The sequence below is a fragment of the Chamaea fasciata genome, unplaced genomic scaffold (assembly GCF_029207755.1).
Source record: "Chamaea fasciata isolate MVZ Bird 193981 ecotype frontalis unplaced genomic scaffold, bChaFas1.0.hap1 SCAF_6, whole genome shotgun sequence".
Taxonomy (NCBI): Eukaryota; Metazoa; Chordata; class Aves; order Passeriformes; family Sylviidae; genus Chamaea; species Chamaea fasciata.
Window position 1 is genome coordinate 23,950,817 of NW_027094091.1, and position 144,179 is coordinate 24,094,995.

At 37.6% G+C, this 144,179-nt stretch overlaps 1 protein-coding gene and 1 long non-coding RNA gene across 3 annotated transcripts; one reads left to right on the forward strand and one right to left on the reverse strand.

Annotated features, from left to right (window-relative positions):
• Nucleotides 1-17,005: 17,005 nt before the first annotated feature.
• On the reverse strand, nt 17,006-26,854 carry LOC136290582 (uncharacterized). 2 transcript variants are annotated; one of them, XR_010721227.1, is made up of 4 exons: nt 26,764-26,854; nt 24,401-24,558; nt 22,414-22,534; nt 17,006-17,387 (listed from the first exon to the last, which is right to left on the reverse strand). It is a non-coding gene; the product is annotated as an uncharacterized lncRNA (long non-coding RNA). The 2 variants fall into 2 exon arrangements; XR_010721228.1 differs by lacking the exon at nt 22,414-22,534.
• Nucleotides 26,855-28,895: 2,041 nt separating this feature from the next.
• GRXCR1 (glutaredoxin and cysteine rich domain containing 1) lies at nt 28,896-65,983 on the forward strand. Its single transcript, XM_066184954.1, has 4 exons — nt 28,896-29,306; nt 57,164-57,403; nt 63,705-63,770; nt 65,649-65,983. Exons 1-4 carry the CDS (start codon nt 28,911-28,913, stop codon nt 65,826-65,828), a joined length of 882 nt encoding a protein of 293 aa, XP_066041051.1. The 5' UTR covers nt 28,896-28,910; the 3' UTR covers nt 65,829-65,983.
• Nucleotides 65,984-144,179: the final 78,196 nt, after the last annotated feature.

The window sequence follows — 144,179 nt, forward strand, 5'->3', positions numbered from 1 at the left end:
ACAAAGCCAGTCTCAAAGCACTATTAATCTTTCACGGACTACCTGATATAAAAAAGAGATTAAATGTATATATTAGCTGCAAGAGGATGTTGTTGCAGTGCTGCTATGTGTCTCACTCTAAATTTAAGGACTTATATTAACCCTTAGAAAACAAGTTTTTGTAGCTCAATGACTAGGAAGAGCAGCAGTAGGTACAATAAGTTGGATAACTAGTAAGTTTTGACTCGGAGGACTTCCTCCCATACTTGGAGAAAATTCTGTAGATCTCTCTATAGTGCTCACTGGGGGAAGCACTGGTTAGGGAACTGTTGAGTTATTACTGTGAGAAGCAGTCTTTTGTCTACATTTGGGACTTTGAGTTGTCCTTGCTTCCTTTGATTATTACCATAAAAGGTTGTCATTAATTTGGTGCCAAGCAGAAGCTTTACATCAAGGGCTTGAAAAAATGATCATTGTCCAATTAATTTTAAACTCAAAATTCATCTCCAGAATATCCTCCAAATAGTAACAGGAGAACAAGGTCAAATAAGCATTCCAGATGGAGGATTGCCTTTCACTTTGAGCTTCTGTGTAGAAGATCCTCTTTTTCTGTGAACAGTTTCTTGCAAATTTCTTGTAGTTCAACAGGTATGCATCACTTCCCTTTTCACCTTGTTTATTTTCACTTCAGTAGAGGGAACATATGCAGTGATTTCAGGCAGTAAGGTCTCACTACAAGAATGAAAGCAGATCAGACACTACAGATATCATGCATTTAAAATCAAAATCACATTCTGTTTGAGGTCAGTGCAAGTATTTTTTGTAACTATATCTCTGTTTACCTACTTTTCAAACCAAAAATTATATACCAAGAAATGGTATAGCAGCCACTGGTTCTATGTGGGTATGACCAAGTGCCCCTTGTAGAAAACTTCCTTTTCTCCAAATCATTGTTACCGTACTTTCATTTTTGCTGTGGCTAAATCAACAACTTTAGGAAAAACACTCGTCTGGAAGATGTACAGCATGTCTTAATGCTCTCATCTCCAGACAGCTGCTGTTTCTTACACCCTCAACTTATTTTTGGTGGAGGCCAAATATGTCCATTTTGAGGAATTCAATAAAATTTACTTATGACTCTACTTTGACCTAAAAAACCCCCCAAAAAACCAAGAAACCCCCCAAACCTAAAAAAAGCCCCCAAACAAATCCAGTCTGAAACATTTGCTTTTGTTACTATTCTCAAAACAGCTTAAGATTGTTGCTGTCCTGTTGGACAACTTATAACAATTTTCTTGTTGTCAAGTGTCAATTTTGTACTGAAGTTTTAGCTGGAGGTATGGTAGAAATAGATTTAAGTTGGACATATATAGAAATCTTATGATGTATATATATGAGAAGCAGGTATCTGAATAGTTTTAGAAGTCTCATAAATAGAAATTTGCAATTTCTGTGAATTCTTTCAAGGATGGGTAAATGACAGAATGCACTTTGGATTGACAGGCAGAATTATTCCATATACACCCCATATAATCTGGTCTTTGATAAGTTTTTTCCATAAATATGAAAAAGGTAATGTAGTAAGAGACTAACACAGCTAGCTTTACATTCATTGTGTTCCAAAACATTTTGTGGTTTTGGATAACATAATTAATGGGGGATATTTACTGTAAATGGATGATTTTCAGAAAAAAAAATCATAACTGCAGTTTAAAACTGTATGTATTTGTCATAGCAGTTAGGAATGCAGTGAAATAAACTCTTAAACCCTAAATAGTTAGGGTGTTTTTTAGATTTTGTGGGAATTTGAAAAGTATAGGGAGGCATCTAGGGCTTCCATTATTGGCCACTGCTTGAGCCTGAATATCAGGTTAGAACAGCTATTGGTCCCTTGGCTTGATACATCCTTAATAAGGTTTTAAAAAAGCAGCTTCAAAAAAAATTGTTTTTTTTCTCTTTTATGAAATACTAAATCAATTTCACTTTGCAAGGAAGTAGCCACTCTTTCAGTATACAAACACTTGGGAGGTATAATAATGCTCTAGTATGAAGAAGAGTGAGTTATAAATTTAGGTTGTAAATACCTGGACTTATTTTAAAGAGTGTCTTTTGCTCTAATAAAATAAAGATAATCTAACTGCTATTATGCAATAAAGATAATGGAGTCCCGATTCTCAGTGCCTCTGAAATGCATACAATTTTGAACTTGCATGTTCAAAATCTACTGTATTGTTATGGTGTAAATTTGACTGCAGAAGGAATGAAACATTTTCTCATGTATGTCACTACTGTATTTCTTTTTCCTGACTGCAAAAATCCTGAAACATTCTTTTAATCTCTAGAGGACTTCAAAGATTAAGGTAAAGTACTCATGCATGATGTGCTTGAAAACTTGGTTAAGTAAAAGTAGCATTGAGTTATTTATTTTTTCACAGTGGTGTTGATGTATTTGCCATACTAGGATTTACAAAAAATAGTCTGCTTCTGCAGTTTTAATTAAACGTGACTGGCTTAAGATGTGAAAGTGGTAAACAGGAATTACACAGTGTTGTTTGCCTGAGGATGGGATTTAGTACTCATCACTTAGAGACACATTTTTAACTTTAGATTGGCTGTTTCAATGCATAGAATATGAATTAAACCCAGAAGAGATACTCAGTCACTTGTGCACTCATGGAGCTGAATAAATATGGAAGGACACATAATAAAAAAAATTGACAATCATTACAACCTTTGTGGCCTATAAAGGTCTTGCTTATAAAAGGTGGCCTCTGCACACCAATTTCCATTATGCAGTCAGCCAGCTCTGCCAATGGAACATTGACTGTCATATTGACATTGTCAGAGAGCTTTGCATTAGAAATGATTTGCAAACCTTGTGGTAATGGGGTTTGCTTGCCAGAAGCAGGGGTCCATCTTACAGTTAAAACAAAAAGGGGACTGTGCTGTGGGTGACTTGCTGCTCAGCATTAGTTCATTTCTTCAGCACTTTGTTTTTGTAACTGCAGCTATGGATAAGTTTTTATTCATTTGTCTGCTAGACCTTCCTCTGTGTCTGCTTCAGCAGTGAGAATTGTAGTCTTATGTGGATCTCAGCCTCATATCCTATGAGACAGATCTCAGTATATAATATCCTGTGTTCCACCTGGAGTTATGCCCAGGTATTTCAGATGACTGATAGCTTCAGAGATGTGTGAATATATTTGAAACTGAAAAAACCTGTCTCCAAGTTGGTGTTTGTATATAACTACAGCGGGAAAAGTATACACTCAAGGAAAGGGAAATAAAGAAAGGTGCAGTGTTTCTTGCAGTCTCATGCCTGAGAACTGTGTGGTACAATTTATCATTTCTTCCACCTGAAATATAAGTATTTTTTTCTTCTACATCAATGGCAACTTGCGGCCTTTATTCTACAAAGACAGATCAAATATGATTTGAGTTTTCTTAGAGTTGGAGGGACTCCCCAAAATGACCAACATCATCCTTGTACTAACAGGTCTGAGCAAGTAGGCATTTGCATGCTATCGAGGTGTTTAGTTTCTGCTAAATTTCTGTCAATTTGTAGTAGTGAAAAAAAATAATGTGGAATGTTCAGTATCTCCTATGGCAGTGGCTACTGAAGTGCTGTGAAAGTACAAAATAGGCAGATATACTCTTGGAGGAATATTGTCATAAAGTCTGAGACTTCTGTTTACAAGTTTGCTCTATCTTTTTTTGTTTTGGTTTTTAAATTTTTTTTATTTTATTTTTTTGTTTTGCCTCTTCCCTTTTTAAAGTTCTGGTTTCTTGGTGGGCATCTACTCAAATTCCTATATTTATAATTGTCATAATTTTTTTAAAAATTAAATAATGTAATAAAAATTTAAAGCCTCATAAGAATAGGTTTTTTTTTTTTTTAGGAAATACTACTACGGTTGCATTAACACTTTTTTTTTGTGTATTTATTTTTGTTTCTGGGCAAACAGTTGATTTTTACATGTTTTTTCTTCAAAGAAATTTGTGAATTTAAGTTCTTTCGAATGATCCCTAATATTCTTGATGCATTTTAAAAAATTACTTCTTACATTTGCTGTTATTGCCTTTTGTAATTTTAATTTTTCACTATGATTAGTATATAGTTAACTTACATTTTTTCCATTTTAATAACTCTGGATGTAGCCGTGAAAACCTGCTCTTATTATCTCATATCCCAAGCATATTAAGACCTGGATTCTTCATTGAATTCTAAATATCTAAGATACTGCAAAAGCTTTTGTCTCTCATGGCTTTATATGGCATCTCAATATATATTTGGAGAATCTCAACAAAGATTTCCTTCCTGGGTTTATTCCATATACACCTTTCTGGTATTATTAATAAGATTAAAATTCTGTTTCTGGGGAATACAAACAAATAAACAAACACAGCAAAAAAACCCCCCCGACAAGTAACATTTGAAAACACAAAAAATTCACAAGTCCACTACAAAAACTTTATCAGCATTTTACCGCCTAAATTTTTAAGCCAGATTGTCTTATTGCTCAGCACTTATCAAATAAATAATGACCCAGCCACTGCTTCTGTATGCATAATTTTCTTGCCTGTAATATTGCCAGAATCCTTTGTGTGCTCTGGTTCCCTTCCTTATGCAGTGTGTGAGCACTTAGGTCCAAGAAGAACTTTGCCAATTTATATATGAATATTCAGTCTTTGAGTTACTATGAATTCTGTGCTAATATTTGCAGTTTCTTGTTTTATTGTTCTACATGTTATCACAACCATATTTATTACATTGATTTTGCCATCAGATACCCCTAAACAGTTCAGGGGTATCCAATCCCAGAATAATGCATAACATGCCAACTTTATAAATCTAAAAGGCTGAATTATATGTGGTAGGTGTAATTACAGTCCAGAGTTTTAAAGGTCTCTAAGATAAGCTTTCTGTGTCTATTATCTTTTGCTCAGAACATTTTACAAAAAAATTTCCTCCTAAATTTTCTTAATAAAGTCAATGACTTTATAGCCCATCTTTCTTCTTCTTTTCCTCATTCTTCCTATTGTATTTATTGCTTCACTCCTGTTTTTCAAATAGTTCTGCAGTCAGAATAAGTCACTGGCCAAGAACAACTACTACCTAATAGTGCAGGAGCAAAGAAGGAAAACAAAACCAAGAAAAAAGAAAATCAGATTGTTTCCTAGCAGAGACACAAATCTTTAATAATGTTTTCATTGATTACAGTTTCTTACTCAGCATTTACACTAACAGAAAAATTATTACAGTTTGTAATGCAGGACTTGAGCACTGATGAGTGGTTTACTGCATCTATGAGCTACTTAATTAGAAGTAATTATTCATAGACTTCCCTGATGAAAGACCTCATTATTGCGACAATTATATCATGTAGGTTGTCAGTGTTTTCTGAAATACCTTGCCTAATCAGGCTGTGGAAATTGCTTGTGATCTTAGTCTAGGAAAAACAAAGATTAGAAAGAAGCCCTGAAATGTGGTCTCGCAGAATTTTCCCACTGCTCTGCATCAAGGCAAAACAGCAGATTGCACAGCCCGGTGCATGGCCCAGAACAAGCCCTCCACAGGAGTGTGGGACGAGGATGTGCTGCTGCCCAAGCAGGCTGGGACAGAGGCTCTGTTCCTGGGGAGGCTGTGGCAGGACTCAGGAAGCAGAATGTCAGACTGAGATCTGGGAGAATGGGAGCAGCTGAATGACAGCTCTGTCCTCAGGCAGACCTCTGCAGACTGCCTGGAGTGTCAGGCTGAAACCTTTCAGGAAGGTAGTGCTTCTTTAGAGAGTGCCAGGTATTGATAAATGGCTTTAACTCATGCTAGCAGATGATAACCTGTGGGAGGCAAGAGGATGACAGCAAGGGTAGCATATCCTTGAGGGGGCGGGAGAGCCAAGGCTGTCTCATGGAGTATGAGAGTCCTCATGGTGAAAGCCATGAAAATTCCTGGTGCTGCCCACTTTCCTTGCAGATCCAGATGAGATGTTGAGTTTGTTAGATCACCACTACCTTAATCAGCCCAGAACACTTTTCCTTTTTGATGTTACAACACCTGAGGCAGGAAAACCAGCATCTATCCATCTATTCTTGGAAATGAAGCTAAGTTTAACTAAGTGATTCTGTGGATGAACTAGAATCATGGAGAAAGATCTCAAGCTGTCTAAGCAGTAAATGATCTGAACTGCTTTCTGCATTGAGGTTGATGATGGCTGTCAAGTCAAGCTGCTGAAGTATCTCACTTAGACTTACTATTAGGGGTACGATCCATTGGCTGTTCAGGCTGGGTTTCATCTGGAACTAACTTTAACTCTCTGTCATATATCCATGCATGCCTTGTAAGGACAAAGCCCCAGCTGACTGTGATGGTGATTGCTAGATTGCTGCCTGTAAGCTTAGTGCTGCTACTGGGAATGTGAAGATAAGAGTTACTGTCACATGAAAATGCAAGTCACAGAAATATGGGGATGGAGGAAGAAAAGAAGAGATTTGGGGAAGAAGGAGAATGGAGGGGAAATGGATCAATCCCCTTCCCTTGTTCTGGATAGAACATAAGATACTTTGTGCAGTTAGCACTGTTCATCTAACGGAAAACATTTAAACAATGCCAAAGTTTTCTGTGGAGGTAGTATAAAATAACTGCCTAGAATAGCACACCATTATTAATTCTGAAATTGTTTCAAAGTCCCCCTTTTCCTCCCACTCCACACATTACATAGACACAGCCACTGTTATTTTTATGCTTAACTCCCAGTATATCTGAAAATGAACAGTGAAGTATGCTCATATAATAGAATCAGGGGAAAAAAAAATTACATCCAGTATTGAATTCTGCTTCAGTTACACAGGTCTATAGCATGTCTCTTTTAGCTCTGGATTGAAACTGGTTCAACTGAAGGTAATAGCAGTCCTTTAGCCTTTTCAGTATTTGAAAATACGGAAATAAACGAACAAATTTCTATTGACTTGGTTGCATGAAATATTGCACCATCACCTGCTTTTCACAGGAGCAGATGTAAAGCTATAGAATTTTGTCCAAGCCTGTCATCTTGTAAGTGAGAAGAAGCGGATTTCGCCCGAGAGCTCCTACCGTGGGGTTGCTGTGTGTGGTGCAGACAGAGAACGGGCGGCAGGTGCGCGGCTGGAGCCCGGCAGGTGCGTTCCCTGGACGCGAACCCTCCTGTGGCGGCTGCGGGCACTGCACACAGGGGAGAAGGCAGCTCGGGAAGCCTCAGCGCCGCTCCCCTTTACCGCGACCAGATTCAGCCTGAGGAGGTGTTCTGACCTGTCTCTAAAGGGTTGGCTGCCAGAGAAAGGGAAGAAACTGCACAATCACTCCCGTGTTTCTTTCTGTAAGCTGGAATGGAGATGAGTTCAGCAGAATTTGATCTTGTGGGATTTTGTTTTCCCTAGATATTTGGGAATGGTTGTCTAAGGCAGAGCTAATAACCAGTCAAAACAACTCTTAGCTTCACACCGAAGATGTATGTGTGCTTATGCCTGTGACTGAAATTGATTTCACTTACCATGAGTCAAATATGAGTCATGATGAATAGAAGCATAATTCACAATTGTCTTGTAATTATTTGCTCTTTCTAAAAGTCCCATGTGTGTGCTTGACTTTTTTCCTAGTGTATCAATATGTTTTAACCTGTAATTATACTTTTGAACCACTGGGTTTTTTTTTTTGGTTGTTTTTTTTTTTTTTTTAAGTTTTTTTTTTTTTTACTCTATGTGATACTATCTGCAGTACTTTTGTTCTGTAACTACTGATAACTCACCATTTATACTGCCGAAAAACAAGCTAGGTCTGTTGTGAGGGATCAAGGTACAGTTTTGGCATAAGCCAGGATGGGGCTGAGTATTGTAATAATAAGATTATAAAATATTTCAATTACCACTTTGAATACAAGTGTATTTACTTGTGTTGGACTTCACTATGTACATTTCTTCTTAAGAAGCTGGAAAATCAACACAGTCATATCTGTGTTAAGAAAGGAAGGTGGGTCAAAGCTAACATTACCAACAGGCCCGGGGGGATAAGAGAACAAACATGCTGTTTTGTGCCGGTGTTTTACATAATCGTAGAATTCATAGAATGTTAAGGGGTTGAGTGGGGCCTTAAAGAACATCCAGTCCCAACCCCATCTGCTGCCATGGACAGGGACATCTTCCACTAAAACAGGTTGCTCAAGGGCTTATCCAACCTGTCCTTGAACACTGCCAGGGCTGGAATGTCCTCAGCCTCCCTGGGCAACCTGTTCCAGTGCCTCATCCTCTTCACAGTAAAGAATTTCCTCCTTGTATCTAACCTAAATGTCCTCTTTCAAATTGCACCTATTCCTCCTTGTCCTATCACTATGAAATGAAACGAATATTATTGTCACTAAGGAGACATCTGTGTTGACATTCTGAATGCATGACAGTGGCACTCAGTTAACTCGCAGTAAGTAACATTCAGTTGGATAAATTCCATTTTTCCCCCTAGAAATTTCCTTTATTAAGGAATTTGGTTTTAACTGACAAATATCTGATTTTAAAACATGTCTGACTAGTAAAATTGAATCTTAATGAAAATGCAATATTTCCAAATTTTGTACTGTTCCAGGACTGGAGGATCACCCTGCTGTTTTTTCAGTGTCACAATGTATACGCTGATAAACACAGTCTGGAAATGAAGTGACTGTATTTTTTTTTTTTTTAATTGTAGGTTAGTGCTCACTGATTGGGGCCATGTGATCATTTCTTGTCACATTCTCTTTATACCATAGGCCAATATATTACTACCATTTTCTAGACCAAGCCCTGTAATTTGGGTGTTCCTGAAAAGCATTCAACTTGATTTTAAGACATTAATATTCATTTCACTTCAGTTTCTCATATTTCATGGTGTCTGAATCGAGCTGGACACAAAATTGTCATGTCTAAATAACATGACTCTGGGCCTGGTTAGAGATCCCTTGGCTAGTTTTGAGCAAGCTGGCCCGTGCTCACTCTGTAGGGCAGCCTTATGCTGAAGTACGAGAACACCTTTTGGAAGCAGTTGAGGAAGAGATGACACATGGAGCTAACAACCCTTGTCTTTCAGCTGGGCAGGTTTGCATTGTGCTGCTGCAGCTATGTATGACTTCCCACTGCTAGCCTGACAAACAAACGCTGGCTAATGCCACGGCCAGGGCTGCAGCATGGCCACATTTTTCTGATTGAGTATTTTCTCCAATCATGAATAATTTATTTCACTCTCGCCTGCATTGTAAATAAGCATGCAATGCATACAAGCATGCACCTGAACTTTGTTAACCATATTCTAAGACCAGGTTTATTGCTACTGGATCCACTAGCCTGTATTCTTTTCCCAAAAATCTAGATGAATTTCTGAATCTAGTATACGTCAGAGATATTTTTCAGATTCAGACGTTTCTGATTCAGACCTTTTGGCTGAATAGGTTGTATTCATTGTTTCTAGATGTAAAAGACTACATTTTTCAAAGTTGAACTGTGATTTTGAAGTTTGGCTTCCACACAAACCCTGGCATGCCCCCTCACCCATTTGTTAGCCATGTCTTGATCTTTTTAATATGCACCTTATTGATACTGTGTTATACTGATTTCTAGTCATATTTTGTCATGTTGCAGTACATCAAATACCTTATAGAGCTGCGTGGTTACATCTGCTTAGTTATTTTTAATCATCAAACCTTAGTCTCTTAAAAAATGCAATTAGATTTGTTTGACAAAGCTGATATATTTCCCCTATACCATGTTGACTGACTGGCTGATTCCCACAATTCTTAATCAATTAAATCATGTACCATTTCCTTCTTGAATTTATCTAGGAGTGAGGTCGTGCAAAATTATGCTCTTTTTGAATCTTTTTCTGTTTTGCAAACACTTCTTACCAAGAAACCCATAATAATGTCAGGACATTTGTATACAGCAGCTGGGCAGTTGAAAATGCATTAATTAGTATATTATAGCAATGACACTTATTATTTATTATGCCATCATCAGAGAACACAATAAAGTTATTGTAGAGTTGCTATGGTTTCCAAAGGAGATACAGTGCAGACTAATTACCTCAAGATGCCAGATGGTGCTGAATAATTCCTGAGCAAATGCCTCATCACCTCTGCCTCTTCATGTTTGTATAGTAAACAAAACATGAATAAAATGGAGGCTGAGAATGTAGTGATTTCTCTTTATAGGTCTCCACAGGTTTGTGTTTGCCCTGAGCATATTTACATTCTTCAGATTATATTGTATAAATTTCTCCCATCTGTGCAAATATCCTAATGAATGAACTGCAAAAAAAGCATGTAAGAAAACTCTGCTGCTGGACATCCTAACTCAAAATGTTTCATCTGCACTGTACCTGCAGTTTCAATATTGTCTGTCATGTCTATCCCAAGAACAGGGCTGATAGATAGATATGTTATCCTGTCCGTATGGCAAGTGAGCTCTAAGAGACAATGTAAGCACAGTCCACACCCAGGATTTCCATTTAGCTTAAAAGCTTTGCAGACCATGAGGACATCCTGCATTGCAGCAATGCAGATGAACATCATTTGGACTGCAAGCCTGTAGGGTGCTCCACAGAGCAGCGTGCATGCATTCACTGGGAATCAAAAACACTACAAAGCTTAACAGCATGGATGTTTGAGGCCACTCAGTCTTACAGACAAGATTTTCTGTAGATCTATGCCTGATCTCATGACTGCTTTCTTTTATCTTTCCATGATCACAGTTTAATTTGGTATCTGCAGAACCTTCCATTACACAACCTGAGAGGCAGATAACTAGTTGAGCTCCAGGTCTGCACATGTAGTAAGTATCAAACTATAACTTTGCAGTCAAGGGATGCAACAAAATATAAGGCCACAAAGAAAAGTCTTTGGGATAGTGTGTCAGAGAGATGCATGCCATAGTCCAAAATTTCTGGCTGTCCATAACATCAGTGTGTATAACCTGAAGCATCAGGCCAATACAATAAATAGGTCAGTCTTTGGGAAAAGCTTTTGTGCCCTCTTCTGCTACTAGAATCATAGGATTGCAAACACATGGCCATAAGAAACAGCCTTTTGATTTAGTACATTTGGTATATATTCAGAGTTTAAATTCAGATTTGCAGTGTGACTGGTCTAGAAAAAGAGACTTAGAAAAACATAGCAGCAAATATTTCCCCTCCAAATTCAGAGCTTACCTATACAGAGATTGCTTAAGCTTTTCCAGATACTTGCGGTTATCTAACTGATATCTCACTTCTACAAAGCTTCATGGGGCTTGGTTTTCTCTAAGCTGGTCCAAGCTATTGGGACTCTGTGCTCTTTTAGCTACTCTGCAGGGTTTCAGTGCTTCCTGGTGTGGGGACTCTCATGAGCACAGCTGTAAGAGGCAGCTGCAGATCTGGCAGTTCTGCTTGGGGAGCTTCTGGGCCTTCTGGGGACAAGATCCAGGATCGGTGATAATGGCTGTGAAACCTCTGAGAAACTTAGGGGTGCCTGCTGCTGTCAGGTAAGGATGAGAGGAGATAAAAGGGTGCACAGTGTCCACACCTAGTCCTAAGGTAAGTGCAACCTCTGGAGAAGTGAAAGGATGGAAGCTGGTGACTTCTAGCGCCTAGATGAAGGATCCTACACTATCTAGGGGCTTACAAGTACAAGATAATCTCACTACACTCAGAGGTGAAGAGGAGCCAGATATGCCTTCAAGCAAAAGTTCTGGTTGTTCTCTGGCTCATAAGGAAGAGTTTGGTCAAGGGAAAGGAGGTGCAAGGGTGGCAAAAAGGCGGTTCTGGAAATAGAATAAATTGGAATGAGGAGTGATACCAGGTAAGGGACTCAGGAGGAGGTGAATTTTCTGATGCCAAGAGCAAAAATATCTACAAACCGTGGAGCTGACTTGTAAACTGAGATCTTGGCCTGTCTTCTGGGGTGCTGGAGGGAGCTCTCCTAGAAAACCCACAGTGCTTTGCATCACATCCATGCCTGAAAGAGCTGTTGTGGGGTATAGTAAAGATAGATGGACTTGCAGCCATGTCCTAAGTAGTGGTGGAGGAAAAGGGGTGATGGAGCTCTAATTCAAATAGTAGTTGTGTGTGTTTCATAATACTTGAGTGATGATAGCTTTAAAATTGTATGCAATAATTATCCAAAATTATGCAGCTAAATCAGAAATAGTGATATGCCTATTATTTAATTATATTATTAGGCAACTACTTTCTTAGCCCTGTATTGCCTAATCAGTAAATGTTTAATCATTATTTCAATATTGTATGTTTCAATCCTGCAATTTAGAGAGTGTGAATTAGACTCATAAAGCATCAGTGTCCAAAGGAAAACATACGTAAAGATGTAAATATCAACTCTTACTTTGCAGTGTTGGACTTTAAGTACAAAATTACTTTCTGCCTTGTCAGATTGTTTGAATATCTAAGTAAGAAATTAATTTAATCAATGGGCATTGCAATCATTGCCTCAGTTCAAGGTAAATTTGAAAGTGTAATTTAATTTCTTATTCCTGCATAACTTTTGTTTTATTCTTGATTTCAGCAAAGGAAACAATAATTGAAATGCCCAGATCAAATGAAATATTACACTTTCCCCCTAAAAATACTAGGTTCTTAGGAACACTGAAGACAGATAACTTTCTCAGGTCAAGCTGTAAAAAAGCACTGTTAAAGTATCAGCCAATTCAATAGGAATACATATGTTTCCCAAGATAACACATGTGTTCCCAAGATAACACATGAAGTTCTACAGTTAGTTTGAGGGTAATACATAAAAATCTGCTGTAATAAAACTATTTTATTACAGGACCCAGGGAGGTATGAAATAACTTCTTGCATTACACCATCTATTGATCTTGAAATAGCAAATTGCATAATTTGAAAATTTGGTGGGAAATAACTTGGCTGTGATCTATCTTGTTCCAGTCAGAGGAACTATGTATTTCTTTCATACAGCTGATAATTTAGGACTTACTGAAATAAATATGTATATTGCTGAAAGTTTACAAGCTAGACATTCTAAATAATAGTTTTATTTTACTGTAAAAAGTAGTGTGGAGATTCCAAGGAAGTATCAACAAAAGAGATCAGAAAGAAGCAGGCAAAGAGGCAAGGCATGAGTAGTGGGGAAGCAGATGAACAGGGGATCAGAGCAGTGGAGTTAAAAAAGGACTGTGAAAAATTTGCTTAATATGCAAATGGTTCTGCTCTGACTACTCTATTTGCCAGGAATTTTGAATTTGATTAAAAGGCTTTCAGAGAATTTGCCATAATAAAATATTTGCTTCTAATGAAATCATTGCATGTAAAACTAATGAAAATTATTATATCAATTAATATCTTTCTCATTCTGCTTTATTTTCTTGTTACTACTGCCTGAAAGTTAGGGAAAAATGTTTCAAGCTGAGCGAAGCTCGGACAGAGAAAGCGAGGTAGAAGGACTTCAAATTTGACACTGAAACACGGATACAAATAGTTTGTCATATTGCACAGCACATGGCAAAGAGGTTGTGAAACACATGTGAAATCCAATATATGTTTGTTAAAAAAGAAAGAATATCAGCATTACTAATTTGCTGCAAGGTGAAGTGAGACTGGACTCCAGCTGACGGCACCAAATTCAATTACTGTGCACCGAGGAAACCAATTTGCTCCTGAAATGTCACCTCATATGCTGGCTAGTGTTGTCTTATGAAGTAAGGGGTGCAACTATGCATCAACAGAGAGGAAACAATCTTAGTTTTCTCTCAAAAAGTAAAATAACAAGACACATTCACTCATTTCATTCCAGTGGGTGTGCATGTGCATACATCTACTCCAGCTGTAGTCACATAAAACCAAAACTGGGTTTAAGCTTCGTGTTTATTCAAATCAATTATTTATCAGTATAAAGCAGCATTTTACAGTACATACGTATTTTCAGTAATACAATCATGGTATTCTTCTAAGTTATATCATTACACTATATGCTGCTGACTTTTATCCCAGAATGAATGTTTTTTTCAGGCCTATGAATGATATCAAATGATAGGTAATAAGTCCTAAGGAACAGAAATATATGTAGCAAAAAAGTGTATATATTTCTAATGTGTTCGGATACCGTGTTTGCTTAAAGCATTCCTTGTATTATTTGGGGTATAATATGTATAAAAATTGACATCCTTGTCTATCAAGAAAGAAATCAATCTGTATTACATGAACCAATAATGGTAATACAGAGCTCATAAAAGAATGGAAAGGCATTCTGTGAGAATTTTTTTTTCTCCAGATTTGACAAACAGTATTTTTTGAAAAGTAGCATTTTTACAAAATCTTTAGGCAAATACATGTAAAAACTGTAGTGCAATTCCAAAATGAAAGAACCCTGCCCTTAATTCCTGTCAGTGTTTCTGACAGGAATTTTATCCCATTTGCTCATGCAAATTATAACCTGATTCCCTGCTGTACTCTCTGTTGCCCTCCATTGTCAAGCTGCTGAAGGGAGAAACCACAAGAAGCCCCAACTCCAATCACTTGACCCTCTCTTGACTCAGTGAGGCTTTAACCCTGTGCCTTACTGGGTGCCTGTGATATTTTTAAAGGAAAGAGGGACTGAAACAACAAAAAAGAAAATTTGACAGGTGGTCTAAAGTTCAACTTTTTCATCAAGAAAGACTGGTCTCACCATCTGAGCACTAATAGTGGGCTGGATCAGGTAAATGCCGTACAGGACTGCAGTTACCGTGTAGTCTTTGAGCTGCTCAGAAACTTCATCTCCTATTATGAGATTTAGGTCTGTCCTGGAACACTGAAGTGCCTGAGCATCACTGAGGATCTGGGAAATGGCACAGAATCTATGTTTACTTCAAAGATCAGAGTGTTTCTTTCATTAGCTGCTGGCATGTGTATTGTGTTCACACGATCGTCACAAGTCTCCCCTACCCCTGTAGTAGGCAATGTGAGCATTCCTCTGAGAAAGGTCTCTGTTGACCTGGGCTGCAATTAAATATTAAAATACTATCACTAAAATTCTAGGTAAGACATGTGAACTATAGGTAGTTCTGTATCCAGCTTCTGTCAAGGATTTCACTCCTGAGGTCCCTCTGCATCTGGAGTCCTCGCACAGTAAGGGATGGTAATTTGCTATCCAGCTGTTCCCTGAATAAACAATGTGTGTGGCTGATGAATGCTTTTGCATCACATTGTGAAGATATTCTAAAATAGGTCAGGTGCTTATCCACTGCAGTAATATGGACCTGGAAAGAATTTACAGTAGAAATCCGTGTAAGCACGTGGCTGATGGATTATCAGATGCCATGTGTTATCAGATCTCAGTGAGATTTCAGTGTTGAAATCTCACTGAAGAGAATAACTTTTGCTGTGTGAGTTATTGGCTGTATCTTTTGCTGGCCTATCCTTACACAATGCACTATACAGAAGAGGTTCAAGAGAGATGCAAGGTGCTGTATGCACCCTTTTGCTACTCATCCTAAGACACCAGTTCTGGCAATTCTTTCAATTTTGTTCCATCACAATGACTGGTGATCTTCAGCCCAGGACTGAAAAATGTCATTACTCAAAACATGCCTGGACATGGTCATGGGCAACTGTATAACTACTGCAGAAAAAGAATTGCATGGAGATCTTAGCTTCCCTGAAAAAATGTGATGGTTCTCCATGTTTTTGCAAGGAAAGGTTTGAAAGTAACAAACTAGTTCAAGATCAAAGAGAAAAGTAATGTGCACATTTTAAAATTGTACAGTATTTACCCGGTCTTCAGATTTTAGGAGACCTGACTCAGTAGTTTTGAACATTTATGAAATACCTTTGATAACTTAAGATTCATTGGTGTCACTCACTGGATCTTCCTTAAATAATCTAATCTCTGTGCTAGAGATAAATCACCAAAATATTTCACTTTTTGAAAAGGAATCTTCAGCTGCCCAGCTGATTTAGCTTTCATCTGGGTTATTTTTGTTGAAAATAAACAAAGCCTGCTGCAGGAAAATGAGAAACTCCCCCTCAAAATGTAAGATACAGAAAGATTTGTGAGGGTAAATATCACAAATCACTTGGCCTGGAATTGAAGTCCTAGTGAAACTAGATTTTTGGATCCAGTAAATGCTTGCCTTTGGAGACCACAATAAAGGCATTCTAGTGACAGAGCATGTCTATGAAAATTCACTGCAGTATCAGACATCCCAGGTGCCTGTTTTATCAGGAATCATTATGCTGCTCAGTGTTCCAGGGACGGTGTTCTGGACAATGAAATACCTTTTGCATTCAAAGAGGTGACATTTAGTCACCAGGCATTTAACTGCCAGGCAGTTAAAGGCCACTGCTTGTGAACAGGGTTTGTTTGAGACGTGTGTAGTTAACTGGAAACTAAGGGTAAATTTTAAAATTAAATGTGCTGCAGCTCAGTCAATATCTTGAGCTCAACATCATTGATGGGGGGTGAGGAGGCAGTCTGAGTTCCTACTAAGCTTACTCAGAATTAGTACTGTCACAAAACCTCACCAAAAATTGGTTTGAAATTTTACCTTTGAGAATACTTTCTTCAAATGTAAAAACCCTATAAAATGAGAGTGTGCATTTGAATTTGTCTCTGATGAATGCACACCACAAAAGCAATAGTCATTTTTATATGTGTGTTCAGCTGAAGGCTGCATCTTTTGGGACCTGATATAATTCAGCTCCATGGAGCAGAGAAATAAGAAATAGTAAGTTAACAGTTAAACTAATAAAACCAAAACAATTCAATACAAAACAAAAAGTGCCTCCAAAAGGTAGCCTAAGCAGAAAGCCATTTATAAATGAAGGGATTCCGCAACCACAAAAAGAATCTCATAACAAAAAGGTGGAATAGCAATGCGATCAGAATAATGCTGTGGGGCTGACTACATTGAAAAAGTTTGTACAGGCAGGCTCAGGATACAGCCCTCAGACTAGCCTTCTGAAATGAATGTTGAATGCTGCCATTGTCTCTCAGCAGTGACAAATCAAGGTAGAGCTAGAAATACAGAGAATCAGAGAGAGAAATTTTATTTATTTTGTTTTGAAACAGCTTTAAAATAAATAAGAAAAAAAAAAGATATTATGACCAGTCAGTCCTTATTTGTAAAGACTTGACCAGAACGCTTACAGACAAAACCATATGCAACTTAATATTTAATGGAGGAAAAAGAATTACAATTTTCCTTCAGTTTCTTTGCCACTTTTTTCACCTATTGGATCCCACTTTGGATTGCAAGTATAGGAAATCAGACTGATACTGCACCAGAAGCTTTTGAGATTTTAAGACCCAGAGACCATTCAGACATTGAGAATTCCTGTGGAGATACACCATCTTCTCTTTCCATTTGCAGTCTGGTTAATGAGCCTGTAAATTGAATTAACTCAGCTGAAGTGTTCAAAATCCAATCTGCAACGAAAAGAAAACAAGATAAGAGTGGAGTATGGTGGCTTTACTTGGTAAGTAAGACTGAAATAATAATAGTAGTATTAACAATAATAATAACAACAGCAACAAAAGAATATGTGATTGAAGATATGTGATTCATTATATTGTACAAAGCAACCTATTGAACAGTGTTCAAATATCAGAGTGCTGGGTACTCTGTCAGTGTGTCAATGTTTCCCAGTTCTAAAGAGCAGCCTCTAAGGAGATTAGGAGTAGCTGAGGGGGAAGGCTTCGTATTTTAATATTTTCCCTGGTGCTATGGTATGTGCATTTCCTTTCAGACAACATTTGGCATCTCTTTTTTTAAATAGCAAATGAATGGCTCAGGGAACTGACGGCAAATTGGAATCATAAATAACTAGATTTATGATAGCAACGGTGCACTCAAGAGTGGGGAAAAAGCTGGCTCTCATTTCATCATTTGTTCCCAATGGTTTTGAAACAATCGTGCCAGAAGAAAAAAAAAACGTAGTCTGTCCTTCCAAGCTTTTCTTTCCTCTATAGATCAAAAAGTACCTGTTTCTCAGTTGGCAAACAGAAAAGGAAGGCCTGCCTCCTCTGTTGCTCTAGCCCCCTGCACCTGCCTGGGGCTGCTGTGTGCCAGCATCACCCAGAGACTGGCTCTGACAGGACCTGACATCCCTGTGCCAGTGGGTGAATCATTGCCCAGGCTGCTCATTTGCACTGACTACGCTCTGAATTTCTGTTGGTATTAGGCAGTGATTTCACCCAGCTTCAGAATGGTTTCATCAGTCAGTCCAGACAAGCATTTGCTGACATTGTTTCTCTGCTCACAGTAAGGGTTTCTCTGAGTCACACTGAGTGAGGTGATTCCCCATTTGTTTGCTGAGAAAAGAGAGCCTAATTGACTTATTGATTCATCCCTCTTGCAATTACCTCAGCCATTAAACAGACCAATAGCCTCTATCTGGTCTTTGTTTGCCTCTAGACTCAGTTATGGTTCACTCTCAGGTGGAAAAGTCAAACCATTCTCAACTCTTCTATGTCCATGAACGGTTCTTCTGCCTCCAGATATCATAAAACTTTACCTTTGGGAAATCATGGCCATTAAACTCTCCCCAGAGGTACATAAGAAAAGGCTGTTATGTTTCTGGTATCTTGAAGCCTGTATGAAATGCCACCTATGATTGAATATATTTGTATATACATAAATATTTCTGCCACAAAAAAGTCATATCCACCTTAAATTAAAAACAGCACAGCAATTCAAGGATTGGTTGACGTTTCCTATCAGCTGATGGCTATATGGGGAATCACGGTGTATGTAAATCAACTTCTTTATATAGGAGTCAATGTGATGTTATGTTCAACAACAGCATTTGGAAAAAACCCAACTTCACGAAAATTTTCTTGTCTCAGCTGAAAAAACTGAAGACATGGAGAACAAACATATAGAGATTTATCATGTTTTGAATGAAAGAAACCTGCAGCAAGAATACTACAGGTGATATAAGCTAGTAACAATAGAACTAAATGAAACTCCCTTATTTTAATCATTTTTATTTCTGGGTATGAAATGAGACCTAAACTACATTATTATATATTATTATTGCTAGAGTATCTGCTGTCTACCATCACAATAATGATGTGGTCTTCTAGGGAGAAAAAAATGATAAGAAGAAAGCACTGAATATATTTTTTCCTCCCATGAAAGCCATAGTTTATTAGTAGTCATGTTTTTGGCTCAAAATATATGTCAAAAGTAGTACATAGTGGAATGTTTGAGAGAGGCATGCAAGATATATACTTCAAGTCAGATCAAGGGTTATGGTAGAATATGCTCAGCAGCAGAATTTTCCATCTTGTTAAGATCCAGTTATAGTAATTATTAGAGAGATGTCTCTGGCCAAATTAAGGTGCAAATGAGGCCATATACCAAAGTGGGTTTTAATGTAACAGTAAATGTGAAATGGAGAGAGAGAGGGAGAAAGAAATAGGAAAAGAAAGACTCTGTGGACCCTGTGGATCCTGTCCTGATTATTACCTACCTCTGGTCTTAGTGGTGAGTGTCCCAGTATTGTCAAAATGCTGGTCTCAGTCTCGATAGGGTGGGGGAAGCTGAAGAAACATAGAGTCCACTGGGTTTGTATTCACTCAGGTTTGGGTGGGAATGCCCAGGTACCTGCCCTGAGGTGGGGAGTTTCACACCAAACGTTACTTTGGACCACGGGACACTTCAGGAGTCTTTGATGGTTTAGGGCACCTTCTAAGACATTACAGCCACCTCTCCCATCGGTGAAGTTGAGTCAGTCACGGCCCCTTATGGCCCATCAGCAGGGATAAATACATTTGAGCTATGTGTCATTGTCCTGGCACAGCTCCTGAAGGGGAGTTTTCACACAGTATGTATGTATGTATGTATGTATGTATGTATGTATGTATGTATGTATGTATGTATGTATGTACCTATCTATGGCAGTTTTCAGCCATTGCATAGGGGAGGACATTGATGAAAAGCACTATCCCACCTCACAGGATTTGCCTGTTGTCAGCCTTTTCCCTTGTTCAAAATCAGCTGTAGCCTCTAGCCAAGGTGTGCACACTCTCTGCATCAGAGCTGTTAAATGGTCGATTTTTTGAGTCATCAAACATTAACAGTCCAGTCTCTCCAAGTCTGCAAGCAGTAACTACCACAGGAGAACAAATCTGACCCAAAAAAGGGCTGCCTTACATGTTGTTTGCATTGATTCCCTCAGAGTAAGGGCTCCAAAATAACTTTTGCCCATCCAAAAAATCTGGATGGATATATACCAACCTAGAAATTATAGAAATTTCTATAACTTAAGATACAATTCAAGAAAACATAAGCCTACTCACAGTTGTCATAAGTCCTTTTAATTTCTCTTTGAGAATGTTTGAGTAACTAAATGAAAACTCTGTAATTAAACTCTTCTTGCCTCCAAGGAATATTTGGGAGGTATGTTTAAATAAGGCTACTCAACAATGAAGTTTAGAGCTCAGCAATAGGACTCAGAAGCTGTTTAACAGAACAGGACAATATGTATGGGGAAGACCACCACCTTCAAAATTTAGCAGTGCAGCATTCAATGGCCTACTTGGAGTTAGTTCAAAATGTTGAAAGCAACATGTAGGCCTAACATACCTACTTTATAAAAAGAGCTATGAGGATTTTGTTTCTGATATGTGCATGTATTTATGAGTTAAAAGATGGCAGAAATTTGATAGAATTTGAAATTTTATATAGATGGTACTATATAAACCAGATAAGCTACCCATAAACATGGATAACCTGGAAAGCATACTTGTGGTACTTAATAAGTGGTTATGAATCACATGAGAATGAGCAGCACTAAACTGAATTTCACTAGAGTGTTAGTTCTTTCCAAAGTAAGAGAATGCCAAGTCCTTTTATTCCTTTTACTTGTCTTGTTTATATTTTCAATCAACCAAACACAGAAAGATGGCTTATATCTCTAGTGGGACCTAAGAGAAATAGATGTTTGAGGAATTTTAGGACAGGGTTCAGGAATCTCTGCTGCTGCTGAAACTGTTTCATGTGGAGCTCTGAGAATGGAGGTGTCTCTCCAAAGCTTTGATGCTGATTTTTTTCATCTTTGTTTGCAATGAAGAGGGGCTGTTTGCAATACTTGAAAATGAGCCTTGAAAACTGTCGTTGGTCATTTTTCTTTACAAGCAAGAGATATATATATCTTTTGAAGTTTCCTGGTTGTTCCTTAGTCATTGAAACCATGATAAATGCCGTATGGATATAGGAGGGGATATTCTTCCTAGTGAATCAGTGCTTCCTGTAGTAGGTTCCAAATACCAAAGTTTTGGTATTTGGACTGGGACATGTGATGAATGAGTGGTATCAGATTTTAGGTCAGATTTCAAACAAAACTGTCATAAATTAACCAAAAAAAATATTGGAAGATATTTTCACATTTAGGAAATTTAAGCAGAACTTACAAGAATATTTACAAGCAGAATTTACAAAATATTCTGCTCTGCTATTATCTTCTAATCTCAATTGTTTTCTTTCTCAACACAGGCCTACCTATAGTTTCCAGTGTAAATGACAGTGAATCCAAGCTCAGAGGAGTTTGGGCAGAACTATTGGAATCATCAGACAGAAAACAACCTTTTTTTTTTTTTTTTTTTTTTTTTTTAATGATTGCTCCACAGCCTAGCAACCCTTCCGCTGACCCTCAGATGTGCACTGTCCTAGATTCTGGCATCCTGATCTCCTTCCCTGGGACTTGCCTGTCAGTAAGGAGGTGGATTATTGGAGAGGAGCACACTCTGTACATAATCCTACCCCCAAGTACAACTTCTTGACTGCGTATGTGGCCCCAGAAACTGGTGGTGTTACTTGGGTGGGTGGAACTAAATGTCTATTTCAATATCTGACCTGTGCATCACATGAAGAAACAGTCTAGCTGAGTCCATCTTACGACATGCCTGTTTTGTTCTCTGCTGAATTGAAGTTTTTTTCCCTGATACTTCTTATCGATACAATCAATAATTTTTTTCACAACAATGTTTTTCTTTCCTTTACAAATGTCTGCTTTATTGGAGATGTTTTTCTCTCATTATTTTTTCTTGTTCTACTAGAACACAGGAGAAGATATAACAGAGCTCTTAATGGAGCTCAGCATAGGAATTCAGTTCTAGTCTAGACTGTAAAATTTGTGTCCACCAAAAACTTTAGCATCTATCTACAGACTAGAGCTTCTGGAGAAACAGCTAACATTTACACATCTATTATGGTGACCACTTACATGACTAGAAAAGAGCTACAAACAATGAATTTTTACACCGGCTAGGTAAGAGAAGTAATAAAAAATAGTGCTTGTTATCAGCTATCTGACATGGAACAAAATTTCCAGCCACTATTCTTACTACTATAGTTAGTAGGTTATAAGTGTTTTCCAGGCTCTCCTGAAGGAAAACTGGTCTTTGCCTTGCATGACTCAGATAAAATGTAACATATTTTAGAGCTGACCTTTTACTTTGTCCAGAGTAAATAAACAAATTAAGTCTTGAAGTACCAGTTAATGGCAGAAGCTTTCCATGTACTCCTGTTTCTGTGTTTAGCTTGGCAACTTGAGTCCTATGGAAATCTACTGTGGGAAAAATAGAGATGATTGAACTGTTGAGATGGCTGTGAATTTAAAGTTCTGGATACTAATTGTCTGTATTTTCAAATAGAGCATTCCTCACTAAAGATTTTGGAAATGGATACTTTTTGCTCACCCTCGCAAAAAGGACAGCAGAAAGTTTCCATGTCTCCCTACGTCCTTGTGCACTTGTGTGCATGGCCTAGACACAGGTATTGATTTCCTCATTAATTTAATTCCTTCATTATATAAATTGAAAAAAAAATGCATCCAATTCACTAATGTAAACAGAAATATAGACACAAAACCCTTGACATTCTGTCTAATAATTGTTTAACAGAAAAATGAAATTCACAAATAAAAAGAAATTACAGTGTATGTAAAAGCACTTGTCATATGAATAATTAGGCATTACAATAGCAACAGTATGCTTGGTTTGTTCTTGTCTGTATTACTTCCATTTAGCAGCTGCTACACCTGGCAAACAATTGCCAGATGCAAGAGTTCCCTGTTGGGGATTTGAACATGCTCTTGAGTGTCCCCATGAACATAACTACAGATAAAAAGTTATTCTGGACCTGCAGAAAAGTAGACAGATGCTTTGCTGACTTAGTGAATGGGAATATTCCTTCTCTGAACAAGTGGGAAAGGCACTAAATCTTTCTAGGATAGAAACAATTTGGTTAGCATTCACTGTTCAAATTATCTGCTTTTGTAATCTCTAAAGCGTAGAGCTTGTTTTTCACAAACTTTACTTACTTGTAGCAAAAATGACCAAACTCAGCTTACCACACATGCTTTTACAAACCAAAACACCTGCTCCTCAAAACCAGAAGGGGTATCCAGGTGTTTGGAATATCTGTGTCCTGATGATACTCTGCTAATTTTGTATTAAGAACTAGAGATTACAGAACACGCTTCTGATTACTACCAGTGTAATAGAGTTGGAGACAGTTGCAAACAGTCTTTTGTAGAGTGGAAAAAAAAATTAGTATCCCAAGACATGTCCTGTGAATTCATACCATCCTTCTAATGATGAATGACACCAGTGTGGATGGTATCAAGTCAACCTATAGACTGGATATATATACTTAGTAACCTGAAAATACATCACACAAAATGGCCCTGCACACACTGTGCATCAAAACAGAGCATATAATGCTTTGTTACAGGGTAAACCGTTTATTAAAATGGTTGTGTATTCAGAAATGAAGGTGGCAGTTGCTGATTTCAGCCCATTTTACCTCTTTTTTTGACATTTTTTCTGCTGAAGTCTCATTTTGTGATTCAGGTTCCATTTTGCTGCTATTTGAATGCTACAAATTCTATTTTTTTATGCCTTTGATTCTCTGATCCATGGAAATGTCACGAGGTACATTTTTTATAGTAATTTCAAAGAGCACATTCTATACTTCTTCAGAAAAGTGCAAACAATCTTGGCTTCTTAATACCTGTCTAGATACCCTTTCAAACATTTTGCTACAGTTTATTGTTCTTGATTTGTGGTTTTTCCTGAGGTGAAGCTGGTAGTGCTCCAAACTTAGTGAAATGGAACACCTAGGACAGCTTTTTACTTGTGTAAGCTGTAGAAATTGAAATATGTATATGTATGATGAACTTTTAAAGCAAGATTTACCTATAAAGAAATTACATCAGAATAATAAATGAGATTAGAGTTTCTTTCTATTCTCTTCTGCTTTTTTTTTTTCGTTTCCTGATACAACTATAATGGTTTTACTTGGCATAATGTGATTGCTACTTTAGCTTAGTTTTTTCATTATAAAAGAATTAAAGGCTTTGCCTCACTTGACCTAATATCAGTGATTTAAAAGGTAAATATTGAGACTAAGCTTATTATCTAGACTTTCTTACTTTGTCAGGGATGGAAGATGTGATGAGTTGCCTCTGCAGGTACCTTCTTTCATGGAGCATGAATTCTCAGATGTCAGTCTCAGAGTAGATATTTGTCTTTCAGTTCGCCATGTGCAGCATCTGTTCCCTGGTCTTCATTCAGTACTGGTATCTTAGTTCTATGTCAAACAGAAGCATCAGAAGTCAAAAACTAGCAGAAGCATAATCTTCTTTGTTCCTTTTAACTTAGTGATATATTGAACATGATAAAATCTGGATTTTATTGGCAGCCATATTATTTATCACAGCATCAGGGTAATGGGTTGGTCCAGTTTCTTGTGAAATGAAAACAAAGTCACATAAAAAGCAAGGGATGAAATAGCTTATTTACCAGGTTTAAGTGTTTGCTCTTTTTTTTAATAGAGTGCTTCTCTGTTCAGGTAAGATCTCTCTAGAGACACTTCATTTTCAGTGTGCTTTGACTGTATGGTTGCTGGACACCCTGCCCTCAAATTAGTCAGTGGTAGAACATTAGAACCAAGCTAAGCAGAAACAAAATCTAACAATAGCCAAATGATTCAGGAAGAGTAATAATCATGGACAAGAAATATCTCACTACTGGAAACCCCCACCACATTATTTTTTAATAGATACTGCTCATTAAATGAGGTAAGCCTTTGAATGAAAAGAAGTGTGCGTAGGAAAGTTAAAAATGATAAACAAAAATACAGCAGCTGGCAGGGTGCAGCATCAAACTGCACAAATGGGGTTAGTTTGAGCATTTAATACAGTTTTAGTCCATGGGAGGAACAGAGGTGCTTAGTCAAGTTTTATCCTTTCTGCTGTTGTTGAGAACATGCACCCAGGCAGATGGTGCAAATATGTGCATCTCAGGTTCTTGAGCTCTCAAATGTCTTATGTCACGAATACAACCTGTGCAGAGTTTGTAATCTGTTTGCTACTGGATATGTGCACTTAGCCCCCAAGTCACATATTTGTTCACAGAAGGTCCACAGCTGGAACGCGAGGATGAAATCTTATGCATGTAAATGCTTCTGTGAAGAGGCACACTCCAGTTTGCTCAATTATTTTTTTGCAGAGAAATTTGTGGATACAGTTTCTTATTCGTCATAACCAGACATGAAAATATTTCCCAGTGAATAATGGAATTGCCATTCTTGGAATTACCACAATGAGCTAATTTCCTACTAACAGAGAACAAGATGCAGTGTTTGGAGTGTTTTTAAAATGTGGTACTGATTAATTCTGCATTTATTCAACACTACATTAACTTTTTAAGTCACTCAGGTAGCATCAAATTATTTGCACTCCAGACAGTACAAGCTCCCTCATTGCCTGCAACAGCAGTAAAATAATTTCTGTTAAAGGATATATAGTGCCAACTGGAGAAGATAAAAATATAACAAAATTTTTGTGCAAAATATTTCTTTTATAGAAGCTCAGACTTTTTAATGTGTGGCAATTAATTGAAAAACAGGTGGGTTGTATTATTTAAATAAAAATGGATATGAACAAATTTAATTACTGCAGGTTTCCAAGCCACTCAGAAAATCATGGAAATACTATGGTATAGTTAACTTTGTCATAGGTAGCAGGCTAAGTAATTTTTCCAGGTAACTTGCAGCCCTGTTTGGATAATTCCATAAAATATACTTTGAAATATCTGTTATCCTGGAGAATGTTCTTTGTTCTGAGTCACATTTTAGTAATAATGAACCATATTTCTTGTCAAAACTCTTGTGGGCAAGTGGCTATGACACAATCAGTGTGATTCAGCATCCTCCTCCTCAAATGAATTTCACAAAGATTCTTATAACTGTATTCAATATTAGTACAGACTTTGATACTTGATGTTTCTCTTCTTTGACAGATAAGTAACAATGTATTTTAACTCTTGTAACTTATTATTTTGGCCTATTTTTTCTGCATTAATTTTAGTAGTTAATAGTACAGTGAATCATCTTATTTGGAAAGAAGTGTGGCAGACACTAGTGTTATGAAATGCCACTAATCATTGTGTTTACATTCTGTGGATGGGAAATAAGTAATTTTAGATTTCAGCCTTGAAAGTGGTGATTTTATTTGGGCTGAAGAACAGTATTTTCACGCCTCTTGTTCAAAATAAATAAAAATAACCCCCACATAATTGTTGAAAGATTTGAACCTGCATTTCTAAAATCTTGACCAGAATGCCTCAGATGCTTGAAGTTCTGCAGTTTGTGAGAGCAGGCATGTAGTGGTTTGAAAGCAAAACAAATGAGATGCTCCAAGTCAGAGATACAATTTAATAGGAAGAAAGGAAAGAAAGTAAAATAAAATAGATGCAATAATACAAAAGACCACTGACAGTGTCAGAATACAACCTGAGCAGAGTGATGGAAGCAGTCCAGATGAGGTGGTTTTCCTGAAGCAGTGATGCTGTAGAAAGGTCTGGTAGCTCCCTTCCTCTGGGAATCCAGTGGGTAAGGGCCCCCTGTACTGTCCCAAACCCCAGATTATATCCGGGTGAGAATGCTTGGTTCCTCCCTCTGGGGGGAGCATCTCACAATGGGATGATGAGTCATGCAGAGGGTCCTTGATGGCCCATTAAACAGAGATAACTCCCGGAGGGTGTTATCTATGAGTCATGGGAAAGGCATTTGATGGGCCATTAAGAGAAGATAATGGCCCAGAGGGAGGGGGTCTGGGAAAACACTGCCCCACCTGTATTCAACAGTTCATGAAAATGGTGATAGGATACTTTGTGCACATCCTATACTACAACCCAGGACAAGACATTGCCATTCTGAGTTGGCTGAGCATCTAGGGACTCATTTCGTGCCTTCATGATGAGGAGTTGCAGACTTCAGGAAGCAATTCAGTATTCACGAGTCTAGAGAGAAAGTGAAGCTATAGAGAGTGTCTAGGGAATGTTTGTCAGGAAAGTGAGAGGGGATTGACTTCTTAATGCTGCATTTTTCTTTAAGTGGAGAAAACAGAAATAGCACTGTAAGTAGGAATCACCATGCAAACTCAGAAGCAGCTTGGGGGTTTAAGGTGCTACTACATGATATGGAGTAGACATAGCCAGAAACCTCAAGTGTGGGTTGGTTATTTTTACATCTAGAGATGGGTGCTGAACACTGTGGCAACCACTACTTGTGATTTGCTAGGATAGGGCAATGTGATTCCCTGTGGATGAATCCAAGTTATCTTACTTCTTATTGCTGGTTCTTGCTACCTCGATTAATTAGCTTTCTCCTACTTCTGGTTCAGATTCCCTTGCCCATTTCCTGACAAAACAGAACATAAGCTGTGGTTGCTGTGTGGTACTAGCTACGGCTCAGTTTTATTTAATAACATTGTTTTACTCTGTGCAACAAATTCTGACTAATTGCTTCTCCACTGCTCTACCAGTCTGTGAAAAGGTTAGCATTGAAAACCATCAAGTAGGACCTCCCAGCCAAATCTCTGTAAGCTTGTGTACAAAGCAAACTTTGGTGAATAAGATTTGGCTGGTGGAGATGTTAAGTGTTATGATGAAAGAAATGTGCTTATCATTGATTCAAGTGCTGAAGTTTTTCATTTTTCCCCCAGGTGCAATAAACATAAGCAGTTTTGACTTTGTAGATCTTGTGAAAAACTCTTCCTCTTTGCCTTTTTTAGCAAATCAAACTGCTTTCATATAAACTTGTGTAATTGCTGTTATTTGGTTCATTACAGAATCACAGAGTATTATGAGTTGAAAGGGACGTATAAGGATCATGAAAGTCCAACTCCTGGCCCTGTGCAGGACACTCCAAAGGCCATGCCTTGTGCCTAAGAGCATTGTCCAAATGCTTCTTGAAATCCCCTTCCCTTCCCTTCCCTTCCCTTCCCTTCCCTTCCCTTCCCTTCCCTTCCCTTCCCTTCCCTTCCCTTCCCTTCCCTTCCCTTCCCTTCCCTTCCCTTCCCTTCCCTTCCCTTCCCTTCCCTTCCCTTCCCTTCCCTTCCCTTCCCTTCCCTTCCCTTCCCTTCCCTTCCCTTCCCTTCCCTTCCCTTCCCTTCCCTTCCCTTCCCTTCCCTTCCCTTCCCTTCCCTTCCCTTCCCTTCCCTTCCCTTCCCTTCCCTTCCCTTCCCTTCCCTTCCCTTCCCTTCCCTTCCCTTCCCTTCCCTTCCCTTCCCTTCCCTTCCCTTCCCTTCCCTTCCCTTCCCTTCCCTTCCCTTCCCTTCCCTTCCTTTATTTTAATCAATGAATATAATTTCTCCCTTCCTTGCTTTCTTCCTTAGTGCTAAAAAGTACACAATGTCTTTTTAATATTTAATTAATGGGATCACTTTACAGGTTTTAGTTTAAAGGTAACCATAGCACAAATGCATCCATTATTAACTGCAGAACGGCAGTGGCTTCTTGGGAGCCCTCCTTAGTTTAATATGAGAACCCCTGTCAGCAGAAAACAGCGCTGATATTGTTGCTAAGTGTGACGAACTGGCAAAGTCAATGGGCACCACGCTGGAACAATGCAAACTGCTGATATCGGTGGAGGAGGCAATGTTTAAAGGCGAGGGGAAGGCAGACAGTGAGAGGCTGCTGAGGAAGGTTCGGTTCCGCGTGGCGTCCTCGCACAGCGGGCGGGTGCTGAAGGAGGTGTACGCCGATGGCGAGGCCACCGACTCGCTGGACTCCGAGTGTGCCAGCAGCTCCGAGACTGACCACACCAGCCGGCTGAGCGAGGTGGACGGGCAGCACAATGGACACGTAGGGTCGGAGGGGGATGAAAATGATAATGAGCAGGATGACTTGCTCATTTTGGTCAGAGCCACTAAAGAGAAGGGGTTTGGTACAAAGCGAGTCAACATCCTCAGCAAAAATGGCACAGTCAGGGGAGTCAAGCATAAAGTCAGCGCTGGTCAAGCCCTTTTTGACAATTTGGCGAAAGTATTTCAGGTGGGTGATGCAGATCTTCTGGCTGTAAGCTCTCTCTCTGTCCCTTTTAACTCCACACATTATTATTCCCTTTTTTCAAACTGCTCTCATTTAGGATTTCTCAATATTCTGTCTCACTCCCATTGCTATCCACTTGCACAAGAGAGGCTCATTGGTCCTTCTAGCATAAAACAGCTCCACACTTGATATTGACTGTGAACTTTGCTTTTCAAAATTGACCTAATGTTTGCTGAGTAGAAATATATATGTTGTGCTTCCCATGTCTGGATTAGGAAAGAAATGTAACCGAGGATTTAAATGGGGCTTTGCTGGAGATCTGTACAGGTCTCCTGTACAGGGATGTGTCATGTTTCCACTCCTATTATACTAATTCTAATGAGTTTACAATGTTATCTACTGTCCCCTACATGTAAATATGTATACTTGCAAATTCCATTCTGTTTAATCTGCAAAGTAGATCAAACTAGGTGCAGGGTGGCAGCAATGACAGTTTTCCCACATGAAAATTTCAGGGGAATGAAATCTTAGCCGGAGGTCTCTTTTATTTATGTCTGTTTTTTATCTATTTTGTAGAAGGAGCAGAATATCTGTATTTGAAACAGTATATGCCACACTAATGCCTTAGTCAGCGAAACACAGGCCTTCAGAAAAATTAAGATAAAAGTTCTAAAATATTTACCTCATATATATAATTTATCTGTATATGCTATTCAAGCCTCTCAATCATTAATATTCACACAGATAGCAACAATTGTGCAACCAGACTCTTTCTGAAGTTCTTAGAATCCTGAATTATGATTTTTAGTTAAATTATCATGTGATGGTTTCAGGGCATTATTTTAAAATTTTTATGCAGTTTTAAATCATAGAGAATTTGATATTAATATTAACTCTTTTTGCATTTTGAAATTACTTTGAAATGAGGTAATTTCATATTACATTAATGGCAATAGATTAACATTCTCTTGCTTCTGGATATGAACTCATCCTCTGTGTGGTACCTAATTTAACAGTCTTTTTGTCAATATGAATGTTCCTCTAGAAGCTGAAGTTTCACAGAATAATTTCCTGTTTATTTTTGTTCTTTACTTCATGTCATATACCACTCAAGTAGTTTGCTTTCTTTCAAGCTACTCATGGAAGAGTTTGTCCTTAATTCCTTATTCTGATAAAATTTATAACAAACTTGCTTTTTTAAAGTGGATTTGAATTAGTAGTTATTAACTGAGGCATGATTGGATTCTTCTCCAATTCCACTGTTCTGTGCTATTTCACTATGCAGAGTACCCAATTTCACCCCACTAGCCTCATTCCCTTCTCAAAGCTGTCTTCTACTACATCAGTAACACTAAGCAAGACATTCGGTTCAGCTAAATAAACAGACCCATTTAAAGATGTATGCACCTTAACTAGTGCCCCTGCCTTATTGCTCTTTCTATCCCCAGTTTTAGGTTGGAATTTCTTCAGGAAAGGCCCATGGACTGAAATAAATGTACTTTGATTGCAAAGCTTCTTGTATTCCTAGTAGAGTTAATGATAGGACCAGTGCTATTTCCATGAGGTGCTTTGCCAGAAGAAAGTATTTTCTTGAAAGAAGGCATATCCATCTTATAACTTCAGAAAATTACACATATCCAAGTCTACCACAACATTCCTTAATTAAAACCTGTAAAATAATGACTGGTTTAAAAGATGATTAGGATGTTTTTTATTGACAAGATTTTACTGTGGAAGAAAGGAGAAAAATTAAATTATCAGATGAAAACAAACCAAACAATTTTTCATACAGCATGTAATTACAATGAAAAACTCTCTGCTACAGGCATTGCAAAGTCCAAAAGAAAAGGCAAGTTTTCAAAGTGGATGAGGAAAATATATGTGGAACTGAGAAGCTTCTTCCTAGGCAGATCTAGACGAGTGATTTCCAGAAAAAAACTGTATATTCTTACATTAAGCACCTACTGGATCAAAGACGTATATTTAACAATACAGAGAATATAATGGTTTCAGGTTTCTACACAAATGCCCATTTCCCCACAGACGAAGTTCTAAGTCTAGTGAAAAAGAATGATGGTTTGCATATCTTTTATATGATACTCTGAGCCAATTTTGTATGCCACATGGTGAGTACAGAGGAGAGCAAAACCCAAAGGTTAACTTTGAGATGGATTTGAAACTGCTCGATCCTAATGAGAAATATGATTGAAATCCATCCAACTACAAATGAAATAATGGCCTTTAGAATGAGATCAGAGGATGACTTCTAGTTTTCTGTAGGCATCCTCTAGACCATTAACCGAGCTGTAATACCAGTTAGAGAACAGCAAGAGTTCTTCTTTCAAAGATTTAGTAAGATAGAAAGTTGTCTTTGTTGGCAGGTACAACACAAAATCTCTTGATCTGGGCGTTTTTCTAAGTTACCCCCTTGATTATATGAGGTCATCTCCAGTTACATGTTTCTCTTAGATAAGCAGCAGCAAATGTGTAACAGTTAAGAGGAGAGTGCCCCTCACTGAGGAGAGTCCATCTCTGCCTCTGATGATTCAGCAGCAGGAACTCATATAAGATGAACTCATTGTATATTTCTCAGCATTAGTGTCAAGTCAATATTTTTAATCTCGGAGTATGCACCTGAACGCTTGACAATCCTGTATTCTAAACACTGATAAATTCTTGTATGCAAACGCTTCTTATTTAGTACCTACTACATCACTTCCTAACTAAAATGTGTATGTAAGTAGCCAAATACTGAATGTGTGTGAGTGTCCTGTGCCCCTGAAACTATGGTGTGGCTTTTCTGCAGTATCAGCATTCTGATTCTTCAGACTATATCTGCAAACTCTAATGTACTATTTCCCCAAATCCTTAGAGGGTCCCTGTGATACAGGAGAGATCCTTTAAAGCGAATCACTTTGCTCAGATATTCTAGGGGTAAGCAGGGATTCATTAACTGGGCTTCATTATGTTGTGCAGTCAAGACCTTTAATTTTGTCTGTTCAAATACCTGTGCTAAAAGCACTTGAGTATTTTAATGTTCTATCGAAATATTGGGATTTGTGAATACTTTTTTTTTTTTCACACTTTCTTACTACAGCCTTTCTACAGAATTGGTTCAGACACTTTCTTCCCACAACAAACTTATCTGAAAAAAATCGCTTTCTGGAACTTTTTTCAATTTGAAGAGAGTGGTGTAATGCAGGAAATATTTCTAGATGAGAAGGTCTTTTTGGTTGTTGTTGCTATATGATACAAGCCTGCTCTGAGAATGTATATCTAGTGGATGTGTGTCCCCTGCTACATCTTCCCACAGTCATGCACTCAGCGCTTCCCTCACCTGTTCAATCTGCGACCTCTCATTTCCACTACTCCCTGGGAAGCTGAGCCCTTCACATTTCTCTGTCCGAGGACTGTCTGTCCCCAGATGAGAGCTGCTGCAGCACTGTGACAGTGAAAGGCCTCTCTTTATGTCATCCCTGCACAGCGAGTTGTGCCCTGGTGAAGCTGCTGCCGGATGAGTGGGAGCAGCTGTGGCAGCTGGGGCCAGCACAGCCATGGGGATGGGATGTGGGACAGAGCAGGACACATCCAGGGGTTGCCTCGGCTTCAAGGCAGAACAATCTGGGGGAAGAAAGGTGGTGAAGAGACCAGCTTTATTGATGCTTCAGAACAGCATGGTTTCCATGGCAACCCCTGCAGGCTTTTCCTCCTTGGGGTGGATGCCACAAAGAGACTGTTGACATAGCAACCACATCCTGGCAGGGTGAGGGAGAGGTGGGTGGGGTGGTGATGGGTGTTGTAACAACCACTCTGGGTGGGGAAGGTGGGAGGGAGGTCACTGGTGGTCATCTTTGGAGGGCAGGGACAGTCACATGTGTTACACAACCTCCACTAGCACCTAACCTGGGCCTGGGGGGAGCCTCCCACAGTGCTGGAAATACAGGCATCAGACAGCTGGGAACAGTTTATTTGTGAGTAACACACACTGCTGAAAATCCTGAAAAGCAGGAGGGAGCTGGAGCTCCCAGTCTCCCTGCTCATGCAGCTCCTTGGTATAAATTTTCTCCTGCTGAGACTAAAGCTGACAGCGTTGGCAGATCTGAACCTGGGGACACGACTTGCCAATTGTGTCAAAAGCATAAGCCCCTTCTCTGCATATTTGAAGTAACTGTGGTTTTATTTCAGTGCACTACCAGAAATTTTGTATTTTAATATTACAATACCATTTAAATGCCAATGGATATGAAAATTTCCTGTAACTTTCTGTAAAAAGTAGTAGAGAAACAGTTCTTTTTTCCTTGAAATAAATATAATTCTCTTCACAACTAATTTTTATTACTAAGCCATTCCTATGGCTGTGGCCGAGTCACATAGAGCAAAAACCCTTGGCTTCTCTAATATATTACTGGGTAGTTCAAGTATCATTTTATGCCAAACTGGGTTTCTATCCCAATTTGCAATGTAATAGAGTTCAGCCAAAGGTTTTACACAGGTCTCTCCTCATTTTCCATGTTTCAGCATGGGTATTTTTCCTCCATTCCCATACTTGCACACTCCACTGGCCTTCCAACCTCCTCTGAAAGGTCAGGTTCTGCTAAATTAGCCACAGAACTCATTCTCAGGCAGGGCTTGCTGACGTCTATAGCAAAAGGGCAGGCCTGGTTAACAAACCTGGTGAATGCCTTTGTGAGCGTTGCGTCAGAGCAGATACGGGTGAAGGGTCAGACATAACACACTCAGTCTTTACAATATTTCCAAGCACAGATTCTCAGATGGAGCTCACATGTAAGTTTGTGAAGTACAAGTCATCATTTGGCCTGATGAAGAATGAGCTTATTAATGTTTAGAGAGAAAGGTGGGAAAGAATCATGTGGAAATCTGTTAAGAAGAGGTCTTTTGGGGTGGTTAAGAGCACTTCCATCTATCTTTACTCATAGCTGACCTGGAAAAGTGAATACACAGCAGGACATGCAGAGCTTACAAACTGATAGGGCTAGCTAGTACCACAAACAAAATAAAGTGAAATACAGAAGCAAAACCAAAGAAGTCAGAAGCATCTTCCAAAGAAGTCAGAAGCTGCAAAGTGATGTTAAGGAAAGGTTCTTATGTAGCAGTACAAGCAAAGGTTTTTAGGGTGGGTGGCACACTGTATGCCACTGCAGCCTCTAGAGCATATATCACTACAATCCCCAAAAATCTGGGGAGAGGAGAAAGAGAGATTTGCACTTTCACTGGAGAAGTCTTGATTAGACTTGAAGACTTGATAAAGAGAAGTCTCTTTCTCACTGATCAGCTGATGATCAGTGCTGACACTCCAGAAATCACTGGACTATTTGAATTCAAAATCCTTTCCTAGGAATGGACAAAGATTTTAAAAACTCTCTTGAACTTCGCCTTCATATTCTCCTTCATACACACACAACTCTGACTCCCAAATGGACTTAGCTTACAAAAGAAAACAATGGACTGGATTGCTTCTATAGAGCATTTGATGTAGTAATGTCCCTTATATGGATAGACATAAATACCAGTGAGCTGCAGGTATCTCAGTTACAAACTTCCAGTGTATTTTCCTAGTGTTAGCGAGTCTGGAAAACTAATTATGGAACAGTGTTGTACTGAAATCCACTAGAGAACAGGAAAAATTGCAGTGACATGGAGGATAAAGTGATTATGAAAAGCAGGTTTTTGCTTGTTACAGAAAATTCAGAGTTAGAAGGACAACTAGATCACCACTGAAATGGGCATAGCATTGCTCCACCTTCAGAAGCTGTACCTTCAGAAGGGCTTTGATCTGTGACCACAGTGCATAGGACTGTGATACAGATGATGCTGTTGATCATTTCACAGCTATTAGAAGTGGTTTCCAGAGTGGATGCCTGAACAGACACACTGAGTTTAAAAAGATGGCCAGGACTGTGAGCCTTTAACTGGAACCTGTATTTGGTCAGTTCTTATGATATTGTTTTTCTATTGTTCACATGAGGTCACACAAGTCTATTACTAAACTATTCAGGACTTCTGTTGGACTTGAAGTACATATTTGACATATACTTGATAGGATCAGTAAATAGATGTTTAACTATCTAAACCTCTGAAAGTAATACACAAATTTTGAGTTAAAAAAGTCTCATGTGTCTCATTTTCAAAATATACACATGCATTATATATATATATAATATATATATATATATATATTATATTATATATTTATATATAATATATTTATATGTATACTTATGTTTATATAAAAAGCTGCTTTGTTACAAACCGTGTCTGCAGGAGGCAGTGGTGAGAGATGTACTTTGAAACAGACAATTACAAGATAGTGAGAATAAGTTTTTGGAGCAGGAGTAGAACACAGAACTGCTGATTCTTAACTTGCCATACCAAATACTACTGTGTTCTTCAGCATCATGCTTGACTTCACTTTCCTCCCTCCCTCTCTCCCTCCCTCCCTTCCTTTTTCTCTTAAGCACTATAGTGATCACATTGTTCCAGCATGGAGGTACCCTGGAAAAACTTGTAGCCTGTGACTTTCTTGTTGGGGAAAAGAGGTAGAGAGGAGACTGAATCAGGTATTCAAGACATGAGAGATTGCAAATAATGATGTTCTGCTGCCTCGTTTCATCCTCTCTCTTTAAATCTAAAAATAGATTTGCTTTCTTTTCGAAAGAATGAATGCAAATGCCTAATGGAAGAAAAGGCTTCCTGGTTGTACTAAGTGGGATTCCTGTCATATTGGCTTCAGGAAATTCTCTGAGCTGAAAATAGTCATAAAATAAAACAGTATTAGTAAGAAATACTATATATGCTTTCCAGACTCTTAATTATCTGTCTGGTAGATGACCTGGAATACCAGACGAGCCCTAGGTCTGATCCTATGTACTGCTCTGGGATCTTTACACAATATTCCTTTGTGGGATTGCTCAATAAGGTGCTCAGCCTCTGAATTAACATGGAAAATGCTTCATCTTACTTCAAACTAACTTGAAAAAGGGTCATGTTACACAAGCAGCCTATCAAAAATATTTTGGGATACTAGCACAGAATTTCTTTTTACTTATTTTAAGAGTAGATTTTTTTTCCTGAATTGGCCTCTTCCAACAGAGATTAAAAAGATTAACTGATTTGTCTTAATCATTAATTAGTAGCAGTAACTCTTGTCTTTTGCCATCTGTGAAACTCAACTTGGTAACTCAGCAGGAAGATAAGGAGGAAATGTGTTTTGAAGTATTGTTATAGCTAGGACTATCAAGAAAATTTGGGGCTATTCACTTTTCTTTCATATGGTACAACAGGCTGTCTGCTAGTTCATTGACACTGAATCTTTGCATGCCTTCAACACAGCTAATACAAATTTTGTAGAACACATAAAGATCAAATATATTACCTATGTTCTTCCTATGTTCTTAATTCCTAGCATCATACTTGGTCACTGACCCGTAATTTTGTGTACAAATAAATTACTCTGCAACCAAACATTTCAGGGTTCTCACTGAACTTGAATGTCTTAGGTTAAGTATGTTTTATTTAAAAATTCACAAACATGGATGCAAATATTTGGCTACATTGGGCCAATTTGTCCCCAGAATGCACAGCTGTGCAATTGCAGAAATTTGGTAATAATGAAGATGAAAACCAGCTCCTTTATTACATCTGTAAAAAAAATTCTAATGAGTTAAGTGCATTAAAATCCCATTATTTAGTTCATAGATCTCAAAACTGTTTCAGTTCTGATCTAGGATTTGCAGATACACTAAGCTAGAAAATATAAATATATATGTGCCACAGGTGTTGTGTTGCTAGACTGCTCCAGTCTGTCAACAGCTTGCTGTGACATTTGTCTACTAGGGTTAGCAGTTTATTACATACTGCACCAAAAAAAGGTACATGATTAACAGCATGATAGAAAGAAATGGCCAAAAAGACAATTTTTTTTCTTGAGTAGAACTTTAGCCTGTAACTGCAATGTTTGGTGGCATCATAATTTTGTAGCTGAAATATAATAAAGCAATCTTTAGAATGGAATTTGCAACCAGAGGGAAAAGGGTATGGCTTTCACACATGAAAACCTTTCTAATTGCTGCAACATCCACTGCAAGGTAGTATAAAACATGAAAATCAAACCTCAATGAATTTTTCCCAAGTTTGTAAGAGGAATAATAGATAGGACAGCATCCCCAGCCTGTTGATTTTGAAAAGAAGCTGTAAAGTTACAGCTCCCCATCCAAACAGGAATCCTGTGGTTATGCTTGATGCAGTAGTTATATTGTGGATAAACTGCCACAGCACGACTCTTTATAGCCTTCATCATAGAAAGCAACTGAAATGGTCACAGTTGAACATCTGGAGTCACTGAGGCAGAGACTCATTTCACGCATGGCAAGAAAGAAGACAGAAAAACCATTATTCATTCCTAGTATGAATTGTGGAAAGCATTTTAACAATCTTCGTACCATTTTGCTTTGGAACTTTATCTAGAGACACCATCCATCAATGTCAGACGAGCATGTCTTCTATACTGCAGTAAAACCACACAGAGACTCATTCTTTCTCCATTTCTCAAAAAGAAATATAAAAAGCCCTACTGTCCAATATTTGCACACATTTATAACACCATGCCATGTTATGAGCTGTATTGACAAATCAACCAGTGGAAGTACAATGGGAAAGAACAGTTTCTTTGGGGAATTCAGCCTTGTTTCGAATAAAACTGATTGCTAATTATCTAGCAAGCTTTAAATCTATTAGGAATTGTAAGGAGTCACACGTTGTTATTTAAGAAAACTTGCGTCTCCTTGAAAATTCTGTAAGACAGAAGGAACTCAGTCCCTGAAGAGCTTACAGCTTTTTAAAGAAAACACAATATTTTCCTGCCCAGCCATTCATGTCTTTCTATTTGTTTACTACATCTAAATGCAAAGCACTCTCCCTCCTAGCCCTACAGGCACCTATGAAACATTTCATTGTTGTTCAAGTGGAGAACGCCCTAAGAGGCAGACTGATGGACACAGTGAAAAATGAGAGCTTTAAGAATGATGGGTCCTTTCCACCTGTCGCAGGTCCTAATCTGCACCTTGAGAACTTCTCTTTCCAGGTGTTGGCTGATGAGGTCTCTGGTGAGACCCACCTGCAGTGCTGCATCCAGCTTGGGCGTTCTCTACACAGGAGGGAAACTGACCTGTTGGAGCAAGTGCAGGGGAGGGCCACCAAGTTGATCAGACTCTTATGAGGAAAGGTTGAAAAATTTGGTTTGTTCAGCCCAGAAAAGAGAAGGCTTTGGAGTGATCTAATTGTGGGCTTCCTGTACCTGAAGATGGGGCAAGACTCTTTACAAGAGTATGTAGTGACAGACGAGGGGGGATAGAATTTTTCAAACTCAAAGACAGTAGGTTTAGATTATATATTAGGAAAAGATTCTTTACTGTGGGGGTAGTGAGGCATCAGAACTGCTGCCCAGGGAAATTGTGGGTGCCCATCCCCTGGAAGTGTCCAAGGCCAGGTTGAATGAGTCTCTGAGTAACCTGGTCTGCTGAAAGTATCCTGCCAATGCATTCACTGATTCTATGATGCTTTCAATCAGATTCACTCACATGCAGTGGGTAAATCTATTTGTTCTTTCAAATCCCACAAAGATTCAAAAATATAAACACCTACTCAGACCCTTCATGTTCAAACTTAAACTGTCATAAGGATTTAAAAAGTTCCATTTTTAAAGGACTTGTTCAGGAAATAGATTCTCTTCATCTAATTGGAAAATAGCTTGCATTGGCAGCTGCTGTTTTATCTGCTGAGTGGTCAAGCTTTTGCAAACCCATCTGCTTTGATGCCTTAAGTTTTAGCTTTCATATTTTTAGATTCTATACTGCCATAGTGTGTGACTGAACTTCATATAAATGTTAGCAAGTTTTTTTCACAGGGTAGTTAGACAAAACAATCCTTTTCCTGCCGAGAACCAAGGACACTGTTGCAGCTTCAGGCCCAAGAAGTGTAAACAACAGTGAACTGAGGAGAGCAATCTGTGAGGATGGGAGTTCATAACCTGAAGCGGTAATTGGACAATTGACCCCAATATTTAAATGGACCAAAACTTATAAAAGTGTGAAAACTAGTGGCCAGTCATCTGCCTTGTGTCCATCTTGGGTGTAGCCTCAACCAGGCTCTTGTACTGCCCAAGGTGTATCCTTAAAGGCCTTTTCATAAATATCTACTCTATTCCTTTAACTGTCTAGCCTCTGTTCCAGGTCAGCCTCTCTAGGCATCAGCTTGGTGGATGATATTCTTTTGCATCCTCATATGGAAGATTGTGGTGTGGAAGGACACTTTTACTGGCCAATATTTGCAGCTGAATGCAGATAATTACTACTATAGGGTTGTTTTTATGGTTTTTTTTTTTGGCTGCTCCTGACTGGGAGCAGTCTTGAATCATGTAGTTCCTTCAGTCAGGTGGTTTCATCATCAGCTACTCCAGCTGTTGTCTTTTGAAGACACAATAGATAAGGGCAAGAGGTTTCAAGAAAGGAGAGTGGTCTAGCGAAATTTCTGACCTGTTTTTTATGCTGTCTCAATTCTCATTTTGGAAGGAGGTTATTCAGCGGGCAGAAATGTAATCAAGTGTGGAGTTTCAGCATTGTTTGAAGACATGAAATAAGAATAAATGTTGTTACTGATTTCTCTTGCTGCGCAGTATTAAATGATATCTATGCAGAGAAGCCATTGAAATGTTATTCCAAAAGAAAACAGATGATTTAATAATCTCAGCTTCTTCATTTGGAGTCTTATTCCTTGAACAGAACACATTTAACTCTATGACATGATAAAGATTTTAGCCCCACCGCAAGAACATTATTATATGAAAAGTATGATTTTTTGAACATTTTATTTAAAAAAATACACATCTCTGAGCAAAATCCTGAATCAGACTAGAAGGTAAAGCTGCTTACATTGGCCTTGTTAAAACATTAGTCCAGCTGCAGATGTAATATATACAGAATAACAAACTTGGTGGCTCTTCTGGCCAACAGGTTTAGGAACTGGTATAAAGCACTCAACCTGCTATATTCTGATTCTCAGACATTATACCCATATGGTTAAAAACCAAGGAAAAACAAAAGCTTACACCTTTCACCAAGAGTCTTTCCAGAAATGAAGTCTATAATACTGCTTCATGAAGTTGTCTTGTGTTTTGCTCACAAAGAACTGGTGGGTGAGTCATCTGTCCCCTTTCATACATCAAGGCCAGCAGCCACACTATAGGCTATTCTAGGACACAGCTGGTTTATGTATGCTGTCTAGGAGTTCTATCTGCATAAAAATCTCAAGTTCTCTGCCTTTCTTGAAAATCTATTGCTTAGAAAAAGAAATTAAGCACTTTAAGTGTGCAATGTAGATGGATCTTTAATTTTAAAAAATGGATATTGAGGATATAAGTAATAATTAACTACTCAGGGTTTAAAGATGAAGGTACTAAATTTCTAGGTATTATTAAGTAATGAGGTAGCTGAGAGCATGGTTCCAATTAGGTTAAGTAGTATAGCAGGGAAACAAGGTTCTTCATCACTCAGTGCTAATGCAGGACAAAGTAGTGTTATAACTACAAGATACTCCTTTGCATCACTTCCATGTGTTGAGTGAGAGGGCTTTCTGAGAGGTAAGGATTGAATCAGCACTTTGGTGCACTAATCACACCATAACTTTGATCTCTGCCTCATTCAAAACCTGTGCAGAATTCATTACTGGTTGCAGAGTGCTTTGTGACCCCAGGTGAGATAATGCTCCGTGTCCACCTGACAAATGGTTGTCTTTTTCCTTAGCTTTAGTGTAGTGCAAATGACAACTCCAACATTTACAGAATAGCCTGAGCCTGTTTTTATCTCCACCCACATGAGTAACATTTTCAGCTAGACTTCAAGTTGTATAAAGTGTCAGGAAAGAAAAAGCACATAATATGTCAGGTGTTTGGAACGGAAAAATGAGGGAAAGTGGTGGTTTCCCTGGTTTGCTCACCATTCCCTGGGAGTTTCAGGATTTTAGTGCATCTCATTTCAGCTTCCATTTGTAAGAATACAGTAAAAGATAAAATAACTTTTGACAGAAAGCTTGTTATCTGCTGAGCATGAAAACTCCAGGATGTATCCCAAATCAAAACAAGAATTATTTTAACCCTTTCCTCTCATTTTATTGCTTAGAAAGGTAAATTACAAAGAATGATAGCAATTTTTAAATTTTCTCTGCTGTTGATTGCAGTTAAGAATGACACTTTATTTCATTTGGGTATTACCTTCTTTAGTTGTTTTCTGAGTGAACAGTTCTGTTCGATATGACAGACTGGCCCTAGGCTGTAATTAATCCATTAAAGTCTGAAAAAATTTTCAATGAAAATGCAATATATTTTTGACTGACCTAAGTGTGACTGATTAGGGCTTTCCTGAATACCAGTTTTTAATTGCTGATTCTCTCTAGCACTTGGAAAATCACCAGTTGCAACACTGCTGCAAATATAAAGAAGTAATGGACTATTGTGTTTTTTCCCATGATAGTCTGCTATATGAATATCACCCACACAATATTACCACACAAAGCATAGCTGACGAAGAAGGAAGAGCCATGTAATATCATGAGCAGGATCTCACCAGCTAACTGTTTTATTCTCCAGTCAGAAATGTGATGAATGGCATTTGTAAGAAGCTCAACAGACTAGAATAGTTTCCATAGACCTCTAATGCCTGTTAATTAACCAAACTAACTGACAGTTTGGAACTATAAAGGGGATCACTGCATGCATTAGCTGCACCTGACAATGTTTAAATGTAAAATGAGCCAGAGATACCTGAATGTGTGTGTTACTATTATGTCATTAGTAGCATTTATCAGTCTCTACAGCAGTCTAGGGACACCAAGGGAACATTTTAGAAAGAATGAGTAAGGAATTGGTGAAAGAGGGGAGCAAAGAGAAAGAAGGAAGGAATAGAAATATTCTTTTTTCTAAACTTCATCTGCCTGCCAGAAAACACTATACAGAGCATTCCAAAGCTGCTGCCAAGTTAAAAATAAATGGGCCAGAGCAGACATTGTAATTTGCATGACAGCCATTTGCTGCTGATCACACAAGTCTATTTCTCTGCAGTATGAAATGTTCTATGGAGTGAAGCAGCAGTGCTTACAGACAGATGGGGTCAGGGTTCACAAACCAGAGCCATGCTGCTTTCCAACTTTTCCACATGATCTGAGATATCAAACACTTTCATCTTTATCTGTCTATCCTCAGCAAGTCTGGTTCTGGTTCATTTCGGACTAAAGCCATCCTTACTTACAGACTTACAGAATATTCTCAAAGAGGACATGAGGGTCCCAAATGATTGTCCCCAAATAGACAACATAGGTTCAAATACCTAGAACAGTGTGAAAAATAACAAGCAAAATGAAAAAATGTTCATGACAAGAGAAAATAGAATTTGAGCTCCACAACTGCAGTTTCAGGCAAATGTATTGTGTTTCTTTTTATAAAAATTTAGGGTGTCATCATGGGAAATGGTACATAAGTAAACAGCAGAATTACCAAAGTCTGACTGTGTAGTAGTATTAAACATACCCTCCCAAGAGAAGTGAACATAATTGGAAAATCTTACTTATATTATTAGAGAGAAATCCCCAAAGTAACTTAAATTGTTAACTGGAAATGGAAAAAAAACTATGCCACAAAAATAAGTAGTCATTCATTCAAACATTTCATATATACATGCAAATATAAGCAAGTCTAGAGGTGTTTATAAGTTCCTTTTGGTCAAGTGACCAAACACTAAGTACTAAACAGAAAATTTTGAAGTGCATGTCCATGCTCCCTCCTTTTATTTCCAACCTCTCTTGTTTAAAAATAGAACAAGAAAAGAGAAAGGCCCAGAAGAAAAAAAAGGGCAAAAATGGAACAGTGTTCTTTAAACTTGCGTAAAAGTTCCTTTTTATCAAAGTTCAATTTTCATTTCACTCAGTCTATTTATTCCTGTTGCTAGTGAGAAAAGATAGAAGTGAAGTAAACATTGATCAACTGTTGAATAATAATTATTTTCATACTCCTACCTATAACTGTTATCACCAAGTGGTAACTCATAACTGTTAAGCAGTAGGAAATTAAATGATGTAATCTAGGACAAATCCTTTAAGAATGGAGACTTATTCTCAGATTTCTGGGGACTGTAATTTTTTTAGAATAGTGTAATTAATACTAACATTCTTCTCATGACCCATCTGGGGTCCATTGTTTCAGTTCTCTGCTCTTCCACACAATTTACAGACACAGCTTCAGGCAGGCAGATGCTAAGCAACTCAAGCCATACATTTTTAATTTACTGATAGCAGCATTTCCCTAGGTGACATACTGTAGACTTTTTTCCCCTCTTTTACATTAATTAGTTTCTCTTTGCAAGGTGCACTGAAATAACAGTGACCTTCTAGTTTGCCTGTTCTCTAACTATGTGTTGTCTGTTAGAAGACAGAAAATGTATAGGAGTGATAAACTGAATGATTTTTACTTTCACATTTAGTTTGACTTCCCAATTTCCAGCCATTTTAAAATGCTTGTATCTTACTCATGTCTGAGGCAAATTGCATAAACTGTTATGCTGCTGTTCTGTAAGCAAACTCTTCAGTAAACTGCCTCCAGATAAGCAGCTGAAAGTAGTCAAAGTAGAAAATCAGCTCTTTCCTTGTCCTTTCTCATTGATACAAAAAAGTCATAAACCCTCCCTGGGATAATTTTAAAGCTGCGTCCCCTTAATTTCACATAAATCAGACATGTTACTGTAGCCAAAATTTAGCCCCAAGTTAACATGTCTCCAAATGCTCACAGGATTCATGCAACAACCTAACGTTTGTGTAGACATCACAACTGTTTGCAGTCTTGTCACAACATCAGCCATATCTGCCAGAAATAATATTATTCTTGCAGAAGAGGGAACTTTCAGTTTGACCACTGATACGTAATGTTTCATAGCAGGTTTCTTTGGATTGGGTGTGAATCTTATCCCAAATTACTTTCACATAATCAAATACTTCACGACTTCTGTAATCTGATGATTTTTAAAGGAATTCAACTTACATCAAGCAGTACAGGAGATGAGATATAAAATGATGATGAGTGGATATTGGGATCTAATGGATAAAACACCGTAGGTTATTGGTGGTGGAAGCAAAGATCCCCTGGTCCGGTCTAGTCTGGTCTCCTCTCCATTTTTCTGTAAACATACTTAAAAAGATGAAGCTGACCAAGAGCCAGAACTAGTGGAAAACATGATCATGGCAAAAGATGATGGCTGGGTTGCACATACTGAGTTAAAGTAATTAGTGTTCAGAAAATCTCTAGTGATTCCAATTTTAGAAATATTTAGGGAGCTTGAGAAGTGGATGTGTTGGCTGTGGAGAGGCTGAAATAATTTTAAGTGCTCTGTATTTTCATTGTTAAGATGATTAGGCAAATGTGTTCACTTGGATTCAGAGAATTCCTCAACAAACCTACCAGAGAGAGAAGCAATACCTTGAATTCAACACATTTCAGACATAAACTGCAACCAAAAGGAAGTGTCAGAAGGGCAGAGTTCACTTGAAATGCTGGCACTGTTCATGCTCCATGGAAATGCATGGTGAGATCTTCATACAAAAGGGCAAGATATTTGTGACACTTCCAGTGAGTATAGGTGTCCAGAAACCAGGAAACATTCTGTTCACCACAAACACCCCTAGTGCCATCTGGGGGCATCTATCTGCTTAGTGGTGTGAGACCTCTGGTGGACTTCTGTTCCATTTTGGTTGATTCATTATATGTTCAGCCCTGCTGAAACACAACAAGGAGGTGCCATCTGCTTCTGAGCTGATACCATGGGAATTAGCTCCCAGCCACTCCCACAGTCCACCTGTAGCACAGGCTTCTAATTTTGACCTTATGTAAATCTCATGAAAAGATAAGGGCCTCACTTAAATCAGTTCCTTTATAGTTGCTAGAAACTTCAAGTGTGGCAGTGAAGTACTCTGTCTTGAGAGAACAAAGCCAAAACTGAGAGACAGCAGAAAAAAGGCTCCCACATGTTGGCAGTGTTAGAGGAAATAAAATCACTTCTAGAGGTCGGGCAAAATTGGGTGTTCATTTTAAAACTTATTTTAAAATTAATGACTTTGACATGGAAGAGAGATGAAGAGCAATCAAGCTATCTGGGGGGAAAGGGAAGCTTACTCTGCAATCGGATCAGATCTTTGAAGTAAAGAAAGAAAAAGGGATGAGGGAAACATGAGCTTTCAATTACAACTTGAATTCAGAATTTTTGGCAAAGACAGATGAATGGAAGTAGTAAGAGGTTTTTTAACACTGTACTTCAACCACACTTGTTGATGACCAACATTGAGTTTAATCCTTTTTGTTCATTCTTTTGATTACAGCTTAAAAATACCTATATTTTAATCACATTTAATGCTGAATTTTCTTTGCAACTTTTTTTAGCTAAAAGAACAAACCATAGTGTAATTTCCACATGAAATTCAGTTCTGACCACAAGGTAATTTGAAGTTTTTTAAAATTTGTGCTGTTTTTACCATTTAATTTTCATGAATTTTGCTCTTCATCTGTCCCATACTTGCATAGTCTAGTTCTTAAGGGGTGGTAATAAAATTTAATAAGCACTTCCAATCAGCATTTTTTTAATGCAAATACCCAAGAAGCAAATGACAGAGCTAATATATCCTGTAACACTGTAACACAATTGTGCAGAATTACGGGTTTCAATTTCCTGATCCAATGATTACATCAAACAAAGAAAAAATGTTTATATTGCCACTCAGATTATTTAGCTGAAAGCCATTTATCAAACATAGCAGATAATCAAACATCAGGAACACTAGCTTATAAATCTCCTACTAGCACTGCACCTGTGGAAAACAAATGCTTCCCTGGTTGGATGCCAGATTTATACCATACTACAATCAGCCTTGCAATACAGAGTAGGCACAGGGGGGAAATATGGCATAACTCAATGCCAAAGAAAGTTCATATTTAGGACAGATCCTGACTGGAGTTTGCACCATGTGGAATCACAGAATGATAGAATGGTTCGCATTGGAAGAGACCTTAATGATTGTCTAGTTTCAACCCCCTTGCCATGGGAACGGTTGCCCTTTGCTAGACAAGGTTGCCTAGAGTCCCATCTAACCCTGCCTTGACCCTTCCATGGAGGGAATATTCTCAACTTCTGGACAATGTCATGTTCTGTGTAAGTTAAGGTAGATATTAAGATGTTCCTATTGAATATACTGTAAAACAGCCATGAAAAGCAAAAACTACTTATCAGAAACAGCAGCATTTTCCCACTGAAAAACAGCTTGTTTTGCTGGAAAGAAAAAGTTTTATGGTCTAGCGTTGTTTGCTGTCTCAAAGGAGCCATTTTGAAAACACTGTGTTTATAAGTAAAGTAATCCCAGCACCTCTTCTCTTGTACAGGAAATCTTGTTACTCTTAAATGAGGTGCTGAGGGAAGAAGGGGATGGTATAAGAACGGGCTGTCTGATGAATAGCATCTGAGCAATCATTGGCTTTATTGTCTCCTTTCCCAATTAGTTTGTTTCAGAGATGACAGAACACAGTTACTAAACCAATAGATGAAAAAACAAGGCCAGAATGTGCCCTGGTCCTGTCACTGAAGGCTGAGAAACACTCAAGCTCTCAGCAAAAATGAAGATCAATGTCAAAAAAAGCAAGTGTACTTCCCATGTAGTCTGGGCCCATTTTGCTCACCTGACAAGAAAACATTGTATTTGGTAAAATGCATACACTAACTCCTGTGGAACTTTATCCAGGTGAATAGTCACTAATGTGTACTCAAGAAATTGGGCTGCAAGAGATAGAAAATAATTTTATGAGGTATACTTCCAGTCAACCTTCTTAATGACAAATACATTCCCTTTGCCTAGTGCATTCTAGGAAATACTGCTGTTTCATTCACTTTATTTAGTGAATGCCTTGTGAATGACAGAACATTCTCCCTGTCACATTTACTTTTACAAGGCTGAATCTCGGTTACCAATTAGAACTGGTTAAAGGCCTCAAAATGTATGTGTACTATTAGCCAAACAGATATAAAATAATAATCCTAGAGTAATTCTTTCCATGGCTTAAAATGATTGATAAACTCAAAGGAATCAAAGCAATGGGACAACACCCGATTCCTGATTTGGAGTGCTATTTAATCCAGGAAATACTCGTCTACAGAGACATATTTTGTAGCAGAGATCATAATGAGCCTGAAAGGTTGTATCTGGTCTCAACTGTCTATTTCGGTGTGAGACCCCACAGCACACTTGGAAAATGAAGGGGTACGTTATCATATGCCTTGCTGAAACTTTTCTTAGTTATTTTCTGACTAGTGCATTAATATTATGCCGGGAGGTTCCTGCTGTAAATGGCAAAGAACTGAACCTGTCTGTCCTCAGAAAATTATTGCATATCATTTTTGTGTGGTGATTGTGATGGTTGATGAAAATTTTCTGAAATAATTTTCTCTGGTTAATGCTGTTAAGAAAATTATACTATACTGAATTTTGTATTGAATTTTTCTGATGTGAAAGAAGTCATAAAGGTGTAGTGATAGGACTAGGGGGAATAACCTCCAGCAGAAAGAGAGTAGGTCTAGATTAGATTTTAGGAAGAAATTCTTACTGTGGGGGTGGTTAATGGAGAAAAGTTGTGGATCCCTGGAAAATGTTCAAGGCCAGGCTGGATGGGATTTGAGTGACCTGGTTTAGTGAAAGGTGTCCCTGCCCATAACATGGGAGGTGCAACTCGGTAGTCTTTGAGGTCTACTTCCAACCCAAACCATTTTATGATTCTATGATTTTCTTCGGTAGTGGAAATTTCAAGGTTATTGGCAGCCCAAATTTTTACAGGCAAAAAAATCACCCGTGAGACCATGTGCTCTAATATTATATTAACATTTGTTTTGTATTGTGTTTTACTTGGTGCCTTTATAATGCTAATGTGAAGGGAAGAGGACACTAGCAAATTGAGTCACACAGATCTCTGCAACAATTAAAGGGTATTCAAATAATAGTAAACAGCTATTACCTCTCTTAGCCTATTCCCCACACAGGAGGCTCTACTTGAAGGGGCTTCCTACAAATGTCACAGGACAATCCAGGGTCATCTTGTCTGGCTTCTGCTGAATACACGAATGATTCAAAGAACTGAACAATGTGAAAGGAAATTGTTGGATCCTCCTTGTTTTGGCTTCTAGTGCCTCATATAAGCTGCTGAGAACAAAACTATTTTTAGTAGCTCCTGCCTCTTCCCCTTCAGTCTTTGTAAGGAGTGTTCTTGCAGAACAAAGAAATGCTTCTCCTTTCTTACCAACCAGAGGAACCAGCTTTCCAACGGTCTTCCCAGAGAATGTCTCTTTCTTTTATTTGAGAAGAATTTCTTGGAGATGTCTAATTGGTAAATATGAGGTGAGAGAGAAATAAGGACTGAGCAAGCAAGAGAGAAACAAGCCTTATATTACAGTATTTCTTCCTAGGAGAAGTGCAGACTAGGTTAGAGTTAATCACAGATTTGCTTCTGATTTTCAAATGTTTCATTTTATCCTATCATATGCTGAATGGCACAAATACATTAATAAGAAAATACCAACAGAACTTTCAGCACTTGATATACAAAATCCGATTAGATGTGGACTGATAGCGATCTTCTTTCAACTAATTTGAACATACTTTTCATTTATTTCAATTAAAATTTGCCCTGGCTGACTTCACAGCATTCTGGGCCCTGTTGAACAGGTGTGGCTTTTACCCCAGGGTCAGAGATAGGCGTGTATCACACAGTTTGACTCTAGAGGCTACAGAGGCAGAGGCAGCAGGGTCTGGCAGAGACCATGAGCTCTGGGGAGATAACCTGCTCGTTTATCAGAGCCCAGGTCACCTGTGAGCAGAGCAGGCTGTAACCTGCTCGTGTGAGTGTGTTCTGGATGAAAAGCAATATAGACACTAGCAGGTAAGCTCAGCTGTAGTCTTTGTACCTTCTGAGCCTGCCAATAGCTGAAGCATTACAAAGAGCAGGGAGAGGCCAAGTCATGCCCTGTACTCCTTTGCTGGGGTATTATAAGTATTATTTCTGCTCTGAAATGAAAGCACTTTGGTATCCCTTGAACAACAGTCTGTGCAGAAGATATGTGGAAAAGCCTGCAGTGGCAGAGAAGGAGACATGGTTATACAGTATTATTTGAGGAACAGAAGGGGTAACAACACACATACGCATGGTGTCAGAGGATGGAAAGACTTCCTTTAAGTTTTTCATATTTTAGTATACCACTAAGTGATTTTAGGATAAAAGGAACAGGATAAATATCACATGCAGTATTATTACTACTTTTGTTATTTTCCTCTGACATCCCCAACATTTGATGTACAGTCTGAAAAGTACAAATGAATTACAAACATATATAAATATGCTATACCAATATCTGACATACAATTGCAATGTGTCTATTTTACACTACAGTTGAACAATTTTGAGGATGCCAACCTTCAGGAGGTAAAACTGTGCTATTTTACAATCAGCATTATATGTTGTGTTTGTAAATGAGAGGGACAAGAGCAGCCCAGGAGTTTCTTCTAACTTCAAAGAATTCAGGTTGTTGCTGGATCATAGCCCTTCTCTGTAACTGTGCCCAGCTCCTCAGTGTTATCTAGCCCTATAAAATGCAATCAAGAACAAAAGAGATGTCTCTTGTCCCATGTTACGGCAGGCAGAGGAGCCTGGGCTCCTACACAGCTTTTGGAAACTGATGTGTTCCTAGGGCTGCTGTTGGTGGGTGAGGTGTCTTATAGCACACAGCCCGACTAAAGCCACACAAATATTTGTGGTATTTTAAAAGCTGAGAAAAACACTGACCTGACCACTTTTTTTGGAAAAAGCAAAGCTACTATCTGTTTGGGAGTGTCGCAGACTTTCCAGCTATGTTGTTTAGGAGTGCAGCCCTTGATGGCCTCACTTGTAAATTTGTATCAGTGGACCTTCCCAGCATGCTGAGGGTCATGACGTTGGCTACTGGTGATTTCATTCCACTGCCCTGAGGGGTCAAATATAACAAGTCCTACAGTTTATAGTCCTTTTAACTGCCAAAACTGCAAAAGAAAAAATATAGTGTTATTTTAAGAGAAGGCCAGTACATGCTTTGACTTGAGTATTTGAGTGCTGTGTTGCAGAGATCAGACTTTATTCTACTGAGCTTTTCTAATATGCTGTTTCCTGAATTTAATAAAGTTCTGAATTTTACAGAATATTGATGTAGTGCTGGGTCCTGGAAGGCAATGTAAACAGTCTTGATGTAATAAAGTACTTGAGAGAGTGTAGTTTCAAATTTACATGTGCACTGTGCTTTGCTGTGTGAGAGCCCACAAAGGACTGGACTGCAAACGGTGAAGTGGAAGGGAATGTGATTTCATATGAAGGATGCACACCATGGTTGGGGACTGCTTGCAACAGCGCAACCAGCAGAATGGACTGGTTCACAACACCATTAACATTGTTCTATGTGGTTATGATGGCAAATATTGTGGGTTTTGCTTGAACATAGGCCTTCAACCTTCAGCCTTCTCATTCAAATGTTGTATGTTTTCATATAAGCAATGACTTGATGAAATATATGTTTTTTCATAAAATGCTATGCATTTTTGAAAACATGTATGTTGTCATGGAGTATCATGTAGAAAAAAAGAAACACTTCTGTCATAGCTTTTGACTTTCAAATTATCTTTCAGAAACTATTCATTACTTTTAGTATATATTTTAGAAGTCTTTCAAAATGCAAAAGCTAGTAAAAGCTTTTAAATTTTGCAGAAATTAAACGCTTAAATTTTGGCACTTTTTTCCTGCAGAACTTCTTCAACAAGAAACTCATAGCTATTTTCATCCCTTCATTTTCTGAGTGTAAAATATAAACAGAAAATCCAAACCAGATTGTAATCAGAAGATTATTGTTAAATCACAATTCTTCTTGCCACTCAATTATTGATACAAATTCAAGTTATAAATGATGTAATGCCAATTATGAAGTAAGCAGCTTAACTCAAAGTTTTTAGATATGCAAGCATACATACAGTATATATATCTCTACAACTTATTTTCTTCTGCTTAACAGTTTTGTCAGATCTTGAATGTTGCATTTACCCACTGAAGCATCTCTGGCACAAGGTTTGTAATGTGCTCTAAATTCCTGCCTCAGCCTACTTAGTGAAGCAGATACTTCTGCCAGTCTGATAGTATCTAATTACAGAGCCAAGGGGTGCATAATTCAGCAGAATGCTCTGAGATGTTGAAAGATGATATTGTGAGGCAGAGAAGGGTATATCAGCCCTTGATTTAGGTCACACAAGCAATTCAGTACTGCATGAACAACATGGCAAGTGTTATACCTGAATACAGTAAAAACCTTTAAAAATGTCATATGTTTTAAAGAATTTCAGCTTTTATCAAAGTACTATCCCAGCTAATGTTTTTTTCATTTATTACTTTGTTCTTTAAAAGAATTAAATGTAAATTTGTGGGTGATGCTTTAATTGAAATTAATGATCTATATATATGCATGTAAATAGCTGATCTTTTCAACCATTCAGGTTAAATCACATGTTTATACTTTCTTTCTAGAGAGGATTAAAAAAAATGCCGTGACTACATTGGTAGTGTTGCTCTTATGGTTTCATTTGCAACCAAATAAAAATGAGGTTACCATCATGAGAATGGGATTCCTCTCACTGATGGACTTGTCTGTTTAGTTCTTTACAGACATGGTCATATACAAAGGTTTTCAAAAAGCAAATTTCACCACTGTTTTAGGAGCAATCACTTTATGCCCCAGGGATAGCAGTGATCCTTACACTACATGCAGAAAAGCATTAGCTTGGACCACTAATAGCTATTAGTCATGCTGAAAAAATATTCATGTTAAGGGTTTTGGTCCAGAGATAAAAAGCCACTCAAAGTCAGCAAGGCAGACAAAAATGTCATAAAATATATTAAAGAAAATCTATAGTGTTTAGAGAGTGATTCATGGCAAGTATGCAGAAGAATTATTTTAGTATTTTTATTCAATAGTTAATTTTATGAATTCCCCTCACACGCATGAGAGAAAAATCTGCTCAGTCTGGTGGGACTGCTCAGGGCTAAGGTAACTATGAGACCAATGGAAAAACATGGATGCTTGTGCTGCTGCTTCAGTTGCAGCTGGACCCAAGATCAGGGATATGATACAGTGGGGAAAGTCTTAACCCAGAGATATTCATGAGAGATTCATGGTATTTATCTGGCTTTCAGAAGCACCATGGAAACATCTGACTCTTGTACTGTTTTTGCAGAGCTACTGAGAAGTCTGTTATTACTGTCAAGGAAACTGTTATAGAGAAAAGGTAAATTCTCAAAGACATGTTTTAGGAGTGTGATTCTCAAATATTTCATATTTCTGAAGCTCTTGTAATATACATCAGTTTGTTTTTTTTTTACGACACACCAAAATTTTCAAGCAACTTGGAGATTCACATATTCTGTAATATTTTTGTTATACAGTTACATTGACTACTGTGATTTCTTCTAAAAAAAAGGTTCAGAGTGTCTTATTTCAGTGACCTTCTCCCTATTTTATAATTTACTTTGTTTTGTTTTACTGCCTTTCTCTTTTGCTTTTTGTCATACTTTTCATGTTTTTATTTTTACATTTAATGTCCGCTACTCTTGCTCTCTCAGTATCCTGACATTTTGGGTTTTGGTTTATAATCTGGTTTTGGTTAGTTCTGTACTTTCAGCTCTTTTTCAGTCCCCAGCATGCCTTCATTTTGTTGCTCATCTGCTTGCTCTATTAAGCCTTCTCTTTTTCATCAGCAATTTCTTACTTTCTTTTGCGGTGTCATTCGATAATGAGCTCACAAATTTAACCTCATGGATGATATTCCTCAAGCTTTGTCCAGTTAAGGATTATATTTACTTGCAACCATGTCAGATGGACCCCAGTGAGAGAGCAGAGGGATAGATTTCCCCGAGCTGTACATCGGGACCGGGATGGACAGGGCTTTGAACAAACTGGTCTAGAGGGAGATGTCCCTGCTCATGGCAGGGGTGTTGGAAGTAGGTGCTTCTTAAGGTCCCTTACAACCCAAACCATTCATTGATTCTATGATTCTGTGATTTGCCAAAGCCCTGACCGATCTAATAAAGAAGTCTGGGAAAAGACTGAGTCAGGCACAAAGAAAGTAACTTTGTGTCTTTTTCATGTTCAATCATGAACAGGATGGAATTGGTGAAGCCACTAATTTTTCTCTCTAGACAGAAAAAAAGGGCAGCTGTTTCTTGGAAGTGGTAGCTCTGCTGTGAAGTGATGCAGGTCATGCTACTGCTGTTGCTGGCTGCTTGACAGTCCCAAGAAAAATGGAAACTCTTTAGGCTGAGGCAGAGAAACAGAATGTGCCCTTAGACTCTTGGGGAAATGGTGACATTGGGCTGTTAAACTAAGAGCTGCAAATGATGTAGAGGATTGTTACTAAAGGAACTAAAGCATTTCCCCCTGAAAACTTAAATCGCTTCCTTGGCAGTCTTTCCCTAGAGGAACTTTCTCTGGAGCACAACCTCGGCCCATGTGCACAGGGTTTCCTGTGATATGAATGTGAATATGATACATGTGAATATGCCACAATAGTTGCCACCTTAGGCCAAATGGTATCCATAAATGTCGCCTACAATCAAAAGAGAAAAAACCCTTGCAAGAGTATTAGAGTAGTAAAGTAAAAACCAGAACTTATTTGGTAGCTTCCAGGTGTCCCAGTGGTGATGGGCGCACCTGGCTGGGTTTCTACAATTTTTATAAGGTTAATTAATTAGGATATATAATGGGTACATGCAATAGGACATGCAGTTGCCCCATTAACCCAGCCCTGAGTCAACCCCTTGGAGCTGGTCGAAAGGCTTCTTTGCCCCACTTCTTGTTATGACTTCTCAGATTCTGGTTGGAAAACAAAATGTTCTTCTTGTGGGCCATCCTCCTGATGTTAAGACTAAATGGTATTTCAGGAATGTATCACAAGGTTAGTTTATTGTTCTAATGTCAAGGGGAAAAGGATAGGAAAATACTGGAGCTACAGTCATGCATTAGCTATCTAAAAAAGCTACAAATATATGGAAAATATTTAAAAAGCTTAGGGATCATATGCTTCTTGCTTCAATGAGACTTCCACCTACAAGGAATGCAATAAGTGGTTAATGTAAGTTGCTCCAAATCTTTTGGTACATTCATCTGTCCAACTTGCACAGCTTTATTAAAGTTTTGTCATGCCCATTACCAGAGAATAGCCTTCTGTTTAATTTCACCTAGGGTTTTATGTGCATTTGTGAGTTACATTAGGTGATTCTAATTTCAAGTTTGCAAAGCAAAATTGTAAAAGTTCATTTTCTAAAGTGTCTTTCTTTTCATTTGTTTACATGGCTTGTTATTTATTATGCTTTTGCCACAGTTCCAACCTTGGAAGGAAAAGCACAGTGTTTACTGGTTTACTTCAAGAGTATATTCTGGTAATTAAACATTAAAGTTTTCAGCCTCTATATTGCTTAGAAAAATAAGAAATAACATAGATTCTTATTATAACCCCCCTGTTGTTCATTACTAATGTGGTTTTCAGACATGTGACAAAAAAGATTTTTTTCTATGGTAAAAATCCTTGCAAGGACAAGTTGTGTACATTAGTTGCACAGGAAACAAGGTTTTTATCAAAATTTATCTAAAGAATTTTTTAATCAATGTCCTTGATACTTCTTTGCAGGGCAAACCATGGTGTTTCTTCACTGCCACATTAGGATAAAAGAAAGGAATAAACATAAAAGTGACACTTTGTACGCCCCTTCCACTTGATATCTTTCCGGATCGCTTTACAACTTTCCATTTTTCCATTTCTTCAGCTGCTTATTTGTATGCTGTAGAGACACCACAGTCCTGATGCTTCACTAGATAATGATTGTCTGTACCTATGCTGCCAGCCTCTGGCATCTGGGAACAAGCAGCATTAGAGATTAGAGCTATGGAGGATCAAGAGCTATCATCCTGTTGTATAGTTTCGCACTTCAAAATGTATTGTCACTCCAAAGAGGAAGAAATGAGGAATATGTGAAATTTTCTATTTAAGTAATATTTTAAGAACTTCTTTTGCTACTTATGAGAACAACAAACTCCTCTTCCTTCGAGCAACCCATGTGTGGTTACTAAAATATTTTGCAGTATTTAGAGTACTTGTCTTTTACCCAGAGAATGAGCTAATTCTCTCACTTGGAATGTGTGAACAATATGGTGGAGGAGAATCAATGCTGCAGGAGCAGTATAACAGATTTTCAATCTAGAAAATGGACTGCAGAAAAATAGCCTGTTTTCATAAAACTTGTTCACGAAATTGAATTTCTGACACCCATTTTAAGTGAAGAAATATTGGCCCATCACAACATGGTTCCTTTCCTGAACAGGAGATAAAAGCCATGGTTACATATGTTGGCAATTACACTTCCAGTGTTCTGTAAGTGATCTGTGAAATGCAAATACTTTTCCTGAGAACTCTTTACTATATGAAGAACCTTGTAAACACCTCTCTAAGCAGAATATACTTCAAGGATTTTTTTTGGTATTTAGGAAGTAAGATAAATAATGACTGGTTATATCGCAAAATATGCAATGGTATCTGCCAAATTTAACAACTATGTTTTTATAGTTAATTCATGAGATAGGTAAAAATTTATCTATTCACCCATCAAGGTTCATTTTCTATACAGTGCTACAGTGTAGTAAAGGTATCCTTGCTTTTTATTTCCTAACTTGTGTTTTGACTCCTGGAATACTGATGAAATAATTAAATATAATTTGCAGAATATAATGGATAATTTGGAAAGCTTGGAAATGCATTACCATCCTTTTAAAAAGCTGGGGTTTTAGTTATATATTTGAACATAATATCTTTGTTTAGAAGAATGATTCTCAGGCTTCTAGAAAATCTGTCACCCTCTCTTAGGCAAATTAATCCCTGTAGTGTTTACACGATCTAATTGTTGTCATCCTAAAAAGAAGCAGCTTAAAGAAACAGCATAAACTTTTAAATTTTGAAAAGTGGTGTAAAAAGTAAAATCTGAATTGTAGTGTGGAACTTTTTCCAGCTAGCTGCAGTGGGTTTTTGTTTGGACATTGAATACACAAAAAAGGTACATTTTTATTGTTGTTTGGATGTTAGAGAATTTCGTAGTGAAACTATATTGAAATTAGGGACACATCTGTACCTTCTGCAGTCATAATCTAGTTCAACAAGGACACTTAAAGTATTCTAAATTAGTGTTTGGTCATGGACACACTAAGGCTTAGCTTAGGCACTTGTCTTGACGCAGATGGTTAACAACATCTAAGCTAGCAAGTTTAGTCTTAATCTGGGTACTATCAGACTCTGTGCAAACACAAGTGACTGTATTAACAGAATCAAACATCAGCAGAACAGTGTCAATTTATTCACATTTGGAAGTCCATCAGGATCTCAAATATATCTGCTTCTTGAAAATAGGTGTTGACTCACCATCTCCAAGACTTTCCAAAAAAGTCAAGTCAAGTTGCACCTTACCTAATCAACTTAAATTGCCTTTAAATGCTATTTTCAAGAACTTCCTTCTTCCTGTTCCACCTTCACATTTGGAAAAAAGCTGAATGTTGGATTGCATTTTTAAGATGCTCTTTTTCTTTTTTTAAAATATTTTAAATAAAATTACTCAGTACTTGGAAGATAATAACCCTTTGCCTAATGTAATGGGAACTATTTTTTTCCAGGTCTCAACAGTCCCAGAGTTTGGCCGCATAGTCATTTATACCACCAGTCTTCGTGTGGTGAGAACCACTTTTGAAAGATGCGAACTGGTTAGAAAGATATTTCAAAATCACAGAGTTAAGTTTGAAGAAAAAAACATTGCTCTGAACAGTGAATATGGAAAAGAACTAGATGAAAGATGCAGAAGTTTCTGCGAAGTTCCCTCACTCCCAGTTGTGTTTATTGATGGCCATTATCTTGGGGTAAGTAAAGCATAGGTTTTATTCTACAGTTGGGGAAGAGCAGATGAAAAGCTTGATAAATGAGAAGCAGGATTTTTAGAAAATAGCCTGCAATGCTGCAGTGATTGTAAAAAGCTAAGACTGAAATCCTTTTGTAGTATGCACTGCATGCACTGCATGCACTGCACAGATCCTCACTGATATATTTGATCTGAAGATGCAAAAGATAACCACGGAGAGACTACCAGGAGGGGAGTAAGATGCAATAATACATCGAAGATGTTATCTGTTTCTTAAAAAATATCTTATTTTGTAGCTGAAATAATGAAAATCTAGAGAAATTGATTTTTTTTTCCTTATGAGAACCTATATGTATGATTGATCTAGGAAGATGAACACACATAGCATATACCTGTCATTTAGTAATATCTGTGTTGAATAAGAGACTAACACTTTGGGGTGTCAGACTTTAAACATACATTGAATTTTAGATGATGTAGTCTGTATCAGAATCTATAATCAACGGAACATATTTTAGATACAAAATTGGTTAAATTAGTTACTTTTTAAAAAGCCTGGCTGTAGAAGAGAGAGAAGAAGAGCCCAATACTGCCCTATTGTAAGAGATTAACTCCAAATGGAAAACTAAAATCCCTATTTGTACACTAGTATTCTAGGTCTAGAAGTCTACTGACATTCGAAATCACCTTTTCATTGAACCTGTACTTTTGAAATATATTTCTCATAGACAGAAAAAAAAAATCAAAAGATTCTGGAAAGTGGCACAAAGAAAACACTTTGAAAACTCAGAGAAGGTATTTGTCTTGAGTGGTGAAAAACTAGCAATTAGCACTGACTGTGAGACTGTTTGTGAAGGCAAACTATATTTAAACACAGTGAGGTTACTGTGTTTGCACCACTTAAAGCTTTCATTTTCACAAAACCTTTAAGTAACAAAATGCAGTGTAACCAACACTCAGGCATAATAAATATTGGGCGTGTATGAACACGTTCTCCTTTTTTTCCCCATCCCTTCCAAACTTGCCATGTGTTCTGCATGAGTTAGGCTTCTCTGAGCATTATAACAAATTAATTTGCTGTCATAGGCCTTGCCAGACCACTAGAGCAGCTGTAAAACCACCTATGTGCAGAATATTAGCAGATAGTGCTTTTTACCTCATTGTAGAATAGGCTTTTATCAAAACTCTGATTTGGAGAGTTCTCCAGCAGCCAGGAGTAAAAGTGCTACATTCAAGAGAAGTTTAAATTTCAACAGGATTTAGACAAAGATTTGCTCATCTAATTATTATGTTAAAAGTGTAAGTAGTGAGTTATGATTGACTCCAAGAAAATCTCAGTCCACTTATGACCAATTTGTCAAAAGAATTCGGTTAAGATACTGAAATTGATTAAATAAATTATTTGCTTAATGAAAATAGTTCTCATTTCATGAAGAAAATGAAACTAGTTCTCATTTCATTGGAACTAATTACAGAATTTGGTCTCATTGGTAACAGTGGATATTTCTATAATGCTTTTTATAATAATTAACTTCTGATATGCAAATGAAACACAGAAATCCCAAAGCCTGGTGTGTCAGTAAATAAATCATGCAATATTTTCCTCTTTTTTTTCTATCCCTTTTTTATTTTTTTTTCTTTTTGAATATTTATTTCCTGAAAAAACCCTCCCTGAAGGAGATTGCATGTAGCAGTACAAAAGAGAATCTATATTGAGCTATGCAGCTTTCAATGAGTCATAAGGAGAAAAAAAACCCAACCCTGAAATAAAATATGAACAGTTTTGAAAGGTGAAAGATTATTCTTAATGAGATAAAATTAACAAAAGCACCAAAACCCAGCAAATGTGCATCTGATAAGAGTATATTGTACTCATGCTATTCAGAATCACAGACAAAGTTGTTTGAGCACGCAGGCCGTGGGGATAAATATTCACAGTGCTGTGGAATTTATCATTGTCTGCACAGGGACAATGAAACAAATCCATGACTTGGGCAGAAGCAATAAAAAAAATCATATTTAGTCCCTGTCAAGGGAAGTACTGCATGCTGCTGTACAGCAGGGCTTTTAATCTTCAGAATTTTTTTTCAGGATTGAATCATTGTATTTCTTGACACACATTTTCTAAATATCAGTCTGTCAGGAAATTGCTGTTTCTTTCTGCTGCATGCTCTTTACTGGCTGATCTAATCCCTTCTTTTCACCTGAGGTTGTCTCCATCTGAAATGGAATTATGCCATCTGGTGGGATACCAATGCAGAATAAAAAATTACTTCCAGAAAACTGTCGCACAGAAAAAAAATATGGAGCATTCATCTACTCTTAAAAAGGCATTCAGAATTGTTAAAGGTTTATGATATGCAAAGACCCACTCCCCTGGAGAAGGGATTGAAATAAAAAAGGCAAATTAAGTCATTCTTTGTAAATATGTTAACTCACGGCATAATATTTTAAAAATACATGTATTTTCTTTTTCTACTTGAAATATGTGATTGAATTCCAGCATTCACTTGCCATACAGGCCTCCGTAATTTTTTTCAGATATGTGAATTTAGGCCTATTTTTTCTAAAGAAAATATCTCCTGTTTAGTTTTCCCAGCTATAATGAATCCAAAACAGTATGAGATTCATAGTAAAATTATTTTACACATTGGTTATGATCCTCTCCAAAGAATGATGAAACGGTTTTTGTAACTGACTTTTAGAAAATACATACATACATATCTATATATCTATATATCTATCTATCTATATCTATCTATCTATCTATCTATATATATATATTTGGAACAAGAATTAACAGTTGCTGATTTCTTTAGCTGATAGCTGATTTAGCTTTTAGCTGATTTCCAGTGGCCATATATATTTAGTAGCTCTCTATAGCCTCCTTGTTTAGTTAAATATATTCTTCTGGTATTCACTTGACGGGAGGAAATGAATGGCTCTGTGACAATTAAATCATAATGTAATTTCTGCATTTTTCCTAGCCTTGTACCACTTGTTTCCTCCATTTTGCAGTTTAACATGTCAGGAAACACATGGTTCAATTGCTTTTTACACATCAACCTTTCCCATTCTTTGCATGCCAAATCCAGGATTTCTGGTGCTGGTACTATATTGCAGTGTCAATTTTCTCAGTTTATGGGCAGATTTCTGGTCCGTTACTTGTACCCTCTGTGTATCTGTCACCAAGGAGCCCCTGGCTGTGAGGGGAGTGGTGCTGCAGGCTGCAGGGAGTGTGAGCTGTGGGCAAAGGCAGGGCACGCACAGATCAGCTCTTTGGAGCATCATAGTGAAGAAGAACATGGCAGGTTCTGTCCAGGGAGGGTGAAGTGTGTGAGTGCATTTCTCCTGCCTTAACAAGAGGCCTTGCTTGTGTGCTTAGCAAAATAGGAAATAGGGCATGCAATTAATCTGCACTACAAATGTGTCCACAAGAGGGATGTTGCAGAGTCTTGATAATTTTTCCCAGTATATAAGGAATGATGTGGAAGAGAGGCTGCTTCCCAAAACCCTGAAGTAAAGCCACATGATGAGCCATATATCTGTGTTTATTCCTTAATGAAGAATTACATCATGGAAATGGTAATGTTTTATATCCAAGACAGGTAGCAACAGACAGGTTTACTGACAGGACAGAGCTGGGGCAGTAGAAAACTTAATGGACCTTGTCCTAGTTCTAAAGTTAATGGTAATTATATATGAAAATTTAATATTTGAAATATGGGAAGATGATTTTATTAATTAAAATGGTCTGGAAAAAATGTTGAATGATTTAGCCAAGTCTGTGGCATTTCCTTGACAAAAGAAAAGCAAATATCTGACTACAACCCCCGCACTCCTCCAGCATGGTAGAGATTCAGCAGAAGTTAGTAGATAAAGGATTCACAGGCTTCTGCCTTGAGACTGAACAAAACTGAAAACTCACTTCTCCCTGCTGATTCTCTAAAGATTATGCCCACCATCTCTCATGCTCCTTATGTTAGTCTCTGGAGGGACAGACTGTTTTAAGGCTTCACACACCTTTCTGAGTAATTGTGGACTGAGCACAACCTAGGAAGAAAAAGGAAGTCTTGTGTTAAGACTCAAAGATCCAGAAGGAAGGTTAACCTCTACAGACTTTTATTTATATTTTACTTGGGGCAGCCATTAATCAGAGAAGACAGAGTGGAACACTTAAAAACATTGATAGCATTCTGATGTTTGGGTTTTAATTTAAAAACCATAGCTTTCTACTTCGAAAGGAACACAGCTAACTGATTCAATGTCATCAGAAATACAAATCCTTTAAAATATAAATCTATAATGTGAAACCTATCAAACTTTTAATTACTGAAAGGCAATTAGCATTATCATATAATATCACTGTAACATGAGGCAGAAGTCACAGGAATGCTTTTCCCTGTGGCAACAGAGAAGAGAGCTTTTCCTAAAGAGGGCAAATTGAGGCTTGTCTAACTTAACGAATTTGGAGTAAAGTTGTAAATCCTTAATGTCTCTACTTCAGATAAGGAGCACAAGTTTTGCCTCAGGCCACTGCAGTGTATTCAGACCCCAAGCTAATTCCCCATGGGCTGCCTTGGCCAGTCCTCACTGTTGTGCCAGCTGCTCCCATTGTCTGCTCCTCTGTGTGAAAGCAAAGATGAGAGGACAAGTGTGAAAGGGGCCAGCAGACTGCTAAAAGCTGCTCTGCTGGAGACACACACAGCCTAACGCATGTGTTGGGGCTGGTGCACTCTGTACCCATGATCTGTAATGGATTTCAGTAGAAGAGTCAGCACAGTGAGGCTAGCACATCAGTCCCCAGTCATCTTCTGTGATTAACTACAACTAATTATCTTGTGTGATACTTACTTTTTTAAATACCTCTTTGAAAGTATAACACTGTAAGAGTAGTGTCCACTGGAAAAGTGGCTTTCCAAATCCACAAAAATATTAACCTTTTCCTTTCAAACTAAAATGACAATCATCAAACACAGGGTCAAAAATGCTGCTATGTTGTACAAACCTAGAGTGAAAAGACTAGACTTTCTAGGTGAAAAAACCCTTAGTTGGGTGTCATAAAAAGACCTTTGAGAGGTTTGGTTTCCTTTAGTTGGCTTTTGGACTACACACTTGTAGCCTCAGTAGTCCCCAACAAGGTTCTGTGCATAGACACTTAGAGATCTATTAGAGGCACACGTGTTCCCTGTGCCCTCCAGAAGCTTTTTCCGTACCTCCCAGAAAACAGGAGAGGGGCTGGTGAGGAGCTGGGGCTGACCACGGGCAGCTCAAACTAATGGCACATCTGAGATGTGCGCCAGCATCCCACTGCACCTCAGCCCCATGCCACCACACTTTTTAGTTAATGCTGGAAACAAACTCAAAGATAAAATTTGGCAATCTGGATATGCAGGGACCAGCAAACTGGGGCAGCACAAGGGCATGAATTCACTATGTGGTGAAGATAAGGCCAAGTGCCCCTGGCAGCAAGTAAGCCTTGTGTATCTGAGTTTTCTCACCTTTTTTTGGTTTCTGATCAAAAGTGTCTGCAAATGTTTCATAATATTTAGTATTCAATGAATTTGGTTACATAAGAGAAGTATGGACATTCAAATGTGGCTGTCCAATGAGAAGAGAAGGGAACAAAAAGTTCCACATTCTCCCTGTCACTTTAATTTTGTCTGCAGGTCTCTCAACATGTACTCTGAGGAGGAAAACAATCCCCAGCATTTCAGTAGAGTGTTGGTTCAGGACACAGAAACCCTAAGAGGTCTAATGTAGTCAGACTAAGTTATTATTACTTATTGTTGTGTCTGACTTTAATGTTGTTAGAGTATTTTCATTAGTCTTTTCCTCCTAGTGTTATACATTAGGTACATTATGTCTTAATTCAATGCTCAGCTGCTAGAATATTTGAAATACAATCTCCTCTTCTCATTTTACTGCATTCTCTGATGTGTTGTATATTTATATAATTGTGAGTTTTTTTGACTTGATAACTAGAAATATTTCTTATTCTGTCAGGAAACATACCTTGTAAAATAAAGGGACCAAAATGAGAATTTCCAAGCTGTGTCACATTTTACAGAAAAGGCAATGTGGTATGTCACCTGCTAACAAACTTCAGGCACTACTATCAGACCTTTGATTAGAATCTCCTCTCCTTCTAGCTTTACTAAGGGTGACCTAATTGCAATATAATTAATGTGAGTCAAATTTGTCCTCAGCCTGTTTAAAATTTCAAGACCAAATCTTCTAATCATCTCTGGTTTTTTTCATCGTGAAATGGCTGACATTTTTCATCTTCTTTTTCCTAATAGGGTGCTGAGAAAATTTTACTAATGAATGAATCTGGGGAACTGCAGGATCTCTTAACCAAAATTGAGGTAATTGTGTTTCTGCAAATAAATATAGGGAATTACTAGTTGTAATCGAGTAGATTTTCTTCTTTACCATTTCCTTTTCTTCTACTATAAATTGATGATCCCAAATGCTTTTTTTTTTTACTCTTTTTTACACCCTGTTTTGTGGTGGGGGCCCCACAATGTTCTTAACTAGCCTGTTGTGTGTCCTAATCTTGGGACAAAAAGTACATATACAAGACAAACAATGTCAGACTACAGGAAACTGATAACAGCTCACTGAATACAACCACTGCTTCACTGCCTTTGGGTATTTTTTTGGTGTGTTTTGTTGGTTTGTTTTTTTCTTTCCCTCTTTTATTTTTTTTTCTCAAAAATGCGCTTGCTACAATTGCAAGGAGCAGTCAGGTTTCTTCACTATTGGAGATGCAGCAAGTGGTTCCACAAACTGCCATCTGTTCAAGAAACTGAGCTAAAGCAATTTTGCTTTTTTTTCTTGACTTTTGTTAGTTATTTTAACTACATCCAAAGGTATCTCTCTATTTAGAAGCTGAACAAGCAATAATTAATGTAAAGATTAAAAATATTATTCTCTTGAAGTTTTCAGATTATTTGCAAAAATGTTCAATGAAGCAAACAATCATCAAAAATTACGAAAGATGGGAGCACATCTGAGAAAAAAGAATGTTAATTTTACATTAAATATTTCTGATCATTGTCCCTGGATGAGCTGATAGTGATAGGAGTTGTTTGCCTTGTGAAGAAGAACAGCAAGTTTATGAGCTACAGAACAAAAAGAAAATAAAAATCTTGTTTGCATTGTTATCTGAGTTTTCAATAAATGAATGTTATTATTAATGGGTTAGCAGAAATACTTTCATTTTTCCTTATGGTGCTCCAGGTACTACATTTTCTGTGGGTATTTTTCTATACTCTGGTAATAATTTGTCACTAATTTTTAGTGGTACATGATTCCTCAGACTAACAGTAGCAGAAATTGTATGGATTTTTGTTCTTTCTCTGTGAATAAACCTGCAAAGTCCTTACTCAGCAGTGCAATGCTAAAACGTGGTGGTAAGTACCCAAAGGGGCATACCTTTCCTTTCTCTGATTTGGACTTTAAGGTGATCATTAAATAAACTAGACACATTTTCAGCAAGTGAAACTTAAAAGTGTCTTTGAAATCTTTTCTTCTATGCTCCACTGTCTTTAATCCGATAAAAAATAGAGTATATTTATTGTTTTACTTGGGAATTGGGACAATTGAGAGGCCTCAAGCCTTCCTTGAAGTAATTTTCTCTGGGTCTAACTGTTGAACATTGATGATCTTCTTTACGGTTAAAGCTTAGGCATTCTACGCCCATAAATTTGAATACACCACTTAATTCCTGGAGTACTACTTGTCAGAAGCTATGAATTGCTTTTTGATATCATCAGCTTCAACTGTAATAAATATAATACGTTCAGCATAAGTACGCAAATGCTGAAAGTCATAATATCTTAACATACAGCATAGAAAACATAACATCAGCATAAACTGCCTGGTGCTTGGATTCAATCATGGCAATACTTCCTAGATTTAATCCAGACCTAAACAACATCCAAGTGATGCATGCAAGCTGCCCTTTAGCTTGCTACTGAGGCAAGTATAAATGCAGGCCACTGAGGTATAAAGTGACCGATGAACCTGCAGTGAGCCTCTCTGACATTGCATGTGGATCTGATCAGAGGAAAAGGCAGACTTAATACTCTTCCATGGTAGTTTGCCATGGGATGGGGTGGGGGTCTTGCCCCAGGTGGGAACTAGGATGTGTATTTTTATCTGTCCTGGAGTCCTCATTGTCCTAGACCTTATGGTGGTTGATGAGGTAACATTTTTGTCTTTTTTCATTCTTTGAGCAGAGAGTGCAGCACCCTCAGGAGTGCCCCTCCTGCGGGGGCTTTGGTTTCCTGCCGTGCTCAGCGTGCCATGGGAGCAAGATGTCCGTGTTCCGGAACTGCTTTACGGACTCCTTCAAAGCCCTCAAGTGTACTGCTTGCAATGAGAATGGGCTCCAGCGTTGCAGGAGCTGTGCAGGCTAAAAATGGCATTTCCACATGGTCAAATGAATTTTATGGTACTGCACTAGTTTGTAATAAGATTTTTTTTTTTTTTTGTTAATCCATTTGTCCAGAACAGTCAATAAAAATCCATTTGTTGTATACTTCTGGTTTGAGAATTTGAGTTTAAGTCTTTGATGGTCGACCATATAATGAACTCTAAAATACATCTTGCTAGTTTCCTTATAGAGAGATTCATAGTCTAGAAAACTTATCACATTATGTTAATTCATCCTTTTCTATATGTGGTCATGAGCAGTCACAAGTGTTTTGGAGTAATTCACTCAAAATTACAGCAAAATGAAGTTTAAACTTCAGATTATTGAGTAGTCCTGCTTTCAAAATCAGTGAGAATAATGATTTTGTGATGTGGACTAACCTAAGACTGTTCCACATAGCACCTCCCTTGAAAAGTCACTAAGGCTGAATTCCGTCCTGAATTCTATGTGGCAACAGAACTGAAACATTTCTTGAAGGTCCCATGAGTCAGCTTTATTTTTTAGTACTGCTTTCGCTTTGTTACAAAATTAATGTTGTTAGACAAAGTTACAACACAAACATTTAACATATTAGATGTTCATAGCCATGGTGGTGTCTTGGAGCTTTATGATTCTATACATCACAGTAGATCCTATAATGATTCAGTGAGAACACCTGACAGCTTTATAAATTGCATATAAAGTAATTGAAGATAAGATTTCAGTTTTTTAAGCTTAATAATTCTTAAAGTTTGTTGACTACCCTGGCATGATTGTTTCAGGGCATGTGTTCCCCAGGAAAGCCCAGGTCTATGCCCACAAAATTCCAGTACTGTATATACCTTTGCCAATTTTGGTCTGTTTCCCCAACACAAGCACGAGAGAATTAGTCAGCAATTAGTCTTAATGGACTGTGGGTTCTCCACACTGAATCTATTCCAGTTTGGAAGTGTATTACCATTCATGCACTTCCACAGCATACTTTTTAACAGGGTAACTTTAGTGAGCCATCCCCAGCTGCTCATTTTGACATTGCACATTTGCCTTACGTTCTGCTGTCAGTCTGTACTGGCACAAGTAGTAGAAAGGTAGTAGAAAGCAGCTTGCTGAAAATGGTGTTGGCTTCCCTGGTAGTCATTTCACCCTGCCCAAACTGCATTGGCAAGTGTTGAGCCGTGTCATTTATGTTTCTTGCCTCATTCTTTGTAAAGTTGTGTAGACTGGGGTTTAAGTAAGTGTGGTTCGCTTCACTGAATGTTGTTTACTCTGGTTGGGTGCCCCATTTCCCTTCACTCTTTCCCATATAACCTTCCTTAATTTCTCAGTGATGAAAAGCTCAGGTATTCTCTCAGTGTTTTAGTCACAGCACAGCAATGGTATAAACCAGGATAGCTACAGCTGCACAAAACATGGCTTGTAAAAACACCCCCTCTTGAAAAACCTTGTTTTTCTGATGCCTTATCTTCCTCACCTGAATCAGCAGACCACCATATTTCCTCCACGTTCTTTCCACTTGCTGTGTCTAGAGGTGGTAGCTGATGCTGAAGAGTTGGACAAGTTTAGCTTACTTATCTCTTTCAACATTTGAATCTAAGGGACTTATGCATATTCTATTATGTATTGAATATGCAGGCTTGAAAGTGCTTGTACGATCCTACTGCTCCTACAGATTCTACCTTAAGGCTCAGCAGAAGCATCTGGACCTTCAGCATAACAGAAGAGAGACTAAATTTTATATAAAGGCCATCCATAATGCTTAGCAGCACGCCAGCTATAAAACTCTGAATTGCAGATATGCTTACTTTTTTTACTGCATGGGTTAGAAGAAAAGAAAGAAAATACATTACCTTTCTTTTATTTAATAGTTGTGTGCCTTCTATTTCTGGCTAGTATTGAAGTCCAGACTGGTATAATATGGAATGAAAAGCAGCACAAAGCAGAATACTGATGATTAGAAAGTCATGATTTCTGATGCATGAAAACAAACTTTTTTAGTTTTTAACTTGCTATGGATCTAGAGAGTGAGAACATTCACAGTAGTGAATACTGAACTCAAGATGGCATACCCAAATTCATCCTTGAGGGAAATTACTAGTGAAGAAAATGCCAGTGCATTTCTGATACTGTAATTCTAGTCTTCACCCCAGAGAAGACATATTGCTTGATGAGATAGTTCGTATCACCATTCACCCACTAAAGTACCATATGACCAAATTACTATGACTTTACAAAGTATACAAAACATTTTCAGTTTCACTGAAAATTAAATTTCCTCATTGACCTGGAAGAAGGGTTTGAAGCATTCAGGCAATCAGAAAATGACTTCAGAGTAAAACAAATGCACTACAGTTTCTTTCCTGATTTATCTCCAGGGGCTGTGAAAGAAATCTAGACAGATCATCCTAGACAAGGCTCTAACCCTTCAGAGGTACTTAATACCAATGAGCTAAGATAAGGCAAAACATCCTTACTTTTCTTTTTAGAAGGAAAAATGATGAAAGCAAAAGGTCAAGTTTTGCAGAATCTTTTTTCCCCCCAGGGCTCTTTATGGGAGACACAGGACCCCTAATGCTGACAAACATAGGATACTTTATATGCAGGCACTTCATATTTGTCAGTGTACTAGAAAAAGACCTTTTCTCTCCTCTCTCATCAACTGAATTACTACTTTTTTCTCTCCAGCTATATTTTTCTTGTAACAGCCTGCATGAAAAGCAAAACTTTTTTTTTTTTTTTTTTTTAAGATATTTTTACTCTATTGTTTACAATCTCTGCTAGGGTTTTGGGTCTGGCTTCTCAGCTCTCCCTAGCCCTCCTAGAAACACTAAGTGTGGCAGAATGACAGCATTACAAAGGCAAGCCCAGGAGCCATTTGAGAGATACGATGTTTTTTAGTATAAGAGATGTATCAGGCAGCTAGCAATATAGCTTTTAAGTCCATCTGAAATAAAATGAGGTATGCAACTCTGTTCTGATTTACACCAGTAATGCATCTTTATTTCCAAGGAGTTAGCAGCCATATCTTCTGCTATAACAAATAATACTCATCCAACTGCATCTTTGTACAGGAAATTTTCTATTTCTAAATGCATCGAGCTCTGCTTCTTGTTTCTTCTTGTTTCTTCTTGCTTCTGGGCCTCATGACAAGGCTGAAGTAAGGATCCAAGTAAATGTTCTCTGCCTGACAGCTCAGCATATTGACATATATGAGAGCTACTATCAGAGAGTGAGGCAACCCTTAGGCTGCTCCTTTGCAAAGCTGTCTATATGAGCTTAAAAAGGAGAATGGTTTGGAGTTTTCAGTCCAGTAGCTTGCAGCACTCTTTCCAGTGGACTACACATCTGAGCATAAGACTGTTCTTTAACTCTGTAGAGAATTTGGCTGTCACAGGAGCAGAGGGTAAGAAAATTTCTTACTCTAAATTATGAGGACCCCAGAAAGCAAGGTGATCATCACCCTCACTTTTTTTTTCTTCATAATGGGTTGTTACAGAGTAATGTGCTTCTCACTTGCACTAAAAGACTAGGGATTATAAGTTTTATTTAATATTGCACTACTTAATAAATGTATTTGGGTTTTATCTGTGGGGAAGCAGTTTGTTCTTTTAGCACACCAATGGGCATTAATTTTCTGGGGGAAATAATCTGGGCATTTTCAATATGAAATAGTGCATCTGGGAGTTGATTTCCATTCAAACTCTTTGTTTCCATGGTGTATTCTTTCTAAAGATACCCAAAACAGACAGACTCGCCTATGTGTCAACAGCCTACTGTAATAAAATATTTTATACAAACTTGGAATGGTGAGAGTTTCCACAGGCAGTACTGCAAAAACAAGTTTGGCCTTTTATTTAAAACTAAAATCTGCACCAGACACAGATCTTATTGACCTCCATACTTAATTCTGAAGTTTTCTGACCTCAGACATGGTCCTGTCAAATCAATAAGAACCATTCTACAGATTTAAATTCCTGGTCAGATGGGTCTAGCTTATCGTCCCTTTACAAGTGAAGTGCTGTGAAATATAGAATTATGTAATTAGTGATATACTATGTATTGTATAAATTCCTCTTTAAAAATAAGAATGTGATGTCTTGAAGCCCTCCAAAATGTTCACTCACTCAGTAATTTATTTCTCCTATACCTGTGAACTCAAAATAATGAAAGGAAAGGATCCAACAGCTCTTGAAATAAGAAGTTAATTCAGCTGTAAGTAAACATGCATTGTAAGAAAACTTGCTACTGTTGACTTCAGTATCCTGTGAAAAAAGTAACAAGAAATTCTTGAGAATTTTGAAGATTTATTAATGAAAATAAGGAATGAATCTTACTGACATGGGTTTCACAATTTTCATGAGTGAACACCTAATGGAAGACACTTCAGGTACCGTTCCAAACTATTGCCACTGTATAATTGCATAAAAATGAATTTTATTCTCTTACCCTGAGATACATTATTTGACCACAAAAGCATTCAACAGGAAATGTTTATGCTCTAAATAATTTAGTAAGGAGAAGAATTAAGATTTCTTAGCTTACTTTAAATAATTTACAGATGATAGTAAAGGACATTGTAATCCAACAATAACTTGAAAAGTAATAATTATTAGAACTAAATCTTTATGTTTAATCCAATTTCTCTTTCTTCTGGCATTAATTTGCTTAGGGAGAGTGGATCAGGAAATAATTGCTTTAGAAGGAAATGACTGTGAAAAAGCGTTTGCAGTTCAAGCTTCTACTAGCTTATCAGCTTTACTTTGAAAAATTGGTTTCAAATGAGTTAAAAGATTTATGAAAACCAATAAGTCTTCCACTCAAAAAAAAATCACACTGCAATAAGACATGTACTGCCTGTGTCTCTTTGAGGTCTCATATTTTTGCTACTGATGGAAAAAATCATCTTATTGAAAACAAAAGTTTATTTAAAGGACTCCCCTCTGTCCCAATAATCAGAAATTTATTTCAACAAAAATAATTTTAATTTAGTGTGTCTTGGTTTGGGAAGACAGGTATCTGACAGGTAAAAGCTGGAGTTTCCTTTGGAATGGAGTGTGTAACACCTCCTCCTCCCCCCCGCCCCCCCTCCATTTTGTTTCCTAATTATGAATTTACAATCAGAGGGTCTTAGGCAAAGATTTGGGAAATAGGAATAGCAGTTCTTTACTAGTATGTATTATAAAGCAAACAAACAAACAAAAAAACAACCAAACAACTACAGCATTAATGACAAACGACAACAGTACCAAGAACCTTGAGGGCTTTGTTTCACAAAACCCAGGGCAGTTTGGTTTCCGTGTCCCTGCAGGATCCTCAGAGCACCAAGCTGAAACAGTGGAAAAGTCCCAGGCTGGTAGCTGGGATGGCAGGGTGTCCCAGCAGGCAGGGGCAGGATGTCCCGGCAGCGCAGGGGGTGCAGGGTCACGCTGCAGCAAGAGGAGCAGCGCCGAAGAAGCCGAAGGCGAGGCAGAACTGGCCCAGCTCCCGCGGGTGGCAGAGAAAACTCAGGATTCAGGCCGAACCGGTGATAGTAGATTTCCCAGGACTGGATCCCTTTGGCCACAGTGAAACTCTTCCAGCCAGCAACAGCCGTTCTCTCTCTTCCCGAATGCAGGAAAAAGAAGAGCCCGCAGCTGCCTCAAGCTCTGTCTTTTACCTGCGTTATCTCCCCCTTCCAACTTTGTCCACCTCTTTGTTTCAGTTAAGTACTCTCAAGTATCCAACACTTGGTCTCCTTGGTAACTTATGGGGAAAAAATTCTTTAGAGAAAGAAGGAACAAACCTAACCCCCAACATAGTAGCCTGAAATTTGGAAGTTTGTATAGAACAAATATGCTGCAGGGTAACGTCCTTTGGCAGCTGATGGAGTTATATTTTGATCTGGAGAAAAAGCCTGCTGTGACATCAAAAAACAAGCAATAATGATATGATCAGTCAGAAGAGTTGACTACAGGTTGTTATTTTCATTATTGATTGTGATCTGTTCAAAGTAGGCAAATAATGATCAATAAAAATCCATCAAGCATCACCATATAAATGTGAGCACTCATCAACTTACCCCATAAAGTGGCTATTTACTTTCTAAATATTTAATTTAGTGGATGCATTCTTGTCTGTCAGATATGGGCAAAATTCTCTCTGATTTCAAGTCAGGTAAATTATAAATGAGTGAGGATGACAAATATACAAAACATCATCTAAATGTGAATCCTCTCTGATCTAACTCCCAAAACCAACATTATACTATTTATTTGGGACTCTGCCCCTGATTTGAGCCAACATACAAGACTCTGAAGAATATCTAGACATTGCCTTGCCCTCAAATTTCATTTGCACATTAACTTTCCCCATCATATCAGATGTGGGAATAGGACCCAGTAGGACAGGGATGTTGTACTCAAGCAGAAATCTTCCAAACCTGTGGGATGATATATTCAATCCTTGTCCATCAATAGAGCTGCACAGGCAATGAATGCTTTATACTGCCTCAGGGATCTAACCAGACAGAAGGGAACATCAGATCAATACTTCAGCCTGCAAAATTAAAGGACTCAGTAAAAACTTCTTATTTTTTTTAAAGTATAAGCACAAAGAGAATAAAGTCTTCATCATTACTTTTATATTTGAGATGTTGCAATCATTGCTTTTAACATTATAAGAAAATCATGCTGCCTCTCATTACAGCTTGATGGTAGTAGATGATGCTGATAAGTTTTCCTTTCTAACATAATCACTGAGTAAAATTTACTAGAACATTATCAAGCATCAGAACTGTACTTTTAAACATAAGTAGAATATTATTATTATTCCATCCATCATTTAGGCTTTCTCTCAGGATAAACCAGAATAACCAAAGCAAGATTAGCAGAAAAATCTATCAGAAAGTTTAGTCTGTAATCCTCTTCCTCAGTGTTTTAGAGAGATGCATAATGTGTTTTCTGTTGGATGTAGAGTTTCCCAGTGGGGCTCCTTGCTATTCGATGTACTCTTGTGATATCCCCAACAGTGCACAGAGTGCTCTGAGACAGGCAGTGCTGTGCTGCCTTTTTCTGCGTCCCATGTTCTTTTACCAATTTGGAACATAATGATCCTAAATTTTCCAGCCATTTCTCATGTTGTTAACTAAATGTACACATCCTGTATCAAAGAAAAGTCAAAATTAAACCCTCTCCTTTCTTTATAACCACCAAATCTCATCTTCTAAGACATACTTCATGAGCAATATGGTTTGAAAACCCTGGAATATTTTTCTGCATTTTTTTCTCCACTCCTTTATCAGGTCTATGATGACAATAAGTCTTTCCTATTGCAGCTTATACTTCTTGCAGTGCATCTAATGTTCAATAATGTCAAATTTGTCATGCCACATGTTATGCTTACCTTCAGACAACTTGGTATATCTGCTTACCGTATGATTTATAGCCTCAGGGCCTGCTCACAAATCCTATTGTCCTCTCTTGGACATTTTCTATCTTCTGTCTTTGCTGTACTATGAATTATCGTCCACAACACCTTGCAATATCATAACTTGGTTTTAGAATTTGATCCCAGATCACTTGCTGCATCCGCTCTCCTTCAAACTGTTTATCTGTCCTGCTTAATAGAGATAGTTTTTGCCACCCTTCTCTCCTAAATCCTCATCTGATGTCAGTTTTGTCCTTCAGATCTCCTGACAGCCACCCCAGGAGGGCTATTAACCTACTGTAACCATCTCCCTCTATTACACCTACAGAGAAACAGCATAAAGCCAAAGCAGACAGTATCTTTTCACCTTAACTTCAGAGTGAGCTTTGTTTTTTTCAAGTTATACTAAATTCCTGAAGCACTTTTTTCCTAACACGGCATTTCATATTGATAATGACAATAATAATTACAAACTGATAAAGGACTACCTGGCTATGAATCTGAAACTATTTCATAAACAGAGAAGATCAGCACAACAATTCTGAATGGCAAATCAGATTTAACATCCCTGTTTTAACATCCCAGCTTGCTTCAGCGGCACAGAATCTAAATCTCCAGACAAAACTAATTTTTATTGATGCCTAGATTCATGTAGATGCTATCAGGCAGAAACTGGAATACACTAAGTCTTCTATCCTATTCTATCTTCTATTTCTTAAGTATAAAGTTTTTCCAAAAGCTTTACACCTGAACACCTAAGTCTCTAACTTTCCTTGTTTTGTTCCTTTATTGATGTTATTAGACACCTAGAAATAATTAAATGTTAAACGTAGATATTATATCTGTTTTAACTTTTAATATTTAATTGTGTATAAAAAATGAAATGTGTTGCAAAGTACATAAAAATTTTATCTTTCTATTGCAAATTTTTCCCTCATAGCATTATTGTTTATTAGGTTCTCCATATCATCATTGTTTATTAGGGATGGCAACACTGACATGCTAGTAGGAAGTCTGGTAACTTTTTTTATCTTTATCAGTATTTGATTCTATGACATGAAATAACTATTAATATCTTCAGCAGCCATTATATTCTGAGTATTTTTATGTGATAGTACAAAAGGATCAGACTATGTCTACAGAAGCAAAGATTTACTTTCATAACACTAGAGGCTGTCCCAATTTTTTGAAATATTTTTCAATTTTGAGCATTGCACTTGTGATAGATTTTTTCTCCTGTAAGTTGCAAGTGAAAGTGACTGCCAATATTTTGTCATTTCACACAGAACTATGAGAATTTTTCAGTGAATTTTGTATTGACCAAATACTAGAAAATGCATCTTATCCGTGAAGGACAACTATTACCTTGATTGCAAGAGAAAGAACTTAATGAGGACAGATACATTAGCTGGATACTTTATCTAGTTGAAAGAAAAACATCTACTACCCTTCAGGGATGAAATAGTTTATTCATTTTGCTGTTAAATGAAAAGAACCAAATAAAGATTTATTAACTACCCACATTTTAGCTTTCTATTCTCATGCACTTTTCTTATAGAACTTGTTTTCTGTGCAATCTGCTCATAATGTTTGCTTTCATTTGAAGGAAAATTATGAAAAACTGGAAGCATTATATTTACCACAACTGACATCAGTTATGGCCTAAGCCCTCACGTAGTTAAACCCCAAACTTAGAAAAGTAAAGCCCCACTTTTATTCCTTTTTTTCTGAACAAAAAAACTTGAACATTTGTATCATTGTACTCAGCAATTTGTTTTGCTACTCTCACAATGCCACATGCCATTCTCATTTTTATTGCATAATTCTCAGAAGTGGGCCTCAAGTGGACGAACCTTTTCCTTGCACAGTACTTATGAGTTGCTTTAGACTCTACTGGAGCAGACTAGTTCACATTCTCCATTAGCACTTTTAGTCCTGTCCAAGGCTTGGGGAAAGATTGCAGCACTTCAGCACAGGTTTTGGGTACTGTGTCATGCCCTACATGCAACCATGCCTTCTGCAGCCCACTGTGAGTGAATTTTGGATGCTGTAGCACGCATTGACACCTCTCCTAATGTGCCTCTGTTAAATGGCCAAAATCTGTGCCACACCTAGGAACACATGGCAGATCTTAGGTAAGGTTTCTGTGTTTCACAAAATAAACTTAACTACCTGTCATGTTACCCAACCCAAACATGATTACCCTAATTTTTCGTTACAGTTTTGAAGTACCTTCTTTTAGCATTTTACTTTATACCATCTATTTTAAGTTTAGCAATTCCTACTAGTAAGTGTGGATAGACCTAAAGCTCATAAAAGAACTTCAAATAAGAAACAAAAACTTCCACTCAAACCTGAATACAAGAAGAGAATAAAATGCAACCTGAAGAACTCTGTTTAGAATGAGAGCTTGTATATCTTCACTTCCGTTTGCTCAGTAACCACTTCATTTCAAAAAGAAATGTGCAGAGGAACATTTTTATATATAAAAAAATATATATTTATTCAGTACCAGTGTTTTTATTTATTAAGTAAAAGATATCTAGTAGTTACTTTATTTGCTGCAAGAACACCAGAGTGATTTATCCTGACCCATATGCATTCATGGACACTGGAGGACAATCCTTCTCAGAAGGTCTCATGTTCAGCCATGTACCTCTAGTGCTCTCCAATAACATTCCACCTAGAAATGTTTAAATGCCAGTTCTTACAGATGAAAGAGATTATACCAACTCAGCTCCTAAATTCGTGAAATGTAGCCTGTTAAGTAAAAAACAAAACAAACAAACAAAAAAAACCACAAAAAAGCTTGCCCAGAACAAACATAAGCTGTGTATTCAGTTATTTTTTTTAATAGATCCCTAAAATATCCACAAATAAAAGTCCTCCCACAAACGCATAAGTTCACATCAGTCATTTAAGAGTAACAAAACCCATACCATTTCAAACATTTTCCATATAGTTATGTGGTAGTTTTTCAGCCTTTCAGTCACTGTACAAAGGACATTCGTATCTCATCTCAATGACAAATCGAATGCTTTCTCTTCCACTATGTTCTCAGTGACACAACCTAACAGTGTCTTACACAGACCTTGCACCTTTGTTTCTAAAGTTCTGGAAGGCTTCTTGATACATTTTACTGTATCTGCTTTCTTCTTAGGTTTTCTTTCCATTATGGATATTCTTCAGTAATTTTCTTTCTTTCATACCAAAGAACCTTGAAATTTTCATAGGGGCCTGGGTTGGCCCTTTTTGAGAGAAAATGCAAATTACCTTTCTGGTCTGTGCTGCGGCAGGTTAACTTCAGATTCATTACTCCTTAGATAGGAAATGATATGAAATGATGTGATCTTGACTAATTTGTTGTTTCCTGGACTATTTTTTTTCTGGAAGGCAAGTATGAGACAATCCAAGTCAATCTTGCTACTCTGAATAGCGTCCCTCTGAAGTACAAGTACACGGTGAAAGTTGGCTTTGGCATTGGCTTCTTGACCAGTTTCCTTTAGGTAACCTTGATTTGTTTCTAATTTCTATGTTATCAGTAATCCACCTAAGATAATTGAATAGGCAAAACTTCTGTGTCCTGTATCAAAGTTACATTATGTAACAGTTAAATTCCTAATGATTTGGGTACTGAAAAAGTTCCTTTGGTGCAAAGCATTACTGGCATCACAGGCTCCTTGTGTAAATGAGGACAAATTTTAATTTTTTCTTTCCATTACAATGAATTCATTTTTTTTTAATGACAGGGGAAATTACCCTGATTAAATTTATCACAGCCTTATAACAAATGGAAATTTCTGCCTCAGTCCAGAGTCGGTGATTATGTTCAATGCTCATTGAAACTAAGAGCATTCTCCAAAATGGCATTTCAGTGGCTTTGATGTGCAACTGCACTAAAAAAGTCACATCTCTGATGACATGGTGGTTTCATGTTGCCTGTATTGAAAAACAATGAAGTTGAGTTGCATTCTAATATTAACTGTGAATGTTCCTGCTGTGAAATGATGATGTTACTGTTAGTTTTTTCTTTCTGTCCTATGATGTTGGAACAAATCATCACCCAGTACAAAGAAATTCATAATAACTACACCAGACACCATGTACTTTCTCCTTAATATAGCTTAATTTGTGCCTTTTTTTTTTTTTCCTGGGGAGGAAAAGGACTGAGTAGAGTATTCCCAAACTAGAAACAGTCTCTTAGGCAAACCAGAATAGACAGCGAGACTGTGAGGCTTGTAATGGGAAAAAAATATTATACATGATACTGTAGTTTCTTTAAGTTATGCCATGCAGCCTTTTACTGAGTTTCTAGCAAGTTAAGAATTTTTAGCACTGTACTTTCTGCTGCAAACTTTGTATTACTGTAGGAGATCTACAGCAGCTGAACTTGGAAGTGCAGTTTTAGAATAGATTTTCAGCAACACTAAGTTCTTTAACAAGAGAAAGGATTTGAGACTGCACACAGTAATAACTGTAGATAAGACAGGGCAGAAATTTTGCCTAGGTGCCTTCAAAGCTATTTGATCTGGAGGCAGTCATTCGTTGGTCTGTTTTAACTTCATGGGGAAAGGTCATGAAATCCTGAAAAATATTGCTGGAAAATGAGAGACTGCACACAGTAATCATGCAAAGATTACATGTCTTCTGGATTGAATGCAACAGAAATTCTGGCACAGAACAAGTGATGCTGAAAGGCTTTTAAAGCAGTCCTAAAGTAATTGGCACTACAACCTAAGGGGCAGAAGTGTTATTTATTTTTAAGGAAAGTAGAGATATATTTGAGGAAGAATGATTAGCCAAAAGTTGTTCCTGCATGTCTCTAATCATGATAAATGATGTAACTAGATACATAATGTAAGTAAAATGGAGATTGCTGCAAATGAAAAGTGTGATAAGCAGGACTGAACAGACAGTGAAACCAGTCCTCTTTTGTAATGATGATGATTTCCTTTGGATTTTAAGTTCCTGATGAAAAGTAGATGCTGGTTCCACCTCTTTTAATTTAGGGGGTTGCTCTCTAATTTCAGCTGCTCTAAGCTCTAAGTGCATATCATATATCACAAGAGATCACAAGCTGGATGAGCTGGCTGAATTTTAATGATGCAGTGGAAGAAATCCCCTTTGAGAGGGTTCCTGGTGATCCAGCGCCCAAGCTCAGATGCCAAATCTATGCAAGTAATCGCAACATCACTTGTCTCTAAATATTTATATTTATTTTCTTGGAAGAAAATAATTTCTGCTTATATCTTTCACACCTCTTGTCCCACATGGCCATAGCACCTGAATTAATATCAGGCCCTGGTCTATTACATTACCCAGTATATCAATCTGAAATGGGACACAGGGGAACTATGTAACCTCTGCAATACGACACACTTTGGAGCCATTATGTCAGCAAGTCATGATGTCTGTGGAAGGCAAATAAATTATTGACTGTTGAAAGAAACTAACGCTGGTCTCAATTTTTAAGGTACCTTGTCAACTTGGGCACACATTTATTACAGACCTAGAAGTTGAAAACAATGTTTCATAATATATTGGAGATTTGGCTGGTTTTCCATCTCAGAGATAACATAGTAAGAATCAGGGAATGAAAATAAATAATTTGTCAATTTCTAAATCCTGAAACACAGTGAAATAAGTAGGTATTACAAGCAAAGCCTACTTTTTCTCATCTTGAACTAAAAAAACCCAAACTGATAGACAGGATTTTACCAGTAGGGCAATACAAGAGACTGATTGTTCACAGTAAAAAGGAGAGCATATCTATACTAATTCCAAAAGATGTGATTTCATTTTAGAAATGAAACAAATATTTCAAATATATCACATAAATTTAGAGGCTTGAAAAAAGTGAAAAATAATAAGCTTCTCATCTAACCAGTTCTAAAATCCTCAAGCTGAGGCTACCCTTTCCTTCCCATTTCTTCAATTTTTTGGAAAATCCAGGCTCATTGGCAGAGCTGTTGAGTACCTTTAGCTTGAGCATCTCTTGAAGGATTCCTTGAAGCACTTTTCAGAAAGGTCCAAAGTGAGGATGTAAGAGAACTGAAGTAATCCCCTTTGCTTTCCAACCACCGTTCCAAATTATTAAGGTGGAAAAAAGCTAGGAAAAAACCTGTCTTTAGCAGGATGGAGATTAATGTCTCTTTTAAATCTGCACTGTTTCTTCTGAGTGCCTCATGTTTGATTTTCCTCACTTGGAAAGCATAAAATCGTGTGTAGGTTGAGATATAGTCAAAAACTCCTTTGTATGGTTTGTGCTGCCAACATTCACATCACGACAGCCATTTCTGGAAGTATGAAACACATGGCTTGTAGTGCTGGCAGTGAACCGCAGGGATTAGAAGAAATATTGCCAACTGTATACAAGGAAACAGTGATACCACAACTTTGATGAAAACAGCACCTGGAGGACAGCAGAGGAAAACGTTCTTCCTAGTATTGCTGTAAATGAGAACCCAGTAGAGTAGGTAGATGTTCATGTGGGAAATGTTGTACATTATCAGTGAACTTCTTTCCTGAAAGCATTTTATTGTCAAGAGTTTTACAGATACCAGAAGCAATTCAAAATGGTGAGAAAGCTCCTTAATGACTATATTGTTCACACATTGGGCAAAATTTGCGGTCACACTGAGACATCCAGTGATATTATGGACATGTTCTTACACAGTGTTACAGCACACTTTTGTCATATTTTTGTCTTTTCTGACAATAAAAAATGCACAACAGTTAAAAATCTGCTAGAAACTGGCTGAATTTGCTGGTTGTTCAAGAGTGTTTTCTGCAGTCCCAGTTGTTTCTGTCCCAGGCATTTCAGCTCGGCAAGCTTGTCTTCAAGCTCTCTTTCATCATGATGGCAAATTTGTCATTGCTTTTCCCAAAGCTGCTCTTGCTTCTTGAGGGCTAAATATGTGTACATGATGTAAGAGGGAAAGATCTGTTTACTTGCCTGCCGCTTTCTCCTCTGGCAGCACAATTCCCTGCTTCCCTATTCTGTTACTCAGAAAGCTTGTGTTACTTTGATCAAAAATGAGTCATAAGAAAAAAGGCACAGTAATATAAGAGAAACACTTTCTGTTTGAATGAGAAAGAGAATCTGTAACTCCCAAAAATCTTCAGGACACCATAAGGTTAAAAGTGGAGGACAAAGCCTTCAGCTCCGGTTTTATGTTGTCTCCAGAATAATTAGTTGCCTGTGGAAGAGGGTTGCTCTTTTTCACAGGAAATGTATTACACTGAGACAATCCAAACAACATTACCACAGGACAAGGAGAAGTATGGTGAGCATCAGCAGTAGCTGAGGACTTTTCATTCACGAGAAGTTACACAGAAAGAGAGGCACCTTCTTGGCTGAGATTAAAGGGATAAATAATGAACAAACTCAAAAGAGAACTACTTCTTTTGCTCTAATGTCTTTAAGGCATAGCTTAAAAGAGTTTGCATCAAAGAGATAGTCTTCTTCAGTGAGTCAACCTTTTCCAACCCAGAAAAAAAACCCAGCTTAATTCTTGTGGTGTTTTCTCTTCCGACCCATGAAAATACTACTGCATTTAGGGTAGCAAAAATGCACTAAAATAATTTTTTAAATGCTCATGATTATTTGGATGATGTAAACAGGTTTGAAAATGTAAGAGTGAATCTATAGTGTTTGGACAACTGTAAATATATGCATATAATTTTTTCCAAAATGAATCCATGTCTCAAGATATCTTAAGTAGGACATAGGTACATTAATTATAGACAAATATATAAATATTTTTATAAAATAGATATACTATTGGTAGCATCTAAAAGTATAAATACAGATACAAAAATGCAATTTACACCAAGGGCAACCATATTGGCCTTTTTAAGTCTTCCCTTCAACGCTTTGATATGCATCATCATTCTCATATTTAGAGTACATGCTCTTTAGAGCACTGAATCCTCTCTTACAATTTATGTTAAATATTGGAGGAAGTACAATAAATAACTAGAATATTTACAAATAATGTTATATTTATATGATCTTATCATTTTTCTGAGTTCTTACAGCCCCTCTAAGAGTTCAATAAACAAGACTGATCATGACATGGTAAGACAGATTATTTTGCCTCCAGACTTAGCTCTGAAATACAACCAAACTTGAAAATTGTCCTTACAGGGCATTTGTGCATTCTGGGAAGATGTGGTAGATTACAAAGAAGTTGATGAGTTCATGTAGGAAGTTATCAAGGTAGGACTGTCTCTCTATAAAAAGTAATTATTGTAAACAGAGAAAGAGTGAAAAATATACTGATCACTGATGATATTATGAACCACAGATGAAAAGATGAAATGAAATGTGCTTGTATGGAATAACATATTTTTGATAATTCTTATTTTCCCCCTGTAAAAATCAATCCTGCTACTGCAGTTTTCATTTGGCAATGAAGATAAATTCATATCAGATACATGTTTTAATGGTACTCAGCTTGGGGCATACAAAGATTTTGGGCTCTCCTATATGGAGGAAAAAAGCTATTTCTGTTCCTAATTTCAAACCGGTGTTATTATTAGTTTTCCCTTTTTTACCTTCCTCCGTCACCAAACTCTACTCTGACCAGGCACCGCCCTTCAAAGACAAAAAGTCCTGTATGGCATACTGGGCTGCTGAAATTTCCACAGAAACACCACTGAGTAAGAAAAACTTTTTGGTGTAAAACCTGCTGGTCCTTAGGGATGACTTGGAGGGCATTTTGCCTTTAGCAGCCTCATCCCTTGCCAGACTATAATTCACATGCATTTTTGTGGACAACTTCACCCATGTAAGACTATGACCTCATTGAATATTACCATGCTATATGACTTTCTGTAATGTGTGATCATAATTGATTGATACATGGGAGCAGAAATACAACAGAGCCATTATACTGTATATTTTGCTGTCTGCTAGGAGATAAAATGACTGGCAGCATCTTTACAAATGATTTATATGTGCCTTTGAAAAGACAGCACGCCAAAGGGCAAGTGACCTTAACCAGCAGAAATCCACAAAAAAAACCCCACAAACAAACAAACAAACAAAAAACCCCAAACCAACAAAACAAACCCTCAGGAAGGCGCCTGAAGTGAAAAATGCTGTTTAGGCTGGGATTGGTCAGTTAGTCCAGCCCTTGTTTTTGTGACTAGGAGGATGCATGTTCTAAGGACTGATTATAAAATCAAGGCCTTGCTGCCACTGAGCACTGAGAAATTGCTTCCCATCTAGAATTTTATTGGGGACACTGACAGGAATATGACAACCATAACTCAGCACAGGAAGAACCAGGTGTTTTTGGCTGTGTACAGTAAGTTATCTGGATCACATAGTAAAGCACAAAGGAAGGCTGAAGACAATTTGAGCACAGCTTTGGTGTTACACTGGAGGCAATGGCATTTCAGTGAAGGAAGTGCACACGAGCAGGGCTAATATTGCTGTGCAAATTGTACAAGAGGAGTGGAAATGAAAGCTGCCTTGCCACAGCACAAAAAGGTCAGCATGCATTGATTGAGTCAGTGTGTGGTCACACTGGGACCAGCTGGTTATGAGGGAATTTAATAGGCTTCGGCAAAATTTGGGAAAAGACAGATGTTTCAGAGCTGGCTGTGTTCCTGCAGCATGATTGTCATAGTGTAATTTCCCACTGGTGTGTTTCCCATCCTAGGAAGCCCAATTAGCCGATGAAGTTTGCTTGCAGCAGGCAGAACTAAGAATGCACCGGTTTTCCCCCAAGCAGCTACTTTCTTGTTTTATGCATGCAAGGAAAAACAAAAAGTTGTCTTTTTCAGTTAACTGAGCCATAGCACCAGCACTTTATACTAGCAAATCTTTAAAAAAAGGCTGTTCTGTATATTCCCGATGTCTCTTATCTCCAGAGCACTCTAATGTTTTCCTTTCAAAATTACACACTCAGGATTTTTGTCCCTTTTTCTGGGAAGCACATAACTTTATAACTGACTCAATGTCCCCTTCTCCAAGCCATTTCCAAAACACACTTTTTTCTTTTGCTTTATAGCTTTATGACCACTATTTTCAGGGTCTTAATCCTCTCATCCAGATGAGTCTGCTTACTTTTCTTCCCTGGACTCTTCTGTTCCCCTTATCTCAACCAAAATCAGATATACTGCAGCCCAGTCCACATATAGAACATTTTAAAATTCTTCACAGAGTTCAGGGAAGACACTGGAGGCACACTGCCCTTTGCAAACTGGTCTGGATATTCTACCTCTTTCACATGGATGGAAATGTGTTGAACACTACATCAATGAACAAATGTGACAGTACAAGGTTTATATTCTTCCTCTTATTGTCAGAAAAACAGTCTTCTAATTTTCTCCTTCCTTTCTCCAAGTTATGTACTTGAATTTTGGCTAGTGGTGCTCTGAGGGACGTTGACTGTTTTTATTGGTGTCAGTTACCTTATATTGAGTTCAACCACCTGCATTTCTTGTCTGTGTAAGCTTGTACATTTCCAAAGGTACTGTGAAGATACTTCTCACAAAACCCTCTGAAGTGTTTTAGAGAATATTGTCCATTAACACAGAATCCATGCAGGAAATAAATTTTATTACCCTTATTCCATGGTAACAAGATGTAAAGATCAGCATTTGAAGATGGATTATAACACACAATCAAGAGTATCTACTGCCACTCCAGATGACTTGAAAATGCAAATGAATAGTGCTAACTTCTTCACCTTCAGAATCCAAAGGCCTTGAGGGAGAATAGTTCTTGGTCTTGGCAGCATACCCAGAGCAGACTTCTGCAGTGAAACAAAAGAAACACACACAAAAAGTGGACACGTAAAAATGATTGTTATAAGAGAGAGTTCCTAACTCTCCATAAAATTCATGTAACTAGCTATGAAGATATTTAATTTTTTTGGATCTATCTCCATCTGTTGAGATTCAAGGCTTACTAAAACTCCAAACTGAAAGTTTGTGATATAATAACTTACAGAACTTGTTCTGTTATAATAAACAAAGAGTTAGAGAATCAGGGGGGCTTCACTCTAACATAAAATGTTACATTAGTACTACATGTAAAATGTTAGCATCTTGGACTTCCCCAAAGGAGGATGAGTATAGCCAAATACATCCTTCCATGTAGGTTCATAGTTTCAGGATAGAAAACCGTTACATTTGCAATACAGAAAGAATTCTGTGCCTTAGAGACTTTGCGCAGGTCTTGTCCTAGTGTATAGATCTCCAGGATTTATAGACATTACAGAATCTTGAATAATTTTCTTTCACCTACTTGACAGCAAACAGGTTGCATTTAACAAATTTATATCTCCAGGAGAGACATTTAATCTTCATACAAAGACATGAAACAATTAAAAATTCACCATTTCCCTTAAGATTCCCTATAATGATTAATCATCTTCATTGCTGAAAAAGTATCATGCCAGAAGTGTCTGGCATTACTTTCTGTCCATATGTTCTTATTATGACCCTACCATATTAAATATCTTCTTAATGAACAATTTATTACTGTGAAGGCACTTACAAGGTGTAATCAAGCCACTTCTCAAGCCGCTCTTTTTGGGCTGAACAGATTGGGCTCTCAAACTCTTCACTGCAAGGCAATTCCTCCAGCCTTTAAATCATTTATGTTTCTTTCATCTAGAGATTTCCTACCTACCTTTTTACTATGCAGACATTTAAACTATACACAGTTTCGCAATATAATGTCAGTCTTGGCATAGCTAAAAATAAATTAATTTCTCATACACCTATTGCTAATTTAAGTATCAAGTGACTGCCAGCTCTTTTTAGTGCTGCATCACATGAGTGCTTATGTGGAGTTGTTTTTTTATTAAGGATAAGTACCAGGTCCTTAATTTCTTTGAAGTCTGCTCTTGGTTTTTAATACTAAAACATGCCTATTTTCATATTTACTAAAATACTAATTTAGTTCACTCATCCTGCTATCCTGCTAATCTATTCAGGGTGGGTTTTTTTTTTTAGTTTTGTTTGTTTGCTTGTTTGTTTGTTTGTTTGTTTTGCCATGGTTTTACTTACCTATTTATTATGGATAAAAATTTTGGTTGTTAATGGACAAAAGCATTCTATGATGCTTGAAGTAGAAGCAGAAAATACCACCACAAGAAAAATAGAAACATTAAAGAAAAAACTCCAACAGGTTACTTGCAAACGCATTTGCACTTCCATGTCCTGATTGGCTCTGCTGTCTTTTTCTTAAGTTTCTGGCTTTTTTTTTTTCTTATCATTATTTTTAAACACCTTTTTAGAAACCTTAGTTCTCCTTAGTATAGATATGAATTTTCCTTCTTCATCAAGATCTTTAGCTTTGATTATTCATTCATAGCAAATTGATTGCTCGTAAGCTTTATTGATTCCACAGCTTTTTTTCTCCTTCTACATGCATTTGCCGGATACTGATTTCCCACACTATCCAAACTGTTGCCTTGACTTCAGTGTTGATCTAAGTAGTCTTCTAAATACGATTTTCCTCCATTTTGAAAATATAGGTCTTAAAACAGACCTATTTTTATGGGTTTCTTTAGAAACAATATTCTAGGGAAACTAGAATATTGTAATAATCTAGCTAATAATTTTTATTTCCAGCAGAATTCTTACTTGTATGTCTTAGTCATAATTTTAATGAGGTTGAGGGAGACAGCAGCAGACTGGCTAGAGCTTACCTGCCTTTCCCTAAAAAGCTATGCCTTTATATATCATTACTGAAGAAATTCTACCAATAATACAGAAAACTTCCAAGTACATAAAGGCCACAAAAATGCCTGGTAAGGCCTAGGATATAAATGTGCACAATAGAGAAGCACAAAAGAATGCTCAAGGAAAAAAGTAAAATGAACAACTAGACCACGCTGCTTGGATAGGTTTATTTTTATCTGACAAGAAGCTTGTTCTACTTAAATATGCAGACCAAATAAACCCTTTATACCCTGGTAACCTACATATAGCTTGAACACTGTCAAAAACAAGCAGAGGCAGAAACAAAATAAATCACTCCTCTTAACAGAGCCTACATAATGCTCTAATTTCTCTCCTTTTTTTTTTTTTTTTTTTTTTTTTTTTTTAAACCCATGTGTATCTTCCCATAAGTGACAAAGGAACAAAACTACTTTCTCACCCTTAGCTCACCATCCTGCTGGTGTGTGGGATGGATGTACCCTCTGCAGGCTGTGGAATATGGCAGAGTAATTACATTGTACCTTTGGGACACCTTACAGCTCAGAACCCATTTCTGAGTGGAATCAGTCCTTTTGGTAATGATGTGAGACTGTTGTCACCTTTGAAATCACAGAAGATGGGAAATACTTTGAATGCCACATGTGAACTTTGGAAAGGTCTAGTTGTAGAAGGAATATTTGGAGCACTTACTGTGAGGTTTTTACATGTCTGGTTGATAGTATTTTTAGTTGCATTTTGTTTTATGTCCCTTTTCCTAAACTGCAGCCTAAGGGACCCATATTGGGTTTTCAGTCTCTCCAACTGTATGGAATTTTGTTCTGTCTTAAATAGGAGATATTCATGAAAGGAAACACCCAGAGGTTACTGAGAAGCTTCACCATCACCCTAGATGCAGTTTGCTTGGTATTAGAATTAGCACAACGGCTAAGTAAAATATGCTAAGTAATTGTGTAACTGAATGCCCTAGATTTTCCACCAGATTAACAGCTGGGGTGTGACAAGTATGCATGTAGTACCAGAGACAGTTAAGTCAATATCTGTAAAAAGTTTCTTCTAGACTTTTCTTCACAGGATAGCAAACACTTCACTAGGACACACTTAAAAGAAGAAAAAAAAAAGAAAAAAAGGAAAAAGGTTACAAACAGCTACTTAAAATTTGGTCTAGAAGATCAAGCACAGGGAGAAGTTTCTCATCACCTCTTGTGGGATACAGCCCTCGCAGCCAGCAGCAAAGACACTAAGCACAGATCTTGATAATTAGAAGCCTGAGTAAGTACAGCAGGAGCTAATAAGGCAATCCTACATATGGGGTGTGTTTAATATTAATAACCTCTGTGAGTTTGGTGTTTCTTGCCAGATACACTAGTGAAATGATGGCAGAACAAAGCCCTTCATGTACCTTAGCAAGGCTAAAGTTTGGAAATCTGCATCAAAAGAGACTGTGGTTATGGGTGTGCTGCTCAGAAGTCATGCAGAACTTTGCTATTTTTGTGTACATGCTATTTCCTTTGCCTTTGTGATTGCCGCTTTTTTTCCCCACTGTATGTCTATAGCCCTTTTCATCCTTCTTGCAGCCCTTGAGGGCAGAAGCCACCCAGGACTTGTGTAGTGAACACCCACACCACAGGACTGATTTGCACTGTCCAGTAATCCCCTGGTCTTGACAACTCAGTTTTTCCATGCTTGAACTGTATCTTGGGGCCTTCTTCACAGAAAGACTCTCACAGAGCTTGTTTCATTAACAATTGCATGTGAAAACAATATGTCAGTAGGGTCGTTTTACCTGACTGAGGTGTCTTCCAGTTGATTCATGCTGTGATTTAGAGAACTTGGAAGCCGTTCTTTAGGATTTAAACTATCCTGGGTTTTTGTCTCGTCTTTTAAAGTTTACTTTAGAGTAGGGAACAATTATTATTTAACCTTTCTGCTAACTGTAAGGACTTATCAGTAAGAAAAATACTTGCTTCATCTCTGGTGCTCTAACTTTTGAACTGGATTCAATGTCACATGAATTAGTGGCTACATACCAACTAGAGATCTCCTAAGAAGAAATTATTTATTTATTTTTTAAAATTACTTTTGATTTTTTTCTTTATTTTCTTGTGGTTCCCCCCCTGGTTTTTCTTGATATAAGCTGCAAAAATAGAGATTTCAGTGATTTCTTTGCAGAATTCCCATCCTAACAGAATTTCAGATCATTTTCTCTGGTGGAGATAGTAGGTGAAAAATTGTCATTTATTTTTTCTTTTCAGTCAAATCACAAATTTTTCATGAATAACAAGAAAAGTATTCATATTGACGTGAAATCTATTTTACATAAAAAGACACAATTTTCTGAATCAAAGTTTAATTCAGCCTGCCCCTACCTCATCGTGATACAAAGATTAGTTTTGTGATTAAAATCTTTTAAATCTGGTTAAAAATTGCATAGTAATTATAGGAGTGTTGACATAAATGGAAGAGAGCAAAATCAGGAAACTGAAAGACTAGTGATTCATTTTTGTAATGAAGCTGTTTATTCTCACTGTGAAAAACTGCATTTCTACAAAGTAGATTTTGAGACAATTAATATATTATGTTTCTATTGAGTCAGCTTTGACAAAGGAACTTTCATTGCAATCTTATCTCCTTTCAGTACTCATCTTTCTATATCAGCTGGATGATGAGAATAAATCTTTTATTTAACCCAGGTATCTGTGTAAAGCTCTGCAGAAGGAGTTTCAGCAGATGGAGCTAGTGTGCTTCCAATCTTTGGCACCTGTGCTCAACATGGAAGAAGACGAGTTGAATAGTTTACAGAACTGTGGCTGGGGATTTGTCAGGGTCAGGGGTGAAGATTTTCTTTTGGCTTAGTGGAAAAGTAGCAAGAATAAGAGGGAATTACCTATCATTTATCAAGTACTGGTAGATAAGAGGAGGGCAGCTTAGTGATTCAGAAACAGTGATGTGCCATAATACAGAAAATAACTTGAGAAGAATAATAATTATTACATTTGTCTCCAAATTCTGTTGTGATATCTCGCTATTTTTTACTGTTGCTCTCACACAGTAATATGTGCTCATAAAGTGCCATAAAATAAAGTATTCAGAAAACCTGTGGTTAATTGTTTAGGTCTTTTGGGATTTGTTGGTCATATTGAACCACAGTAAGAAAGAAGATGTGTCTGTGGAGCTGCAGTCACTTACTTCAAGCTTGTACTGACCTGAAGAATGTACTTCAGTTGTTTTCTCTGACAAGAACGTGTGCAGTCACTGACACTTACTGAGATTTTAAAGTAGGGAGATGCTGGAAACATCCCTCTTTCCAGCAGAGTGGTCATAAGATGCCTGACAATTAGTAAATATTAAGCCTGTTCTTTTCTATTTTTAGAACCATTAACTTCCAGCCTACGCTTCTTGGCTCCAGAGGTACTTCCAACCTTCCCAGCAGTCAGGATACTGATTGCAGTGGGACCTCATCAACAGTTACCATTCAGACCAATGTTTTCTCCTTTTTGCCTCCAGACTTATTTAACAGAACCTCTCCTGCAGAGTTCTTCTTGAAACAGGAATTTTTATTGCATGAAGGCCCATAGCTAAAGGTCACAAGGAAGGAAAGGACAAATTCTTGGATATATTGTGCAGGTAAGTAGCGCTTATAGTTCATGTAGAGCTGAAGAGCTGTGTCTGGCACACACAGAAGGCCATAACCCATACTGAGGGGTCCACGTGAGGGACACAAAGACATCGGCAGGACTATCTGTACTCTGAAAGCTGTGCTGGGTTCAGTTTTCAAGGTCAGTGGTTTTCATTTGATGTACTAGCAAGCACAGAGGGTGGGACTTTCTCACAAACCCTGCTTCAATGCAGTGGTAGAGGCTAACAGCAGGGAAAAGAAAATGCTCGGAGTTCTTAGCCAATTTTTGGAGTGATCCTGCCATGAGAAGAGCACCTGAGAGACTTGGGGTTCAATGTGCATATCCGCACATTCAGTCTGGGAAAGGGAAGAAGGGCAAGAAAGCAAAATGGTTCAGGAAAATTTCCAGGATTTTCTCTTTGTGACATTGACTTTCCAACAGGAGAACATGCAAATGCTGGTGGCATTCTGATAAGAGGAGAGCAATGTGCTATTTCAGAAGTTAATATACGGTGTCGGTGCTATCACGTTGTACCTTCTCTGCAGTCCTTCACTTCCTACATTGTGATTTAGTGTAGCACATTATAAGAGCAGTGTGTGAAAGTTTCAAAGCCATCATTGGTCATTGTTACAGCAGCATAACACTGACAAGCAACTGATGGAAAGAAAGGTTTTATTGCTGCACTGTTCTCTCCTTCTTGCCTATTTAGGTCTTCAGCTTCAGCACTTTAGTGACTCCATACGCTACTGAATTCTTGAACAAAGTTTCAGTGGGTATAAAGTAAGGCATTATTTTGTTATATGCATGTCTGATACCGAAAGGACACTTTTATTTTACTGTAAATTGCCTACTGCAGCAACAAAATGAGCCATGCTTTTTGCATACACGTGTATAAATTTTTTGTTTGGGTTTTGAATTCACGCTGGTTAAATGCTGAAATTCTAATTGGAATTCAGTTATATTTAAGAGATTGTCCTGAGCAAATTTTAATCTATTTGTAGTATTTTGAAACTTTTTTCCATAAATCGTCCAGTCCTGAACCCTTACTGGTGATTACTGCTCTCAGATACTAGGAATGTAGTATAAAAATGTAAGCAAAGAAATTCACCAGATATCGGAATCTCCTCTGGGCTTTCATGTGGCCAGTATTTGTTATATAGAGCATACACCCATCTGTAATTATACTTGTAATGTAATTTCCTCTAAAGGAGTAAACACTCTAAAGTGTTGCTTAGTTTTCCTTGTTACAATAAGTTAGCTGAATAATCACAATAAATCTTGGCCAGAAATTCAGAGATTTTCAGGTTGTACCAGGTCTCCAACAGAATTTCTGAATGACTAGTGTTTGTATCACTTGTTGTCTTGGTTTCTAAAAGAGTACTTGTGTTCATCAGTATTTGTGAATTCCTTGAAATCTGTGGATGAAAAGGGCAGCATAAAGCTTGGTTTAACATTGCAGAGTTGTCTGCAAAAGAACACGTGCACAGTTTCCTTTTCGGCCATGGATGACTTGTCCATTAAAAAGCTGGTTCACAATAAATTAGAGACTGAATTTACAGCATGTGATTTACTCTGCGCTGGCTCCACGTGAGGACATTCTCACTATAACTATCCATCTCACCAGCTGCAGCTGTTCCCAGGCTTCTGCACTGCCAGTGGAGAACTTCCTGAATAGAGTCTCAAAGCATGTAAGTTAGACCTGTTGTGATCTCCACGCTACAGGAACTTCTCTCTCCCCTCCTAACTACAGAATCTGGGGAGATCAGCTTGCACTTCAAGTGATGTGATACCTTTCCCTCTCACCTGCTCTGCCTCTTATCATTATCTGTAAGACAATTTTTTTCCATAATTTATTTTAGAATTAATTGTACATGTTCTAGGGGGAATACTCATGGGGCCCAGACTCTCTCTACAACTTAGAGGATAAAAAGCTAAATTTATTTAGGAGAGTAAAATGCAGGAGACTTCCATAGGTATAACAGAGATCTCTGCTTCTCTCTTTCTTACCGTCCTTCTGAGCATAAAGCTAACCTTTGTGATGAGTAGATCAGTGGATTGAAGAAACTCACAATTCACACCCTCCCTAATTCACAGCACTCACTAACTTCTCTGTGTTGTCAAGCCAGTGATATACAGCTTAATAACAAAAATGCTTCATAGAAACTCCCAGAAAGTGAATCAAGGCCCTGGGGACAAAGACTCCACATTTACTCTTGGGAGTTGCTAGTATCTCAGGTATTACCAGAGGAACACTTAAATAAGCAACCTACAGTATTATTTTCTCTGTGGTAATGCTTAATGAAACTAAGAGTACTTTTGGTTCTTTATTACTGTGAAACTAAGTACTGATAAAACTATTGCAATGAAATATCATTTTCTTACTGATGCCAGTGCTTTAAACCCACGTGACCCACCAAAACGGGTGTATGCAGAAGAATAAAAAAAATCTGTTTTTAAAAGAAAAGGGGTCATATATATGACTAACAACAGCACTTGGGAGACAGAGCTGTGTAAGGACTAGAGCAAGAAATGCTGAATAAATTATTTGCTAATAAATTATTTCTATCAGGATTTTGGCAGCAATCAGATAAAAAAAAAAGCAGTAGATCTACTGCAAAGGGAGGTAGAAATGTTTTTTGGGACAACCAATAAAGTCTGACTACCTAGAGAAGAGATCTGAATTCTGTACTGGCAAAGAAATCTTATGCTCTTGACAGTATTGATAAAGCACTCATCAAGGGCTGGAGGGTGAAATGGGTACATGAAAGGAAAGAGCTTCAACGCTGCATTGGCTATGGCTAAAGAACATCAATTGATTATTGAACAAAACTTAGGTAAATCATGCCTTTGAACTATCCCTGCACACAAGTTGATAAACAAGCACAGTGATGAATGAGATCTTAAATAGTTCTGCAAAATACCAGGAAAAGGTTCACAGTAACTGAAGAAGTCTCTAAAAGCTGTAGTTGGAGATGTGGGACAGAATAGAGAAAGCAAGAGACTTAGCTGCTGAAATAGTTCAGGTTCTTCTTTAATGAGAAATCTACTTTTATTTAGATGTTCTAATAATGTAATGCTCTAACAGTTGTAAATAAAAGAAATTGATTGCTAAAATGAAAATGTTTCTCTGTCTTGTGTATTCTAGGATCTAGCTGTTACAACCCACCCTAAGCCCAGACGAGCAAAGTGAGCTCTCAGTGGATTAGAAATCCTGAGGTTCAAAACATTCCCCAAAACATGACTAAAACCAAATGAGGTTAAATGTTTATATTAAAAAATGATTAATTTTATTTAACAGTAAAAGAGACAAGGAGAAAGAAGGAAAAAAATAGAAAAAGAGGTGGGGTGGGGGTGTGGGGGAGGGAGTATGACAGAGACAGATTAAGTAGAAACGTATCACCTCTCCCTGGGTCAAATGATATCTTGTACCTTCTCTCCATCTGGTCTTCTTGGTAGAGAGGGTTTCTTGCTGAAAAGTAGAGAATCCCATGGATTAATATATGTTTGGGCCAGGTGGGAATGTCCAGGTACCTCCCCTGCAGGGGAGCAGTTTGACACTGTCCCTTGCAAGGCTGTGGATCTGTTGCATCACATTTTGCATCTCATGCAGTGCTCCGTTGCAGGATGTGGGGAACCATTTGGGGAGCCTTTGATAGACCATGATACCCCCTCAGCTGTCCCTCACCTGCAGGTCCCGTAGATGTGGCTCTCCCACGCTGGGGGCCCTGCAGCTGAGCACAGTGGAGGATGGAGGATGGGCGTCCACTGCCCCCCACCAGAGGCTGTTTTGCCATAGACCCAACTCCTCCTCCTTCTCCCTTTCGTGGGGGAGTCTGCGCAAACCTGGCACAGATAAGTTCGGGGTTGTGGCCTCCACTCCAAAGCTGCTGGGTTTGGCTCTCCCGTGAATGCCTATCCATTACTTCCCACACCTGATATGCTTAAAACAATAGCGTCACTTTCTCTTATCTCTATCCCTTAGGTGGTTTAACTCACACTTCAGTGTTTCAGCCAGGAGGCCCATTCAGGGTGAGCTTTGGTGGTGCAGATTCATTATACAGTGTTGTTTTAATAGGCAGAAGTCCTTCATAAAATGTTTTTAGCCATAAACCATAATATTTCAGTCTCTGAAACCGACATAGTAGGATTTGGTGTTATTAGCTACGTTTATATAAACGATTATTAATCATGGAACTAATAAATCCTGTCAGCCAAATGTACTCTGATTTTGTGGATTATTTCTTCTGAAGTTAGCTAAAAACTATTCTGCAGTAATTTTAAAATATTTTCTACCTTATATTTTCTACAATATTTTATACTTGATTTCTTATCACTCTCCATTCATTTTCACTGATGTGAAAACAGACAAGAGAAATGTTTTTCAACTTTTTAGTTTTGTACATAACTCAGCAGCTACATGTGGAACAGATGGAAAGTGCCCTTTGCAGTATATTTCATATCAATGACTATTCATAGGGTATGTATCTTGTTTAGAATTTTTATTTTAATTAATATTCAGTTACATATGATTTTCTCTGGAGATAAACACACATGCACAGACATTTTTTTCTTAGGTCAAGGTTCACCAAAATGCAGCTAACAAGACATTTATGACCCATTAAGCCCTTGTATGTGGTTCACAAATTACATATGCTTTTTTCCTACCCTCCACAGAACAAAAACATAGAATGACAGAAAGATTGGGATTGGAAGCCTTGGGACATCTGGATGCCATTTTAGCCAGCCTCCTTGCTCAAGCAGGGTCACCTGGAGCAGGGTGTCCAGGACTATATCCAGATGATTTTTGAATAACTCTAATTCTGCCAGTGCTCAGTTACCCCCTCACAGTGAAAAAAAAAAAATTCCCAATGTTCAGAGGCAACCTCCTATATTTTGATTTGTGCCCCTTGCCTTGTGTGCTGTGACTGGGCACTGCTGGAAAGATGCTGGCTGCATTTGAATGTGCTGCTTTGCACCCTCCCTTAAGTAATTTATATGCATTGGTAAGATCACTCTTACACCTTCTCTTTGCTAAGCTGAACAGTCAATTCTTTTGGTCTTTGTTTGAAAGTAAGGCAACGTACATGCCATTAAATAAGCCAAAGCTGAGAAAATGGTTTTGACCATTACGCTATAACCATACACACTGTTTAGCTGTTAACATGGTTCATGACTTTCTTATGGCTTACTAGATTGTCTAGAGAATGTCTCATTAAGGTTTCAGACACCTTGTACCTAGGACAGTTCCCACAATGCTGGCTAAATGGGACTACACCAGGTTTGTTTCCCTCCCCTCTCTTTAGTCCCCCAGGTCTGTGTCAGAGGCTTTGTACCCTCAGATATTCTTCCTGATGTGCTTTAGGGCTATTGCATATTCTGTCAGACTCATATTGTGAAAATGCCTCTTTAGCTGTGAAAGCCTTCATAATATACAGAAACTCAACATCCTTTCTCCTCTGGGCAGTTTTACAGGACAGGAATGGAGATGTATAGGACTGAATAGGTAGAAAATAAAATGCTTTTTATGTGGAAATTTGAGTCCATCCTTGCTGCCTGACATTTTGGCCAGCCTTACAGAAATATGCTGGTTAGAAGGCATCAGCAATAATGTCGAAAAGTATGTTCAGCAGCAGAAAAGAAAGCACGTTAAACTTAACACAGCACAAAAGAGGGACTACCATAACAGGAATGCTGTTTTCATCTGTGGAGTGACAGAAAAAGTCTCAGAGGGCCTTGCGGCTCTTTAGAGACTCAAAGATCACATTGAAACAAAAAATAGCTATTCTGAGAGCCACACTATCGATGAAAACAACACACGGAAAGTTCATCTCTCACTGGTGCCATAACAGATGGTGCCTTCTTTATGATGGTGAGATATAAGGGTGTTGCAGCACTTAAGAACAAAAATTGTTGTAGAGTATGGAGATGAAGACACTGTTTTATTCATTAGCAAACTCTTATTCCAAACCTCCTTAAAATAGAGCAAGTCATACACATTGATGTTGAATGCATGAAAGTCTCCATACCCAAAAGTCTAGTCCTCTGTGGAAGACCTTGAGGCTGAATCCAGAGATGATGTAAATTCACAGCCATTTGTGTCTTGTTGTTTTGTTTTGTTGGAGGACATAAATGTATTCCTGCAAAAGAGAAGTAAGGATAACAATGTCTGCAGGGCTGGGACTGCACAAGCCATTTCAGCTTTTTTCATATCTCAGTAAAGTGGATCAGAAGATTTGCAGTGGCAGAAGTTCCCATCTTTCCTGACTGTATGAAAACTTTGAAGGGAAACCTTGAAGCACTGCAGAAACATCAGAAGCATAGTGACACTTCCACGTCACAGGAAAGAATTAGTGGAGAAAAAGCTTTTTCCTTCAGAATGTGAGTAGCAGCAGTGACCCAAGAAATGCTCCAGAAGATGTGCAGGTACATCTTTTTGACTTGAAGGGGACTGTGAAGGTGAAGATGAAGATAATATAACATGAATGATGTCTGCTTGTTTTCTACAAAAACTTAGATTATGAACCCTCTTAGTGGTGGCTAGCATGGCTGTGAGATAATCCTTACTTTTCAAAGTATATCGAGATGTGAGCAAATATCCTTAAATGCAAGTATTAATAAATATACTTTGGGATCATGACACCAATGGCCACTTTATATCAGTCCTTTTCATTACATCAAGTTTTAAACTCATGCTATTGCTAATAATCAGAAATAAAAAAAACCTGTTGTGGAAGTCCAAGTCAATGATAAATGGAACAACACGGATTTCTCCTTATACAATCTTTGTGTATCTACCGCCCTACATCTATGCATTTTTCTGAAGTCTTGTATTGCAGATGGGACATTTTTCTATGACTCAGATCCTGATACCCTATCAGCATATCTGTCCTAAATAAATTTATAGGGAGAACACCTGAAATATATGCTTTCAGGGTAGCAGTCAGATTTTATGATTCCGGATTTTTCCTCTTTTTCTTATCTTCAGATAAGAAAAAAAAAAAAAGGATCTGATTAACAGAGAGTGAATGATAATCAGGAATTCACCTCATCTTCCCCTGGAACCTATTTCTGACAGCAGTGATTCTACAACCAATTAGCTAGTGCAAGGACAAAGTAACATGTATCAAAATAGGAAAAAGCTTTCAGAATGTCCCTAACAACAACCCGGATGCCAGCCCTGTGATTTCTACCACACAGAGCTACTGTGGCTCTGGAAAGACTAGCTTTTATTGAAGGCAAAAATTAATATCTGCTACAAAAAATGCCACTTTTAGACGCAAACAAATCCTACAAAAGCTGTACTACATGTTATTCAGTACTGCCTACACAGCACGACTTGCTGAAAACTCTTATTTCAAATCCAGAGTATTGTCTGCAGATGAATTTTTCCCCAGATCCTGCTAGTGTGTCTCCTCCATTTGAGCATGGAGTTAGGTCTTGAAAAGAATTATCTCTGTTTTTCTGAGAGAACACATTAAGGAAGGGACTTGTACTTTCTCTTCCATTATTCAATGCTGCTCTTTGTTTACATGTCTTTTCCCTTTTCCTCTCTCAATGGAGGCTTGACAGTTTTCTGCCTAGCTTCTTATCTGGAGTTCAAAGAGTTTTTAATTTACTAGACAGTTTCAGTTGGCTAAGTTAGGATATATTCATCTTTCTTTCACCTTTTTGGAATTGCTGGCTTCATGGGTCATTTCCCTTAGCCAACAAAGCTGTTATGGTGGCCCTAGTGTCCCGGTCTTCTGCTGTTTTTTGTGTTTTCAGTTGCACAGAGCTGTCTAGACAAGGGGGTTGTAAGGTGTCTGTGTGTCATTCTGAAAAGGTCTTTTCATTTTCTTTTCCTTTACGGTTAAATAAGATATAAGATAAAGAGATAATTCTGAATTTTGCAGATTCTGCAATCTTGGTTCCTTAATTGTGAAGAAAATCTACAGTCTGTGAACTCAGAAAAGTGGAAAAGAAGTAGAAAGAAATGTCCAGCAAGCTAAATTGTGAAGATCAGGGAAAGCAGGTACAATTTGATGCTTAAGATATTGATTTGACAGTCATCTCAATAGTTATGACCAAATATATTTTTTATCTTGCTATACATAGAGAAAAATGTGTTATGTAGATGTTATATTTTTATATTCTGTATATACATATATACATAATTGTAGCTTACTCAGGTATTTTACCCATTGAATAAAGATTAGATCGCTTCTCCGGTTTGAAACATAGACAAGTAGAAGTTTTTGGATTAAGAATTAGAGAACATCACCGCTCATATTTTTTCCTGTAAAGTGCATTGTGTGCCTTGCTTGTGGTTCCATCCTATATGTAAAAGCAGCAAAAGCTCTAAGTCATAGGTATTCAGTATTTATTCATGAACTGTAAAGCAACAATGGAGCAAGTAAATTATTATTGAGACATTATTTCTGTCTCTGAAAAATAGACTTACACTCATTTATAACTGATATATAAATATACGAAGCGTGAGTTGCTTCAATGTTTTTCTTTAAGACACAGTTTAATTTTTATCTTCATTTTGTGTTTTTGCTGGGTTGGTTATTTTGTTGTTGTTTTTCTTTATTTCAGCTATGGTACCTCTTTTTTTTTTTTTTTTTTTTGTCTTATCTTCCTGAAACAATGATATTTTTCTAGCCTGACTTTTCTTGAAATTAAAAAGAGTAAGCAGATAGTACTTAAAACAGCAATATACAATACCTGTTGTTATGTGCACATGTGGATACAGAGCCAAAATCATCTTTGGACAGAAGAGACAACTAAGTAAAGTACACAGCAAGTTTCAACTCCTCTGCCTTAGAGTTATATACCTTTTAGAGTAAAGAGTGTACTTGCTAAATACAACCTGTTATGCTTTAATGGAGTTTGTGACATACTGAAGAACAAGCTAAAGGGTAAGTAGAATAAATTAGCACCTGATTGGTCCTTGGATATCATGAGTTTACATACTGTTGTAGAATTACAGGGAATAATGTCCCTGCAGGATTTTGTCTGAGTACCTTTTGTGTTAGCAGAATAAGGCAGCTGAGCCCCAGGTTTCTTGGGGGTCTCTTGCTTCACACAGTCCTTGTTGGGAAATTTGCATCTACCTTATCTATCTCAGCTTTGCTCCAAACAAATCACTTTAAATTATAGACTCTAAAATACTTAAAACTACTCTTTTTTTGTGTTTTTTTTTCTTATTTATCAAGATGACAAATAGTTTCTTGATACCTGCTACTTTTTAGCTCTTAGATTTCTCTTTTAAACTTTATTAAATGTTATCAGATCCTTGATAACATTTGATCCTTGATCCTTCTCACTCTTTTCTGTGTTTAAGCAGGTTAACAGCTCTATCAATCAACATACAAATCTTTCTCTTCTCAGTAATTAATAATAGACTAAATATTTTCTGTCATCTGTTTTCTTTGCTAATCTCAAATTAGGTGTTTTGGCTTATACATGAGCTCCATATAGAGATTCATACAGAAACTTTCAAGGGGTGATGTAAACAGCTTTCTCTCTTTCTGAGACCCGGACAGCACTACAGCCACAATATGGTGTTGAGGTGCTCTCCCCTATAACACCCCATCATCTATGAGGTGCTCAGGTCAAAGACTCCTTAAATCCTACCACTTTTTTGTAGAAAATGTAGACCTTCACTGCCTGTTATCTTAGTTCAAAACTCTATACTGGTATCACTAACCTCTCTACAAGGATTGGTGTTACTTACTAGCTCCCATCCCATTTTCTTCCACAATTTTGAATTGCAAGCATTCTGAAGTAATAAGTCAGACAAATAACATAGCAGAATAATTAAAAAAATTTGTTTAAAAAACTAATTTTTGATCTACTCTTTATATTTTTTTAGTGCTGATATATTAGGAACAATTTGTTCTAATCCCCAGAATGAAGAAGTTGGCTTTTTTAAACATATTTAATGTAAATGGAAATTTCCAGTAGTACCATGATACTGATATCTGTGAGGAGTAGCTACAGTAAGACTCACTGAAGAAATGGATATAATTGAGTTAATGAGATGGGAGAAAAGCAGAAGAAATGGTTATGCAGCTTCCTGGATAACATTTTTCTTGAAAGAGTTTGCTGTTATTTTGCTGTTTGCCCTAAATATGGTGTAAGAGTTGGAACAAGGTAGCAGGCTAAAAGCATGTATTAGAAAAAAAATTAAGCTATTTAATGTTTAATACATCTGCATTAGAGTTTCCTGTAGTGGTTATTACTATAATGCCTAAGTGTTCTCTAATTTAGATGTGCTCTGTGGAGGTCTTAATGCAGTTAGGTTGAATCATCTCTTCTCAGTAGAGACACAATGCTCAGGTGCACTTCTCTCCACTTTTCTTCCTTGCTATGTCTTACTCATGCTGTTAATAGTGGAAATACTTTCCTGGAGAATATAATTTTGTATGCATCTTGATGGTGGTCAGATAAGTCTGAAAGCTGATTGCACTGCTAACCCTTTATAACTCTGAATATTTCCTGGTTTTGGTCTCTGTATCCTTCACCTTTTATGACCTGTCTAGTGCAGCATAGCCAGGCATGGTCAGACATGCATTCAGTTCCAGGTGACTTCTTAGAGTAGAACCTACTTTAGAGTTACAAAAATACTAGTGTGTTTTCAGTTACAACACTAATCAGGAGGCAGCACTCACTGGCCAGCAGAAGCCTCTCAAATCTCTGTAGAGACCCACTTCCTGTAAAACCATGTGGAATAATGCAATACAAGGTTAATGCTCCCAGACCTGTCTCAACAAATTAATTCATTTGCTTTAATGTAAACTGTGTGCAGAGTGCAAGAACTCTGCATCAGAACGGCGCTATTTTAGTACCTAGAAAAGTTGCAAAAGGAGGCTCAGTGCCTAATTGCCATTGAAGTGCAATACTGAAAATCTCATGAGGCATTCACCTACCTCTCCTAATCCCTAATTATTCCTGTGTATTCCCCCATTAAAAAGCTATGCTTTCTCAGTAGTGCATTTTTGTGTTCATTCCAATATGACATGCTGGCAACATAACTGTCTAGAAATGGCATCTCCTGTGGTCAGTGCCATTCCTAAATAGCAATCGTACTTGCAGAGAAGAGATTTATACGTTCGTTTCTTTCTTCAGTACTTTTACATACTTGTTACAATGATAAATGTTACTTAGTTCTACCTGTAATACACTGTCTCTCTCTAGTACACTCACTGGTACTCACTTTTCCAGTAGTGTATGAACCCCCACCAATTGCTATGTATATTAATATATTTTTCCATTTACATAATGGGAAGATGTATAAAATGGAGATGTCTTTGATTTCACTCTTTCCCTTCTGCCTTTGATGTCAATGTTCTTAGGTGAACAGTTCTCAACCTTTGACAAACTGAGACATTACTTGAAATCATTCAAGCTGTAATTTATATTTCTCTCAGCCAAAATGAAATTGAAGTGGGCTTTAGCTTTTTGAAGATTGCTTTTAGTTTGCTGAGATATGACCCTATGTCTGAGACCACTTGTTTTAAATTAGGAGCAACTCTGAGAAAGCGTTTCATGTATATATGTATTCATAAGGCTTCTAATGCCATCAATGTTCATCTCTTGACAGCAGAGATGCTTAATTTTGGAGGATGCATTCATGCAAAGAATACACAATAACAGTTATTATCTGCTAAATTTTCTCTAACATGGTCCTCCTTTCCAATGTCTGTTTTACAACAATTTTGGGGAGGTTTGGGGGTTTTGTATTATTGAACCTTGAAGAAATGCTGAAGTTAAAGGCTGATATGGGCTATTATGTACTGTTCAACCATTTTTTTTGACTCTTTCCCTTTGTAATTTATTGATAATTCTGTCTCCTCTTCAAGATGTCTGATGTGAGACTCATTTAATGAACAGCTTTAAATGAAAGATTTTTAAAAACAGTTGTTGAGGGGATGGTACAAGGACTTGTCTTGCTTTGAAAGACTTTAATACAGCTCAGGACCATTCTAGAGAAAAGGCAGGTGTAATTTCTAGACCACTGAACGGTCTAGATTATCAGCTTCATCTCTCTAGGTTTTGTTTTAAGGAACCTAAATATTTACACAACTACAAGAGCATGCCTGTAATACCCTGAACATATTCTGCTACTGGTCTGGGATTGACAATTCAGATCTCATTTGGTGCTCTGAATGACATGTGTTCCAGTCTAATGCTACCATCAGACCTGAAATCTGAGATCTTCAGCTTGGTCCAGAGCTGTGAGAACTTTAGAGCTTTATTTAACTCAGAAGATGGAACTGGAAGATGAAACAGTAGAAAACAGCCTTGTTTAAATAGAATCTATGCAGCTCCAGTAGTTACCTCTGTGAACTACTCTGAAAACTGATTTCCTGCTCTGCAAATACATGAAAATACTATATTTCAAAAGTTGCCTTACAGTAAGATTCTGTAATTCTGGGACATGCGCTGGCTGGTATTTATGGCAGAAATCTTTATACATGAAAAGTAGAAAACAGGACTGGAGCTGCTGAAGAATAAAACTTGTCAGCAATATTCAGTTTTTGTGAAAAGGCACTAGAGATAAACTATGGGGATTTGTTGCTGTGTTAAGCAACATATAAGTCTGAGTAGCTCAATTTCAGTCCACTAGAGGTCTGTGAAACCATTTCCCAAACATGCTTTTAATCCTGTTTTGCAGCAACCTTGCTAAGTCTGATACTGTTAAAATAAAATAAAAAACCCTTTTGATCCAGTTTCTATTGTCTTTAAACAAAGGACTACATCCACACGGAGTTCTATTTAAGAGACATATCTGATTTAGAAAAGAGTCCTAGCTGATTCTTTATTCTTGAATTAGCACAAGGAATTGCTCTAACCAGATTGACTAATTTTTAATGTAAAATATTGGCTTTCCTTACAAGTGATCATTTTTTCATATAGGAGGAGAGTACCATGTGGTGCGGAGAGTTCATTAGCATGAAATACCCACACCATCGTGGTTCTTCATAGTGCTAAATTTACTTAAGTGAAAAAAGAGGCAAGATCCATGGCCTTGCATTGCTAATGATGTTTTCCAGAGCACTGAGAGGACTCAGGTGGTTGTCTATTAGCATCTAGCTCAGACCCTTTGACTGGCTTTCAAATCGCTTGTTAAGCCTCAAAACCTAGATTCCAAATGTGTCTGGGGTAATATTTTTTTAGTTTTTTTGGTGCCATACTAGCTAATTTCCTTTAATTTCTATTTTAACTATAGCTATATTAGAGCATATTTTATCCCTAATTTTATTCTGCATGGGTAGTCAGTTTAACTTGGCACATGCAAACAACTGAAATAATGCTCTAAAAGGCATTAGTAAATTTGTGATTTTTGTAATAAAACCAGTACCTGGTGTTAGCATTCAAGAGCATAAGCACAGCATTACAAATCATAAGATAATTGCGGCTATTCAGAAAGATACAGGTAGGCTCCATACATTCTAATCTTTAATCCCAGTTGCTGCAGTTCAGAGTGATTGTTGAGAGCATAAGATGTAGCAAAAATGATGGTGTTCAAAATTGCCTGAATTGATTTGAATATATTATTTTCATCTCTACTCAGGATTCAATATTTCACTTGGTTTCGGTTAAATTCTTTGTATTTGGTTGATATTCAGTATGTAGTTTGTATGCGCATTGCGAAAGAACGCTACTGCACAATGATTTTTCGTGCCTTGAAATATAATTAATGTAAAGCTGAATATCATTGATAAATGGAGGCTACTTATCAGTATTTAGCATAGAGGGAAATATGAAAGGGAATAATGTAATTTGTCTAAAGCAATTAGTTGTGTAAATTAGAGATAAAGGATTAAGGATGAGACATTTAAAGAATCAAACAGAATAAATACATAAAATGTTCAAAAGTACAAACATGACATTTTTAACTTGGTAGCCCATTGTAAGATAACAGGTGCCTTTGTATTTTCTGTGGACAAACACATAGTACACAGCATTAAAGGGTGCCTAGGTGTGATACACATAATCACCTTAGAAAGTAATGGATAGGAAAGGCTGCAATGCATTGAAGTCTTGAAACATGCTCATTGTGGTGTGTTTCCACTAAAATGAGTCGTGACCACCAGCAAAATATATGGAGAGCCAAATCCTCCACTTTGAGAAGCAGAAAATAATATATTAAACTGCTTACAGGAGTGTTACCTTTGTTGTCTGAAAAATATTGTGCTGGCTCTTAGACTGGAATGCACTTCAGCTGCCAGGAATCAGATCTACTGATTTTTTTGACCATAGGATAAAATCTGACCAAGAACTAATGCTGACCTCTGTCCTATCACCTGGATATGAGTAACAGCAAATGCCAAATGGGTCATTAAACTATGCCATCTATCTCTGGGCACTCGTGGCATTTAAACTATATATATCAAAAATGGATATATTATTTCCCTTTCCTTCTCCTGTGTCTCCAAAGTTGATCCAGCACAGATGTAACATAACCTGCGTGTTGATCCACCAGTCCCTTGGAAGCCTAGTATCACAAAATAGAAAGGTAAATTTTTGTGTCTCTTTTTCTCAAGGAGAAAGAGAGGAGAAACTCACACAGGAGTCTGGGATGTTTAGAGGGTTGTAAGAAAACCATCATTTTACTTTGTGGGTCTTCCATAAGAGACAAAGACAAGATCTAAGTGAATGCTAAAAAAACCTATGGGCTACCTACCTAAAAGAAAATATAAAGTTACCAAAAAAGTGTTCCTGCAGGATTGAAACTCTTTTCCTGGTCTTTTAAAGTAGATGAAGAGTTTCAGCTTTTTTGTGACACAGCAAACATGACCATTATTTGAATAAAATACACTGTTATGGTCTGTGTCAGAGTTTGAGAAGCAAGTAAAAGAGAATGACCCTGATCCTAAGGACAGAACCAATTATAAAACAAGGCCCTTCACTGAAACAAGAATTCAACTTCTTTTCCCTATTTCTATGAAGCACAGGATGGTGTAGTCATCATCACTACTTCCATGAATAGGCTTTGGTTTGGTAATGAAGTGAAAGTACCTTTGAAACAATTATTTATGTATCATTTTTCAAACAGAACATAGAAGATATTGGGATGACTTTGTAAATTTATTTTATGGGCAATTTCACAGCTTTTCTCTCCTGCTGAGAATTTGATAATGGATATTGATTGTCTCTAAAGTGAGTGCAGGAGTGTGTGTAATGGTATTGCTATGGTCTATTTGCTTTACATGCATTGTAGCTGAGAAAATAAATAAGAGTCCCCATGTTAACAATTATGTCACTGAGAAGATCACTTTTGCATTTCTGGATCATGGGAATATATTACTAAGCAGAGGTGAACCCTAAAGGCCCCATATAAAGTGTCTGCTCCCACTTGAATGTCTGCTTTTAGACCCGGAGTGCAAGACCTCAGATAGAGCTATTACAATCTGTGATTCTAAAAGGTGAGAAAACCAAACTGTAATGCTCCTGGAACTCTCTCTAGAGGAAATGTTGACCCTCTTTTTTACAGGAAACTGAATTTAGTGTAGACCTACTCTATTACATACCATCAGTGTGATTTGGCTGACTGCTGTGGCTGTCAACTCACTGAAATGGAAGTGAATCAGAGTGAAGAGTTGTTTTCTTCTGTCCTGAAAAGTACAGATGTGAAGGTCAGTGAAAGATCAAGGATGACTACTGCAGTGCATTTCCACACCCAGGCAAATGATTCTATTTAAGGAAAAAAGTTTTGGTTTACCTTTGAACACAGAAGGAAACCAAGCTAGGAAGTTCTATGCCCTTCTCATTGGCATTGGCCCAGAGCCAGCACAGGGGCACTGGTTGGGCTTTGGAAATGTTTCTCAAAACCTGCGGCTGCTTCTATTGGCAGTAAGCCAAAATTGTCCCTCCTTGATCATCTTGTACATGAGAATGAGTACAAAGGAGCTCAAGTGCTTTTTAAGTTGTCCTAGCAAGGTGTCAGAGGCTTCTCTGACACCTGTGCTTGGCTTTTGTTTTGTTTCTGTATTGTTTGATACTTTATTTTTTAATAAAACTTTTGCTTTACAAAACACACTTGAAGAGCTGTCTCACAAAATTATTTTAAGCCATTTCTCTGAAAGGGCTGGCCCCTCAGAGGTGATGGACCTTCATGGGGTTTATCACATCCAACCACAAGCAAGATTCCATCAGACGACTCCTTGACACTCTCTTCTCTGGTGTTGTGTGAAGTTTTAATGCCAGTGAGCAGGGAGAAAGAACAGATACGCCTGCATTCAGCGGTATGCTATGACTTTTATGTGGAAGTTGCAGTGGTCTTTAGCTGAGCGTTGGTTTTCTGGGAATGTGGGTGGATCTGAGTCCTGAATTCACATTGCATGTGTGCCAAAAGTAGATGGGGCTTGCAAACAGACCAGGAGTATATTCTTATCAAATTGTGTATGAGCATTCAGCATGTTAGCTAGCACTAATTTGTTTTCTCTAAGTTACACTGCTTGCTCTTGATTGTATGGGAAAACTAAGAAAGTATTTTCATGACTTTTTCACCAATGTTTTTTAGTCAATGTTATTGCCTCTGCATTTCTGATTAGTTTGACTATTTCTGTTTGAAGCTTTAGAAGACTGAAAACATTTCTTAAAGAAAGCATGCACTGTTGTCACAGTCTACTACTCTCCAACCAGGTTCTTTTAGATATTACATATGTGGACAGTTTAATGTATAATATCAAATTTACTTATTTGAAAATAGGTGAAATTACATGAGATTTCTGAATTAGCAAAGTGATACAGAATATGGTGAAAACACAATACAAATCTAAGTTACACCTAGCAAAATACAACAACTGTACTGGGCATCCTCAGTTACTGGGAGGGAATACATGGCTGGAAGCCAGCTCAAGCCCATTGCTCTCTTCAGAATACTTTTGCTATTTGTTTTGGTCTATGCTCTGTCTTGGGCTGAGCCACTTATTCACTCCAAAGCCTCCATAATGTTCTGCATAACAAAGGGAGATATTTGCACCATTTTAATAGCTCAGGGAGAAACCCTTGCACCAGCTGACCAGCTCAGCTCTTGGTAGCTATTTCTCTAAAACAAAGGCTGCCTTCCAGTCCCCTTTGTGTTGTGATTAAGTCAGATTCTTTGCAACAGCTGTGGGCAGTCACAGCAGTACTCCCTGAACTCCACAGGCACAGCCCTGTTGCCCATCTCCTCTGAGTCTTCTTTGATTACAAGGTTTTATTGCCCAGTATGCAAAACAGTATTTTTTGCTTTTTCTTCCAAATACTGAAATTACATGATTCATTAATGTAATAGGTATAAAGGTGAACCAAAGTTGGTTGTGCAATTCTCCAGATTCTTCAGAGAACCCTTAACTTTTCTATACCTGCCTCTTTTTAAAAGATGAACATGTGTAGTGTTCTAACTGAATGTCTGAACACATTCCTGCTTATATTGATACAGTTCCCAATAGTATACCTCCGGTAGTGTCCTCAAAGAAACACCTATTTAACAAAGGAATGTAGCAGCTCACTACTGTAATGATCCCTGAAGAGGAATTTAATTTTTAATTAAGTGAAGCAGTGTGTTTATTCTTGCTATACAGCTGATTTATCAGAGCTCTGTTAGCTGTGCAGGGGGAAGAGGCGAAATTAAACACACCTTTAATGAGATGATAGGGAGTTGACCTTTCCTGTCATCTGGAGGACAATATATAAACACAAATATTGAGGGAATTGTTCCAGAGAGGTTATATAATAGCCATTAAAAGGCATCTTAAGTAGTGGCAGGTTGGTGGGAAGAAACCTAACCCATGTGACTAAATGAGTTTAATGGAAATTGTTGAATTTACATCTCGATTATTAATAATCATGTTTGATAAAAAAAAAAAATCTAGTGTAGCACAGTCTACCTCTTCAGAAAAACTAAGTGATCTTCAGGTCCCCCGATGTCAAAGTCCTTAGTAAAATACCTGATTTATCGCAAGATCACTATTATTTTTCTGAATATCTTAATTGGAAATTCAGGCAAAGAGAAGAAATAGCATGAAATGCTTCTAGTAAAATTTTGTTGCAGTGAAGTCCGTAGCAAAAGTGTCAATTATTTCTGCAGGATGGAGATTTCATACAAGATCTTCCTAGTCCATCCCTAATGCAATAGAGTATGGTCCTTGTGTAGGGCTTCATTCGGACAGGATGCAATCATAATTTTGTCAGGAAAGTCCTTTTACTGTGATAAATAAATCTGAGCATGAATTTTTCGGCAAGTATAAGGCTAAAGAATGAATTGACTCCACCAGTGTGCTGGTGACTCAAGGCAGAACGTATCATAGCAAATCTTTCCTATAACAGCAAGAAAATAATAACCTGACATGAATTTTTTGTCCCCTTTGTCTCTGAAAGAAGACGGAGATTTGTGGGAAAATTGTTACTTATTATACTTTAATGAGGGCATCATATTTTTTGATAGGAGGTTATATTGCTAAAAATATTTAAAACTATTCAGATGCAAAATAATAAAAAATATGAAGTTTACTTATGGAGTGCTTCTGTGTTTCTATTTCTTGAAAAATTTTTGCATAAAACTTATATTGATAAATTATTCCTCTACCATTCAATCAGTAGAAAGAATATTAATTCAACCTTTGTATTCTCTTTTGTCTCCTCTAGCCATTTGAATTAAGCTGATATGTGGTCTCAGTTCTCAGGACACCAAGGGGAATTAACCTCAGTGATTTTTTTAGTTGTCTCTGTCCTCATTTATGCCTTAGGCACCACTCCAGGGATACAACCAGAAGGTAATTATCTAGACACTAGGGAAGGGAAGTTAGTGTATTGGAAAGCAGTATTGAAAGGTAGCCTTTGCTAACTAACATACACATTTTCTGGCTCTGTGAAAAAATGTCCTTAGAAAGGCAGCTGCAAAAAGGGAAGCCCTTTAGATATTTCCTTAGGGCTATTGTATATGCTGTTGCATATTGACTTACAGATATGGATTCGAGAAACCATACAAAGTGATATTCCAGGGCAACCTTCCAGTACTCCTTGTAGGGCTGAAAGTCAGATTGGTTTTAAGGTGGATCCTATTTAGTTTACGGAAGAGTTATGTATCTGATAACTAGTAATTGGACTGGATCTGTTTTGTTTTGCTTGGACTCTATGCTACCTTGGGTGTGATCACCAAACCTTACAGTTTCTTCTGAGAAAATTGCTCATGACTATTTCATGATCACTTTTTTCTACTTGGGGAAACAGAATCAAGGACCTTTTAAAACTGCAACAGATACTTAGAGGGAGCATAGGAGAATATGAGATGGCTTTCTGCCTGATGCCCACAGCTAAGTTGCTCTACTCTTTTATCTGCCAAGAAATGCATCTGGCACGTTGAAGAGATGTGGAGATGAGTGACTCACACTTTGCATTTATGGTGTACAAAGTAGTCATGATTCTCCTAAGGAGCATCAAAAGATGCAAATCATACAGGCATGCAGCTTCAGGAGCTGAACCTGCACATAGGTACCTCTGTACCTTTGTATCACCATTGTCTATATAAAAAGGAGGACACTTCTCTGTTCCTCTCCCTTCCTGACAATACATGCCCAGAGGCTGAGAATGCACTCAACTACTAAAGCCTCTCTGGTCTATGCCTGCTGTTAGAAATGAGCAGCTTATTCTTTCCTGCTAGAAGAAAAAGAAGACCTAATTCCTAAGTAAGATGTCTCCCTTCCCCCTTGTTGGAGGAAGCTGCTCTGCACTTTGCTCTCCCTTGGTATCAACAAATATGTCTGCCATGTGTGCTGTTACCAGTGTGTCCTTGTGAGTTCCTGATTTGTGAGCTGGGTTGCTCAACATGCCAGGGTCAGGCTGCTTGCCAAGTTCCATTTGAGGTGTCTTTCTCACATGGCTTCTTGCAGCAGCTGTTTTCATCATCCCTTGGGCATGAAGTTTGAATCACACTGTTGTGGCTTCAGGAGGTTCCAGCATAGGTGGTGAGATAAAAGGTTTTGCCATGAGGGCTCTGATTTGCTTTTCTGTTCTGGATCCACTTGTTCATGTGAAGGTGTTAACACGCCTGGAGTATCTCTGCTTAACCCTAAGAGGTGTCTTTTTATGTCCATGACTACTTTGATGCATGAGATTTACACCAGTGCTTGTGATTTGTTCTGCATTGGGCTGGAACCATAAGGTCAGTATACTATGGAAGCCCCATCTTTCCTTCTATTCAACAAAAAAGTTGGCTAGTGCTGATTTTTCTTTTTATGGCAGCTCTGGCAATGTAAGCCTCTGGGCAAAGAGGGGTTTATCTTTGTGCTTTATTTCTGCATCTTTCATCCTCAACAAGCACAGGCATAATTTGATCTAAAGAAAAGTCACATGGTGAACTATTACATATTTTTGAGCCATTGTTGTTCTGATGTAATAGGTGAACTTCATAGACAAGCAAAATTTCTGAGTATTGCTTTAGTGACTGCATTCTGCCAGCAGATTTTTTCTTATTCTGGGAAATGTTTTTCCACTTCAGTTCCTTCTGTTCATAAATTTTCAAAAATAACAACTTACAGTGTGATTTATTGCTCCTAAGTATTGTGTCTACCACATAAATTAATTCACGGGATGGGTCACATTGGAAGGGACCACAGTGGATGATATGCTCCAACTTCCCTGCTCAAGAAGGGTCATCCCTGAACACATGGCACAGGATTGTGTACAGATGGTTCTTGAATATCTCCAGTGAGGGAGACTCCACACCCTCTCTGGGCAACCTGTTCTAGTGTGTGGTCACTCACACAGTAAAGAAAGTTCTTCATACTCAAGTGGAATTTCTTGTGCAGTTTCTGCTCATTGCCTCTTGTCCTATTGCTTGGCACCACTGACAAGAGCCTGGCTCCATCTTCTTGACACAATGTTCAAATACTTATGGATATTGTTGAGGTGCCCTCTCACTTGATTCTTTTTGAGTCTGAACAAGCCCAGTCTTTCCTTGTAATAGAGATTCTCCAGTACCTTAATTATTTGTTAATTATATATGTTGCCCTTCTGCTAGACCTGCTCCAGATGTGGCATCACCAGGGCTGAGTAGGAGGACAGGATCACCTCCTTCAACATTTTGGCAATACTCTTCCCTATGAACTCCAGGATACCTGGGCCTTCTCAGCCACAAGGTTATGGACAGCTTGTTGCCCACAAGAACTCCCAGGTCCTTATCTGCAGAGCTGCTCCCCAGCAGGTCAATCCTCAGCCTGTGCTGGTGCCAGGGCTTGTTCCTCCCCAGTTGCAGGACCCTGCACTTGCCCTTGCTGAATTTTAGATGGTTCTTCTCTGCTCATGTCTCCAGCCTGTCAAGGCCCTTCTGAAGGGCTGCACAGCACTCTGGGGTATTGGCTGCTCCTCCCAGCTTTGTGTCATCAGTGAACTTGCTGGGGAGGCATCTTCCCCTTCATCCAAGTCATTGATGGAGAAGTTAAGCAATGCTGTTCCCAGTGTTGAACCTTGGAGGACCTCACTAGTGACAGGCCTCTAACAAGACCCTGTGCCACTGATTAGAATCCTATGGGATGTGCCTTCCAGCCAGTTCTCAACCCACCTCATTGTCCACTCAGTGGAAAATATGAATAAATACACATCAAGTGTAATGATAATTGGCTGATGTTCCTCAAGCTTCACACCTTGGCCTTCTGTTCCATGCAGTTCACAGAATTCATTTGTGTAGATTATGATGATGAATGATCAGGGTTGTAGAAGAAATATATTTTACTTATTATCAAAATTTTTCAGCCTTTATTACTGACAGTGTTTTGCTGTACTGAGAGTCAGAATGTCCATAAACCACCTGAGCTGTAGTGCGGTTTGGATTTAGCATTTGAATTAGTGAGCTGAGTAACTACTGTCAAGAACCTAAAGTATTCTGCCTTTAATGCACATATTTTCCAGTGAAGACTCTCTGTTATTCCCAAGCAGGAGGTATTTATTTATCTTTGTTTTTATAAGACAAACAATACAAAAAATGAAATAAGAATTTCATATGCTTGTGAAGGAATCTCTGTTGCAGAGTAATGTACAAAATGCATGACGTGTTTTTTCATGTTTCTCATTATCAGGAAAAAATAACAGGAATTCTAATTAGTCTTATGAACTAATCTATATTTTACAAATTTCTAATTAAAGCGCAATAATACTTTGAGGAATTACTCCTACAAGGCTGGGAGGGGACAATTACAATTATTGTTTTCATTTTATTTCCTGGTCTCTTAATGAATTCTGTATAAACCATATCAAGAAAATTAATTCTTAAAATACCCACCTATGTAAATTTCATTATCAATGGAAGTCAACAGTGGAATGTTTTACAATTTTTAACACATCATCTGTGGTATTTTTTTAAATGATGTTTTCTGAATGATACATTAATGCTGCATGAGCCAGAAAATAACACGTTTTGCATGTATGTACTACTTTTTTTTTATGTGTTGTGATTCAAAAGGCTAAAAAAAAAAAATCTTTTTTTCATGGGTGTTCACAGAGGTTAAAAGCACAGTTCACAAATGCACTACCGTGCTTTACAACAAATAAATTCCATGTTTGCCAGGCTGTGCCTTTGTGAGCTTGTTCTGCTATAGATGTTTGTCTTTTTGCAACGAGTGACAATGTCAACTGATGTTTTCCTTGTAATCCATTATAAACTGCATATCTTTTCTGTAGAACTGCTGTCTAGGCAATCATTTCTGATCTTGGGTCATGCAATTTATTATTCTTGTCTCTATATATGTACCCTTCTTGCTCAACTGTATTACTTTTATTCAGCCTGTTTCCCTATATTTCAGGATGGCATTGAATTTTAATGTTACTCTCTATCAGAGTAGTGGTGTATTCTAGGGTGATTATCATGTACTGATTTAGTGAGAATAATCTCTCTTCTACCCTTCAGGTCTTTAATATATGTAATAATTAATACAAATGTATTAATTAAGACCAAAGAAAAAACCCTGCAAAACTACAAAATGTCATTCAATTTTATCATGAACTGATGACATTCAATCTTAGGCTAACCATTTTCTAGACAGTTTTGCAATCTATCATAGTTTTCTGTAACATTTTTGTCCAGCCCAGGCTTCCCTAGCCTGTCTGCAGGAATGTCATGTGAGAAAGTGCCAAAAATATTACTAATCTTGGGAAAGAGAGGAGAGTGGCTACTTAAAAATGTTCCTGGGAAATCTTCCCAGGTTACTGGGAAAATTGATTTGGCATGTATTCTCTCTGACGAACCAATCTGCACTAGTCTTTGTCATTGCTCTCTTCATGAGTCTTTCAGCTGGTTTGGCTGTCCTTTCCTAGGCTAAGGTTACAGTGGTTGATAGTTCCTCAGGTCCCACCCCACAACTCTGTAGAGGTAAGTCTGTGCCATCTGGTACCTCATTTATCCTGCTCTGCAAAATAACTGTTAATGTATCTGAGATTGCCTGATTCCATTTCTTAAATTTATGTGGTGAAATTCTTTAGGTTTAGTCATTCAAAATCAACTAAGCTATATAAATATCCTGTAGCCTAAAGTGGCCTACTTTTTTTTTTCTTTTTCTCCCTGCTCCTTGCTTCCCTAAGGAAAAGAAAGTACCCCACAACAACAACAAAACCCCCCAAAACTGTAGAAATGCACATGCATTTATGAGATGGACAAGACTAGACAATCCATATGTTGAATTTCTACTGCTCTTGGAAAGTCAGAGCCTTTATCATTCCTAGGCTATTTTAGTAATTTAAGATAATTTTCAGATATAAAACATGAGGCAAAATAGCTGTGAAACTATGAGTTCTCCTGTGAAATTGTTCCACTTCACACTCAGGAATGACTTCATCTTATCATGGCAAGAGGGCAGCACTGCTGAATTGAAATATTGTTTTATTGTTGATAAGGTTCAGCCTTATCCTATTAATCCATTTCCAGTTATCTTGTAGGTGGAGGGTATTACACAGAAGCCTCAAAGGTGGACAGAAAGCAAAAATATTTCCCCCCACTTGCCAAGGAAAAAGCTGCAAAGAGTTTGAATATATAAGGGACAGTAGAAATGTTAAAGGTTATCACTGTAACATAAGTATAGGATCTGTGTAAACTGACAGTGTTCAAGGGAATACAGTCTTTCATGATTTCTGAGAGTTTAATACATAACTTTCATCTTCTTTGAAAGACAGTTTTGGGTTCAGGACTTGTATTGGGACATTCAAGATGAGCATTGTTTCTGGAAAACCTTGGGTATTCTTATAGCATCACATTCCAATCTCAGAAACTTTTTAGACACTATCAAAGACATTATCAATGCTGATGTAGACTAACTACCTCAAGAATTATGAGAAGGTATCACCAAGATTTTTATTAAAACCAGGATGATCCATTTACCATTGCCATTGAAAATGGTCAGGGTATCTGTATGTGTCCTAATCACCTGTGGTTTGCGCTGGGTGATGTTGAGGAGGGAGGAGGTGGCTGGCAGGGCCCCTACAGTCCTGGGCTATGTGGTTTTTGCCCAGCCAGAGAGTGAGTCAGATGTGGCATGTGGGGGAGATCTGAGAATGGCAGTGTTGTAAAGCTGATGACAGTGAGGTTCATCCACCAGTGGATCATAGAGGTGTAGGTTTCTCTAGCTTTCCTACTCATGAGGTGCATTGTTGGAAAGGTATTTTAACACATTTTTCACAGATCCAGAATTAAATTAGAGGGTTAAACTGTTGGGTTTTGCCTTATCAGATGTTTAATCTGCTAGGTATTTTATATATTCATTAAAACAGATATTCGGGATGTTGCAAGTTTCTCTTAAGAGATAAAGCATCTTTTTTTTATTTTAAGGAAAGAAGAGTATCAATGTTGTTTATTTATCCTTTAACTCTCTTATGGTCTCAGCTGTTTATTAATCTAAAGGAATATAGGAGTTATCCTCTCCATAATACCGATGTGCCTATCCTGATGTGTCTAGAGGCAACATTTGAGTGACATAATTGAACTTTGTGCTGAGACTGTTTTAATTACATTAATTTTAATTATATACAGTACATTATAATTACAGAGACTGAGACAGAGGGGCTACCATCTATTAAGATCCTCTGCAATGCATTTGCATAATGGGACCTATTTCTGTGTGCAGTGTTACACTTTTTGATGGCTTCATTATTGGTGGAATGTAGATTTTTTTTTAATTTAATTTACATTTGTGTTTCTAGTAACCACATTTGAAAGCCACCTGACAGCCTTCATTCCCCTGCACCAAAAAGATGCATTTTAAACAAAATATTCAAATTAGATGAAAAATTAAAGAAGAATTAAAGAATTTGTTTTGCTTGTTATTTTGCTTGTTCCTGCGCAAGACACGGCTTCCAAGGATTCAACTAGGAAATCAACAGAAGAGTTTTTATAATAGCTGGAGAGCACTCATTTGCAACAGATGAATGATGTCCTACCTTTCTGTCCTGCCATGGCTATGGTCAAATACATGTTGAGAAGGGGCATATATTTGCCAGTAAATATGGATTTCCCAAAGGGAGCTTTCCTCTCTGCTGCCTTTCTTAAATCCCACTTTTATTCCCCTGTTGTAGGACATGTGGCTTCCTGCCTTCAGTGTGGTAACTTCCCTGGAGTCCTTGGAAAGGTATCAGTCCATGGCCATGTCCTGTCTCTTCCTTTGCCCTGGCACACAAACTGTGCAGGGTAATAAGTTTCCCTTTGTAGGATCATGATGATAAAAGACTGGCAGAGGGCTGTCTCAGTTGTCCTTTCAACACTGAAGTTACTGGTGTTATCAGTCACTGAGTGGGCTCAAAGTCGTGGGTCTTATCCCCGAGAGAGGTGCTGTGTAATCAGACATATTGCAAAGATATTATGCTGTGGTGGTCCTCCCCCTTGGCATCATATGGTGTGCTTTGGAGATAGATTGCATCTTTAATTCTGGAAAATGTTAACAGGCTCAGAGTCTTCTCTCGGCTACATTCACAGCTGTCATTTACTTCTGCTGTCTTTAAGTGTTTCCTAAACACCTGTCACTCTGATACTACATCAATTCACTGAGCCTAACCTGAATATATTTTTCTCTCACAGGGCAATATTTCTTTGCTTGAAATTCCTTTCTTTTGGGATTTGAGTGATTTTTTTTTCCTACTGAAAACTTTCTCACTAAGGTGAGACACTTAAAATAGCAAATGCAGCAAGGAACAAATTATAATTTGTTTTGGAATAGCAATCTCAAAACTAATTGAATGTACAGCTCTGGGGGTGTATTTTTGAATGCCTCTAATTAGCAGTCTGGAATCTGGACCATAACATCTAAATATACCTACCTGATTCAATACTAGATGCCTGGTCTTTGAAAAAAAAAAAAAACCTTACTTGATGAGTTTGGGGCACAGTCAGAGTGATTAACACATCTAATCTGATTAACTACTCCATACATTATGGTCTTTTCTAGCTTCTTCCAAGTGGATATTTCCCTCTCCCAGTTCAGATGACTGCTTTCTCCATCTATCTTTTACCTAAATAATTTTGCGTAGAACTGGTAAGATAGTAGCAACACAAGTAGACTGGGATGTAGGGTGGGAAAGGAGGCACGATTCTCAGTATAGAAGTGGGGGTACACAGCTGGAGATAGTCATGCTTTACCTTGAATCAGAAACAGACAGGGTAGTTTAGCCTGTAAATTCTCAGAATACTAAACTGCTTTCATTAGCTCACCAAATTATGAGACATGGTCAGATGTCCTCTAGTGATACTTTATTGACAGTAAACAATTAATGGAAAAACAAATTCTCTATCTGGAAAATATTTATTTTGGCACTTTCTAATAATTAATAATGAATTGAAAATTTAATAAATTCAATACTTATTTAAAGTACTTTACTATTTAATAAGAAAATGTATGCTAGGTCTAGTCAAATCTGGAGCAAAATGATTTTTTTTCACTGAAACAAAAGAAAATATTTAAATTCAAGTTAGGTTAAGAAAATATTCATTGACAGTTTTGTTTATTTCATTGCCAATTTATTTATAGGTTGTGTCTTTTACTCCCTTATCAGCCACACTCCCTGGAGTACTATATTCTACATTATGTGGTGTGTTTTTACTCTGCCCAAGCTCTGCATTGTGAATCATAAGAATCACATCACTGTTGATCCATTTCAAGAGAGACAATTTCACCATATAGTCTGGCTCAGATAGAAAACAAGCCTTGTAGAACACTCATGAAAGGGTATTGGCATATCAGAAATATGGCTAATGATGTCTTTGTTTAGGACTAACTTGCCTGTAGAAATCCTGAATTGAATTTAATTTTGGAACTTCCGCCCTTTAAATGTATTTGTATTTCATAATGTAGTCACAATTTGGGAGAGTCAAGTTGTTGATGTAGCTCAACTTTCTTTGCAATAGAGTCAGTTGTAAATGATCAGAATATACCATAAAAATTCGTGTTTATTAGCTATTCCTTAGGATCTAGTACTGAGCAGGAGGAGTGAACAATTGCAACATTAGGTCTTTTTTTTTGTCTCTTTGCTCTGATCATTAATTAATACTGTTAACACTAAATTTCATCTTTCATTTTTATCACTCAGCCATTCAACAACATGCTTTAATTTTGCATGACCTGAATACACTGCTGTGCTGGGTTGGCCCTGGATAGAAACTAAACCCCTATGCAGTCACTCACTCTGCCCCACTTACTGGAGCAGGAGGGTAAGGAGGGGAGAAAACAGTTAAAAAAAAACAAACCCAGAAGCAAGACAAAGACCAATTAATATAATGGGTTAATGATTGGATTCGGGGAAAGTTATTTGCCAATTAATATAAGTATTTGATTACTAATTCGAGCAGTGGGAGAGAAAAAAAGACATTAAACCAATATTGTTCAACCTTTCCCAAGCTCAATTCCACTCTTTCACTCCAGTCCCCTCTCCTTTCCGCTCTTTGTCACTGCAGGTCACATTCAGCCCTTTCAGTGAGGTGAGGAGCAGCACTGGTTGGTGGTCTATCATGACATGACTGCTCCTCTCTGATGCTCCTCTGTCCTTACACTTTCTCTCTGCTCCAGAGTGGGCTCTCCAAGGGCTGCAGAGTGCCTGCTCCACCATGCCAGGCAAGACCCCATGCTCCCACTTCATGTACTGTAAGGATAACTCATACTTGGGTGTAGCTGGAAGTGAGATCTGTTGTAGCCTGTACAGTACTACCTCTCATGCATTGGCTCAACTGACAGTATTTAGTACAATTTTAAAAAAGAGTATTTTTATAAAATTAAACCATTAGACTGTCTTGTGAAAATAAATTTAAGAGAGGTATCTGTAGATATAAAAGTACATGTAATATATTTGTTACAAGAAAATGTCCTTTGGGATCCTCAGGGGCTGTTGAGACTGGTGCTTTTTAGCATCTTTGTTGGTGACATGGACACTGGGATTGAGTGCCCCCTCAGCAAGACTGACTACAACAGCAAGCTGTATCGTGTGGTTGTCATGCTGGAGGAAAGGAGCAGCAGCCAGAGGCACCTTGAGACGTGGGTCTGTGTGAACCTCAGGACACTCAACAGAGCCAAATGCAAGGTCCTGCACCTGTGTTGGAGCAGTTCCAATCACAAATACAGGCTGGGTGGAGAATGGATGTAGCCCTGCCAAGAAGGTCTTGGGAGTGTTGAATTGACAAGTTCAACACATCCCAGCAAGGCACCCTCATAGCCCAGAAAGCCAACTGGGAGGCAGCAAAAGAATCTGAGCAAAGGAGGCGATTCTGCCCATCTTCTCTGCTCTTGTGAGGCCTCAGCTGGAGCACAGCATCCAGCTCTGGGGCCTACAATATAAGGAAGATGCGGACCTGGTGGAATGAGTCCAGAGAGGGGCTGCAAAGATCTTCAAAGGATTGGAACACCTCTCCAATATGGACAAGCACAGGGAGTTGGGGCTGTTCGGCCTGGAGAAGAGATGGCTTCAGGGAGACCTTTGAGCAGCCTTTCAGTACCTGGAAGGGGCCTTCAGGAGGCCTGGAAAGGGACTTTTTGCAAGGACATGTAGTGATAGGACAAGGGGAAATGGCCTTAAGCTTATGGAGGGTAGGTTTAGATTAGGTATTTGGAAGAAATTCTTAACTGTGAGGATTGTCAGACGCTGGTTGACTAGAGAAACTGTGAATGCCCCATCTGTGGGATTGTCCAAGGCCAGAATGGATGGGGCTTTGAACAACGGGGTCTAGTGGAAGGTGTCCCCATCCATACAGAGTCCTTAAAGACCTGATTTTTAAGGTCCCTTTCAACCCAAACCATTCTATGATTCTATGATTCTATGTTTCTATGACCCTTCATGCATGCTACCTTTGAATACAGCGCTGCAGGTCTGTCTAAAATCCTATGGGGTGATTCTTTTCTCAGTACTTTCGAATGTGCTTCCCAAATGACATGAAGCCAGAAGGAATATCACTTTCACCATAGACAGCTCCTTACTAGCAGCCAAGGGCTCAGTCTTGTTCTTGCTGTGGAAAGTAGTTAATACAACATGAAAAACGTGTGCAAAAATTTCACACAGAAGAAAGGAAAAAATAGCATTGAAGACTGGGAGGCTGGATGGTCTGAGTCACAGAGCACAGAAAAAAAAATTAGGATGAGTCATGGAAAAGAGGAATGAAATAATTTCCTTAAAAAGGAGAAATTCTTTGTCTGTATCTGGGGAGATTCAAACCCTGAACAAAGCATGAAAAAAAAAATTCAGATGAGGTCTGTCATTTTCGAAAACTGTTCAAGGCTTGGCACAGGCCCTGATGGCAAAGGACAAAAATGATGTGCCAGAGCAGGTGATTTTATTTTCCCTTGAAAAAGGTTAGCTTAAGAACACCAACAACTTTGGAACAACTCTTGATACCAGAACAAGGGCCAACGGATGCTAACACTCCATGCTCTTTGCTTCTTGCAGAATACGTATTTCCACAACATTTTCACCAAATTATATCCACAGGTTTCTGTGGATGGAGTCTGGAAATCAATTCTAATTTGATTTAAGCAAATTAGTAATGAGTTGTCCTGTTTCTGTATTTAATCTGCTGCTCTCTTTGGAATAATTTGCCACCTCAGAAATAAAAATGGAAAGGTTTTATTTTCACCTTGACTTTGTTTTGTTTTATGCTTCCAGATACATTTTGCCCTTGCCTGTGTTACAGCCCAAATAAGAAGTAGGAGTTACCTCACTTTGCAGAACTGTGAATTTGATTTTTTCTTTGTTGTTTTGCATTTGTTTACACAATTTGTAAGACTCAGCTCTGATCAAGGAAGGGTTCTGAACTCTGAGCAAACAATCAAACCTGTAACTTTAATTTACAGTCTCAATTAGAAATCAGTATTACCAATCAATTAAAGAATAAATAGAGATGTGCTGATTCATTTGGAAAATTAATGGTCTTGACAGTAAAGGAGAGTGGACAGCACAGGTGTTTGATGTCTGCCCTTGAGTGACTAAAATACTAAATCTGGGACCGGGTTCAAGACCAGGTATAATGTTTGAAGCAAAAACGTTTTCTGGCACACTGGCTCATATCAGTCATATTCCATCAGTCACTTGGTTTTAAGCCACAGTACCATAACAATATTTTTCCAGATGGGGAATGCCTGAGCTGATTATTTTGAAAAAACAACTTGCCTGAGGATATTTTCTCATTGCTTGCATGCAAGGAAGAACATTACATATGAAATATGTAATAAAAAAATATATCTTTTCCCAGACATAAAGAGATATTAAAAAAGGGAACAGTTCTCCTCAGCAATATTTTTCTCTTTTTCAAGGATCAAAACAGTGATTTTTTTTCTGACAAAAGGCTAAATTCTCAGGCCAGGATTTGATTAATCCTTTTGGAAGTCAGCTCAGTAAGATTTGACAAGACTGAAGCAGGAAATGACTGTTCCATAAAACATAAGAAACTGAAATAATGAAATTCCCCAACAAAACAAACAAACATACATCCCCCCACAGTCCTCAATTGGGATAAGATAATTTCTCCTAAAGTAGCAGGGTCGAGAAATATTTCACTATGCTCCCTAAGAGCCTGAAGGTGAAGACAGTCTAGGACATCTGAAATAAAGGTCCAGATCCAGCAGTTATTTTAGTTATTTAGACAAAGTAAAATGTCTGTAAGATTATATAATTGTTGCAGACCAGAGATAAGGATATTTTCCTCTGATGTCCTCAGAAGTGTCCACAGCAGCTCCCTCTCTGGCCCAGCAGCTCACATGTGGCGGATTGGAAAGATCCCCTCTGTGCAGCCAAACTGCTGCTGGATTCTGCCTCAGCTGGGCCATGAGAAGGCAGCTCCAGTTCAGCCACTACTTCAGGCAAGCAGGCAGTGACCATATGCTCCCCATATTTTGGAGGTCCCTGGCCTCTAGGTTTCAATGAGGTGCTTAGGTGCATGGTTTAATGGTGGACTTGGTAGTATCAGGTTAATGGCTGAACTCTGATTTTAAGGGGCTTTTCCAATCAAAATGATTCTAATATTCTATTTTGGGGTGCACCCCTGTCAGTGTATTGTGAAAGAGAACAAGCTGTCCTAAAAGAAGGGTTATGAAAACTGATGCCACAAACAGATAATTTTTTTAGAGATCACATTCCCTGATGAAATTTCACATGGTCAGAAAATTCAAAAATGGGCATAGTTGTTGTCCTTGGAGTACAGAACTCAAAACACAGTAGAAATAATGTAATTTAAATGTTTTTATAGCTAAATTCATTCCTAGTGCAGTACAAAATTTTAGAACTGGAAACATTTTTTAAGGTTTTTGGTGGGGATATTTGCTGAGACACATCTTCAGGTACGTACTATACTTGTAAGTAGCAAGGACTCATTCTGCAGATACACTGGGGAGCAGCATCCTATAGATGCATTGAGTGGGTGATATTCTCTCTCCAAAAAAACACTGGTGCTCCTGGGGAGTGACACTGAATTCCTGCATGCTGAATGATTCCATTTAGGAAATAAGGAGAAAGAAATCCTCATATATGCTGTGCTGAAACACTACTGCTCTTCTGCTATACTTGGAGTCTTTTGCGCATGCTGAAGTGAGGACAAAATTTGCCTTTTAGCAGCACTTCCTGGTGGCTTGCACACAGGGAAGTGAGAGAGAGAGAAGTGGCAAGAGGAGCAGATAAGGTTCATAGATTCACCTTAAATAACTTAGGATATGTTCACCACACTGTGAAACAATGATGGTAACCGTGGAAGGAAAACACATCTGCAAGATGATAACCAAGAGCCTAAGAAACTAAAAGATACGGTACAGGTGTACATGATCTGTGTAACTCTGATATTCCAAGTGCTCCTCAAATAATTCTTATAACTCCACCCACTCATGCTTTTTAATAAAAGGATGTCAATATCTTTTAGCAGCTAGTAATAGAAATGTGAGGAACACTAATAGCTTGATTTTATTTTAATTTGTTAGGTTTGTGAAGCGAATGGTACTGGCTCTGATCAGCAAATCTCTCAAGAGTCAAGAGGGACTGCACACTTAAACCTATGCATCCTCAAACCTATGCATCCTCACTATAAGATGCTTTTAATACCCCTATGAAAATTAAGCCAAGATGTGGAGTAAAGAGCCAAACACTGGAAATCCACAAACAGGAACGGTAGTACATAGGACACTGAGAAACCCATTTTCTCTTCAATAATTGTAAGACTTCAGTTAAGATAAAAAGCATTGCTCGGCACTGGAATTTTTCTGACTGTATTGTTGTTTTAGATCTGATATGTGTGGCACAGGCATCCAGATAGACAGCACGCATTTCCCAGAGGAAATAGACATATTTTTTGCAAAAATTTTCCTGTTTAAAACTAGAACTATACTTTAGGAAATAGCACTTCATGGCTCTTTCTGACTGCTTTCCCTCAGTTATATAGTGGCCTCCATCCTTGGTGAGCCAACAAAATACTTCACCAGAGTTCCAGTTACAATGTCTCATGAGAAAAGCACTCTGATTGAGAGGTCTGATGAACACAAAGGAAAAGGAAATGTGAGTGTCTAAGCAGCATTTGTGATGAAATACTACATCAACATTTTCCAAATTTTGATGGTATGGATAATTTTTCTAGCCACCGAGAAACATATTTTCTTCAGCAAATACACATTTTCCTGTCAAATTCTAGTTACAAACAAATAAATTTTGTCAGTTGTAACTGCAGAATAGTTTGGCAGAGCACTTTGGTTGTTGCCTGACAATTTGCATATTTGTATTACTTTCATTCCATAGAACTGAATGTTTCACTTGGGCAGAGGCTTCCAACAAAAAGGTTAATCAAATATAGGGAACAGATTGCAGGAAAACAGAATAGATGCATCAGCCATACATGATTAAATTCTGTTTTAGAGTCTGCTAGCCCTACTGACAGCAGTGTCCCCATCCTGTTTCAGTGTAATTTAGCACACATTGGCTATGGTGACTTCAGTGATACAGATGCCTGTATAAAAACCTCATTAAATTTAGGACATTTAAGGTAACTTTTTGCTGTATGGAAACACCTCCTGTAATGGGTTCCAAAGGGATGCTGAGTTCATTGTATTTTGCAAATGACACCTCAGAAATGGAGGTAAGTTATGAACACACAATCTGAAAATCATGGGACTTTCTTGCTCTTAAAATAAAGAAACCTCATTTTTACCTACTGAATTTAAAACAAGGCATCATTCTACAGTGCCTTGAGTCTAGTTTGCAAATAAAAGAAAATTATTTCCCTTGGTGCATATATTTAATAAACCAAACTGTATAAACAGAATTGCTAATGGAGATCCCTAGGCCTGAAGAATTCACAATGATCTGAACAGAGAACAGTGTTTGAAAGTGACTTTATTTTCCCTTGAAAAAGGTTAGCTGAAGAACACTAAAAGCACTCTCCATTAATCAGTTGTACTAAACACCATGGGGAAATGACAGTTGCCTTCCAAGCTCCTGTCTTTATGGCTTTCCTGGCATCCCGTGGACTCCTGCTGCTGCCACCACCCACACAGCTTTGCTCAGTTCATACAATTTCAGTGTTTTATTCTAGATTATCATATTCACATTTGCCCACTATTAACATTGTAGAAATGATCTAGGTGGTCCCTCAGGAGAGTGAGCATGCTGGGTTACAAAAAGTCTGTAATATATTTACACATTAAAGCCCTAAATTATTTTTTTGTTTGTTTTTGGTGTTTTTTTAAAATTATATTTTGTTTTATTTTTATTTTGTTTTGTTTTATTTTCATGTGCAATTTTACTATGCAACCCACCATGTGGTTTCCTGGGGTAAGATTATATATTTTAGCTCCCCAGCACATCTTTTTTTCTTAACAAAGGCTTTCTGAATCAGGTAAGATAATTTATTTTCTTAGCCAAAGGAAAACATCATCTAACGTTTCAGGTAAAAACTACAGCAACTTAGGACTGCAAAAGGTCATTTATTCAGACCTACGTCACAAAGAACACAGATGCCAACTGATAGGGAAACATGCCATAGAGCTTCTGACACACTGTCATTCACATAAGAAACTAAAGTCTCCTTTTTTTGCAATTGTGTCTGCATTTACTCTGTCACATAAAACCAGAGGCAACAGACACACTGTTTTGGGGGACTTTTGTTGTGGGTTTGTTTTTGTTTGCTTGTTGAATTTTTGATGATTTGTTAGGATTGATGATTTTTTAAATATAAATCTGTTTTTAGTTCGCCTTTAGATTTGGAAAGATGAGAGAAGTGACAAATGTGATTGCCTGTCACAATACAAACCCTGTCTTCAGTAAGGTCAGGAAACTACTGGTTTTCCACATGTCCAGGGCCATTTGTTAACAAAAAGAGTCCTCGGCCTGCTTATGAAAAACAAAAAAATCCTCCCTTTCCCGTCTGAAACTTACTAGGGATCTATCCCCAAGCCCATACAGGCAGTGAGATGGTTATTTTAAGGATGTGATATGTTGATAGGAATTGTACCTGACTCTAAAGTATCGCAGACAGCCTTTGCTAGCTCCACACTGTGAGAAATATGCCAAAACTATAGAATTAGACTTTTTTTACAGATGTCCAACCCTTGCTCTGTGAGCAAAAACAGGTTCAATGTTTATGATACAAGGACGTGAAGGTTATGATGCAACTATAATCCTAAAGAGATTTGAAAAGAACAAATCTTAAAGGCTGAATACACACTTATAATTACTTCTGCCTTTGCTTGCATTACAAAGTATTTCAAACAGAGGCTGATGTATCATTCTCTTGATATGTGACTGACAATAGTTGCCCATTCTTTGTCCTTTTTCTTACTTCTTGGCTCAAATTTCTTAGGATAAAGAGCTGAAGATGTGTGTGTTAACTTAAACTAAAGCAAGAGTTTTAAAAGAAAAAGTCTACAATGTCTTTGGAGAAGTTTTCATCAGCATCTTTTATTTTAATCTGAAAGCAGTTGAGGCTGCTGCTCAGGGAGACAAACTTTTCAGGATGCAAGAGGAAATTCTTAATACTTCTATACGGGTTTCTGCAATTTTTATGCAATTCTTTCATATCTACATCTTTCAATATCAAATTCAACCAGAACCAGATGGAGCACAGAAACGAATGGAATAAAATCCAGCACTTTTTAAAGGAGCTAAAGAAGATAAGAGATTCCTGAGGATCTTTAAACAGATTCTTCACTGTCTTTTTGCACTTTATGGGACATTGAATTCTATGGATAAGTTATCTTAGGGGTGCTTTTTACATAACTTATGGGAGAAGGTAACAGTCTGTCACTTCGTATAGTATTTAAAAGGTATGTAACTTTTTAAGTCCTACTGTTTTCATCATATATTTGTCATTTGTCTTAAACTGATCATAAACATAATCCTGGATTTAAGCAATGAAATCAGAAGGGGAAACAATCTACTATAAATAGATTAGAATTAAGAAATTCTAAAGTTGTACATGAATTAGAAAAATAAAAATATTATAGAGAGGGGAGGAGACTTACTAAGTTTTGATAAACAATCATATGTGAGAAATTACCATAACACAGTATGGCTGCAGGCAGTTCATAAAGTGTTGAGTGTGGTCAAATGAGACAAATTTTCCATAAATATAATTTTGAGGAGATTTATGTTACATTTTCTTGGAAGAAAAGAGAAGCATTCATTACTAAGCACTATTTTCTAATTCACTTTGTCCAAAAATTTGCCCTGGCTACTTTATGTTGGTTTCTCATTTCTGACTGTGTGTTTCATTTGATGATCTTGATAATATCAAGTTGAACTCTTATGTCAATTTTTTCTGATTATGAGGTAGAAGATATTTTTTACAAAAAAAGGGCATTTTTTCTGTTCCACTGTAGAGAGATTTTTTAAAAAATTACTTTCTTCTAAATCTGAGCTGCTGTTAAATAGGTCTATCAATAAAGCAATTTTCTAGTGATTCCTACCGGCTTACTCTTACAGATGGTTTGTGCTCCCGTAATATTTTCAGTCTGGTTTCATCTACTCAATCCCTGTGATATCCAAATGAAACTCTTATAGTCCAGCTTTTCTGTTCCTTAAAACTTGAATGTGCTATTGATTCTTTTATAGTTTGGTATCTATTACAATTATCCTAATAGTGTAACATACTCAAAAAATATTGGTCAATCATTTTTTCACCAACCATCTCCACCTACCAAAGTTCTGAGGAGAAAGAGAAAAAGAAGAAATAAATCTCACTGAATCTGCATGTAAAAGCAAGGAGGAAAAAAAAAACCAAAACAACAAAGCCTGTCATAGTTTAACCAACAAACTCCAATCCAAATATCATCATACTCCATGTTGCTTGATGAAAATAATATCATCTGCTAAACTGAACTATTTTGAGAGTTAATGAAAAGATAGATTTTCATCTAATCCAGAATATTTTCCATCAAGATGTGGCAGCCACTTAGTTCTGAATAGATTATTAATATGTTAGAGAGAATGAATGCTATGGAAGAAAATGACAGAGGTCTCTGCATATTGTCACCTGCCTGGAAAATATGAATCCATATATTATGGATTATCTGCAAAAATCTTTCCCACTTACTTCTGCCTTGTGTGCAGGCAGTACACAGCCTCTCTGGGAAACCATACAGAACACAACAGAAAGGATCTTGGCATCTTTTGTAAAGCAGTTGAAGTTTGAATCTTTTGGATTAGGGTTTTGGCCACTTGGACAGTCCCCACTTTTAAACCTGCTCTGAATGAAGAAAAGTCTCCAAATACCCAAAGCAGGATGTTCTGCAGGACTGCAGGCAGACAGTCCTGCTCCTTTACCTTTCATCCTCTATTTCAGCCTTTCTGTTTTTCCTGTAGTTTCACTTACTCACAGGAAAAAGGTACACATATTTCCTTGAGATTTTTGAGGATTCTCTTTGAAATAAAAAAGATTTTAAAAACTACAGTACAAGCCTGAAAAAGATGTATTTTGTTATAGACCCTTCAAATGTACATAATAAAGAAATGCTACTAATTTCCTGACTTCTGTTTACTGGCAGAGATGAATTTTACATGGTGCCAATTATCAGTGCTTTTAAAACCAGTGTCATGTAATGATTTGGGTTGGAAAGGATCTTAGAGATCATCTAGTTCCAGCCCCCTGTGCATTGGATAGGGACATCTTCCATTCCACCAGGTTGCTCAGAGCTCCATCCAACCTTAAACATTTCCAGGGATAAGGCATCCACAACTTCTCCGAGCAGCCTGTTCCCTTTACCTCCAGTTGTATAGAGTCAAGCCAGTTTCACTTGCACCTTGTCTGCATATTATTCTGGCCATCCAAACAAGGTATTTTGGCATGTTTTGAAGCATTGGTGAAGGAAAGTTAGTGTTGCTCAGCTGTTCTTCATTGTGTATTGTTTGTTTGCTTCTTTAACAACAAACAACCAGGAACAATTTACATCTACATCTAGAAATTATTATCAGAGAAAAATCACTTAAAAATCTAGGGCATATAGTGTGAAACTCTGCCTTCCATAGTGTTTTCATTTATGTTTATATTTTTCTAGAAATGATCTCAATAAAGTTTTCTCCAGTCCCTTGCTACACATACACATGATAAAACCATAGGAATGCCACAATGCTCTACTTAGGCTATTTCTCAGCATTTTAGTGATCTCTGGAGAAAGAGGATCCACATGTGCTAGCTGATCAGATGATTGCTTTGAGCCCCCAATGCACTACAGCTGTGAGAGAGGCAAATGCTATCCTAGACTACAACAGATGAGGTATCTCAGCAGAAATAAGAGAGATATTAAAGTACTCTGTAACAGTGCAAACCTCATTCACTTCAACAGATTTTGACTGTCTACAGTCAGTAACGGACAGAGGGAACTTTCAACAGCCACAGAAAACTATGAAATAATCCTGAAAATAAACAGAGCCTCATTACAGACAAAACCAGAAGGGAATTACTTTCCTTTAAATAACTGGGAGAAATAAACAATGGGCGAAGGGGTTGCGCGTGGGACATGAGTATTAGACATTTTTACATTAGACCAAATGTCTTAAACTCATGTAAAACAGACTAGAAATTCGAAGATGGATGTAAATGAGCTTTTGGAACAGATCTCCAGTAGGAGCAGAGACTAGGGTCCAGTCCCTCAAAATCAGGTATTGGCTTGGTCAGAAATTGATTCAGTTCTTTTTAATATGCCTTTGTGCTTTTATGTCTCCCTTATTCACATGAACTGTCAAGGCTTTCTAGCTTTTTCTAAGTGAAATGACATTTGTTGACAGCACCTAAACACTTTTTGGTAAAAAGCTAACAACATTGTTCATGTCATTAAGAAGATTGGCCTCAAAACAATTACTGAAGTGCTCCACTGTTAACCTCCTGCCTGACCTATTCCAGCATTGGTGCCTGATGTTTCTGCTTTGCTTAACTCATCTTTTCTCAAGGCTGAAGAGGCCCAGCTCCCTCAGCCTTTCCACATAAGAGAGGTATTCTTGTCCCTCAATCAACCATGTTTCTTTCTGTTGAACCTGCTACAAGAGCTCTATGTCTCTTTTTACTGAGGAGCCCAGAACTGGACACAGCACTCCAGATGTGCCTCACCAGGGCTGAGTAGAGGGGCAGGATCAACTCCCTCCACCTGCTGGCAATGCTCTTCCTAATGCAGCCCAGGATCCCATTGGCTTTCTTGGCCACAAGGACATTCAGCTGCCCCATGGACAGCTTCTTGTCCACCAGAACCCCTAGGTCCTTCTCCACAGAGCTGCTCCCCAGCAGGTCGGCCCCCAACCTATGCTGGTGCCGGGGTTTGTTCCTTCCCAGCTGCAGGCCCCTGCACTTGCCCTTGCTGAATTTCAGATGGTTCTTCTCTGCCCATCTCATTGTGTTTCAATAATGATTGATCATTTAACTTTCATTGTGGCCTGGTAAGCACCTAATATTCTGAAGTTTAGTTGGAAAATAGTACATTTTGCTCTTGCTCAGGAAATGTTGTCTTTAAGTGGTGTTTTGAGTAGCATAACGGGAGAAGCATAAAAAATAAAAGTGTAGAAAGTTCATAAACTTGCTTGCATGTATTTAACTTGATCTATGCTGAGATCAAAATAAGGGGTAACTTAGAAGAAAGATTTACCTGTTTTTCACGTACAACAGATTGAAGAACAGTCGTGAAAAAAGACCCAATTTTAGAATACAATTTAACTAGAACATGTTAAATTACATTCATTCTTTTTAGGTGACAGTAGGTTAACACCTGACAGTGAAGCTCAGATCTATGTCCCTAACACGTCCCAGAGCAATATGTTTCAAAGAAGAATACCGTGGCTTAAATGACAAAATTAGGTATAGACCAAGGGTAATTTGAAGAAAAAACAAAACAAAAAACAAACAAACAAACAAAACCAGAAGCAGAAACCAAGAAAATACAAGGAAAGAATGAAAGGAATAAATTCCATAGATATAAAAATAAAGAAATCAAATTAATATAAATAATCCACTACTGTAATTTACTTTCCATGCATTCAAGAAAACAAGTATATCTGTTCAATTTGAAATATAAGATTAGTTCCCACTGCTTGGCTTTTTAATAATTACAATCCTCATTTCTTGCTGGAAAAGAATTGAAATAATTCTCTTTCAAAGCTGAAAAAAACATGCCAATCATGAGCCATCAACTTAACAATCATGAGTTTTGTCTGAAATATATTTTTCTCCTCCATGCCACACCACTCATAACATTATCAGTATATTATTTCACTTTGTTCACTTCTGCAATTGACTGAACTATCTAATGGCATCAATTTCTCTCTTACATATGTGGTCTGTCAGTCAATATCCTGTCTCATTTGCTAGAGTTTTTCACAAAGCTTCAGGAGTGAGGAGAACGTTTAAAACTAAGAAAATGCCACAAAAGTACATAATAATAAATAATAATACTAGAAAAATCAGCAGTAGTTTTCAAAAATACAGCCCCTCAAAATACTTAAGAGTAATTTTCCTAAATTGTCTGCATTTTAGTTTGGTATCATCCCATTTATTGTGTAGTATATCTGTTTTCAATTACTTGATCAAGTGTGAAATCCTGAATATAATATCCATCAGCATAAATAAGCAGCAAGATCCTAATTTTTTAAAGGTTATCCTACAAGAGAAATGAGGCCTATAAATTTCTTGTACTTCTTTCTCACAAATTTAGGCCATTATTCTTATTTCAGGTAAAGAAGACATGATTTGGAGTGATTTCATACAGCTTGAAAAGAACAGAATAAATAGTGCTGTGTTTGGTGAGGCTGCAACCATTGCTAATGCTCTGTGAAAGAAATAGGTAAGATTCTTAGACAAATTATCTCCACTTAAGTTATGTATTAGTACTCTAATTATGTAAATACACTATTTAACAGCCCTTGATTAGCAACATTTACGTAGCAGATAACCCATTTTGTGACCCAAAAACCCCTCTTGCTTTTCTCATTGCAATCCACATTGTGCTTTCAGAAATTTTACAGTTAAATGGAAGGGTCATCCTAGAATAATAGAGCTGGACATTTAGCCTGCCCTGTTAAAGGCTTTGACTCTGAATCATCTCCCACCTGTAAACACATGCCAATATGCAGGAGCAGGGGCAGAACATGTCATAGAACATGGCCTGGCTGCTGTCATGTCATTTGTGCTGTGAATGATATAGTGAAATCCCAGAATAACAGGGGGATATACCAACCTTAATGGTGAAGGTACAGTAGCATCAGCTTTCATATGTGCAAAAGCATGTCTGGGATACAAATTACATGGACCTCAGAAACACACTCTGGGTGCTGCAGTGAGCTACACCTAGCATTACTACTATTGTCACTGGGATATCTGAATTAAAATGTTTCATTTTTACTGCTGACATGTAGCAACCACAGCATTATCCAGGCATGTAGCTATAACATAGCTATAACCTAGTCCTGTGTGGTTTAAACCCAGCAAGTGACTAAGCACCATTGGGGGCGTTTTGGGGGTCGTTGATAGTTGATGACACGTTCAAAGACATGACAGCTGCCTCTCCCATCAGTGTAGCTGAACCAATTATGCTCCATAAGAGATGAATATCTTCAGTCCTCTGTCTAAATGTTGTGATACTTCCTGGAGAGGGGGTTGGAGGAGTTTTATATCCAAGCATAAAGCCTTTTTGTTTACGGTTGTGTAAGGGGAAATGTTGGCATATAAAATGCATTATCTTTCCTAGCAGGATCTGCATCTTATGAACCTTTTCCTTTGCCTGGCTCAAAATCCAGCTTGTAGCCTCTGGTGGTGGGTGTGCTCCCCTCTGCACCTGGGCTGTTTCCACGCATCATCAACAAAGCACCCATTGCTTTTTGAAACAGAAAATTGTGTGAGTCATTAAATTTTGGTCTTACACAAATAGGAAAAAAAATTAAAGGCATACAATCCAAACCATTTCAAATTCTCAAGCCTCCTCAATACATTTTTCTTTCGCATTAAATAGAAAGAAGAAAATAAGGAAGTACTTGGTACTTGGTCCATACAAGATTACTTCTGAAAAAGACAGATCTGACTGAATGAAGGGCAGTTGTCTGGAGAAGTCTTCCAATGTTCACTTTCCAGCCTCTTCCCACTACTTTTCTAAAGACAGGCATAACCCCATGAATGGAAGATACCTGGCTAGGTTGCCCAGGGTCAGTGTCACCTCAAACCTATGACAGTTGTTGAGGTGCTTGCCCTTTTTCGTCTCACCCAGAAAATCTGATGGTGTTTAACACACTTCTCTTGAGGGATACATTTTCTGCCTCTTGATTCTCACTGACAACACCTGGTGCTATTTGAAGAAAGTGGCAATTGGTTTAGAACACAATGTTTTCATCTCTGTGGGGCCTGGAAGATATCCATGTGTTCTTTTATTGTCCAAGTTAGCACTGCGCTTTTGCCAGATTCAGATTTATGCTTTATTTCAGTCCTTTCAAATCCTGGCTGAATGTCTTGATTCATTAGTTCAACCTTTCTTCTGCAAGCATATTTCTCCTTGCAGTATCAGCCTATGGAAATTGTTACAATATTATTGGGAAAAATAAACAGGAAAAATACTAGCAGACTCATTTGTAATATGTACACACTAAATATTTACTGTACTTCAAAATAAAAAGCAAATACTTTGTGCCAACAAAGAAATTATAACAAGGAACTGACATGAATGCTTTGCAACAGTACCCCCTGTGCCATCGATAAAGTGTTTTGTTCTTTATTTGAATGCAAAACTCTCCCATCCCCACATAAAATGCATAATTTCATCCCAGACTGACACATGCAATTTCTGACTGCATGTCTGCTGCACACATTTCTATTGTGCATGAACTGATAAGTCGCAAGTGAAGTAAAATACTGTTTGCATTCTTCATGCAGACCAGCCAAAACTCCTATTTAGAAAAATAAGCCTTTCTTCACATATAAACTTTATTTTTCATCAACACCATGAAAAAGAACTCTAAAATGGTTTCTTTTGATGCTTTGGTTTAAGGAGCAAATTAAAATCCCATGATGCTTGAACTCTTTTGCTGTCTTTGACACTGAGTGTACAATATAGCACTGTTTTACTGACCTTTTTTCCCTGACCCCTGCCCAAGGTAGTTCATTTTTCATGGTAGTCTGAAAAGTATAAAAAACTCCAACAAATAGCAAGTAGTCACCAAGGACACACAAACCTCAACTAAACAAAAATCTTATTTTCCCCTCAAACCCACAAAACATAAAATATTTTTTTTAAAAAAATCACCTTGTAGCCTTGTAAGGCTATTCAGTATTCTCACCACTGCTCTTTTCTATCTTATTGTTTATTATGGATTCCTATAATTTTTACATATGCAGTACAAGGTGGGAAATGCAAATGTATCAAAAGGTCTTTAAAATCCCACTATTCCATTTTGTGTCTAGATGCTCAAGTGTTCATTAGAAAATTATTGACTCTAAAGCAGCAAAATGCATAGTGTAAAATTCTTTTGTGATAATATAAAATATCTCCAGATAACACCTGGCATGAGAATTAAGACTTTTGTTCCAAAATAGTTTGCTTTGAGGTTTCAAAGTGTAAGAATTGTCAATGTATTTTCATTGCACACTTAATTTTAAACACAATATTAAACAATTCTCTGGAGAAAATCCTCCCTCCAGGGAACTTGTAACAAAACCTTGGAATCTGGTATTCCTCTGCAAAACCAAAAAGGCAACTGAATGCTGGAAACAAACACATCATCCATATATTTGGTACAGAGTTTTTTCTTCTGACTGGAAACAAATTATTATCTACCATAATTTTATGGGTTTCTAATTCCTTTCTCTGTTTGTATTCTATTAAGCTCTTGGCCAGAATACCTGAACAAGAGCTAATGAAGGGGATTTACAGCACATGTTGACACATAAGCTGTAATTTATATTGATACTTTCTTCTTTTTTATTCCTGTAAATTCACAGTTCTTTCAACCAGGACCCACCAGACAATGAGAATGATGAACTTCATCAGGCTCTTAGCTTGGATACTAGAGTATTGTTTAAACTTTCTGAATACTACAAACAGAGATTAAAAAATTATCAACAGCTAAGATGTATTTGTAGATATCTGCCCAGTCAACATCTAAATCACATTCTCAGCAAGAGATGGCCAAATGGCTTCTCTATCCAAATATCAAGGTCAAGGAAACATCCCATGATTCCTCCATCTACTCCAAACAAGCCCATAATCAGACACATAACCTAATTTCCATTCCAGAAAAAAGGCTGAGATGTTCTGGCTAACTCAGCAACCTCAGCTAGAGGGTCTTCACAGTCCTTGCTTCTTTGTAAGTTATTGTACAGTCTGGTCTTCCTCCTGTTCCCAAAATCATCATGGACATTCTGCTCTTCCTTGCATCAAAACTGATTTCTATGTTGTCAACTGTTAATTTTAAGCATTCCACCTTTTCCTCCATTTGGTGGGCTCCTGGAAATTCTGCTGCAGACTGTACATCTTAGCATGGTTAAATAGAAGATTTTAAGTTATTTTATTGTAGAAGCAGAAATAAGCTCTATTTTTTAGCAGAAGCAAAGTATAGAGAATGTCATCTATCCCTATGCATCCTACAGATTGTCACCTATTGAACAACCATGCAGCTCATATTTTTCTAGTTGAGCTATAAACTTGTACTTTTTTAGCATGCACTGCATTATTCTAAAGAAAGGCCAACCTACTCCATCGTCACCAAGAGGCAGGTCATGTTATTACACTGTCAGCTTCCATAAAGACTTCAGACAATCTCTTGTGACAGTTTTTAAACTGCATTTACTTCTCTTTTCCTGCATACAGGACGCTTTCAGAGATTACTGGTAACTGTCCCGAGTCTCCTACAGACAACCTTGGAATTTCCAGGGCAATGAACCTTTTTGTTTTTTCTGATAATTCTGAACAGGTCATTATAATGAGAGCACATAAATTGTTGTGAGTGATCAGAAATCCTCTAGATTTCTGTTCATACAGGGCAAGTTTGGAGGCAGACACTTCTGCTTTGAATAGATAACCATGGAGAAAGTGGCAATTGATATTAGAGTCAACCAGATTAAAAATAATTCAGAAAAAAAAATTGGAAGTTTTATTTATGTCATCAGATGAAGTTTCAGAAACAACACTGAAAGTTTTAGTTATGTTCACCATGCGCTTGTATACATGTGGATTTGATGCAATGATCTGTTCACATACCCCTGGTGTAGACCCTTTTATAAATGTTTTGTGGTCAGTTATTCTGACATGAGATATAATCTTGAATATTTTTAAATGCTTACTGCACTGCTAAAACCCAAGAATGTAAAACTCGAATTTGGTCTTATAATTTTGCTACATGAAAACTAATGATGTAACACGTATCCTTAATGTAGGAGTCAGCAAGGAAAAAAAGAAAAAAATTGTCCAAATTATTTCATAAAACAAAGTATTACTTTTTAATTGAAGATTTTATTCTAGCATTGCAAAAAATTTTAGATTGATTTTTATTTATTGTAAAAGGAACCTCTGAAATATATCTGAAAACTCTTGACCAACCTGTAGAAAACCAACCCTATAAAAGACCATAGACAGATAAAAAATGCTATAATCTATACTGTACTGCAATTTATAACACTCTGCATTATTATTGCTGCAGATTTAGCTAATCCTGTCACAATCAGCAAACCTCTAGCTTTGATCCAGATAAACTTCAAAAAAAGTACATTATATTAATTAAAATGTACTTTGTATCACAGAAAATCTGCTGAATAAACTTGGTCTCAGCTAGTAAAAATCAGAAAGCTTAGAATTAGAAACAGCTTGTAGAGGCAGTTTTCGATTTACACAAGAAAGAAAAAATCCTTTTCTGTTGCAAACTATTACAACAAAGCAAACTTCTATCATGTGCATAAGCAGAACATTGTGTAGACCTCATAATCTTTATGCTTCAGTTATATCATATAGTAGATATCCAGAATACAAAATACAAAATACTCAAAACACTTGAAGTCCCCATACCCACTGCCCAAAACTGCTCCTAACTAAACACCCTCTTTCCCCAAAACCTTGATATTTAAGATGGTATAAGTACTCTGAAGTCACTATAGCAAAAAAAATTCATGTCTGCAGTCAAACTGGCCTCAACCAGACCTTATTAACTGCCTCTAGTACCAAGCAAATTCTAGAAAGATGGCAAAGAAAGCCAAACAGCTCAGATACTTATGTTAAGCAAGTTCAACCACACTTCGCAGAAATACTTCAAAGTTCAACTACACTTTCCAACATGTCAGAATATAGCTCTGAAATAACAACATGTCAGAATACAGCTCTGAAATAGCTTCCCAGCATAACTCTTCCTGTGACATTCAGGTTAGCAGCCAGTGGCAATGTCATAACATTCAAGCAAAGGGAAGCCCCCTGAATCAACTCAACAGGATGCTGATTTCTGAGAAGTCAGCCAGCTGTCTCTGCTGAGAGTTTTACTGCCTACAGCCCTGTGTGTGGGTCAGTGGAGTTTGTTAGGAGCAGAAGCAATGAAGCACACATCAAAGGCATGCAGTCAAACAGGTGTACATGTTCTTCCACCTGAATTAATAGCAAAACTCTGCCGCATGATAGCACTTCATCCTAAAGGAAAAGGTCTTAACAGACTTAATTTTAAAAAGTAAGATGCCATTACTACTGTGTCTTGCCTCTTTGGTTTAAGCTTTGCTTTTCAAATTCAAAAGAAATTGAAAAACCTGAGCATGTGTAGTTTGAAAAGAAATAAGAAAATTCTTGAGATACTGGCATCCTAAGGATTCTCTTGCCATATTTTATTATTGAAACATATTTTTAATCACAAAACTTCATTTGATAGTGTAAAAAAGCTTACTCTCTGACTAATGTGAAAATGAAGATAAGTGTTTGCACTGGGACTGTTTCAGTGGAATCTAGTGTTGTTATTGAACTATTAGTTTAATTTCCCATCATATTGTCAAGTATGAGACATACCTTTCTTTCTTTCTTTACTGTGAGAATCCTTAAACAGAAACAAACATTTTGTAAACCAAATTTCTGTAAGGCTTGCGAAAAAAAAAATAAATCCAAAAACACCACAGACAAACCCACTCCTGAAACCCCATCTCTTCCTATACAAGAGATAATTTATAATAAAAAATTTAATAAATTTATATAGACATATATGAGTCCTGCACACACATACAGAAATCCCAAAGCTCTTGCCTGATTCTATTTTTCCCTACTTTGAGTGTTTTGCTTACCTGTATTGTTAATAGGGTTTTTCTCTCATAAAATGTTGACATTTCCTCTGGCTGCATGCCTTTGCAAACAAATTGCATATGTAAGTATTCCATGTCTTGTCAGTTATTAAAGTGGAAATAGCTTAACCATGGAGACAGAAAATCCTCTCTTGATGGGTTTTTAAGACCTCCTGGGAGTGCTCTGATCTGAAGCATATAGCTCCATTGCAATTTCAGTGCGAGCACTTGCCCTGATCACAAATATTCACTCATTGATCCAGGGGTTTCTGGGATCCTCAAAGCATTTTCTCCCACTTCCGTCTTCTGAATACACATGGCTTCCAGCTTCAAAGGGAATTTTTCCAGTAGCAGGAAAAATTTAGCTAATCTGCAAAACTATTGCTCCTCAAATACTCTCTATCTTACCTCTATAGTTCCCAAGCGCTCTAACAGTTGCCAAGTCTTCCTTTTAGGGGTCATGTACTTGAGGCTACTAAGAAATTGTGTGGACAAATAAACTAAATATTTGAAGTGCAAAAGAGAAAATCCTTCATTCCCTATGAAAGTTATCCTAAGGAGAGGAAGAAAGGTTTTTGAATCCAGCAAGACTTAGAATAGAAGGTAATAAAATACACATTGCATATTTTTTGCTCACATGGGGCTTTAGTCAGTTTGTTGAAATCAAAAGAAAGTTAATTTTTCTGTTGAGAGCTGTTTTAAGGGTGTCCAGAATTCTGAATCATCACTTTATAAATCTAAATGAATACAATTTTCCTTCCTCTCCCCCTCTTCTGATGGATAAATCATCATAAAAATCTTCAGGTCATTGAAGAGAATAGTTTTCTGTGATGAAAGATATGGTTTTACTTAGTTGAAATCCAATGACTTTGATGCCAAACAATAACAACGTTTTAATGGGAGAAGAAAGGAGAAAGAGAAAGCAGAGAAGATAAAATATTGTGGGAGTGAAATGACTGCAGTTCCTTTAAAAGTGATTGCTTTTCATCTTTGCTCAGTTCAGTAGCAATATAAAACATAGAAATAAGTATTTCTGTGACTAGTCACTGTGTAATAAAACATTAAGATGGTGATCAGATGGGTTTCTTATGAAGAGATGAACCCAAAGGCAAAGAACTGTTATAAATTATCTTTCCCAAGGGTACTGTATTCTCACCTGCTCTAATAGGAATTAATTCCCCAAATTCTTTGGCACTTTTAAAAGGCATTATTTCCAGGCATTAAAATTCCAAATGGTCTGAGCATATTGTGATAGAAAAAGTTCAGAATGTTGAAGAAAACTAGTATATTGAATTCTTTCTTTCTATCACCAGTTCAGCTCAGGGATTGAATGGGAAACTATAGCTATATACTAATTTTTTTGTTAATAGCCAAAGGTTTAAATGTTATATCTGAAAGTAGACTAGCTCAGCTTAGAGTTATATTGGAGATAGGCAGTCTTGTCTCTCTCCGTGCTGACTCTAGAGATCTTTCATTAACAGTCTTCAGTTTGCTTTATGAAATAGTCTTCAGTTTCAGTTCTATTCAAGCCATTAGTATGTCATAAAAATTTACATAAACCTCAATTACCTCCAGACAACATTAAATTTTATAGAGAGGTTATGGCTCTGAAATTTCTAATTAAACAAGGATAAGAAATAAATAGAGGAAGAAATTCCATCAAGTCACTCAACTGCAGTCTGAAATTGTCCCCATGTGTTTAGGACTGAGGGGCCAAACACATTTTTTGTACTCACTCTCAAGTTGCTGACACCATTCTAGAGAAGTAATTCCTTCCATGGACTTAGATTGGGAAAACTGGAGACTTGCCACTGATTGAAGGAGTGTCTCTCCCAGTCCAAAGGCAAAGCCCTAAATCTCTGCTGCACAAATGGTGCTGCAGCCACCCTGCTGTGGTCAAAAAGGATAATGACAAGGTCTTGGAGCCCTCAGGGACATGTGGCTCAGGGACACCTATATGTCCTAGAGGTGACATTCTGCCAGTCAACTCATCAGCCATATTCTGCAGCTGTGAGGGACTGTGGCTTCAGGGCCAGTTAGGCTCAGGTTCCTTCAAGAATATAAGCAGAGCAGCTTGTCCCCATTCATGCTGGAGACAATTTGAATGGAGCCCTTTCCTACATTCCCTGGCTAATGTGATTTGGTTCAGCGTGAAATGTGAAGCATCCTGACATAAAGCAGCTTGTGATAGCACTTCACTGTTTGTTTTATTGACTTAGCAAAGCACAAATGCTGATTCCTGGTTAATGCACTAAAAGTATGTGATAATTTAATGAAAGACTTAAAATAATGTATCTGGAAATATTCTGATAGAGAGACATACATGACATTTTGGAGATATTTAGGGTTGCAAAACAGCTCACAACAGCTCCCTTCACAAAAAAAGAAAAGCAGCTCTGTTTTCTTATTGTCTCTGTATAAACATTACCCAATCACATATTTTAAAAAAGTTTTAGCCTTTGTAAACATTGATAAACAGCTGCAAAGCGGGCTTCGAGTGCTTCAAGCGCTTCAAGCTTTGAATAACTCTGGGAGTTTTGAAATATTGGTTACTCTGGGATGTTGAATATCATTACCAGTATACATGAAACATTTTTTTAGCTGCAATTGTTGGGGATTGTAATGACGGAGAGTGCAGAAATATTCAAAGTGACTGCAGGGCAGAGAAAGGGTCAAATGACAAAGAAAATGAAGCTTTTTCTTAAAGTGCATACAAGTGAGGCCACATGGATGACATTGGGCTGTTTTTCATATGTTGGTCTGTAAAAAGTCAGGAATGATGATACAGTATTTACACTAGTTCTCCTTGGTTCTAAGGTCTTCCAGGTTATTCCCGTTTTTTCTCCCCTCCACCCACAATTTGTACTTTGACTTTCTTCTGTCTTTCAAGGTCAGTTTCCTGTCGTCAAGTTACAGAGGCAGATTCTGAAAAAGATATTTACCAGGATAGTTAAAACTGCCACAGGAGTGAGGAATCTCAGAAGGAATAAGATTGGTTCTTCTTTACATTGATCAGAGTAGTATACCCAGGACACTGTAAAGTAGAAAAGAACCTAGCTATTTCCACACTTCATTTAAATGCAGAGATATTTTTTGCACAAGGGATACTTCAGCTGTAGCAGGATGCAATTGCTATGCAAACTCATCTAAGCATTTTTCTAGTCTTCTCAGTCATCATTTTCCCTGTCTGTCATTTACTGATGTTTCCTATTAAAATGCACCCATACAACATATGCAGCATCCATCCTTATCTTGCAAAACACATTGTTTTGGATTCTAAATATTGGGGATTCATGCATGAAAGTATGGAATAATTGACTGTATTCACAGGCTTTTCAAAACCCTTGGATTTTTTCACAAAGTTCACCTGGAATGATAGAGCTAAAAAAGCAACTCTTCAGATGAAAAAGAGTAGTGTTAAAGATTTGCTTCTTGAGCTTTCATTTCCCATCTACTTCAATCAGCAAGTATTATTTTGCTGACATGCACAATTCACTTATTTGGCTTGTTTGGAATTTTCTGCTTGTGGTCTCCTGCAGTAGTAAGGAAAAAAAAGCTGGAACTGCAAATAAGTATTGTATGACTTCTGTGTATATTTTGTATCCTGGTTGACATAAACAACCATCAAAAATGAGAGTTTCATGTACACAAGAACAGACAACGAAAAGTGCTGAGACCTTGAAGTGGGTCATGAGAATTGTGCATTCACTTTGTTTGTTGTTTTGGAGGAGAATTAAAACAGCAGCAAAACTACAAAGTTATAATGCTGTTTATAGAATCTCTCAAAAAGGACAGAAGGGAGTGGCTATTCTGGGTAATGAACAAAGCTCAGTGGCCTTTTTCTTTCAACTGGTGAAACCCTTCAGCCCATATCTGTTGCTTCATACTGTATGAACGTAAAATTTCCAACCAGACCAGTTCTTTTGGGGCTGAAGTCCTAATCCTCTTTTTCTCCAACTTCTTTGTAAAATAACCATATCGTCAGTTTGCTTAATGGCAGCTAAAGGCACCTGCTCTGAGGCCCTATCTGAACAAAGAGAAAACCTCAATTCTGCCTGAGTTTTGCCTCTTGTGGCCAATGACACACATTAGAGTCTCAAAGTTTGATTTTGTCTATGGAGAGTTTCCTGTCAATAAGCCATCACAGACTTTTCATTGCCACTATAATACTCTCACTATTACCATTCATAAATCAGCAGCAGACAGAGAAATAGGCATATTTTACTTAGATGAAAAAGAGCCTTAAAGTTTTATGTTGCTTTCCCTCAGTGCATAAAACAGCTATTTTGAAAGCCTTCATGGCAGGAGCTCTTATGGACCCAAAGTAATATTTTCCTTTTTCTGCTTTGCATTGCCCTTCAAGAAAGGGCACATTAGCTGAGGAAAAAGGAATGAAAACTTCTGGAGGAAGCACAAAGCGTATTTTTAGAGTTTAGTTTTGCAATGAAAATTGTGTTAATTTTAACCAATATCTTTCATCTACAGGAGTGAGTGATGTAAAGGAAACCATTACAGCTCTATGATAAAGTGCCAAGCCAGAGATCTGCACTTCATTTTTCTAGGACAATATATATGCATAAAACAATCTATAGGCTGCACATCTTCTGGGTTATCCACGTCACTCATTGTCCCAGGAAAAGAAACTGGCAGGGCTGTTTTAGCCCATCCTCCAAACAGCAAATATATGAAGTTACAGAGGCACTTCTCATATAACATAAGCTTAGAGCCACCAAAACGTATTTACCACAAGTCAGGGGACACCCGGACTCTTTTTCACTTTTTGGCAGTCTACAACTTCCCATTCAGGGTTCTTTAGATATGTGTTGTTTATTTGATTGTTGCCATTTACAGATCTGCGAAATAAGACAATGTTTGATCTGTCTTCAGTGGAATTGCTACAGAAAGGATAAAGACATTAAACTTTTCCTATTTTTTTTGTCATTCAGTACTGTAAAATAATTCTAACAAGTTGAATGTGCCAGATCCTAATGAATAAAGCATATGTGTTATGCAAGGTCTGTCCTTCTGTGCAGATTTTCAGCTTTTTCACTGGACTTTTCCAGCCTGTGTGTTAAGAATGTAAATTCGCTTTCACCAGCTCTTGGTATAAAGGTATGTTAGTAGGTTGTGCCGTTCCGGGCTTAAAGAGAATTTTGTTTAATCAGAAGATGGACTGTCAGGACTTTTTTCTTGATCATTCCATATATTTTTTCTATCCTACATCACTTTTACCCCTCAAATCTCTGGATATCAAGAACATTGTAAGGAAAAGTTAAGGTTATTAGAAAAATGAGTCTCCTACTACTATTCAACATTGTGCAAGTAACATCCTGATAGTGAGGGCCTTCGAAGTTCCATTTAAATTGGAAACATATTGAAAGTATAAGTAATTAGATAATCAAGTATCCTGAACTGTCAAGAGATAAATTGGTGGTAATTAATTAGTTAATTTTATCTTTCCTTTTCTTTACAGTATTTATAATGCCTTAATAAACACTTCCATTATCCTTCATAAGTATTTTCTTCTTCTATTTCTTCATAGAATAACAGAATGGCCTGGGCTGGAAGACACCCTAAAGACAATCTAGTTCCAGACCCCACTGCCATGGGCAGGGGCACTTTTCACTAGTCCAGATTGCTCAGAGCCCCATCCAACATGGCCTTGAACACTTCCAGGGATGGGGGATCTCTCTTCTTTTTCCTTTTTACATGAATGGCATTTATGTGTAGCCTAACAGGAACCTGCTGTGATAGTCAACAAGTCATGGACATTTGTATAATGAAAGTTGAAGGCTCATTTGGAATGAAAAGCCATAATCACCTTGCAGGTGAAGGAACAAGTCCTGGTAGCGAATGCAGTGGAAGTAAGGTTTTAACCTCCAGACCCTGCAGTCAATAGGTACCTTCTGCTGATAAAATAATCTCCTACATCTCAGAACGAAGATCTTTTCTCCTGTCTGATGTTCAGCAGTATCACTTTTCTCCTGCTCTGCATTTTCTCCTTTTGCATTGAGGTGTTAAACATAGATTGCAATGAATCCACACAGATAATGCTAAACATCCCTCCATTTCAGTGAGCAGAATTCAGAGCTTTGAAGAAAGTTTCAGCTGGCAAGGTAATAAGGTATAAGAGCAGTAAAAGTTTTGAACTTTAAAAAAAATTATCTTGCAGAAAAGCAATAAAATTAACAAAAGTGTTGGTCTGAGTGGGCTCACTCAGTAAGGTCAGATTTTACCATTAAAGCCTTAGAAATGTGAGAAAATGCTTAGCATGTTTAGCATTTCAAATTTTTAATAAGTGATTTATCTTGAATGTTGTAATCAATGTTTTTGTAAAGAAAAATTGATTTTCACTTAAGGAGTTTGAAGAGATGTCATTTTGTGCTGTTTCTGTCTAACTCATTATTGCATACACATTGGCCTCTGTAAGAGATTTTTAATTTTTCCATAAGTCTTACATGGTCATCTGGGATCAAATTATTCTGACCAAGAAATTTTGTCAGAATGCAGATGGAAACAATCAGAAGAGATTTCAGATATAGGGCTGATAGTTCATCTTCTCCAACCCAGTCCTCATATGCTATGAGGAGTGTAAGCACAAGAGAAAAAAAAATCACAGTGAAAGATAAAGATCAATAGGAGATTCAAACAGACTTTAAGAAATTTTGAATAATAGATCTGCCTATTGATTGTTGTCTGATAATTTACCTTTTGCATTTTATACAACCCATAAACACTTCTCGAGTCTCAGAACTCAGATGAAAATTTACAGCATGATTGTGCATTCCAAAAAGAGAGTATTAAAACTAATTGAAGAATTTCACAACTTTTTATCTACTTATATTTTAGCTGTTGTAGAATTTTTAATTTAGAAGCCTCTTTAAACATCAAAAATTTTTCTTGAACTCATGTGATAAGGTGAAAAGGTAAGTGAAAAAGAGTATATGATCACTTCATAAATGTTGCTATAACAAAGCTAAGAATGTATTCAAATGTTCCTTTTTTGGAAATGTATTTTATATTCACATCAGTAAGAACTTAGGAATTTTACTGGGAAGTTTTCTCAAATCTAGAAAGAAATTTTTTGTGCACAGCCCAGACAGTGCTGTTAGCTAGCAGATTCACATTTTCACTTCTACTTCATGTGACCTATAGCCAGATCTTGGATCTGAGCTCAAAGATCTCTTCCCAGACTTTAAGGGAGTGTTGTCTCTACAGACAGTTCCAGTGAGTGAAGGCACATCCTCTAGTGTTAACTATTAAGTCAAAAGTATATCTTTGAGTTTCTCTGTCATTACTCCCACATTGTGTGTTCTCAGAGTAACCCACCACACCCAACTTGCTGTTCTTTCACAACAACAAGGAAAACTAATTTGTTGATATTCTGTTCCTTAGGAAGTGGAAGAGTCTAAAATGACGCCACTGCTTTTCTGCAGCATTTAACAGGGTAAAATAGGAGAAAAATATAACATTTATAATCCAATATACTAAA

Excerpts from the sequence above, each read along its gene's own strand:
- GRXCR1 (XM_066184954.1), top strand. The coding sequence starts at position 28,911 with ATGTTTAAAGGCGAGGGGAAGGCAGACAGTGAGAGGCTGCTGAGGAAG. Across the intron at positions 29,307-57,163 it reads ATTTGGCGAAAGTATTTCAG|GTCTCAACAGTCCCAGAGTT; the intron begins GTGGGTGATGCA and ends ATTTTTTTCCAG. Across the intron at positions 57,404-63,704 it reads TTGATGGCCATTATCTTGGG|GGTGCTGAGAAAATTTTACT; the intron begins GTAAGTAAAGCA and ends TTTTCCTAATAG.